We start from the raw sequence: 129,706 nt of genomic DNA, 5'->3' as shown, positions 1-129,706 counted from the left end.
CTGTAGCTTGCTCAATCACTGGCAGAATCTGAGAGTGGGCGGTCCTTAAACCTTCCCCAGCAGAGTAGTTTCTTGACGCCCAGTCTGCGCCTCCCCTCTCGGCGTGGAAGCCTACTGCGCAAGGAGGGCGTGGGCAACGAAGGACCTCTCTCCTCCCCGCTTTGCCCAGGCAAGGTGTCCTGGCACCGCCTCGCCTCCCCCGAGCCCTGCAGCTCCTCTCCACTGGAGGCGTGGTTACTCTCCTCCGCTGAGGAGGTCTGCTTCCCACGATTTTTGGGGGCTCTCTGTAATCCACCCGGCTTTTCCCCTCTCGCCCCTGAGCCGATGGCAGTTCCTTGACAGGTTGATTAAGCATCAGGGTCACTTTTCCAAAGAAGCTGTTGCTGATGTACCCATTTCCCAAATAGGTAAAGGTAAAGGGACCCCTGAACATTAGGTCCAGTCATGGCCAACTCTGGGGTTGCGGCGCTCATCTCGCTTTATTGGCCAAGGGAGCCGGCGTACAGCTTCCGGGTCATGTGACCAGCATGACTAAGCCGCTTCTGGCGAACCAGAGCAGCGCACGGAAACGTCGTTTACCTTCCCGCCGGGGCAGTACCTATTGATCTACTTGCACTTTGACGTGCTTTCAAACTGCTAGGTTGGCAGGAGCAGGGACAGCGCTACGGGAACTCACCCCATCGCGGGGATTCGAACCGCTGACCTTCTGATCGGCAAGCCCTAGGTTTAACCCACAGCGCCACCCGCGTCCCTATCTCCCAAATAGGCTGGTGCTAAAACGTGGCTTTGTGGGGTATGTGCTTTTTTTGCAAGAGGAATTGCATGCGGCCCTGGGCTCATGCATACAGACTGCTTCAAATATGGCTTCTGCTCTTACTGCTTTTCACAGCACTAGCAAGGAGGCAGTTAAACCATGGAGCTGGCACCATCTCCTCCTTTATTCCAAGAACCCCGCAACCTGCATTCATGGTCCCTGGGGCACCCTCTGGGGATAGCATTCCTCAGTTCAGTCACTCTCTCTCGCTGCTGGGAATCTGCCTGTTTTCAGCCCTGACCCCCTTACATTTCTAACTCACTGCACAAGCTGTCTGCAGTAATTTAATGTTGTAATGTGGCTTTAAGGCTTTCTGAGGGGTCTCCACCAACAGGGGGGCGAAAACCCACCTGTCCAAAGCCTGGGGCCTGATCCCAACTTTACTTCAGCCTGAGAAAGGGGCAAATTAGATGTGATGGCAGGAGACCTGTGCATCGGAACTGGGTTGCGTGATGCCAATTCCCTCGAGAGAAGGAGGATTGGGGGGGGGGGTTAGAGTAAAGCATGGGATGGGATGCGCACAACCCTCCCATTGCCATTTGTTTCTCTTCAGCCATTTGCCCACTGATGGGATTATAAGACTGGAAGTAGATTTCCACTGAGATGTAAACTTTCCCCAAGCTCATCTAGCTTCCTAGTGAGGAATTGCTTCCAAGGCACTATCTTGTGAGTTTCTTGCATTCTGCAATCCTGTTGTTGTCGTTTAGTCGTGTCCAACTCTTCGTGACTCCATGGACCCAGAGCACGCCAGGCACTCCTGTCTTCCACTGCCTCCCGCAGTTTGGTCAAACTCAGGGCTGATTTCCTTAAGAATGGATAGGTTTGATCTTCTTGCAGTCTGGCAAAGGCTAATTTCTGAAAGCCTGGAGAGCCAACATTTGGTTGGCTACAGCAAACTAAATTAGTTGGACTGATGGTATGACTTTGTATAAGACAGCCTTTTCTGTTCTCTACATCAGAGGCTCCTTGTAGAATCCAAATAACTATGTACTAAAGTAGATAGAATGAACAAAGATGATATCCATCCCAAAGCAGCTCATAAGGCAAATGTCATATATAAAGCACAAACACAACAGTAATGTTGTTAAAACGTCACATTCAATCCAGATACTAAAACGGAACAAAAACAGCAACAGCAGAGTCACAAATAAAAAATAAGTTACAGACAGCCGGGAAAAAGTTGGTGTTTTGACACAAATAGTAACTGTATTCTGTAAGTTAGCTGTTCCTAAATTCCTGGGATCTGACTGCACTTCCCTCAAGTGAATTTAGGAACTGTGGGTCATTCAATTGTTCAGAGGCTGGAGAAAATAAAAGAACTTGGAAATGATTGACAAGCATGGAGCAGAGCTCTGGAAGTGGAGTACCCTATTTACTGCCCTTCGAATGTTCTTTCATTTCTTCAGAGTGCCTTGCAGTTCAGAGCCAAGTCTGCCCACACTGAAGCCGCCCCTCTTGCCATATTTCCCTGAATTGTCAGCTAGCTAGAATTGATACGTTTTTAAGAGGAAAAAGCACATCCCTCTTGTGGAATGTAGAGTTCCCGTCAGACCCCCATCTGTTCTTGTCAGCTACCCCTAGATGAATTAAGGCTGCCTTCCTCTCTCTAAGCTCATCTGTTGTATATTCCCTTCTAACTTTGGTTTATGCATCTCCCCCCCCCCCCCGCATTCCCATAACCCTTTGCCTGATGGCGCTACCCTCGCAGCTGCTAAATGGATTTAACATAATGGGCTCCGTTGTGCTGTCCTCTTGTCCTAGTATGGCTTGTCAGTGAGCTGATTTACTTACTCTTACTTGGAATATGAATTTTTATGATCCCACGAAGGGCTGTATTTCATGAATGGGATTTCAGCCTTCCAGTAAAATACTAATGGGCATGAAATTAGTGTGGCATGACCTGTTGGCTGCTTGCTTGTATCTTTGATAGTCGCAATCCTAAAGATAAATGCCAGAACATAAGTCCCACATCAGTCGGTGCGACTCATTTCCAGGTAAATACTGTGGTAAAATGGCCAGTGTGCTTCAGGTTTAACATTGCATGTGGACAGCCCAGGGGCCACACTTGGCCCTCGATCTATCCATGCAACCCGTGAAGCCCTGCAGAACTCAGTCCAGCTGTTCATTCACCAGCTAAGGAGTAAACTCAACACAAATCCCTGGTAGAGTTTCTAAGATGGTTTGATGGCACCTTGTATCCCTCCTTCTTGCAACCCCTGCAGCCCAGCTGTTGCCAAATCTAGTGCCTTGGCCGATATCGTTCCTGAATGCTCACCTGATTCCAGGGTGAAATCTAGACACATAAAAAAAAAACGCTATTAAAATGCTTTTTAAAAAAACGTTTTGGAAAATATGTTGAATTTGCCATAAGCTCACTGTTGTGTATTGAGTCAAAGGATTTTATATCTGTATTATTATTGTCTGTATTTGCATTAGGGTAAAGTAACTGCCTTTTGGTTCCAGAGGCTACAGCTACTATTGGTTCATTTAAGCTGCTGTATTTGGATCCTCTGTCTTATTGGTTTCCTCCAAAAGGCAGGACTGTGATTGCCTGATATTGTTCCCTCCAAAATGTATCCTTTCTAGCTAGTTCCCTGTCCCTATAAATGTAGCTCTCCCCTCCTCAGTTCTCAGTCTTGTTTGCTTTAATAAAGAAGTGTTACTACAGAACTGTCTCCAGCATATTATGTCAAGAGAGCTGAAATCACAAACCCCACGTCACAACACTCACCATTGCCATCTAGTGCCAAATGTGTATAATGCACTTAAAACAAACTTAAAACCTTATATTTGCAGCTGTATAGCTGAGTCCCAGATGTCAGCAGTTGCTGGCCCCCCCATGTTGAATCTTCTAGGAAAAGAATCTGCTTGAATACTTACAGTAGAAAATAGGTGAAGTTTATAGAGCAGGGGAAGAGCTGTTGCTGAAGAAATTTCAGGGGCAGGGGCAAGCCAGCAGGTGACGCAGAGACACACAGGGTTGGTGGCAATTGGCTAGGCATCCCAAACCCGTTAACACATCTTTATCACAGTTTTTAAAAAAAAGAATAATATTTTTGGCTCTTTCTGTTTATAATCTGGAAGTGGTATACACACAACAGCAGGCTTCGAGTTAAGAGTTAGGCGACACTTCAGCCATAAATGAAGTTGGAAAGATGTCTACAAAGAAGCTAATTCCTCTTATCAGAATTAAACCTGGGCAATGTAAAAGGTTGAGGATGAAAGAGGAGAGCGCAAAATATGGTCTGAAGCTCAACATCAAAAAAACTAAGATAATGGCCACTGGGCCCATCACCCCCTGGCAAATAGCAGGGGAAGAAATGGAGGCAGTGAGAGATTTTACTTTCTGGGGCTCCATGATCACTGCAGATGGTGACAGCAGTCATGGAATTAAAAGACACCTGCTTCTTGGGAGAAAGGCGATGGCAAACCTAGACAGCATCTTAAAAAGCAGAGACATCACCTTGCCAACAAAGGTCCGTATAGTTAAAGCCATGGTTTTTCCCAGTAGTGATGTAGGAAAGTGAGAGCTGGACCATAAAGAAGGCTGATCGCCGAAGAATTGATGCTTTTGAATTCTGGTGCTGGAGGAGACTCTTGAGAGTCCCATGGACTGCATGAAGATCAAACCTCTCCATTCTGAAGGAAATCAGCCCTGAGTGCTCACTGGAAGGACAGATCCTGAAGCTGAGGCTCCAATACTTTGGCCACCTCACGAGAAGACTCCCTGGAAAAGACCCTGATGTTGGGAAAGATGGAGGGCACAAGGAGAAGGGGACGACAGAGGACGAGATGGTTGGACAGCGTTCTCGAAGCTACCAGCATGAGTCTGACCAAACTGCGGGAGGCAGTGGAAGACAGGAGTGCCTGGCGTGCTCTGGTCCATGGGGTCACGAAGAGTCGGACACGACTAAATGACTAAACAACAACAACAGATCTACCTGGAGAATGAACCTGGGACCTTCTGCAGCCAGAAGAAGCCCTTTGCTAAGCTATGATATGGCATCCCTCCCCAAAGTACACACAGTGAGAAATATTTGAATCCACACATATTTTTTAACTGTGTATACTGCATATTTAGGGACGCGGGTGGCGCTGTGGGTTAAACCACAGAGCCTAGGACTTGCTGATCAGAAGGTCGGCAGTTCGAATCCCCGCAACGGGGTGAGCTCCCATTGTTCGGTCCCTGCTCCTGCCAACCTAGCAGTTTGAAAGCACGTCAAAGTGCAAGTAGATAAATAGGTACCACTCTGGTGGGAAGGTAAACGGCGTTTCCATGCACTGCTCTGGTTTGCCAGAAGCGGCTTAGTCATGCTGGCCACATGACCTGGAAGCTGTATGCCGGCTCCCTCGGCCAATAAAGTGAGATGAGCGCCGCAACCCCAGTCGGTCACGACTGGACCTAATGGTCAGGGGTCCCTTTACCCTTACCTTTCCTGCATATTTAGCAGAAAGCCTCTAAGCAGTTTACAAAGAACCATCCGAAAAATATATACGCCATATTCAGATGAGCAATGGCCACCTGCGGGAAGAGGATCCCATTCAGGTTTGAGATGGTGTGTGAGTTTTAACTCTTAGCAATCCAAAATGTTATTCTCTTACTAAAGGGTTGTAATGTTAAGAAGACTCAACACATAACTAGGATCAGTATGGGAGTGGCAGAACCTATTGAATGAAAATCTGCTGATCCTATCAGGGGAAAGTGGAAAAAGGTAAAGACCCCTGGACGGTTAAGTCTAGTCAAAGGCGACTATGGGGTTGCGGCGCTCATCTTGCTTTCAGGCCAAGGGAGCAGACGTTTGTCCACAGACAGCTTTCTGGGTCATGTGGCCAGCGGGACTAAACTGCTACAGTGGTACCTCGGGTTACAGACACTTCAGGTTACAGACTCCGCTAACCCAGAAATAGTACCTCGGGTTAAGAACTTTGCTTCAGGATGAGAACAGAAATTGTGTGGCGGCAGCAGGAGGCCCCATTAGCTAAAGTGGTACCTCAGGTTAAGATCAGTTTCAGGTTAAGAATGGACCTCCAGAACGAATTAAGTTTTTAACCAGAGGTACCACTGTATTGGCGCAACGGAACACCATGATGGAAGCCAGAGTGCACGGAAATGCTGTTTACCTTCCTGTCGCAGAAGTACCAATTTATCTACTTGCACTGCTGTGCTTTTGAACTGCTAGGTTGGCAGGAGCTGGGACAGAGCAACAGGAGGTAACCCCATCGTGGGGATTTGAACCACCAACCTTCTGATCGGCAAGCCCAAGAGGCTCAGTGGTTTAGACCACAGCACCGCCTGCATCTCTATCAGGGGAAAATGGAAAAAAGGTGACCCTGATCTGGATGGTTGATGCATACAAAGAATCTACCATATTTTTCGCTCTATAGGACGCACCTTGTTTTAGAGGGGAAAAAAATCTCTCCCTCTCTGCGCAGCGCCCCTTCAGTGAAGCGGCGGGAGAAGCGGATCCCCTTCCATTTCTCCTCCCGCTTTGCTGAAGGGGCGCTGTGCAGAGAGGGAAAGCTGAGCATTGCCTCTCCAGCGAAGCAAAGCCTGCAGAGTGAGAGGGGTCAGTGCGCACCTACCCCTCTTGCTCTCCTGGCTTCAGCGAAAGCAACGCGAAGCCTCTGGAGCGCAGCGGGAGAGTTCCCGCTGCGCTCCGGAGGCTTCGCATTGCTTTCACTGAAGCCATGGAGCCTGCATTCGCTCCATAAGACACACACACATTTCCCCTTACTTTTTAGGAGGGGAAAAGTGCGTCTTATAGAGCCAAAAATATGGTATTCATTGGTCTGGATCTCAGGATCCCACACCCTTATTGGCTACCAGATGTAGGTAAATGCAGACACCCATCATTTCATGGCTCAGTTTGCCACAAGCCCTAGGGAAGAAAGCAAATCTAGAACCACGTGTGCTGCTACTAATTTTTTGTAGAAAAGGAAAGGAATGGACCACCCCAATGATTTTGTGTGTGTGGGGAAAGCAGAAAACTGAAGTATTGGGTAGGTGCTAATCTTCCTAATCTCTAACATTACATTCTTGTTCCTATGTTCTTTTCCTAGCGCTCACTTTTCTTCACGTGGAACACTTAGAAATAAAAAGTACATTCTGAAGACTGATGTACTGTATTGCCAGGAGGGAAATTGCATGGCCATTTATGCAGCTGCATAACTGCATTTCATCCAGGGTCCTGTGGCTGTGAAACGTGCTGCGCTCTTTGTCCCCCTTTCCCTTTCCCCCTGGCAAGCCTGGGTAGTTCTAGCTGCCTTGCACGCCTTTGCAAAACGGTGGCTGCGCTTTCCTCCCCTCTTGTTGCCTCCTGATTTTTACTACATCGTTGACTCTGAAGCCCCCCAAGGCACATCATCCACAGCTAACTCACACTCTCCGGCTGGCTTGAAGAATGGAGTGGTTTAGACATGCGTTTCAAGAGGGAGGATAAACTGGCTTTGCAGAAAGTAGCAGAGGATCACGCTAGATCAGCCCCCATAAGCATAAATTTGGCAACATTTGAGATTAATTGAAATATGGTGAATTGGGTTCATTTTAAGATCCAAATCTTGATTTGGCACGTGCAAATTTCAAAGTAGTTGAAGACAAGTTGCAGCAATGGGCATACATACTTAATAACAGCAAATGTTGCATATTGTGGACAGAACAAGTCGCTTGCCCCAGGATGATGTATTTGATGGTGTGCTGTTTTATTTACTTTTTATCTATTTATTAGATGTGGATGCTTCAAGGACATTTTGATAATGCAATGAACCAACCAACCAAGTACTAAGTTTTCTGCTTCTCACTTACAATTCTTAGGTTTTTATGTAACTTCTTTGAATGGTTGGTCTTAAGGAACACACCCCTCCCCATAAAATATAACAACTGACCTCTATCAGGGACAAGCGCCTCTCTCCTTGTCATTAAGCACTGAAACGGCAGGATTTGTGCTGCATGGGAAAAACAAGATATAAATTCTCTCTCTTTTCAATCCCACTGCCCATGCAAAGGGCTTTGCTGTCTCATCTGTCAAGGGCAGCTGGAGTGGGATCAAAACTGATTTGGATGGCTCCATGCCTTTGGCATCACCAAAACTTGTCATCTGTCTTCATATATGCATTGAACAGGTAGAGAAGCTAAAGGTGAACGCTTATCCAACTCCAGAGAGAATATCTTTTTCTTTGAGAAGTGGCTTCAGAAAGTTTTCCTGTAGAGATTTCTAGGTGTAGACTTATGAACTGTATCCCGTCCTGGATGAGAGGCAGATTACAGAAAATCTAAGACGTCTGAAGCTGCAGAAGGAGAAACTGAAGATAGGCAGGCTTACCTGAATACTACCGTATTTTTGGCTCCATAAGACGCACTGTTTTTAGAAGAGGAAAACAAGAAAAAAATATTCTGAACGAAATAGTGGATGTATGATTTTTGTGGTTCATGCTATGACCACAGACATGTGATTTGATGGTGAGTTTGGGGTAGCCCAATGCAAAAATCCTGAGAATCCGTGTGGATCCGTGCTTTGTAACCACGTTTTTGCGCCATTGCGGCCCCACGAAACAGTGGGTGTGTGATTTTTTTGGTGCAGGCTGTAGCCATGGACATGCTATGTGATCTGATGGTGAATTTGGGGTGACCCAATGCAAAAATCCTGAGGATCTATGTGCTTTTACCTCCCCCTCCCAGGCAGCCTCCTTTATCGCTAGCATCCCTTATCTCCCTCCTGATCGCTTGCCGATCAGCTGCTCAGCGGCTTTGTTTCAACACCCCCTTCCCTCTTGTTTGCCTTAGTGTCTTTTCCTTAGCTGGAACAGTTTTTTGCTTCTCCTTTTCTTCTAATTTCTCTCCTCACTGCTTATTTTAGTATTCTTGTCTCCTCTCCTTGCAAGTTCGCTGTCTTTACCTCCCCCACTCCCCAGGCAGACTCCTTTATCCACAGCCTGATCTCCCTCCCAATCGCTTCCTGATCACCTGCTCAGCGGCTTCGTTTCCACACCCCCTTCCCACTTTCTAAAATAAAAAAGTGTGATCTGCTTTTTGCCCCTAGGCAATTCAGCTCCAGGGACCACACATTCGCTCCATAAGATGCACAGACATTTCCCCTTACTTTTTAGGAGGAAAAAAGTGTGTCTTATGGAAAAATACAGTATATATCTGGTTTATTTGGTACTCTCCAGCATCTTTTGTCCCATGGTCTTAAGGTTTCCTAACAAGCTAGGTCTTAAGGTTTCCTAACAAGCTCCACGGGGCTTGGGGTACCTTTCTCGTTAAAAGCTGGTTTTGTTAAGTAAAGATTTTACAAACTCACCTACTTGGTCCACTGCAGTCCAAGTTATTGACACAAGACACTGTTTCAAAGCTCCTGAACTTGGGAGGAAGGAAGCTGTGCAATACCAGAACTTGTTTGGCCAAGTTTTGGTAAGCTCTGACCTTCATTGTTAGCCTTTGGGGTATTTTGTTCAACACAGCTTAGCTGTAGTTAGTGTCTAGAAAAATGTCAAATTATGAAGGTCAGCTGAAAACCCACAGACTGCTTATGCACACAACATAATTTTATATTCCAAACCAGAGAATAAGAAGAAAAGGTGTGCTTTGCTTATAGCACAGTCAAGCTTTGTGAGCTAGACAGATCATGTGGCAGTTGTGATAAATGAGGAATAAATTCACAGGAAGGTTACAGAGAGCACATGAAGGCTAGGAAAGTTACCTCTAGGAGGGTCAGGTAGGCAACACTTCCAGGAGAGGAAATATGAAATGAATTCACTTCCAAGAAAATATGACCAAAAATAAAAGCAGGGCAAGACATCTCTTGGAGATAGTATTAAAAAGCAGTGTTATGGATGTAATGTAGGAATTTTAAACAACACAATCCATACGAAAAGGTTTATCTGCTAGGAGTTTATTATTTCCTCTGTCTTTCCGGACAGTATACAAGTGCAGTATTTTTGCTGCAATATTATTGGTGGTATATACTGTTTCTATCCCACTGTTTCTGGATTATTTCAACCCAGCTCTTTGTTTGTTGTGGTTATTGCTGACCTGAGATTCTTCCCCTTATAGATGTACCTCTGTACAGATAATAACGCTTCATTTCAAAACCACATTTTACATTAAACTGGAATAAGCGGTAAACAGAGTTCTATTTCAAACTTGTAACTTTAATGGGCTCCATTCAATCCTAATGTCTCATCATACAGTGACCTTCCCCAATCATGGGGAAAGTTAATTACCAGCCTCTAAGATTCTGGTGCCCTATCAGCCTGGAGGGGATGACGCACTAAAATATATCTTGCCTTCATTTTAACCTCTCTGGGTGACTAGAAGGCTCTCTCGGACACCCAGCCTGTTCTTTTATAGATCATGCAATTTTGCTTCATTGGTTTTGCATCAAAATCCTCTAATAAACACTGTGGCTTTGTAACTTCTTGCTATCTCAGTATCTTCCTATCTAACTATGGTGGCAATACAGCTACTGGGACACATTTGGTATTAAGGTCTCTCTTATTTACTATATATCTTAATTGTGTATGTTTGGTTTAAAGACGTATCAGTGGCATCTGCATCTCAGAGTAAGCCATAAGTTAAGGCACTGACCATGAAGCCAGAGTTGCGGTTGCTGCTCCCGCTAGCACTAGGGTTGGAGTAAAGTGAGAGCCACCTGTACATTCATGGTAAACCCTCAACTATGATTAAACTGGGGTGTGTGAACTGAGTAGTTGCAAAGAGTCAAACAAAAGCACGAGCAGATAATCTTTGGAACAAGTGCTTCAATAACATGCCAAGAATTCAGCTGATTTAACTCTTGAGTACCTTCCCCCCCAAGCACACGGTATGAGTCACCATAAGAGCATAGTAATTTTGCTCATGGTGCAATGAAACTATAGCAGACCCTCCATTATGTACATTTTAACTAAAGTGAACAAGTGATTCATGTGTTAGTCACCAATGACTAGCCCTTTAAATTGCCACTAATTAGCCCAGCCACTTCATTACGGAATTAGGTGTGTTTTATGAACTGCAAAGAAAGCTCTGACCCTTACAACTGGTTTTTATACTGGACTTTATTGGAAAAGGTATAAAAACAGAAATCCATAAAAAATTTAAAGAGCAAAATTATACCATGAGGCTCCCAGTATGACAAACAATGCCTGAATCGCAGTCTGAATGCAATGCTATTTGCTAGGTTTTTAAAAAGCCCAGGGCAGGATGCATAGCATAGAAGAACACAATGATAGATTTGCATTTGAATGCCGAGGGAAACATGCAACATTTACAACAGTGGCTGGAACAAGCCACTTATTAGAGTCCCCTCCAGCAAAGTACATCAGTTATGTGTAAGTAAGGCTTAACGTTTTCACCATCTTAAGAAAAAGTATTAAAAGTTTTCCTTGTGATGCACTTCACATTACACACTAAGTAACTTTAGCTCCCCTATGGGCTCCGATGGAAGTCTTCACAAGATGCGCATGCTGAAAGCTAACCTTCAACCCCGCAATTCAGAACAAATGAATCAAAGTGTTCCGTTTCATATAAAGGAGTCAAAACCTGCTTAAATTAGAAAAGAATGCTATAGTATATTACTTTTTCAAAATCATTTTCTACGGTTGTCTTAGTGTTTTAAGCAGCAACTAGCGTTTTCCATTTTATCAATTATTTCAACATACCAAACATATGCTCTCTATCCACCCAAAGCATAATATAATTTTGATAAAAGTACAGGTTCCATTCTACTTCCAAGTTGAGAAGGCTCACATTTCTTCTAAAGGAATTACATGATCCAGCTATGTGAAGGATTAATGTTACAGTAAATTCAACTTTGGTTATAGAATAGATTTAAAAGCAGGATTTATTATTTTAAAAAGCTAGGGGGGGGGGGAATGCCACAGAATTCTAAACAGCATTTTCATGCTAAAATTAACCATGTTCTCAGATTTAAAGATGTATTTTCATGCTTCATATATCTTGTTTACCTCCTTTTAGTCTAAGTGATTTTATCAAAAAAATATTGTGTAAATGAATTCTAACATAATCCATAGAATATTTGGGGGTAGGGGGAATCTGATAGTAGGAATGAAATCCAGAAATACTACTCCCTCTGTTTAAATGCTCTCCATTGCCTTGAATTCGCTGAGTGCTTGCACTGGGTTGACGTGCTTTTTCTGGGAGGCGCGCTTGATTTTGGTCTGCGTTTCGTCCTGTTTCTCTCGCTTGACGAGTGGTTTCTTCTCTGGGGCTTTCATTTTCCAGGACACGGCTGGCAGGTTCAGAGAAGCCATCCCTTGAGACTTCTGGTATTTTGTGGACGCCACGTAGGAGGCCTTCACTGTTTGCACCACAGCATTCATCAGGTTCTTGGCAGCTTGAATCAGCGACATGGCACTGTCCACCTAAAAGCAGGTCAGCAAGAAAGTCCCTTTAGTTTCAGATAGTGCTCATTGTGCAGCATTTTAGGAAAGGCAGAACGGAAGATGCTTCGAATAACCATTTATATTGTCTCTTTACATTCGTTAGATTCCTTTACTATAGTTTCCTGTTGAAACTGAGCATGGTGCTTGCTTTAGAAGAAATGGAGAAGGAGAATAAAGAAGGAAAGCAGGGGGCAGGAGTCAAAGGGCTTCTTTAGCTCCACTCAAAGCAAAAATGTCAGAATTTGAACCCTGCATCCAATCAGACTACCTTTGGAAGTCCCCTTAATTTTCAAAAGAAGTTTTCTGTCTGGCATTGGGCAGGTGGAGATGGAGACAAGGGCTGCTGTCCAAGGAACACAAGTCCAAAGCTCTTGAATAATATGAACTCAACCACTGCATACAGCCAGTCAAGATTCCCAAGTCATCTGACGGCTGGATACACAATCATGAAATACAGATCCTCATCACTTTCAAAACAGAAGCACTCTTGTAAGATTAAAGCTCGCCCTGATCGCTGGCATGCCATGAAGTATTAAAAGTCTTCATGCTAAATTGAAATAACTTCAGTATTCTGCTTTTGCCTGCGTAGGTTTAATGAATTCTTCCTTACATGCCAAGCTTCTGGGTGAAAACCTTGTGTTTTCATATGCAGGTAAACAAGAGGAGCACATTTTTTTAAAAAAAATTATCAACACATACATGCCTTAGCGCTGCAGACATAATCTCTGACTATCCAAGGAGTCTTCAGCGCTTCACTAAAAAAACCTGGAGCGTTTCTTTTAACAGGACCATTGGGCAAAAGTACAGTACTTAATAGTCAAATGGTGATTGGAGAAAATTTAGTTAAATGAGCTTATTTAAATAAGCCCTCAGTTTAGCAATTACTTAAGAGAAAAGGCAGTTAGGAAGGAATTTCCAAAGGTATAGCAGTGTTTTGGCCTGTTGGCATTTAAAAAAAAAAAAAACATTTATCAGGACGTAAGCTTCAGTAGACCAGAATCATTTCTCTACAATGGCGGCTGTGTGAGAAGAGCAGGAGGGTGTGGCTGGCTCAGTATAAATGATGCTCATGTTAACAGGTCACCTGAAAACTTGTCTCATGTGGTAACTGCTACCTGCTCTGAGCCCATCGGCTATAAATCAAAAATTTTAAGCAGCAACAGAGGAGGGCAAGATCTCGTTCCACTCCACCTCTCTGGAAATTGATTTGTTGACATATCAGTGAACCTGGAGCTATTGTTCCACAGGGCTTCTTCTCTGTTCTGTCTCTGCTTATACTATATGGTCTAGACTAGAGGATTTCAACTTTTGATTCCACAGCTCCCTTGACCATTCTTTCTGTGGCATCCCTGTGGGGCTCAGGAGTCCAGTTATGTCACCCCTTGCCTGCAGAACTGGCAGCCTCCCACTCTTCGTCAGACACCCTCCCTTGTGCAGTGTTTCCTCTGCCTCCTCTCCCCTCTCCTTGGGAGTCCTCCTGGCAGCCGCTGCTGCCGCCCCTGGTCTTGCTGCTGCTGTCCCCTGCCCCAAAGAGAGCTGCTTCCTCACACTAGTACTTGCCTGTCCATTCCCAACAGCAAGGGCTGGTGGACTGGCTGGCTGAACTCCCTGGCCTTCTTACTCTTGAGGCTGCCCCAGCTCCTGGCAACCAGCAACCCCTGACCAGCCCCAGAGGCACCATTCTCCTAGTGAGCTTGTAGTCAGGGCTGCTGCAACCAAGAGCTGTGCAAAGCCGTTGGGGGGCAGAGACATAAGAGAGCATCAGAGAAGGGAGGGAAGGAAAGAGGGACAGAGGCCAGTGTTGCCCGTGGCACCCCAGACCATCATTCAAGGCACCCTAGGGTGCCAAGGCCCACTGGTTGAAAACCACTGGTCTAGGCTGTGAAGGTTATTCCGCTGCTGCTAGCAGCTGTCTATGTATTTTGAGATAGGGCTTTCAAATGGAGGGCTCCATGGCCTATTGCTAATCATGAGGAACATGCAGAATGAGATGGACTAAGGAAAATTTAACTAAGCCAAGGTGAAGGAAAAAACAACAACCCGTGGAGAATTTTTGAAATACGAAACCACACCAATGAAGGATAAGCCAGCTCTTGCATGTGTCAATTTGGATTGTGATATCTACTCTACTAAGTCAACATATTTTAACAAACTGATAAAATATGGAATTGTAAGCACACAATTGCACTGCACAATTTCTGCCAGCATTCTGTTGTGTCCCATCACTTTGTGTCAATAGCTGATGTGTCCACTGTGCAGCACTGCATAATGACCACTATCTGCTGGCGCTGAAATGTATCATATTAACATCAGTGAAGGATCACATCACTGCACTGTCAAAAAGGACATGCAGATTGACAGAAGGTGGCAATAGGTAGGGTGGCACAGATTGTTTGAATTCAGAATTTAAAGACTCCATGAGGGAAGCTTCAAAAAGATTAACTGCTTGGCATATTTTGAGGGACCTTTAACTGATTTAGGCCTCTTAATCAACAGATCAAGACTGCCTTTTCATTTTTATGATTTCTACAGCAGCACAGATAATGTCGACATTTACAAAGAGAATCTGGGTTAGGATCCATTGCAGCCATTTCTCAGATTCTGCATATCAGTGGAGAATAACCATTCCTGTATGCCCTGCATTTAACAAAATCCTTCTGACCAGGAACTGCATAAACAAGTGATATGGGATTCCTGACTCCTTTTGCCGATTTTAACTTTTATTTTTTATTTCCCAGATTCCAAAATGTTGTATTTATACATCACAAACAAACACTTAATGGGAAGGCAAGTGCTGTAACAAACTAGGTCATTGTTCAACTGGCTGATGAGGAAAGGGATACCTACACGGTGTATGCACTTTTCTTTTTCAGTATTAAACTACATTCTACCGAGTCTAGCTTGGAGACGGACAATTATTTCTGGCAGAAGACCATGTAAGTCACACAGGCATTTTATAGTCTCAGTAAAACCCCAGGGAACATGTTAGCGGGCTGTCGGGGTAACAGCTATGTCTTTCTCCCATGCCGAGAGCCTTGCCAAAGAGTACCCTCACATGCAGAATACCACAGCAATACATGTTGTGTTTTCTGCAGTGCTCATCCACTATTCCCCTGGTTGTGACAGATCTGCTAGGAGCCTATTGCTACACCAAATGTACTCTGCGTGAAGGTGCTGCTGCCAACACTACTATATGTTTCTGCTTTAGTTTGCCATTATTCTCAAAGGCGGAATTCGCTTGTTTTCTTCTTCTTCAAGCAGCCACTTGCAAGATTTAGGATCTGAACCTTTCATTTCTACCGTATCTTATAGTGTGAATTCCCTTCTGCGAAAGTAATTGTCTAAACACAACGTGTAGCTAAGAACAAGCCTTTTGATGATCAGAAAAAAGAAGTTGAGGATGTACTAGTTTTGTGGAGCAATAAGAACCATGTTCTGACCACCACTAAGGTGTCTATATCACAATCATTGTTTAATGCATAAAACTTTTATGGATAAATGGGGAGCCTTGATACAGTGGGATAGCATTCTTGTGCTGGAAAAACTTACTCCTTAAATGTAAAGCCTTGAAGATGTCAGCATAGTACTGGACAGGGGAACTGCACTGCTGTAGGGGAGCATGCAGTCTTACATTTGGGTACAAACATTTGTACTTCAGTGCATGCACACAACCACAAACGCACCCGCCCAATGAAATTTTTTTAAGTGCTACAAAACTGCTCCAGTTTTGAAGAGGGAAGGGGGAAGTGGAAGAGACTACAGTGTGTATAGCAAAAGTGTGAGAAAATGCTGATAGTGATTTAGCACCATCAATATACAAAGTGCTTTACAGCATAATACGGGGTAGGCAATCTAAGGCCCAGGGGCCAGATGCAGCCCGATCGCCTTCGGACGGTCCAGGAATCAGCATGTTTTTACATCAGTAGAATGTGTCCTTTTACTTAAAATGCATCTCTGGGTTATTCGTGGGGCACAGGAATTCGTTCATTTCTTCCCTTCAAAATATAGTCTGGCCCACCACATGGTCTGAGGGACAGTGGACCGGCCCTCGGCTGAAAAAGTTTGCTGACCCCTGGCATAATATAAACCTATGGGGAGGTGAGGAGAGGAGAAAAAGACTGTCACTACTGCCTGAAGAAGTTTCCAATGCTGGCAATGAGATAAAAGGGGAAGGTAAGATGGAAGGTAAGGGACGCGGGTGGCACTGTGGGTAAAAGCCTCAGCGCCTAGGGCTTGCCGATCGAAAGGTCGGCGGTTCGAATCCCCGTGGCGGGGTGCGCTCCCGTTGCTCGGTCCCAGAGCCTGCCAACCTAGCAGTTCGAAAGCACCTCCGGGTGCAAGTAGATAAATAGGGACGGCTTACTCGCGGGAAGGTAAACGGCGTTTCCGTGTGCGGCTCTGGCTCGCCAGAGCGGCGATGTCACGCTGGCCACGTGACCCGGAAGTGTCTCCGGACAGCGCTGGCCCCCGGCCTCTTGAGTGAGATGGGCGCACAACCCTAGAGTCTGGCAAGACTGGCCCGTACGGGCAGGGGTACCTTTACCTTTACCTTTAAGATGGGATGAAAATGATGTGCACACAGCTAGGCTGGGGACCAAAAGGTTAAAACTACAGGTTTCCAAGGGGAAGACAGCGAGCATTGCTTGGTTATTCTGCTAGGAAGTTCCAGGGGCAGCAAAAGAAATAAGTGGGGGAGCCTGAAAGCAGAAGTCCCAAGCTGCTGACTGGTAGACTGGGAGGAGCACAAGGCACAAGTAGAAACAATAGAATGGGACAGGTTTGTGGAGAGGTTTAAAGACAAGCAGTTTGATGTAAAAAGTGATGAGAAACAAGCATACATGATGGCAGAAGAGAATGACTTGGAACTGGTAGTTTGGAAAGAAGTAAAAGGATTTGATCTAGATTCTAAGATGCTTTCAGAAAATAAACCATTATTCAGAATGCAGCTGTGGAATGGTCTCAGCTCTGGATAGATGCAGAACGAAGTTTAGATGTAGCCTGTATCCTACAGGAATGAAAGTAAATTTACTCTCTGAATGAAAAGTATAGCACAACTGTGAAAAATTGCACAATACTTTGCATATCTAGCATGGCCTCTGACTTACCAGAAATACCTAAGTATGTAAGGATCATCAGAAACAATTGTAATGAGTTTTTGAGCAAAACCAAGATGCTCCAGGAATCTTTCCAAAAGGAGATTTATATATTCAGAGATCAGAAACAAAATGAAGACACACAAAGTTTGTTCAGAATCCTAAAAAATTAACATAAACAAAGTTTGTACAACTGTTGATGTAGAAGGAAGCCAAAACCGAAGTGTTCAGAAATTTACATACCCCAGACACAACGAGTTCTCCTCCCAGGTTTTGAACTTCTGCCTTCACTTTGCTGCAGATGTTTAGCTGGTGGCAGTATAAAGCAATACGTTGCAGATAGGCTAGCAAATCCTGTTTGCAAGCAGAATCTGGGCACTGAGGACAGAAATAAAATTGGTATTTAGTTCTGAGACATTAAAATTGATCAGTGTAACACATATCAATAGTGTTTCCAGTCCCCTAATGAACATACAGGCTACCTTAAATATCTAAGTTAGGCAAAAAGCTGATGTTGTAGAATACCTCTTGCACAAAGACTGATAATATCAACAGCCACCAGGTCAGTCATTACCTTGTAAAAAAGATTTGGCAAAATGCCTGTCTATATACGCTGATTGACCTATAAACAGTAATAATACAGGTATATGGATTTCACAGTATGCCCTAATTGAGGCTTCTGTCTTTTGAAATGTATTATGCTTTTGTTTTAAAACAAAAAAACTTAAGGTGGCAGCACACATGGTTTAATGGTAGAAAAACTTCGAAGCAGTTTATAGTTCCTCACATTTTATCACAAGTCTGCGAAGAATTTATCCTGTGAGCTTCATGGCTGAGCAGGAATTGAACTCAGGTTTCCAGCCTCAGCCCATTACACCAAGCACCAAGAATTTCCCCACACAGTATAAATATCACCCATGGATCCCATAGCCTAATATGTAACAAAAGATTTTTGCTTCTAATTTTAAATAAATAGTGTATCTATTTAGTGAATACACGTTTAGGCTTTCTACACTGCATAGTGGAAAATCGAAAGTGAATGGCTGAGAATTAAATGTTTCATTATTATCACGTATATTGTTCACTTCGTTTGCAAAAGTAGATACTTTGAATAATTGCTTGTTGAGAGCAATTGCACGAGCTATTCATTGCCTTTCAATCTATAATGGCAACATCCTGAACTTGCACCTGCAAGGCATTAAAATGCTTTAAATTGTGCTAGTTTGCACAGGAGGTCAGATTTTCCTGCTTTAACTAATCTGGCTGCAAAATATATGTCTTCACTTTTGAGAATTCCAAAATATACACACTGCGAAGCGAATTTTTTTTAAAAAAAGGCAGAATGAATTAAGGTAACAATGGGATGGAATACTGAATGAATGAACTTCTCACAATGCGTGAAAATTCATCTAAATGGTGAGAAAAAGTACTTTGTAACTGCAAATGGAAAAAGCTATTATTGCTTTTAGTCCTACAGTTTGAGATAGATGCAAGTTTCAAAATACTGACATCTCTGCTGGTGGCCTGCAAGCAAGGGCAATGTAGTAATTCCACTGCATTCTAGAAGCACATATGGTTAAGTGCTGTGTGACTGCTTGCCTTCAGGCTCCTCATCTTCCATAAGGTCAGACCGTGCCAAGTCAGAGCAATTTGCAGAACTTCACAATGAATGTGTGTCTCAAATATGAAATTGTACAACTGGAGATATAAAGCAAGTGTTCAGAGAGTAATTCTTCAAAAACAAAGTTGAAAGATTACAACTTAACCTGCATTTACTAATGCTGGGAACACACAGTGAGGCAGCTCTTTCGAGGTTGTTGTTTTTTTTTTTTGGTAAGGTGTCCAAGCATCCACAATGATCGAGTAGTTGCAGAGCAATGTATGGAAAAACAAAACAAAAACCAGCAGTGGAAAGTAACAGCTTTCTTTTGGGAACTCTATGCTCAATGACAATTTTTGAAGTGAACACCAAGCTTCTCCAAAACTCAGGGCAAACTAGAGATCCAGCTACAAATAAAAAAGCTGAAGTGGAGGAGAGCAAAGAATCAATAATTTGAGTCAGAAGACACCATAAAACAAGCTGCTAGCTCCAGGACTCTTGTACCTTTGAACCTAAAACCCCTGTTTAAATTAAACTAAAAGCTTGTGAAAAATCAGTTCCAACTCACATGATCAGCAATTGTCCGTCCTAACTTGTCCATTCTTGACCCAGCTTCTGCAATTTTCTTTGCTGCACTAATCACATCAGATGTATTTTTCAGTGGCCCTTTCCCTCTGCAAAAAAAGAGAGCACAGCACTTGTCTATTAGAATCAGGAACACAAATCAAGGACATTGTTGTTTCTCAATTCTCTCCAGCTGTACAAGAATGGCTACAACTAGGCTGCACTAATGTGGCACTGAAGCACACTGTAAAAGATTGCTTCATATTATTAATGTATGTTTCAGATATAAAAAGGTAAAACTTGTGAACCAGGTTCTTCACATAGTTCTGTATCATACTACATATTGGAAGGAACCAAAGAATTGTGCAGGTTGTTCTGAGTACCTGAGGAGACTGCGTTTGCATTTCTTGAACACAGATCCCGCTACTTTCACAAAAAGAGGATCTTTTACAGGTTGGTGGGATCATATGTACCGTATTTTTCGCTCTATAACACGCACCCGACCATAACACGCACATAGTTTTTAGAGGAGGAAAACAAGAAAAAAATATTCTAAACGAAACAGTGGATGTATGATTTTTGTGGTTCATGCTGTGGCCACAGACATGTGATCTGACGGTGAGTTTCGGGTAGCCCAATGCAAAAATCCTGAGGATCCATGCTTTGTAACCACGTTTTTGCACCACTGCGGCCCCAGGCAACAGTGGGTGCGTGATTTTTTTGGTGCAAGCTGTAGCCATGGACATGCTATGTGATCTGATGGTGAATTTGGGGTGACCCAGTGCAAAAATCCTGAGGATCCATGTGGATCCGTGCTTTGCTCCTTTAAAGCAAGCAGGCTCTCTGTCCCTCTCTCCTCCCCACTCAGCGGCTCTTCTCCCGCTTTGCTGTTTCAAAGCGAGCCACGGAGGAGGGAAGGAAGGGGAACCATGAATCCTCTGCTCACGACTGCAGCAGATCCCCCCGCCATCCATAGGCATTCGCTCCATAACACGCACAGACATTTCCCCTTACTTTCTAGGAGGAAAAAAGTGAGTGTTATGGTGCAAAAAATACGGTATGTATGCGTATATATACAAACCTATCTAAATCTCTCCAAACAAACAAACAAAAACAAAAACAAACAAGGCAGGCCCAAGCTCTTGGACACTCCTATACTCTTTGGAACACAATCATTAACCTATAATAAAAATAAACCAAAAGTCAACTAATTTCAAGTGTCGGATCATTAAATTATTGCAATATGCAAAACAAAACACCCTTCTCTGCTTAATATTTAAGTACTATGAAACCTTATTTATTGTACTCTATTTTAAAATAAATATCATTTTGGCCCAGTTTTTCAGAATACAGATCACAAATGGAACACAATTTCTATGCAGTTTCCTGGAAGCTCCATGTATGCATCACAGATAAACAATGTAGGAAGTTACATTTAAGTCTTCACAAAATGTGGGATTTCCAAAATAATTTTGAAATTATGTTCAGCAATGCATGTGCTGGAGAGAGCTTTAGTTATTCAGACATTTATTATTTATTTCTACAATTATACGCCACCCTACAGCAGTGTTGAATGGTTTATTTAAATGTAAAGGTTCATCATTGTTGCACCCGATGTGTATGTCTTTAAGGGGCCAGAGCAAGGGCCAGAGTAAGATAACGAGACCCAGCTTTACAGCTGTGAAGCATAGCAGGTGCTGCTGAGTTGTATTTGATTAAGGTGTGTCAGCATTTGGGTGTAGTATATAAGGAGCAGCACCTAGCTCTCCCATTACCCTGGGGGATGGGTTGGTGGTTGGGTCTGGTTTGGTTGTTAATGTATTTAGTGTAAAAGGAGTTTTTGTTTTTCTTATTAAAGCCTTGTTTAAGTTATTTTTGAGTCCTTTCTTTTTAATGCATGGTCTCCCCAGCAAGCTCTCTGCAGCGTTACCAGACTGCAAACAGCCAACATCTTTGGTTATGGGCCCAGCTGCTGAGTGGATGACTGCATATTTTTGGACTCTGAGAAAGGTTTGAAAACTCCTTCTCCTGTTAGCGTAGTTCTGTGGGTCTGGAAGAGTTCCAGAATGGTTGACCGGGTTCCTGAAGCTGAGAAGGCTCTGGTCTTCCCACAGCTAACAGATGAGAACTATAGTTTATGGTCTTTTCGGGTGGAGGCGCTTTTGACCTCTAGAGAAGTATGGACCTATGTAACTGATGACCCTCCTGACCCTGTGACTAATGCTTGGTCAAAAGGAGATGCAAAAGCCAGGGCGATAATTAATTTGGCAGTCAGTGACCAGCAAGTAGTCTATATAAGAAATAAGAAAACTGCCAAAGAAATGTGGGACAGTCTTGCAGCAGTGCATGTTAGAAAAGAGTCAGCATCTGCATTGACGTTTTTCAAGCAGTTGTACCAGACGAAGTTGCAGCCTGGTGGTGATTTGGCAGCACACTTGAGACGTCTGGAGGCAATACGTGGCGAATTAATTCGAAGGGACATGGACATACCTGATATTCAGTATGTTTTTATCATTCTTTGTTCCCTTAATGAGGACTTTGATGGTATAGCTAGCCAGATATCTGCTGTTCCACCAGCACAATTAACTGTGGAAGGGGTGACGGCAAGATTAATGGGCGAGTTGGATAGAAGGGAGGCTTGTGCCATAAGCACTCCTATTTCCAGAAGTAATGAGGAACGCCATATGCAAACCTGTGGTGATACAACTGCATTTAAAGCTGCAAAGCGTTGTTGGTTCTGCAATAAGCAAGGACATTTTGCAAAGGACTGCAGAGCCAAAAGAAAGCAAAGTACTCCCAAGCCTGTTTCTGTTCGTCAGTCACGGTCGTCAGCCCAGCAGCCGACATCGTATAGTAGAGGCAGAAACGAGCCGCGAGTTTTCCATGCTAGGACAACAGATCGTAAAAGACTTAAACATGCCAAGTGGAAGTCTTTTGTTGTGGACTCAGGAGCATCTCAGCATATTTGCAACGATCGAAGCTTGTTTATTTCTTTTGAAGAGGAAATTGGTAATGTACATTTAGCCAATTCACAAGTCTTGCAGTCGCTTGGCAGGGGTACTGTTAAACTTGACTCTTTAAACATTACAATAGCGAACTGCATTTACTGCCCGTCAGTGGACAATTTATTATCAGTAAGGTGCTTTGCTCGTCAAGGCATAACTGTGCGTTTCTTAAAGTCAATGTGTGAGTTTTTCGATGGGAACAAACGTCTATTATATGCCCGGGAATCTGATGGTTTATATAGACTGTATTTTCGCACCTACTCCCAATCGCCTATAAATTGCAGAGCAGCACAGTCAAGCCAGGGGTTGAGGAATGTAAGGCCACATTCCGGGTGTGTCCATGAGGCACACAGAATTCTGGGACACCTGAATTTTGCTGATGTAATTAAGACAAAGAATATTGTTGATGGCCTCAACTTAAAACCATGTAAATTCTTTATGCAATGTCTATCCTGTTGCAAGAATAAGATTAAGGTTGCACGCAAGGGTAGGTGCTCAGCTAGGAAAGTAACTGAGCCATTTGAGCGTGTACATTGTGATTTAGTTGGGCCACTCCCACCATCATTAGGAGGTTCTAAGTACTGGCTTACTCTGATAGACCAGTATAGTAGATATTGTTGGACTTATGCAATAGCTGAGAAGTCCCAAGCATTTGAGAAGTACAAAGTTTTTTGCAACTGGGTAAAAACGCACTTTAACAAACCAATTAAGAACCTGTTTTCTGACCGGGGCGGGGAATTTGTTTCTGAGGATTTTGAGAAATTCCTGGAAGCGCAGGGGACTACTCATGAGTTATCTTGCCCCCGAAGTCCCTGGCAAAATGGGCTTGTTGAAGTTGTGCAGCGTGACCTACAGGCAGGGGTTAAAACGTATCTGCACGATGCTAATCTGCCCAAAGACTTTTGGGCTGAAGCGCTTAGTGCGTTTTGTTATGTTAGAAATCGCAGTTATCATTCTGGTTTAGATGTCACCCCCTATGAGAAGCTGTTTAAAAAACGCCCTAATCTGAAATACCTACGCATTTGGGGTTCAGATGTAATTATGCATTATCCCGCTAAGCAGAAATTGGGTGAACGTAGTGTCCAGGGAAAATTAATGGGCTACCAGCAGGGGGCGTACAGAATTTACATACCAGCAACTGGCAAATTTCATATTACCAGAAGCATGATACAAACTGTAAATTGGAATGGAGTTGCTGTCTTCCAAGATACTGATGGTATAGATAATACTGAGGAAGAAGCAGCAGCAGCAGGAAATGGTGCTTCTGAATTAATGGAAAAAGACAAAAAGTCTGTTGAATCTGATTTGTTTGATGATTTAAAGTTAAAGGGACCCGAGGGGAGGTTAGATTCTCTTGAGTTTTCTGACCATGAGCTTAGCCTACAGGCATCTCTTCAATCTGACAATGATTTACAACCTGAAACTAGTGGTTCACTTAGTCCCATTAAGTCTGAGGAGTCTGACTCTCCTTCTGGACTAAGACGTTCAGATAGAAAGAGACAGAAGCCGCAACGTTTTGCAGATGAACATTTTAATACTGTGTATGCCAATAAGGCAGTTTTTGAGCCAAAAAGCTACAATGATGTTCAGAAATTACCTTAAACACACCAAACATTATAGGTTGCAGTTTACCTCAAGTATTGACAAAGGTTTTGAAATTTTCTGCGATGCATCTCATGCAGTGGAACAAAATAATTGCAGGGGTGTGTCTGGTATGGTGTTTTGTTATAACGGTTGTCCATTTGAATGGAAGTCCCAGACATAAACCATTATTTGTCTCTCCACAACAGAGAGTGAATTATGTGCATGCGTTCAGGCCACTCGTGATGTAGAATGGTATCTGCAAGTATTTGCAGACCTACAGATGCAAGTAACACTACCAGTAAAAGTTTACCTTGATTCCCAGAGCGGACTTGCTATCCTGTGTTCAGAGACCAATACGCAGCGCACTAGAGTCTTAAGGTTACGTTTACAGTTTGTAAAGAAACTAATTGCTGACGAAATGATTGTATTTGAATATGTTCCAGGTGACAATCAAATTGCGGACATTTTTACTAAAGCACTTCCAAAGGTTACACATGAAAGACATGTACAAAGTATGCTTTATGTTTTTGTTCCACAATGATGAACCGCAGGGGAAATGTTGAATGGTTTATTTAAATGTAAAGGTTCATCATTGTTGCACCCGATGTGTATGTCTTTAAGGGGCCAGAGCAAGGGCCAGAGTAAGATAACGAGACCCAGCTTTACAGCTGTGAAGCATAGCAGGTGCTGCTGAGTTGTATTTGATTAAGGTGTGTCAGCATTTGGGTGTAGTATATAAGGAGCAGCACCTAGCTCTCCCATTACCCTGGGGGATGGGTTGGTGGTTGGGTCTGGTTTGGTTGTTAATGTATTTAGTGTAAAAGGAGTTTTTGGTTTTTCTTATTAAAGCCTTGTTTAAGTTATTTTTGAGTCCTTTCTTTTTAATGCATGGTCTCCCCAGCAAGCTCTCTGCAGCGTTACCATACTGCAAACAGCCAACAAGCAGAAGATCTCTGGATAGCTTGCCAGAATCAAAGAGAATAAAATGAAACATAGCCAATGAAAACCAGAAAGACTACATTAAAACAGAGTAGAGACTTTGCAGCACTAAAATTCTAAAGAGGACAGAAGGGAAAAAATCCACACAGCTAAGGCAGTATCAAACCCACATTATAGTTTAAAAGGCCAGGGACAATAAAAAGGTATCCAGCTGCTACTGAAAGGACAAATAACGGAAAGGCCCCCTCAAAGCCACATGGCATTCCCCAGTTGTAGAGGACACTTAAGAGAAGAGCCATGGATAATGATTTCAAAGTGTAGGGAAGAGGTAGTCTTCCAGATACGGAGGTCTCAAGCCTTGAAGGATTTTAAAGGTCAAAACCAGTTCTTTGAATTGGGAACGAAATGAGAAACATGAGTTAGGGGAGATGGCAAGGTACAAGCATATTATATTCAGAATACCCAGTTCCAGTGTGTATTATTGTACCTATATTCTGCACCAACTAAAGCTTCTCACTGTTTTTAAAAGAAGGCCCACACACATCACACTGGGATGTTTCCAAATGAAATTTTTAGTGCAAGGACTTCTGCCCAAGCAAGAGAACCATCTCTTTCTAACTCCACCCATGCTCCCAACTACAGTGGTGCCTCGCAAGACGAAATTAATTCGTTCCGCAAGTTTTTTCTTCTTGCGAGTTTTTCGTCTTGCGAAGCACGGTTTCCCATAGGAATGCATTGAAAATCAATCAATCCCCTCTTTTGAAGCAAGGGGCGGAGGGGAGAAGATCGCTTCTCCCCGTTGCCGCCCCTTGGTTCAAAAGGGGTCCGGGGACAGTGGGGAAGACGCGCTGCGCTTCCCTGCTATCCCCGGAGCTTCCGGGGCAAGCTTTGTTTTGCGAAGCAAGCCCATAGGGAAATGCGTCTTGCGAAGCGGCTAAGAAAACGAAAAAACTCCTTCGTCTAGCGAGTTTTTCGTCTTCCGAGGCGTTCGTCTTGCGGGGTACCACTGTATCTGCTCTGAAGTGTGTGTGTTTTTTGGTGGGGGGAACCCAAAACAAATTGGCACAGGCAAACAGGGAAAGGAAGTATTGGTGCACTAGGTGGAATGCTTGCACTAACAGCACTCCATTGGATACAAGCTACTGCAGTAATACAAATGACCCAGACTTGGATCATTGAAGCCAGTCTCTCTTTGCCCCCCATAGAGAGCTCTAGCCTAAGATGGTAAAAAGCGTCTCATGACACACCTCTAGATACAAAGACAGGTGAGGTGGGACTGCAACCTCCTCAAGGACAGGGTGAACCACAACTGATCTGGGCAGATGAACCATGCACTAGCAGAACCTCAGTCTTCTCTGGATTGAGCTTCAGCCTTTCGGCTCTCATCCCATTACCATTGCCAGGCACTGATAAAGCACTTCCATAATCTAAGTTTTATCCCTCCCTGGATGATCTCATTCAGTGGCTTTGTGTAGATGCTAAACGGCATGGGGGATGAGATGGAACCCTATGAGACAAGGGGCCATGAAACGGAGCAGAAATCCCCCAGCACCACCTCCTGGAAGTGGTAACCTAGGCACGAATAGAACCACAGCAGAAAAGTACTATGCACATATAACTTGGACAGGATCTTGAGGGGATCCCATGGTTGATGTTAACAAAAGCTGCTGGGAGATCCAGGAGAATCAGTCCTCTCTCTCTCTATGCTAATCACCACCCTGCAAACTGACAAAGGCAGTTTCAGTACCAAAGCAAGGGCTAAAGCCAGATTGAAAACAGACAATACTAGTTGGGTCAGTCAATAGCATTTAGGAACTAATGTAAATCTAACAGAGCCTTGTTGGACAAAGGATATGAAATAAAGTTGCCCCCAAAATGCTTATTTAGATGGCATGTCAATAAGGAATCCTTACCTGGTAAAATCTGTCATTTCCATCATAATCATGCACATCTGTTTTGCCAGAACAATGATATCATTACCACTATCATCCCATTTGGACACTTCAGCATCCAATTTACTCTTTTCTTCCTGGAAGCTGGCAACTTGTTCAGCGATTTTTGCTTTTTGCTCCTGAGGGAGTTGAGCCATGATAGCCTGGAAAGAAGAATGGTTCCACATATAATTACTTCCATTCATTGGCAAGGTGGCTTTTCAGGTTATTTTCACTAGCCAACTAATTCATAGGGGCAGAATCAAATTATATCTGAAAGGATGAGAGGAACATTTATTTCCATCTTGATCCATATCTTGCACCTATATGAATTATCTACCATTAGTAGTACAGACTATTGGGAAAGAAAGTCACTGATAAAAGGCTGATTTCTGAAGTCCTGCTGAGAGGAAATTGCTAGCATCCTGAGGGAGCCTTCTTTCTTTCCCCCTCCTTTTCTCTTTGTAGAGTACAATAGCCTTTACAGCAAGGTGGTTCACACCATTATAGAATCACTGCTGTAGAGTTCACCTACCTTCAGGTAGATAGCTAGAAATTAAATTTATGTTTATTGTCAAGAACAACCTCTTGAATATTGTTCAAGAGTGCTCAGAAGCAAAGCTTTGAAGCAAGAACACATCCTCCTACGTAATTACCAGATCATGATGTTCCAAATTAATCTAGGATTGGATTTTGGGAGTTTAAACACACACTGTCTACAGACAAAATTGTAGGGCTATTTCACCAAGCGAAAGCAAATTATAACAGAGCTAGACCACTGTTGGGCTGTATGAAACAACAGGATAACCCAGGGTGCCTGGCTTGAAAAGGCATGTTTATTCACAAACAAGTAGCCCACCTGCAGTTTCAAGTAGTGTGCTGGCATGTCCTCCTTGGAGCAGTGCCACTTGAATTGAAGCATCTCCTTTAATTATTGTGGTAGTGTTCTGTGCAAACACACTGCATGCACGTATACACAGAAAACTTAGAAATTACCAATGGCGCTTGGCGAGAATTACCTCTGGTCTGCTACAATTTTGTAAGGAAGACAGTTGCCAAGTTTGACGTTTAGCATAAAATATACATATGAAGGACTATTTGGTTGCAACACAGAAGCTAATCCAGTTATTGAAGTATTACATTCAATTTTGGTATCCATCATTTAAAAGAAACCTGAAGAGGAACTGGAAAGAGTTCAGAATAAATACCGTATTTTTTGCTCCATAAGACTCACTTTTTCCCTCCTAAAAAGTAAGGGGAAATGTGTGTGCGTCTTATGGAACGAATGCAGGCTGCGCAGCTATCCCAGAAGCCAGAACAGCAAGAGGGATTGCTGCTTTCACTGTGCAGCGATCCCTCTTGCTGTTCTGGCTTCTGAGATTCAGGGGGGGGGGGAATTATTGTTTTCCTCCTCCAAAAACTAGGTGCGTCTTATAGAGCGAAAAATACGGTAGTTTGGAAGCCATGCAATCTTAGGAAAAGTAAAGGAATGTGAAATCTGAAGAGAAAAGGTTGAGGTGGCATAATACAAGGAGAAAATAAATGCTGTAATAAAGACGAGCGAGAGAGTTGAGACCAAATATAATGGTGTCAAGTGGCAGCACTTTATATGCTGGCAGCAGAACAAAATAGTCCTAAGTAAGGTAAAGGTAAAGGTACCCCTGCCCGTACGGGCCAGTCTTGACAGACTCTAGGGTTGTGCGCCCATCTCACTCAAGAGGCCGGGGGCCAGCGCTGTCCGGAGACACTTCCGGGTCACGTGGCCAGCGTGACATCGCTGCTCTGGCGAGTCCTAAGTGGTACATTCTAATTAGTGAAGAGTCAGTGTAGTGCAGTGGTTAAATGTTGGACTCGGACTTGGGAGATATAGGTTCAAATCCCCTCTCTGCCAAATATCTTACTGGAGTGGCCTTGATTAAGTCACCATTTCTCAGCCTTGGCTAACCTTCAGGGTTGCCATGAGGATAAAGTGTGTGTGTGTGGGGGGAAGAGAACCAAGTATTCCACCTTGCAGGAAAGGCAGGATGTAAATATAACCTATAAGCAAAGAAATAAACTTATCCTTGGCTATTAAAGGGAATTCTAATGCAGTTATCAGATTAGATGTTCTTATCTGACGATCTTGTCTATTAGGTCTGTGGTTCTATTACAAAATGTGGGGCAGAAGGAAAGGCAAAACAGGAATAGAAATGCCATTTATCAGATTACATAATGATTGACAAACAGCTAAGACTCATAGGTTTCAAGATAGTTTATGAACTCACTGGGATAGGTGAAAGGATAGGGCCAGAAGAGTTCATGATCTTTGGGTAAAATTATCTTAAGGCTAGGGATTAACTAGTGTGGCAGGAGGAAAGTACATGCATCAGAGGGGAGAAGCAACTAAGGATGAGGATAGCAGAGGGCGTGATATGAGGGGGTGGAGCTGGACAGTTGAACAGGGCACTTGGATATGTCATGTTCTGATCCAATATGGACTGCCCCATTGGCAACCTTTTCTTTCCGTTTTGATTCTCCCTCCTTCCCCAAAGCAGAAAAGAAGGAAGAAGATGGTTGGAGAAAGATGGATGTTAAGACAATGTTATGGGGTAGACAATAAAAAGGTAATACACTTCTAACCCTTGAAACACATCCCCCCCCCCTAAAATGCAGAAGCAGAGAGGAATGCTAGCCTGTTGATTAAAGTATGATCAAATATTCTGCATATGTTCAGCGAGATTTGGAACAGTTGGCCTTACTCTTGCACTTTGGCCTGCAATAAGTTGGTCATCTTCAGTCTGAACGCTTGTTCGGCTTCTAACATCAAAGTCTTCTGTCTCAAAGTCTGAATCATCCAGTTCTTCAGGAGTCTGGGAAAACAAAAATACAAAAAGTCAAGAGCAATTCAGTGAACTAACATCTCTGGGGTTATTCCCTCTGGAATGCATCTAATTTAAAAGCTTTAAAACTAAACATGAATGAATTTTCACATTTTGTGGTTTACAGATAAGCAGTTAGAAATGGCACCACCACATGTGCTAAATGTACGGCTTGTGACATTTAAAGCATCCTGTAGATAATTTGATGGGGAGATTGAATATAAATGTTTTAAATAAGTATTTTAAAAACTGTGGACAACTGATTTGGGATGCACATGTTAAACTGCAGAGCATCGTGCCCATCTGCTTCATTAACTGATACTCCAAGATTAAGCCTCCTTCACATTTTTTGTTGAAGACAACTAAAATAGGATTCACAACACTTATAAGAAACTCCCCATTTAGAATGATGTAAGGCTTCAGAGAAGAGGCTCAAGATTTGGGAAGTTTGATATTTATTCTGGCTACTGTATGTTTGTCTTTGTTACCTTACAATCTGCTCTGAGTCTCAAACATGAAGCTGGACGGCAGTCAGCGAAAGTAAATGCAACAATCTCTTTGTTATTATAGCTCTATCTGCAACAATTTAGTATTAATTTTTGAAGGTAATCCAATAGTTCAGAGCGTTACTACTCTGGATTACAAGTCGACCCAGTTAATATATTGCTTTTCATAAGTTTGGAAAAATGCAGCTACCATTTCATTCATCTCAGTTTCTTTCCTCCGGTTGTTAATAATCAAGATGCCATCAGTAGCAAAGCATTTGACTGTATTAATGGCTTGACAACAAGCTATACTAGTTTCATCTGAGGTTAAATTTATCTCCCTGTCAACTGAGGAAAGTCAATGTTTGTCTTCCTACTCAATGAGATAATGAAGCCCTTGCTCCATTTTGAACTTTTATTAGTAATACCTAGTATACAATATATGTTGCAGTAAACTTTTGCATTTATTCTACTTATGGAATGAACTCATGTAAAGACCAACACAGCAGTGAATGCGTGAGCTTGGCTTCCCTAGGCAATTATGAGTTGTTGACGCTGTGTTGTGACAAGCAGCGATCTGCTATAGCTTACTAATGCTTGTATATACAATAAGCAGACATGCAAACTCATCACATAAAAGTTGTTTCCCAGCACAGAAATAATTTCTGTGAACAAAATTGTATGTCAATTTAGCCTTGGGACTCATAGTGGCAGTTTCCATTATCTAACCAGAGACAGAAACTTAATGCACTACCTAGATGGGCTCAGGGTGGGGTGGCCAACATAATACCTCAGATATTGTTGGACTCAAACTCCCATCAGCTTCAGCCAGCAGGACCAATGGTCAGAGATGTTGGGAGCTGCACATGGCTATCCCCAATTTAGTGTATTAGGATGGAGGTGAGAAAGGAAGGCAGGGACAGCTCTACTCTCCCAGTTTAGCTTGCTTGGATAATAATAATAATAATAATAATAATAATAATAATAATAACAACAACAATAATAATAATTTATTGGTACCCCGCCCATCTGGCTGGGTTTCCCCAGCCACTCTGGGCGGCTTCCACAGAGACCAAAAATACACTAAAATGTCACACATTAAAAACTTCCCTGAACAGGGCTGCCTTAAGATGTATTCTGAATGTCAGGTAGTTGTTGTTCTCTTTGACATCTGGTGGGAGGGCGTTCCACAGGGCGGGTGCCACCACCAAGAAGGCCCTCTGCCTGGTTCCCTATAACCTCACTTATCGCAGGGAGGGAACCGCCAGAAGGTGATGGGGTGGAGACGCTCCTTCAGGTATACTGGGCCGAGGCCGTTTAGGGCTTTAAAGGTCAACACCAACACTTTGAATTGTGCTCGGAAACGTACTGGATAAACTACTTTCACCAGTGTGTGCGCGCAGGGGTGGATTTCATAGAATCATAGAGTTGGAAGAGACCACAAGGGCCATCGGGTCCAACCCCCTGCCAAGCAGGAAACACCATCAGAGCACTCCTGACATATGGTTGTCAAGCCTCTGCTTAAAGACCTCCAAAGAAGGAGACTCCACCACACTCCTTGGCAGCAAATTCCACTGTCGAACAGCTCTTACTGTCAGGAAGTTCTTCCTAATGTTTAGGTGGAATCTTCTTTCCTGCAGTTTGGATCCATTGCTCCGTGTCCGCTTCTCTGGAGCAGCAGAAAACAACCTTTCTCCCTCCTCTATGTGACATCCTTTTATATATTTGAACATGGCTATCATATCACCCCTTAACCTCCTCTTCTCCAGGCTAAACATGCCCAGCTCCCTTAGCCATTCCTCATAAGGCATCGTTTCCAGGCCTTTGACCATTTTGGTTGCCCTCCTCTGGACACGTTCCAGTTTGTCAGTGTCCTTCTTGAACTGTGGCGCCCAGAACTGGACACAGTACTCCAGGTGAGGTCTGACCAGAGCAGAATACAGTGGCACTATTACTTCCCTTGATCTAGATGCTATACTCCTATTGATGCAGCCCAGAATTGCATTGGCTTTTTTAGCTGCCGCGTCACACTGTTGGCTCATGTCAAGTTTGTGGTCAACCAAGACTCCTAGATCCTTTTCACATGTACTGCTCTCAAGCCAGGTGTCACCCATCTTGTATTTGTGCCTCTCATTTTTTTTGCCCAAGTGCAATACTTTACATTTTTCCCTGTTAAAATTCATCTTGTTTGTTTTGGCCCAGTTCTCCAATTTAGGGCTGTGCGAGTGGTGCTCAACGCACTGGGTGCTGAGACGAGGGGGGCATTGTTTCAAAGCCCCATAAGCGAAGCGCTAGGCTTTGGGAAGGAGGTGCGAGACTCTGAAAGGGTCCTAGAATCCTCCCTCCCCCTTCCCAAAGCCCAGTTAGCGCTTTCCCAGCTTTGGGAAGGAAGCAGGAGGGGTTCTAGGACTCTGCCAGCATTCTTGTACCTCCTTCCCAAAGCCAGGTGCCTCCTTACTCACCTTTGGGAAGGCAGTGTGAGGGCTGGGGGCGCGCACTGTGGCCTTGTACAGGGTGCCATAGTACCCAAATCTGTCACTGGTGTGTGTGTGTGTGTGTGTGTGTGTGTGTGTGTGTGTGTGTCTAAAAACTGGAATACTTGCAGCAGGGGAGCAAATAGGTATGAAGCAAGCTCTGACAAAAGAATCTACAGCTGCTGAGACAAGGTGCAATATTTCAATTTTCAGGTTTGGCTCATGTTATTTTTCTCTCTCCAGTACTGATACAACTTTTGGGGAAAGTATATATTCTATTTGAATTACAGGAACATAGAATGGAAAAAAGAAGTTGGGGAAGTATTACATGAAGCCACCCTCATAATCTCATCTGGGAATGCATGCCGATCTCTGCCTTAGAATACAAGTGATGCCAACGTGGTAATGTCACAGCAGGTCATTGTAATTTTAAAGCCCCTTTAATCTAGATCCCTATTTTAATACACAAAACATGAGGAAATGAAGATCTGCCATCAGTTGTCCTGTAGTTTAATCTTGGTTAGATAAAAAAGGTTTATCCTCCCAGCTTTTACATTTTCAGTACGTATTGGCTTAATTCAAGGTATACACAAATGCTTAATATTATCATGCTTTACATTTAAATGTTGACAATTAATGAACGGTATTAGTTAAAACTTCCAGTATTTGTGATTCATTCCTATACTTGCTTTGAAAGCTTTCTACCATCTTTCCAATTTGCATTTTAGATTGAAATGTGAAGCTTTCAATAAAAGAGCTTTTCAACATGGGCCCAAGAAGATGAGACACACTTTTAACTTAATAGTCTACTGATTCATTAGAATTTGAGTTTCTGCATTTGGTAAAATTGAAGTAGCAAACAGGCTGTCTTTTGAATTTGCTTCCTGAAGCACTAGATGTAATCCTAACATTATAGGGGTTTCTTAGATTTATTCCCCCTGCTGTGACCTAAGAGCCTATCAAAACCTGCTTTTTTATCTTAGCCTTGACAGTTCTATTCTGTGTCGTCAATCCTAAAGCTATTTATCTGACTCTTAAAAGTTTCAAAGCAGCTGTAGTAAATTAAGAGTGTTAAATACATGTACAGAATCACATAACAAGATAAAAACTTAAAATATCTTTCAGCTAAATAATTAAAAACTTTTCGGGGGAAGAACGAAAAAAGTAGGTGGTCGTACTACTCCTAAAGAGATATTTCTAGCACAAAGATACTTGATCTGAACACAAATCACATATATGTCTAAAGCAGGGGTCAAGAACCTTCAGCGCCCCCGCTCCCCCAAATTTGGGCCAACTGACATTAGAGAGCCAACAATTAGGTAATGCAGTCTAAGAAATGTTAGGTTTCCACACCACTGTGCCCCTCTAATCAGAGGCACCAGCATCAATTGTCCTGTAAGAAGCATCCCAATGAATTTATGTTCTGATATTGTCTTACTGTGATTGCTGCATACTGATGCAAGTTGTTTCTGAATTCTTAAAAAGCAAAGTATACAGGTGAAACTCGGAAAATTAGAATATTGTGGAAAAGTTCATTTATTTCAGTAAACATCACAATTATAACAAATAAAGGCTTGGCATATCTCGCTTTGCATGTCATGAGTCTATCTCATAAATTAGTTTCACTTTTTAAGTTGAATTACTGAAATAAATGAACTTTTCCACAATATTCTAATTTTCCGAGTTTCACCTGTATATTATGATAAAAGGAATAGGTTACCATATTCTGGACCAGTTGTAGCTTTTGAATGCTTGCCAAATGACAGCTACACATAAAGCATACTGTAGTAGCCAGTTATGAAAGCATTAATGAACTAAAAACAAATGTGTGACGTTAACTGTGACTTGACTTTATTTGTCTCTGATATGTCTTTTAACTGTCATAATGACCTATCACGGTTAAAACATTTGGGAAGTGATCACAATTGTTTACATAATATATAAACAAGATCCCATAAAAATTTGCAGGTAATGGGTGGATTTAGGGGTATAAGCAGTATTTAAGATTAAATCTGTGTCATGTGTTTTTAGTTGAACAGCATTTATTGTTTCATTTTGTATTTTAATTGTTATATATACCTTGAGAGCTGCCCAGAGGGCTTATGCTGTGAAGCAGCTGTATAAATTTAGAATGCGTGTGTGTATATTTTATACAGACACTCTTAGTGCTATTGTACTGCCTTATTGTTTAATAAAAATGTGTTTGAGAAAACCAGTGAATGCTATTTTAAGGAAATAAAGGCTGACTCACTCTGATCATCAGCACTGCTTTTCTGATGTCACGAATTCCGTCGTATACCAATCGAGAAGCATCGATGAATTCATTTTCATCCATTGGTTGAGCAGGGTCAGAACTCAGTGCTTCTACAGCAGCTTCTACTTGTTCAGTAAAACGTGGCATAACTAAAGAACACAGGGGAAAAAAACATTCCGCTTACCAGAATACAATAAAATTTGTGGCTCTTAGCATGCAGATTCTGCAGTAACACAATACTGAAATGCAGTTTTTTAATCCACAAACATTACTGGTACAACTGTTCTTTCAAGGAAATGTTACAAAACACACACATTCTGATTTCCTAATCACATCCCTACAAAGGGCAAATAATACACACAGGACAGAAACTTAAGAAAGGTGGCAATGTGACTACATTCATGCTAGTTTTGTACATTAATTGTATTGTGCATTTGAAATGTGTACATATGAAAAAGTTTTGCCATGAGACATGGTGATGGTGATGTTGACCACTCAGAAAACATGAGTTGCTGGGTGGTATACAAATGCCATTAATAAACAGGTTGGTGCGTTCACCAGAAGGTTGGTGGTTTGCTTCCACCTGTCCAGATCTGGCTCTGGAAAGGATTCCTGCATTGCAAGAGGTTGGTCTAGATGACCCTTGCGATCACTTTCCAACTCTACAATTCCATGGCTGCTAATTAAAGTTATTTTGTTGGGCCATATAAAGAATACTAATTTGTTAAGATGCCGTTAGTGTGACAAAAAGACGAGCAAGAAAATGGAGTCTGCCAGTGCAACGGCAGATAAAATAATATATATTCAATTTTGCATTTCTTGCCCTGAGTCCTGGCTAGACCAAAGCTAGTCCTGGCTAGTCCAAAGCTCTCTGCTTTGCTGGTCAATTTCCACCTGGCCTGGGGGTGTGGGGTCCAGATCAAAGTAGTTGCTGAAGGTACCGGGGACCTTCTTGCTGTCAGTCCAGAAAAGTATGCTGCTCAGGATCCTTAAAGACTATCAGGGTGGGGGTGTTCTGGGGCTGCTGTTGGGGCCAAGATTTAATTTTGGGGATCCACTGTATCTTCATGATTATGCTTTTGTATTTTGTTGTTAGACCTTATAATTAATTATATAATTTTATTGAGTATTTCTTAAGAAAATGTTTTCATCAAGTTATTATTCTCCACGTTGTGAGCTCCCCTTCAGCATAGTTTACTATGGAAATGCAGCCAGCATACAAATAGATGATGTTGATGATGATAACTAAGAAAATTTTAAGTAGCCACGGTGACCTGCAATGAAGCATTGAAAATGCTGACCCCAAATGTACTGTGCGTTACCAAGATCATCATTGCAGAAGAGGAATGCAGGATAGTGATACAGGAAATTGGTGTTGGAGCAAGATGGAACTACAGTGGTACCTCTGGTTATGGACAGGATCCATTCCGGAGCTCCGGTCGGATTCCGAGGTTTTCGCAACCATAGGTGCCCATTCTGCGCATGCACACGGCGTGCTAGAGCACTTCTGCGCATGCGTGCACGGCGAAACCCGGAAAAATACTTCCAGGTTTGCCGTGTGTGTAACCCGAAGGATACGTATCCAGAGGTGCACGCAACTAGAGGTACCACTGTATTCAGGCTGCCAGAAGGATTCTGGCTTATCTGTCATCAGCACCACCAGAGACGTTTGATGGTACAATCAATGCTACATTCAGGTCAGTGGGAAAATAATTAAGATGCGCTTCTGTAGCTCAAACTCAATCCAACTCAGTAAATGGGGCACAAACTTTGGGCTCTATCCAAGAGGCCTCCACCCCTCTAGGGTTGTATACCAGGTGGAAAGGCACAGCATTTTGTACAGTGGGGGAGCTGTTGTCCTGCTCTTTTCTTGCTTCCATTTTCAGGGCAAGCACAGCCACACCAGAGCCAGATGTGACTGCAGTAGTGGCACAAAGAATTAATCTGATGCCAGATTTTAGGATTTGCACAATTAACCTGTGAAAATTAATGCTGGAAGTCACATCTGTAGATGAATTGGTTTGAATTCTCCTTTCATATGCTAGAAGGAAAACTCCATTGATTGCAAAATCTTTCAAACAATTGAAAACTAGCACATTTAGCCTAAATAAAAAAAATGAAGTTAAATTCTGTAACATCCTATGCACTATACTGCGGCTCTGCACAAAGATGCAGTGGCAAATTATTTTAAGCTCAAGCTACTAACTAGCACAAACACAGCACTGTTCATAGTGCTCTAGGACTGAATATAGTAGTCATATGGCACTAAGAAATCCCTCTGAATGATGATATTGATTTTATGATTAATTCATTTTAATTCAAGGTCAAAATGAAGTAATTGTCTGCTGTGGTTTTATACATGGACAGAATGGTCATAAAAAATTCCTTCTGGTTTGCATTTTACAGTTCAACAGGGTATCAAACTTGCTTCCAGACCAGAAATGTATTGAGTGTGTACACTAAAATTAATGACATTTTAAGTTTACCAATTACAGTCCCGCTTAGCTCTCATCTGTGACTTTACATTTTTTTCTTTCAAGAGAGCAAACTTGTTCCATTAGGACATGAATTTTGGTACTGCAAGCCAGTAATTTCTCAGTGATTATATCCCAGGGATGGGATGTTGACTTGGACTGGTGGAACTTGTAGTTCAACAACATCTGAAGACTCTCAGGTCTCCATGACAGCTATTATCATCTGTACTTAGCATGGGGCTCACAGAACAATGCTATGGATAAAAAGACCCACATTTCAAGCAAACACTAGATTTAGCACTGAGGTTTAAACAGTTAATAAATTTGCTGTACCTACCGACACAAAGTTGTAAGCAGAAAGCACTGAACAGGGTAAGTATCTGAAATTAAAAGCCTGATGAGGTAGTTTATCTTACCTGTGTTTGACAGCAGCTTTGTTGCCTCCAGAACCTTTTCTGTATACACTCCAGGTTCATAATTATCCATTTCAGAAGTGACAACATGAATTACTCTAGCTGCACGACCACGAATTGCACCAGCAGTGCGATCTAAGCCATCAACATCTTTTTCTTGGAGAGCAATGACACATTTGTTTACATCTTCCAGAATATGATTCTCTGGTAGTAAAATAGAACAGAATAGAATTCAAAATTAACATTCTGACCTCGGTTGGTGTCTAACAGCATCAGTGCGGAGGGTGAAGGGGATTGGTCAAGACTGTGAAAAATCCAAGTCTTTTGTGGTTACGTGATGAGTACAAAATGAAGCAATTAAGAAAAAATCCCCTATACTCCCATTTCATGACTGAAGGAAATTGTAATCATTCACCAGTTCAAAGTCTATTTTATTTGCAATACGGGCATGAAATAAGTCACGTTCCAATCAACATTCTAAAACAGGGGTGGGAATCTTTAATTCCTTCCCCCATCCTGTTGAGAACCTCATTCCCTCAGTGATAGTCTGCTGGGGGCAGCAGATCATTTGCAGAGGGCTCCCCTGTCTCTTTCCCTCAGGTTATCCCGTTCTGTTCTCCTTCCTGCTCTCTTCCCTCTAGGTTCCCCACACCTGCAGAAAACCAAGCCAAAGGCCACAGGTTCCACCACCCCTCTTCTAAAAAGTTTTATAGATCAAATCAGACAACAAAGTGAGAGCTGCAGACAAAATCAAATACCCAAGAACATTCTTAATGAGAGATGGAAAGAGAATGCTTTTCATTTTCCTACATCTACTTCTTCAGGAAACAAAAGATCTTTCTGAAGCCAAAGAAAGATGAAGATGCTCAAGTTCTTATTGGCAATAATTTGTCTATGTTCCTCAGGCAGCTCTGACAATTTCACGCTTTATGGTACTCAATTTTCCAGATACTTCTGGCACTGAAGGTATTAAATGTTTTCATTGAAGCGGTATGCTCCTTTATGGAAAAGTGAGACATGTACTACAAGAAAGATTTTTCTTCTTGCTTTTGACATTCACCCCTCATTCCAAGTCCTCACACATGTTCCTATTCTTGACGTTAAACCATTCTGAAATAGTCTAATGTTAATCAGAAGTATACAAAGCGGTAGCCAGGCCACCACACTAGCCTTTGCAAACAGCTTGTTTCAAGTTTCCACTGTCTTTTAAATGGCACCATTGGAGAGCAACTTTATGCAGCCATTAGCTATGTAACTAACATTATTCAGCAAAGAGCAAACGAGTGAATGCAGAATGAAAATTAAAAAGCTGGAGATGCAGAACAGTTAGGATAGGGGATTCTTAGCACAGTATAAAATCCAGACACTGAATCCAGTGAAAGTGGATGTGCAGCACCAGGTTCCAACCTCCTCAGCTTCACTCTGTCATTGGCTAAAGTGTCTGTCCCTTCCACCCCAGCCAATGCTTTTAGGAAAGATCTTTATAGAGCGCTGTTAACGAAAGAAAGAAAGAAAGAAAGAAAGAAAGAAAGAAAGAAAGAAAGAAAGAAAGAAACTAATTATTAACGGAAGGGGAGGAAAGGCCTTCTGGCGGTTCCCTCATTGCGAGAAGTGAGGTTACAGGGAACCAGACAGAGGGCCTTCTTGGTAGTGGCGCCCGCCCTGTGGAACGCCCTCCCTTCAGATGTGAAGGAAATAAGCAGCTATCTTATCTTTAAAAGACATCTGAAGGCAGCCCTGTAAGTTTTTAATATTTAATGCTGTATTATTTTTAACACTTGATTGGAAGCCCCCCAGAGTGGCTGGGGAAACTCAGCCAGAAGGGCAGGGTATAAATAATAAATTATTATTATTATTATTATTATTATTATTATTATTATTATTACTACTACTACTACTACTACTACTACTGTGAAAAAGCCTTTTGGGAGCAGAAGGGGGTAGGAATAGTCAGACTGTCTTCCACAGCCCCAGAGAAGTAAAGGCTGCAGTTGTAGGCATCTGAGCTTGGCAGTACAGTGGTACCTTGGGTTACATACGCTTCAGGTTACAGACTCCGCTAACCCAGAAATAGTACCTCGGGTTAAGAACTTTGCTTCAGGATGAGAACAGAAATTGTGCGGCGGCAGCGGGAGGCCCCATTAGTTAAAGTGATGCTTCAGGTTAAGAACAGTTTCAGGTTAAGAACGGACCTCCAGAACGAATTAAGTACTTAACCCGAGGTACCACTGTAGTAAGATAATAAATAGTAACTACTGCTGAAGTCTGCAGTAAGGCTGGGTTGCAAGTTGCGTGTGTGGGAAATGTGGCAAACGGCTCCAAACTCACACAGCATACATTTTCAACACCTCATTGTCTACAGCAGCTCCATATATGGAAGGAGTGAGGCAGCCCAGTGGTATATTTTGCACTTCCACTACCAGCCTGAGATCCAGAGAAGTATCAACAGCAGTGAGGGCTTCTGTGTTTTTGCATATGCTCGCAGTACTTTCTAAAATTTGGATTGAGGAAATGCAGGGCTTTTAAGAAAAATTCATCTCATGGAGGTGAGGTTTACAGGAAAAGAAATGTCTGTTAATGAGTGCTCTGCTACAGTCCCTTTAACCTGTTAGTAATGTTAGACATCTGCTTTAGTGCAAGCCTGACATTCTAACACAACATAGCCATTGCTGAAGACAAGAGCTGTTCTAGTGACCTGGTATACTTCTTTATTTACATAACTCTATGCTGAACACCAACCGTAAATGACTGGTGATTGCTATCTCTAAAGTGCCCGAGGTAGTCAGACATTTTATTTTAAAAAGTAATACACAAAACCTAGCTGCAAGCCGTGTGATTAATAAAGTATTCAAAATGCTGCCTGAAAGAAAATAACATGCAAATTAAAGTTGGCATACATTGTATCTTCTATCCATTTATCCAAACAATTATGCCAGCAAATAAGTCAAGCAGCCTAAATAGACTAGTCTCCCAGCAATCAACAATAATTTATACAATAAACTTCGCTCTTTTGTACAAAACTGTTATCATTCAACAGCAACAAACCATAATGATTGTCACCTTATTGTATTGTGTGCACATAATGCAAACAGGAATTTCCAGAACTGTAGAAAATGTTTATTGGATAACAGATGTTAAGGAAGTACTGTTCCATGTACACCACAAATATGGGGGAGATGTATATATTGATGGCAGTGCTATTGACTGTACAATATAAGTTTTCCCGATGCTTCAATTATTTGTGGAAAGGAAATATCCCCCCCCCCGACCGGTGTGACCAAAAGAGTTCTGGGCTAAAAGCTGTGGTTGCCTGCAAATGTCTGCCTCAATGTGTTCACAAACCTCAGAAGACTGGATCATCTTACTGGAAAGTTTTCCTCCCTTTTTTTTCTTTTAATCTCACATTGTAAGACAAGTTCTCCTCCCACAGAACTGATAAGAGTATATCTACACCTCTTCTATCTTTATATATTGACATCTTCACCATCCATTTTCATTTACTTCACGCAACTGATGAAATACAGTAAGCCTGCAACTTATGCAGGGGTTACGTTCCAGGGATCACGCCTAATGTCAAAATTGTGTATAGTCAAAACATATGGGGTTCAATGTCAGGTGGATTGTCTGTCTTTTTGCCCCATATGTCTACTGTTTTGTTTTTGGCCAAGAACTTAAAGATAGGGCTGCCATATTTCAAGGGATTCTGCCCCGAACACTCCTTCCAACTCCAATATTCCAGGTATGTCCAGGACATATGGCAACCCTATTAAAGATAAATGTGCACAAGCCAAATGCTGTAGACTCTTGTCTACAAAAACTTGTGCTTGCTTGAGTCAGCTGCTACCATATTACATTCTTTGTTGCAGCAAACCAACGATGCTATTCACAGAATTCCAAAGGATATTCCTGTGCCACTGTAGCAGGATAAACAATAAAGCTAAACATAAAATAAATCTTAGCATTCTGCAGCCCATTACCTGATACTGCCAGGAAGTCATCAATGGAAGTGATGTCATCCACAGCATCTGTAAGCACACGAACTTGCTTTTCCCACTGTTCTTTAAACATCTCCATGTTTTCTTGAGCTAGCTTACTTTGTGGCTTGGCAGCCAAAGCCAAAGCTGCATTTATTACCTGTAATGCAAAGCATTTTTTTAAACACACTATGAATTTACCAATTTTCAGACTTTATGTACTAAAAATGAACTATGTTCTGCAAAACTGACAAATCAGTAGGGTTTTTTGACTGGGGGGAGTGGGAACAGAGGCTACAGCTGTTTTGGTTAAGGTTCCCTTGAGTTAATTCATGACAATAATCAAACTGGGGATTTTCCTGATTAACCTTTACATTACAGCAGCTCTCAGTATGAAGAAAAAGCAAGGAAGACTGAGGGTTCCCCTCCCCTAATTTAGATCTAAATATGTTTGGGATTGGCACAGAGTCTGCACATGTTCAACTGACTTAAATAACAATGTCACGGACACATCCTTTTACAATTTTGTTTTTCTTCTGACGTATAAACAATGGAGTAATGTCAAGCACACATTACGCCTTTACTCAGCAGAGAAACAGATGACAGAGGATATTATTTACCACTGATAGAACAACTCGCCAGAATATTTTATGTTAATAGCTTTAAAGCTACCTCTGGCTTATGCTTTATATTAAGAGACTACAATAACTTTTCTTTACGATCTGAAAAACCACCTACCCTACTGCGTTGATTTTAGCAGGCAAAATATTATTATACACACTAAAAATATATTTACACTCCCCACATTTCATACAGAATTAGACTATAGAATTCATAGGTCCATCCATAATTTACCTGAGGACAGAGGGCTTCAAGCTGGCTTGCTGACATGTGGACTAATTTCACACCTTCTTCGTTATTTGAGATAGAACAAGCCAAGTTGGCAACCTGTGCATATGACAGAAAGGTATTTTAGGAAGGTGTTTTTGCTTCTGGAATCAAAAGCTCTTCACAAGGAAACTGTTACAGTTTGCATGCCTTTTACAACTGGCAATAACAATTCTTAAATTACAAAAAAAAAAAACCCCAAACATTTGTAATATCCGATATTATTGCTTTACGCCCATGTAGAACTCAGTTCATTTGGCTATTCTAAAGAAAACATATACTTTAGCGAAATGTGTACTGAGAGTCCTGATCTATACTTTCACTTAGCCATTTGGCCTCTCAGAAGCATAGCCTGGTGTGGGAACATACTCCACTCATGTGCAAGCAGTTTATGTGCATCCAAAATTCAGAACAGAATACATTGTTGCCAATTGGTGCAGAAAAAGATGGCAATTGGCCATTTCTATAGATTTGCTTGGAACCTTGAGCTGCTATCTAGAGACAAGTCCTTCCATTTGCTTTCTGGAAGGGGAATGAAAGGGCACACTTATTTTTAAGTGAAAATGTTCTATATTTTGGAACCTGTTCTCGGAGGAGGGATTCTAAAAGGGTTTGTAGTTATTAACTGACAGGTGAATGACAGCTTGTTATTTAAAGCCTACATTTGCGCACAGAAATATGTAAAAATTAGTACAAAGACAAGAACAGTGCGTTCCATCCCACTATAAGCAGCAAAACTTCGCCTCTTTCTAGCAAGCAGCCAGCCAAAGGAAGGCTAAACTCTGGTTAGTAAACAGGTGGTTTCTTGTAAAGATTTATCGTGCCTATAAACATTCTGCACCAATAAGGAGAGAAGCAATTAAAAGCATTTTAATGTGTTTTGTTAAAGAAGCAGAGACACTGCCCTGGAAGGAAAGCCAAAGTTTTTGCTGTCAAGACTTGAAACCAGGCAGAACCAGAGCCTTAGGTATAAAGGCTTCTAGTTATTTTCAGGGATCTTTGCACCTGTGTTTGTACTTTTATCTATGCTTTCATAAGAATCATATTGTATAGATTAGGTATTTTGAACAGTGACAGAACCAACTGGCTTGTTAACAAAATTGTTCATAAATAATTTTACATTTAAAAAAATCAAAGCTTTTTGTTAGGATTATTTTCAAGCTTATTATAAAGACAAGTGTATTATCTACTGTGAATCTCTGTCACCAACCCTATTATTAACTGCTAGGAGAGATGAGTCTACAGAACTAAAAATAATCAAGCTTTTTGTTACATTAAAAACACACACAGATCATAGGTTGACAATTTATTTGATGCTAACCTTATTAAGAGTAAATGTGTGGAACACAAGCATGCAAGGATTTTTTTGTTCATCCTTCTCCTTGCTATTTGGAGACCAAAAAAGGGGCATAGAGAAAATAGCAAGAAATGCAGGTGTTTCTTCTTTCTAACTAAGTGAATGTTTTGTTGACCTTCCAAATTCTTTTGCTTACATTAATATCCTCCTGACCTAGAACTCAAGGCAGTCACCCATCCAGGATCTGACCTAGATGGTTTGAATAACAGGGTTGGCTATTCTAGAACAGGCAAAAATCAGCTGTACATTGGAAAGACAAGTCTGGAATTACTACCTTAAAAAGAACACAAACATTTGGTAATACCTCTGGAGATAAAGGCTTTGTTACTCTTTTGACAGTTTTATCAAGTTCAAAACTCGTGTTCTAATCTTAAAAGCTCAATAGGTTTGTACATCACATTAAAATACAGTAAAAAACAAAACAAAAACCCTATGGTTTAATGTTTGTGTGCTGTATGCTATTGCAGTTCCTTGATGTTCTTCCCTTGTTCCTGGCTATGCTGCTGGGAAAGAAACCAAAATCTGGTTTGTCACAATATCTGAACTTGGGCTGACACTTCTCCCCCCAAAATCCACAAGCAGTAAGACAAGAATAAACCTTGGTTACCACTTGTGGCTGTTTGGAAAGAAACGAACCTGAAACATGTTTGGGCACTGTGACAAGTCAGAAACTGACTCGCTTTCTGGTGGCACAGCAGCAGGAACAGAGTGAAAACTTTGAACTGTTTGCCCCAGCACGATGCTAACTTGCATTAAACATTAGTTTTTAAATCCACATTTGAGAATCCTAGTAATGAGATAAATTGCTAGGCATGCAAGGGAAATTACCCCTTTCCATCAGCATTCCTAGATAATTGGTATAAATGTTTTCTAAATAGGGTTGTCGTGATCCTCTGTAAGATCAAATGTCTTTTCACTTCACTTTGTATATTCTTAGAGGATCTGGATTTGTCTCCTTTTTGGAGTCAGGAGTCAGCAAGGAAGATGGTGCAGCTATCACATGGGCTAGAAACTCTTATTAGCAGGATTCCAGATTTCCTACTCAGTGCCTGGGTAGTGGAGAGTATAATCCATACTACAAAACTTCTCACTGTTATGGTTGCTCAGGAAAAGATAGGAAAATATGTGTGACAACCAATACTGACGCAATGTTCTTTCCCTGTATTGGCCTTTGAAAAACTAAAGAATTATTTTCTCCCCCTTATCTATCAAATCATTCTGTTCTTACTGAGCTGACTTCAGAATCCTTACCAAAGGTTAAGGTTTTCACATGATTATAACCAAAACATTCTAATGTCATGGAACTGTGTGAATGTCGAAGGACTTGCAAACCATCTGCCATGTTGTTAGGGACAGTCCCACAAAATGTCTTCATGCAACTGCTGCTTTCCCAGTTGTCCAGGACATTTCATGCAACCAAGCCCAGGGAGAGATGGCAAAGCAGTGTTCCTCACTAGGCTGAGGAACACAGCCTCCTATTGGGAAACTGAAGAAGATCCTAAAAGCTCCCATGTCATGGCTGCTTCCCCATTTCCCAATACAATCGACAGCCACAACAGTTAAGTGTGATTCTTACATGATTTTCCTGGCCTTTCCAACCCCAGGTTATTCAGCTTAGGAGATAGTGGTGTTCAATCACCCCACTGACCTGGCTGCTAAAACTAGGGAATGTCATCAGTGTGTGTTTCTGTTCTGTAGTCCCTCAAAACTTGACTGTGGAAAACCTAGCCTCCCAACCTAAAGCTGACCATCCCTGCTATATATTCTCCATGTTTGGAATACCCAACACTGTACATTTGCAGTTTGGGACAAAAGCGGATGAATGCACACAATTTAAGATTGCTTCTTTTGCCAGACACCTGCCCCGTACACTATTCTATGTGACAGGCTAATGTACACACACACTGACAGCAAATCAATGACCATAGCCCCTGCCCCAGGCTTAGAAGTGACAGATATGCTGTGAATGATAATTTAGCTAATCCAAAAGGAATGAGTAGTTATGAGTTTGGAAGTATTTCCTGTAATACAGGCGGAAGAAATTAATTTTAATACAGTTATAAAAAAACCACTCTTTGAGGCAATTCTGTAACCCATCTCCAAGAATCTGCCCTTTACATCTTAAGATGCATGGATTACCTCGGGCTGCCTACTGGTGCTGCTAGCATTTGGATGAACAACTTTCTATTTACCCCCAAGTGACAATCCTGCCACATATAATAGTAATAAATGTGTACTTACAACTACTTCCCTAAAACACTGAACTATGATTTGAGCTAATGTGCTGGTGACAGAACGTTAAGCGGTGGGTAGTCTTCTAGAAGGCTGTCCATTCTATATGTGGATCAGCTCTTTAAAATTTGCTTTGAAATTCATTAACAATGACACTGGAGCAGGAAATTAGGTTGATGTCTCAAGTGAGGCATTCTTAACTCTTTAAGTTTACTTGTAGAAAGCAAGCACAAGGCTCAGTTCCTTGAGCAAAGAAATGTTGATATAGGCCCACATTAGCCAACATGGTGCGCTCCAGATATTACTCAACTACAACTCCCATTAGCCCCAGCTAGCATGGTGAATATTCAGGGATGATAGAAATTGTAGAACAAAGTATCTGCACGGCAACATGGATGGAGCTGGATAGTTCAGTTGGTTAGAGAATGGTGCTTATAGTGACAAGATTGCAGGCTGGATCCCTGTACGGGACAGCTGCATATTCCTGCACTGCAGGAGGTTGGATTTGATTACCCTCAGGGTCCCTTTCAACTCTACAATTTGATGATTCTATGATTCTGTGTTAGCTACCCCATTCAACGCACTTTTAGATTGAAGTCCCAGCCTTCAGCACTTCCTGATTTGTGTTTAAACCATGTTTCTCTCTACTGATCATAAAAAACAAATATCTTTAAGAGTATTGAATTGCTCACCATTACCCACAAGCCATCATATTGCAGTTTACAAGACACAGTGTTTTATAAAATACTGAATCACATAACAGCAGATAAATTAAAATCAATCTATTGAGTTTCTTTCAAGACTATATAAAACATAAGCTATTGGATGAACTTGTCTTTTCAAAGCTGCCCCTCTCAGTAATATGTAACATTTATCTGAAGTGGATTTCTCTTCTACCGTGAGCCTAAAAGGTGCCTGGGAAACTGACACCAGCATGACAAATCAGTGAATGGCAATGGAATTGTCATGTCAATCAAGTCTACCGCAGCCCTAATTAGAGAAGGGTCACTCGGCTAAATTTAGATGGCATCCAACATGAGTTCAACTTCGTTATATCCAAAAAAAGTCTGAGGCTCTTATGCTAGAGGGGGCATAAAGGAAAAAAGGACCCTCCTTCATATGTAGTGGTCTGCTTCCTGTTTCGCTCCTCTGGTTGCTGGCATTCCAAGCTGTGAGATTATGCAGCAAACCATTCACGTTTGTCTGGCCTTGACGTTCTGGACAGTCTTCAAGGTACAGATTACTATGGAAGGAGTTCCAAAAACTGGAGGCTTGCCTTAAACTTGACTTTTACTGCATGAAATGACTGGGCGTGGAGGGTGGCCCTGGCTGAAAACGCAACGGATTAAGTTAGGTTGCAAAGGTAAAGGTACCCCTGCCCATACGGGCCAGTCGTGTCCGACTCTAGGGTTGTGCGCCCATCTCACTTAAGAGGCCAGGGGCCAGCGCTGTCCGGAGACACTTCTGGGTCACGTGGCCAGCGTGACGAAGCTGCTCTGGCGAGCCGGCACCAGCGCAGCAAATGGAAATGCCGTTTACCTTCCCAGTATAAAGCGGTACCTATTTATCTACTTGCACTTAAGGGTGCTTTCGAACTGCTAGGTGGGCAGGAGCTGGGACCGAAAGATGGGAGCTCACCCCGCCGCGGGGATTTGAACCGCCGACCATGCGATCGGCAAGCCCTAGGCACTGAGGTTTTACCCACAGCGCCACCCGCGTCCCACAGGTTGCAAAAGGGTTTATTAAAAATATATTTGTAGAAATCTTGTATATATCACTGATTATACGTAACTATACTGAATGTTAATCACTATATAGTGAAACCTGGTAATATGCTGTTCTTGACTGATCTTATGGCTTTCCTTTCTGTATTTGCAAAATCTTTTTTTTTTTTTTTAGAAACTTAGATACAACATTGTTTTTCAAGGCCTGGGCCTCTCATTTTCTTCTATAAAAGCCCTGAGGCACTTGGGCTAAGGCAGATAAACATAGTTAATAGATAACACACAGATGTATTCTCACACAAGGCCTACATGAATTTTTAATTAACTGAGAATCTTAAGTTTTGCTGAACAGATTTTGCATTTAATTTTAATTTAGCAGTTCCCTAAAATTCCCCCTCAGCAGTTACATTAAGTTGTGTGCTGATCTGTTGATACTTTCTGTACGATGGAATTGTCTATAGTATTTTTCAGTTCCTGTTGACATCTCAACCACATGTACTGACCATCTCCACGGAAAAGCACTGTAACAACTGGCATTGGCTGGTGTAGTGTCTTTTGTCTGTGGTGATTGGTTACCACTTGATACTACAAAGAATTATAAATATGTATGCATTAAACAGGCTTTCAAGTGTGACAAATGCCTGTCTTCAAAATTACAGCTTCTCTATAACATTGAATTCCATATTAGTACGAAGTCTTTTTAACACTTGTGTTAATAGCAGCATGTGGCATTGGTAAAGCCACTTGGAATCTTGCATTAATGTTAACAAAATGCAGGAATGCGATCTGTGAAATTCTGGCTTTTATGTCCTCAATAATAAAAATACTTTTTTTCCATAGTTATGAAACAGATAAATCTACAGCCATTTCAAATGTAATCATTTTGGTCCAAATCTACCAAAGCTTGAAATGTTCTATTATCTGACACTAGCCAACTGGCTCTTTTTCACTTAAGCACTTATGCTGTCACATTTGCAAACCTCTCTCCACAACTTTGTTAAAAAACCCATTTAACTCTATAATGCACATAGTATTACCAGTCAGGAAAAGCTGTATTTAACATGCTGCCCAAAACTCAACTGTAAGTAAAAGGAGAATTTTTAGAAATCAAGTATTGTAGCTATAAGGCTAGCTAGGGAAATTTCCAGATACATACTTCATTTGTTTGGCCGTTTTTATAAAAGAGAAGCGAGGACAGAAAGCTCTTGGTGTTAAAAGAGCGAGGCTTCTCTATCTGCATACCAGAACCTGAAGTGATCCAATGAAGCTGGCTGGTTGTAAATGGAAGATAAATACTTCACGTAACACATAATTATCCTGATATAAGTTATTCAAATTTTAAATTATTACTCTACCTCTATCAGTTTGTTGGCATGTTCACGGAAAACCTGTGCGTATTCCTTAACCTCTTTCTCATTCCCGTTTTTGGCGGCTTCAATCAGAACTAGAAGTGGCACGTTTGTCTCCAGAAAGGAATCTGAAACATGGTCCATTACAGCCTTGCGGAGCTAAGAACAGAGAACAAAACAATGTTGGCCCTTCAGTGTAAACAGCATTAATAAAAAGTTCACTTTGTCAGCAACCCTATTATTAAACACACATAATCCTTCACTTTAATGCAATTGGCATTGCTGTATGGAGACTATTCTGAAGCTAACTCCCCCAGTAAATGTTTCATGTCACATAATCTTTTTAGCCTCAAAATAATAATCTTAATGGGGAAACACAGTACTTGCTTAAACAATTAGGTAGTATGAGGTAAGGCCACTGTATTGCTCAGAGGCCGGATCTGGCCCACGAAACCTGGTTCTCAGCAGCCCTATCAAGTTTTAAATCAAGGCACTGCAGAAGTTCTATCAGATTTCACTTGTTGGGAAAATAATGTTTTAAAAGCTGTGAGACGTATTCCATGTATCCAAGGTTTGACGACAATGTTTTGGCCTTTTTGGGTCTGATTTGGCCCACTACCTGTGAGATGTTGGTGACTTTATAACAAAGTATGGTGACCCATGACAGGGAGTATAGAAACTGGTCACTTCTCATGTTTTAACAAGATTAAAAAGGTAAAGGGACCCGTGACCATTAGGTCCAGTCGTGGCTGACTCTGGGGTTGCTGTGCTCATCTCGCTTTATTGGCCGAGGGAGCCAGCGTACAGCTTCTGGGTCATGTGGCCAGCATGACTAAGCTGCTTCTGGCGAACCAGAGCAGCGCACGGAAACCCCGTTTACCTTCCCGCCGGAGCGGTACCTATTTGTCTACTTGCAGTTTGACGTGCTTTCGAACTGCTAGGTTGGCAGGAGCAGGGTCCGAGCAACGGGAGCTCACCCCGTCGCGGGGATTCGAACCGCTGACCTTCTGATCAGCAAGTCCTAGGCTCTGTGGTTTAACCCACAGCGCCAGCCGTGTCCCTTTAACAAGATTAGATTGACACAATAGCAGTTTCGACTTTCCGTGTGGCCAAGGAAAAAGACAAAAACAAAAATAAAACAGTCATTGCTAATGGCTCGCTTCGATGCTTTCTCTTCATAAGGAGAGAGTTCATTCTAGGAAGACAATCCTTGTAAGCAGTGGCTCGATTAGGTTGGCCTTTGCTTCTGAGGAGGAGGAGGAGCTCGTCATGTGCCCGCCTCAAGCAAAGCTGCACCTAAGAGGCTTCTGCGAAGACACTGTGATTCCCTTCTTCCAAGGCCAGCTCACTCAACTTCTAATTGAATCCAATCTTTCAGTTTTCTACTACAATGAACAGAACAGTAAAGACTGCTAGAATCAGGCTAACATGATAAATGGAATGTTATGTAGTGTAACTGTTTTCATGAACACTTTATACATATTTAATACTGTACCTGTCTACGCAAATCCCTTGTCTTTTTTGTCATTTTGTCTATTGCAGAATTTAAAGCATCGCTTCTTTCTTTGCGTCCAGCCTAGAAAATTAGAGAAAACAAACAAGCTTCATTAATGTATTGTACCCATTGCAATGGCTCTTTTCCAAAGGATTGGAACACCCTGGTTTCTCTGCTGACTTCAGTGTCAAGGGCAATGCCTCATAGATGATGGGCTAACAACACTGAAGTCCAAACAGAATGCCATGCTTTGCAAGCTTAGGTCACATGTACAAGGAAGGAGCCCCTTTATGGGACTGAATACTTACACTGGTTGATACAGACATTGGGTTGAATCAAACACTGCATGAGCAGACTTCTGCTTTCACACAATGGCACTGCTGAACACATGAAGCACTTATACATAGTTGAACCTGGCAAAAACTTAGTTCCATGATAAAATACTTTAAATCACAGTGGGGGTGGGGTGTGGCCTTCCAGTTGCTGCTGGACTCATAATCCCTGATCATTGCCATGCTCGTTGGGGCTGATGGGATTTGGAGTTCAACCACATCTAGAGAGTCACGGGTTTACAGTGGTTTCAAATTTCTACAACTAGGGGAAGCATCCTTTCAATATTTTGGCTCTTGAATCTATCTAGTTAGGTGACCAAAGATATACTCTCTTAGAACTGCCTTTCTCCAAGACTCAGACATTGCAAAAACTTTACATTTTTGTCAAGAAGTCTATGAGTGATTGTGGCCTTCCATTTTTTCTTCCCTTTTCCCTCTTTCACCAAATAATAATTCTTCATATCTTAACACTTGGTGTCGCTGGTTTTAGGGAAAAACTCTGGAATTTTTCATTAAAACTTTCCCCACATGCATGTCGGCTATGCTACTCTTTGTGTTGTTAGAACTTCACAAACCTTGTGAAGTTTCCCTTGTCCTCTGGCCAGTAGGAACATAAAATCAAACTGTTTAATACTCGTAGAGATGGAGTGAAAGGAGAGGTCCTTAGCACTGGGGTTTAAAAAATCCAAAGCCTGAGGTGAGAACCTAACAGGATTCTTTTCTTGGGGGTGGGGGAGGCAATTTATGCTGGGGAAGCCTCCTTCCAGAGGTACAAAAAGGGAAATAACCGCCAGAGCTACTGGGTGAGACTGGCATTTCAAGCAGGCTTCGAAATGTCTGCTTACCACTGTGAGTGCAGTGCTGCCCTCTAGTGAGCATGACAACTGAAAAGCTTTCACTTAGCAACTGAGTTTGTTATATGTAAAATCATTTTAAAATTGCAGAATATAGATAATGACAGAACAAGTCTCAAAATACTTAATACAGCATTGTTAGTTAGCATTCATTCTTACTGCCCTAGCCTATTTATTCTAGTATTTGAACAACTGATATAATTTGCTACACAACTTGAACAAAATCCCTCCAATTAACACTTCTATTTAAAAAATAAAAATAAAAGCCACAAGCTTCTTGCTTATTAGAATTGCAGGTAGTTTTTTTACCTGTACTATATCACCCACATGGCAAAATTAAATATTTTTGGTAGTCTTTTCCAAACAAACCCATACTCATGCAATTAACATTTGCTTTGGCTAGGTAGGGGGGAAAGTAAAGTTTACTTTTCCCCAGAAAAGGCTGAAAATTGACCAGGATGCCTGCAAACATCCTCAAGATCTATTTCAAGTTTCCCTGTCAACTCTTTGTCCACCCAGGTTTGCTTTAGTTCTTGAAGTTCTCGTTATCACATTTGTTTCATTGGAATAGGACTCAAGTTTGCTTGTTCTCAAATAATATCCGAACTATCCAGAAGTAGAACCATTAGAGCTTTGAATGACATTATCTTATCTTATTTTATAAAAAAACACATTTTAAAGTAGAAAGCTATTTATTAAAACTATTGCATTTGATTGACTCTCCTATGTGGTCTTTACCAAAACACTCTTTCTCCATTGCTAGCAATAAAATAAAATAATAAAATAATAAACCCTTTTAAACTAGATCTTTAATTATATAGCAATACAAATAATTTCTGACATGCTAATCCCATGCAACTCTCCCTTGGCAGATTAAAAAAAAATTTTTTTTAGCACCCTGCTCTCACACATGTAGGCAGAAGAATGCCAGCAGGACCACCATGTCACAAAAATCAGTACTGCAACTTCACAAATTCAGATATATAGCTCAAGGCTATTGTAATAAACATGTAACTTGCGAGAGAGATTCATGTAAAGTCATTCCTTTTACTTGAATGCTGGATGAAAAATTCCTACAATTAGTTTTTCCTCTTAGTGGTAGTCTAATCTCACAATTCACAGTATGCACCACTGTGTCTTAAACTGCAAAGCTTCTGGAAAACCCAAACAAAAAGGAACGTCACAGGGTGACGTCAGCCTATATACAGTTGTGTGGTCGCAGCACATAAGCAAATGCATTCCTGTACCGTATCCCTGAAAGCTTTTCAGCAAATGCATTCAAGCGACTACAGAAGCTTCTCTCAGCAATAAGCCACCCTTCTGCCATCAACAAGTTAAGACAAAAAAGCCATAGCAGTGGAAAGCATTTTCAATTAAGCTGCAGTACAAAAAGAACTCCCAATTCAGCACTGTTTAAGGAATTAACAGACCTACCGCTGGAAATCAAGGAAATGAATTCAAAAGGAATATGAGAAAAGAGGATGTCAAGTCATTTTTTTTCCTCGGATGAGGACAGTAGAAGAAAGTAAATTATTCAAAGGTTGTCAGCGTTAGAGCCTTTTACAGACTCACTGTGTTGAGTCTAAAACTGCGACTGAATGCAACCGCCAACGTACTCAAAAGAATGGGTAAGTTTATATATTTTTGTTTGTTGTACTATGTGCAGTCAACCTTGCTTTAGAAATGCACATTTAGACAACAACAGATTTAAAAGGCACTTTTCAGTTGCCTTATCAGTAATGTCAATAATTCAGAGAGATGCTCACGAGGATTTGTTTTATATTCTTAAGACCTGAAGCATTTTAATGCATGTGATTTATCTGTAGCATTCTTTCTCCGTTTTGTTGGAAGCATACATCTGATAAAAATATCCTATTTTGTTGTTTCCCTGAATTATATTCTGCAGGCTTACATTTCAAGTGGCCATTAGGGGCTCCTATGCTGGCAGCAGTATATGCAATGAGTATTGTTTTTAAAATGCTGCCTGCCTTGGGCACGGCTTGTCCGCCAAAATGCCGTTGCGAGAAGCTGCTCTTTTACTGTGACTCTCAGGGGTTTCACTCAGTGCCAAACACCACTGACAAGGGCTGTCTAGGTTTGTCTTTGAGGCACAATGTTATTATGGAACTTGAAGGGGATCAGTTTGCAAGCTTCAGTCAACTTACTTGGCTTCATTTAGACCATAATCAAATTGATACAATAAGAGAAGATGGTTTCCAAGGACTGTATAAACTCAAGGAATTAGTTTTAAGTTCAAATAAAATCTCTTATTTGCCAAACACAACTTTTAGCCAACTGCTTAACCTGCAACATTTGGACCTCTCTTTCAATCAATTGTCTGCTTTGCATCCTGAGTTGTTCTATGGCCTTCGCAAACTGCAAACCTTGAGTTTACGTTCCAATTCCCTGAGGACTATCCCAGTCCGTCTATTTTCAGACTGCCGTAGTTTGGATTTTCTGGATTTGAGCACAAATCGCTTGCGAAGTTTGGCACGCAATGGATTTGCAGGATTAATCAAACTGAGGGAACTTCACCTAGAGCACAACCAGCTGACAAAGATTAACTTTGCTCATTTCCTACGGCTAAGCAATCTGCACATGCTCTTCTTGCAGGGGAATAAAATTAGCAACTTGACATGCGGGATGGAATGGACCTGGGGCACTTTAGAAAAGCTAGATTTGTCCGGAAATGAGATCAAAGCCATTGATATGACAGTTTTTGAAACAATGCCTAATCTTAAAGTACTCCTAATGGATAACAACAAGCTAAGCACTCTGGAGTCCAAGGTTTTATATTCACTTACAACCCTTACTACAGTGGGCCTCTCCAGCAATCCCTGGGAATGCAGCCCCAAAATATGTGCACTAGCCACATGGCTGAGTGGCTTCCAAGGTCGGTGGGAGCATTCGATACTTTGTCATAGCCCAAACCACACCCAGGGAGAGGATATTCTAGATGCAGTTTATGGTTTTCAGCTTTGTTGGAATTTATCAACTGTTGTTACATCCATTGCTACAAGTTACAGAGCTCCAACGACTGAATATACAAAAAGGATAAGCTCCTCAAATTTCCATGTGGGAGACAAAGAAATTTCAACTACGACAGGCATACCCATTACTACAGAAGAGCAGTTGCCTGAACCGAACAATGCCATCTTCAGCCAGCAGGTAATTACAGGAACAATGGCTTTATTATTTTCTTTCTTTTTTATCATTTTTGTAGTGTTCATCTCCAGGAAGTGCTGCCCTCCCACATTAAGAAAAATTAGGCAGTGCTCAATGATTCAAAGCCACAGGCAACTACGATCTCAAACACGGCTACATATGTCAAACATGTCAGACCAAGGACCATATAATGAATATGAAGCCAGCCATGAAGGACCTTTCATCATCATTAATGGTTATGGACAGTGCAAGTGTCAGCAACTACCCTATAAAGAATGTGAAGTATAATATATACAGGTAATCAAAAAACAAAAAACAAAATCAGATGAACTTATTTTAAATTGCAGGGATCCTACACATATTTTTGATTTTTTTACAAATGTTGAGAAAGCTTGGATTTTTCTAGGCTACTTGTTTTGAGTGATGCAGTATCTAAGGGTGGCTTTTTTAAACCCATAGTATTTTCTGTGTTAAAGCAGCAATGTTTGCATTCAATTTGCACTCCTGATGTTTGGAAGTCTAAATATGCTCAACCCAAAATATGTAAACTGCTTCATGTTATGTAATTATACGTGTAAATTTTTACTCTCAAGCCTCCAGATTTGATTTAGAAGAATAGTCTGGATGAAAAGATGTTAGGTATATATTTACAGGACCCAGTGAAGGGAGGACATTTTATCAATTGAAGCATTGTAGCTATGATCCCCAACATTTCAGCTGGCTCGGTTTTCTTTTGAAGTAGAGATTTAATGGAATTTTCTTCATAAAAAAAAAAAACCTGGTTCTTGGGACTTATGATCTACAGTGGAAAGGTGCAAAAGAGGGGATTTTCCAGTGTACTGAAGCATGGAAAAAGATTATTATTTTCTTAACTCCATATTGAGAGTTCAGCTTATCTAAATGTGTTCCAGATTCAGAATATAGCTGTTGACAGTTCTGAATAAACCAGGATTACATCCCCATTACTTTGAAATATCAACCGTCTACAGGCAATCAGTAGCATGCAGTTTGGTCTTCAAAGTATTAGATACACTTCAACTTTTATTAAATCTGTCTTGACTTTTAATGGGACACATTTCAGACTAAGAATCAATATATACTTTACACAAATGAAAACTGAGATGGTTGTTTTTTTAAAGCAAACACAGAAAATTATTCCTTTCATCTCCAGCTGTTTGTCTAGACCAGAAAACTATTTTATGCACCAACTACTGGTTTCTCTGGAGGCCAAATTAGTCCTTGCAGTACAGCTTTCATTTACCATTGTAACATCCCAATCCAGTAAGATTTATGCTCAATTCCTGGTCTGGTTTATTCAGAAGTGAGACTTACTTCCAGATAAATATGTTGGGAGGCGTAAGAACATTTTAATGTAGGATATCAGAGATGGTTTACTAAAAAAAAAAAAACAATTTTAGGAACACTATTTTGCTGAACAGAAGGTTTAGAAATATTTAAGGCAGTACAAAACTACTCTGAACAAAACTGATTTCTGGATAACAATACAGTTTCCAGATTGGGTTATGGAATTGAATATTACTGTGCATCTACGTAGACAGAAGTCCATTGGAGAATTTATACAATTGTTCAAAAATCATGAACACATAACCAAAGCTATAAAGTTAGAAGGAAATGTACATATGTAGATCTAACATATCATGCCACGTTCAGCTGCAACAGTATTTACAAGTACATGCAGAGGGAAAAGAAACATTGGTGCTTGGATTTCTTAAATCAGTATATAGTATTGTGTGTTGTACTATGCTGCAAAGTTTTCAACCTAACCATTGGCTCAAAAATCCATTTTTATATGCGTAATATATCTTAGTGAAATACTTGGATAAATATATTTCAATGCTTTAACATAAAAGTGAGTAGTCTGGAGATGCAAGACTTTAAAGCCACTGAGTCAAAGTCCACTACCCATGAGCTTAAGCTTTTCATATTGGACTCGATTTTAACTTAATAGGAGGGTTCCTATTTTTCTAGTTCTATTAAGCCACTGACTGTTTACTAGTAGAGTGAAAATGGATGGACAGATGGAAGGATATCTGCAAATATCTCATGTAGTAAGCCATTATTTTAGCCATATACGGTGTATTCTATGCATCTGGGTAAAGGGAATTTCTCTCTGCATTTAAACACTGCAGCCACCAAGAATCTATTCAGCTTCATTGAGATTAGTGTTCTATATACCAAACTCTTGTAAACTGTCAGCCTCTTCTCCCAGCTCCCACTCCATATGGAGACACAGATAATTTCATGTCTTGCCAAGAATCAGCTGTGCATAACTCTATAGGTGTGTTAGGAAGGTGGACAAAGGTGGGTACCTGGCAATGAAAGATAAATGCTTAAGAGCAGAAGCCGGTCCCTTCCTTAACAAGTAGCAAACAGGCTTTTCTTTCAAAAATGTCTGCAGTTCCTCACTATGCTGAGTAACAATGCACTAACTCTGTAGAATTTAGTATGAAGTGGGAAATACAAATTCCAGTAGTTTTTGCATTTACATTTACATGCCCAAGATCATTACCACTACAAACCCTTTTTGCTTCCTATAGCATATTTCCAATTGAAAATAGCCCAACATTATCCCAGTTAATTACTTAAAAGCCAACATTTCTAGTTCCCAACAAGCCCTGCCCTCCTGCGTACTTTCTATGGCTTATGCTGGGCTTTTGCAAGAGACGCCAGTAGAATTCTACTGCTGCCATTATCTCCTCCAAATGTGTGGTAGGAAAGGGATATTCTGTAGCAAGTGAGTATGTGGAACTGCTGATACAGTCTGATCTGCGTTTACTTTTCCCTTCAAGGAAATTCTCTATTCCTCCCTGCCATGTTAACCCACCTATCTATCCTTTCCCTTTGAGCTGGTATTTGTAGACACCTAAGCAAGGACAGTCCAATGTTATTTCCATACTCAAGCAGGTTTGGATTACAAAGATATGACATGTCTTGCAGATACTTCCATTGCCACAATGAATACTTGTCTTTACAGTGACCAAAGAAGCTATGTGGACTACTAAATTTGAACTTGCAATCACTCAAAGCACAGTAAGAGGAATCATATGGCTTATGTGATGATTCACTGGCATCCATAAAAATAGACCAGTCTTTCAAACAACACTGAGCTGTACACACCAAGCCCGCCCACTAGTTATGTTCGCTATATTTCTAAATTCTATTTTGCTTTGTCTATCTAGGAAAGAGGGTATTTTATTGAGTGCAAACTGACTGCTACTACAGTCACATGCAGTCTTGTATAAGCAAGATGTCAGGAGTATTATTTTAACCAACAGAACATACAGTATGAGTATCATTTCAAACCTGCATAATCACACTGACAATAGCATCTACGAAGGATGTACATGTATGAAATGCTAACAGACTGAATTCAAACACAAAATTTTTCAGTTAAGACAGGTTTCTACAATTTGACCAATATACGTCAAATATCCAATAAGTGAAAGGAGAATGTTTCATACATTATTATTTATTAAATTTATATACTGCCCTTCATTACAGGGCAATTCACAACGTAAAAATACAAAATTAGAACACAAAATACATAACAAGAACAAACACAAACATGTGTAAAAGACCATAGAATGTTAATCAGACAAAGGCCTGGTTATAGAGAAAAGTTTTCGCCTGGTGCCTAAACCCATGCAGTGAACATAACATTAATTCTTCCCAGAAAAATATCTTCTTTTGGCAGTAAGAAATATAAAGCATAAGAATACTAACATCAAAGCAGAACACTGTTTACACATGTGAGTCAACCTCAAGACTAGCATAATGCACTGTCATGCAGCTGTAGTTCTCCCCCAACCTTCGTACACTATGTGTTTTCATTAGTGACGGTTTCTACACATGCTTGAAGTTTTCTCTTATTTGCTAATATCAGAATGCTTTCCTTCATGTCTTCTACAGCTACACTTACAGAGCCTTAGAAGGGGAGGGGTCAAAACAAGCAGAGCCACATCTTATTTGTGGAACTGCACTGCCCAACAAATCCCTCAGTATATGAATTACTGCCATTACGGTCCATTAAGGTCCTTGCAAGCAAGCTTCAGAATTACAATTTGTTGCTGCATGTGGGAAGAACAAGGTGGCGAGGTTATATCATGTTTGGTGCCACAATCTTCTGCACTCCAAGATCAGATACATGGAGTTTGCTTCACAATCATTATCTTCCTTTCAACGGATAGCAACATTAAATACTTTGGAATCATTTTTAATATTCAAGTAGTTACTTGATTTTTAATATTCAAGTAGTTACTTGATTTGTGTGTGATACACACAAACACACTCACTCTACAGGGGTATAAAGGTTTAGATTACACCATTACCCAACATAAATGCAGGTCATGTCACCTAAGAGAACAAGGTGGTAGCTACATCCATGATGCAAACTTCAGAAGTCTCTCCAGTACTTCTAGTCCATCATTTCTCTCATTACTAATTTTTCCCCTGGAACTTTTCATCTAATTCTGAAATCAAGTATTAACAGACATTCCAAATGACTTGTGCCAATAATGTTCCAAGATGCGTTTTCTGGTGGAGGATAAAGGTTCATAATGCAGTAATTGCAGTGTACAAAAAACATTAAAATTGTGTATACTGTAAAAATAGAAGTTGCCTCTTTATTGATGCCATTTCAAGATGAAAAATACTGGTAATGCAATCTATTTGGTGACAAAATGTAACAAGGGCTGTCCTTAGGACCAGCTATAAATTACCTGCTCCTGCAATAAAGGCTGTCTAGAAAGGCTCCGAGTATGGTACCTTCCATTACACACCAGTGAAATGCTACTATTAGCTACATTAGCATAGACCATTCCCTGCTGTCAGAGTTAATAGGAGTTGTAGTCTGACAACTTATGGAGGGCACCATTTTGGCCAGTGCGAACTTTCTGGATCCTCAAGTGAATTGTTATTATTAATAATAATTTATTAAATTTCTAAACTGCCCTTCATCTGAGGATCACAGAGTGGTTTACAATATAAAAACACAATAATTCATAACATAGTAATAAACAAAAATAATGTAACCAACAGCTGAACAACAAACAATGGAAGGAAATACTACATGGAAGAAGCAGTGAAAATCAGCAATTACTGAATCAGGGAGGCGGGTGGAGAGATTAAAAAATGGGAAACACTTTGGGTTAATAGTTTGATATTAAAGACCTGAAGAACCTAACAAGCATGAAATAGCCTGGGACCTGCTGGATTTAAATCCTTTTATTTTCAAGACACAGATTTGAGTTTGCCCAGCTTTCCAAATGAGTTTAGGATGGCACCCTAAAGCGACTCATGAACAAGACAGTGCCACACAAAGTAGTAACCCCCCCCCAAATATTTGGAAAAGAACTGTGTGTTTATTCTGATTTGTGTATAAACTGGCTGTTTCCTAGCTGTTCAACAAACATGACCTAGACTGGCTGTGATTGCTAAAGCTCAGCCAGCTTGACTGCACTGGCTTCCATTTTAAAGTTACAGTTTGGAAATCCAAGGAATGGGTTTTTGTGAATCTGTCACTATGTCAAAAAAATTTTCTCTTCCTCTTCTCTATCTGCCTAGCTAGGATTACCTGTTCACCTTTAAGTTTCACAATATGCTCACAGGCAGAAGTCTTCAAAATTTCAGACACTGAATCTGCTTTAAGCCCAAATATGCAGTTGGGAACCTACTTCATCTTTTTATCATATATGTATGAATTGTGATTGCACTGCTGTTGTGATCTTATCCTGAACCAAATAATGAATCCTGACCCTACAGTTGAAAACTAACATTTTTAATGGATGTTCAGAATTCTATGTCAGACTACTGTCTGAGAGGTAAAGATTAAATACTCTTCCTGCAACCATTAAATTGAACTAGCATGGACAATGCGAATGTCGTTTTGATTTGCAAGGGTACAGCTGGCAGTCCATTTGATAAGGATAGGATTGCCCAGTAGGATAGTCATGCCATACTAAAAGCATTTGTTGTGCTCACCATCAGTACCCTCCTTCCCAATCTTGTGTAGGACAAAAGGACTGGGAAAGGGGGGCTGAGTCTGCATTTCCTAATTTTACGGAACACATGTGGCATGAGCAAGGTACTAAGGTAACCCAGTTAGATGGTGGAATACTATTATTTCTTTATTTTTATGCGGCTCTAGATTGGGGTTGTGAAGAGAGGAAAACAGCTGCAATGAGTATTATTTTATAATGGCATAGCAAACTACAGAATTTTGTTATTCTTTAGCACCTATGTCTCACTTGCAAACACACTGCTGATTTAGTGCCTAAATGTGGTTACGTTAACCTTCATATGCACTTCAAGTCAGTTAAAGTAGTGTTTCTTACTATGATGCTGAAGTTGGGGTCTGTTTGTTTTTTAAAAAAACAATTATGCCTTGATTTCAAAGTTAAGATTATAATGTTCTAATATAAGCAGAAGCACTGTGAAACGAAGCATTACCTGGTAAATTAGCTCTTCAGCAATTTATCTTCCCTCAACATACAAAAGAATGGCATAGAGGACTTCATGAAGTGGACACATAGTCCAGGACCTGAACAACTGCAGCTAACTCTATACATCTAACAAAAGTTTGGATTTGTGCTCAAGTACTCCCTTTTCCATGCTTTACTGAAAGCCTGGTTTGAAACTTCTGAGTTCTAAAGTAGTTTTTATATGGTACTGGGGATTGCAAGTCAAAGAAAAACAAGCCAAATTCCACTGGATATGCCCAAAGCCTCGGATACACTTAAATGTAACTCTCTAGATTCTGACCACCATTCTGCTAATGTTGCGTTGATACAGATGCCTAATTGTGTTTTAGATTAAACCACTTTGGTTTCTGCTTTCTTATGAAGGAAATGAATTGTCTCAACACAAACGCCCTTAGCCATCAGTTGTCCAATATGCAAGCCAAGTGACACCATAAGATTACTTTCTGCCAAGTGTTTTTCACGGAGATTTCATCTTCAGATTTCTCATGGATCCAAATAATTTTACTTAATTACACAAGTTTCATTCACACCACAGGCAAAGACTGGTTCACGCTTCTCCGATGTGTGCAACTGCAAACATGTGCGTTGCCCAAACCTAGAAATGTCACAAAAATGTCACAAAAAGGGGCGGATTGGGGCAGCCTTAAGTGGGCTCCAGTGACACACGTAGGGGTCCAGAATAACCCCTGTGCAAATCGGTTGCTGCCTCTACTATCTTGTGCTTATATTTAGGTGAAGTTTTATGGATATTACCTGTTGCAATAGTGCTAATGATCTAAAAGCTTTGCTCACTGGGGATGTTATTGCATGAGGTGAACCAGTAAAGCTATGTTCCCATGAAATAAGATCTACTTCTATTTGCTGTGATCTGGATGGGGGGGGGAGAGGGTCATAGAAGCAGTGGCACCTCCTGGAATGCTGCCTCAAGTCCAATTTTGGGAGAATGTTTCTGGGGCATATAAGGCAGCAAAAAAATCAAAGATAAAGAAGCTTCCCTACCACTGTAATTGATTCCTACACTCTACTTCTGGTTTTTAAAATCTAGCTGCCGATCCATAAATAGGTCAATTTACTTACACCATGAATATGCATTTCATAGAATAACTATTCTTCACCAAAAGTTTCTAATAGAAGTTGGGCAACATCCAGTATTATGCAAGGGGACACCTTTATTCTACAGCTCCCTTCCCACAAATGCTAAAGTATCCTCCTCCCTGCCCCTCACAGCTAATATTGGGGGCTTACAGGGGGAGAAGGAATCTGTTATGCCAACAGTATCTTTTGTTAGATTTCTATTGTTAGATTTCATCCCAGGTATACTGCTTGACAATCATCCTCAGGAAGTTTATTGACCAGCTCAATACACTTAAATGTTATAGAATTAAGATTTCCTTGAATCATAGAATTGGAAGGGACCCTTAACAGCCCAGGCATGGCCAAACTTGGCCCTCCGCTGTTTGGGGACTACAATTCCCATCATCCCTGACCACTGGTAATGTTAGCTAGGGATGATGGGAGTTGGCCATGCCTGATCTAGACCAACCCCTCCAATGGAATCTCAATAATCCTAACTTGAACCTTTAAAACAGTGCTACTCAACACAAAAATCCTCCAATTCTTCCCCTGCTTATAATATACTTGCCTTTAATCTTCCCACTACTACCACCTTCTTTTTATTCCTTCTTTGCACCCCACCCAAGCACAGCCATAGATAGCTCTCTAATGATGCCTTATTGCTACTCCTCTTAACACTTTACTTAGGAAGGAATAAACACTACAATGACCAATCAGAGATTACTAACTGCTGAAGCAAAAGAAAGCTTTGGAGCAGGCATGGCCAAACTTAGCCCTCCAGCTGTTTTGGGAACTACAATTCCCATCATCCCTGACCACTGGTCCTGTTAGCTAGGGATGATAGGAGTTGTAGTCCCAAAACAGCTGGAGGGCCAAGTTTGGCCATGCCTGCAGTTTAGAGCAAACATCTGACACTCATGGATTGCAACACAATTTGAGCAGCAGTTTACCAAATTCCCTCTGCCCTGTTTTGTAAATGAGGTCAAATTAATTTAGAGCCATTTTATGCACACGTTCGAAGCTACATCTATAACTACTATTAAGTCTCGTAGGCATTTGACAACTCCCCCCTCCAATCATTAATTATTTGTTGGCAGTGACCATCAGTTCTCAAATCTAATTTCAAACATAGTTATTTCCATACACTTTAAAATCATCATGCATTCAGTGTGGTTATACATCAAGTCAATTTACAGTAAGAATTGTAAATGTCGTAAAAGTATTTCAGACACTCATTCTCCCAATAAAGCAAACAAGATGCTCGTTAACCTAGTTGTTTTCAAACTGCAGTCTTAATGGATTTAGTCTGTACTCATGGGCATGGGTGAGAGGAGATACATGAAAATCCAGAAATGAGTGGAACTTGCAACACGAAGACCAAGCAGCAGATAGTTGACACTGCAGCCACCCAAACTGCACATGCCTTTTGTTCCTTCATTCTCCTTAGACAAATCTTTTTTTTACTTCCTACATTTGTAATTAGTGTTGACACCAAATTTGCTGAAGGAAACTCTCCTCACAAACTCTTCACAAATTTTAACAAGTTTACTACAAATATTGTAAGGATATACAAATATACATTTGATGGAAGACTGAACATTTTCAGTCTGAAAGTATATGACAGGTACTAGCAGCAGGTTTGACAGTTATCACTGCAATGTCTTATGTGGACTTGAAGCAAGGATTTTTATTTTGCTGTCAAAAATCCATCCTAAATTCAAATGCTTAAATGTTGGGTGTCAGCACTGAAGTGTTCCAGTTCTATTGCCATCTTTTAAATCTCTTTACAGTATGTGGAATGAACAGAAATGCATCTTATGCAAACAGATGTCACTGATGCTATATTTGCAGCATCAACACCATCTTAAGCTATGTCGTCATTTATTAAAAGACGACATTACTTTAGTCACTTTAACCCTTAACATGCATTCATATGGTTGTATTTGTCAATATCTGCTGCATATGTTAAAAAAATCTCCTGGAACACTTAAAGCATTGAGTGTTTCTTCAGTGCATCTCTAGAGCTGCACTTGTTTCAAGACCTGACCAAACAGTGGTTTTTGTTCACAATGCAAGTTGTGTAGCATGTGGGAAGGTCACTGAAATAGTCCACACATTGGAATGAAAATACATCCTGTACAAAAAATATTTTATTATTGCTGTGCCATATGTTTCAGAGGAGCAGCTGTGCTGTTTTAAATAAATAATTGTAGCATGAGCTTTTATAGACAAGAGCCTACTTCTTCAAAAGTACTATATACTGCTGATATTCCCCAGCAGGACTCTTGCTATATTTAAGATCCATTTCATACACAACAGTAATTGCACAATGTAAGGCCACAACACATCTATTTAGGGCTGCAGGAAGCTGGAGCTACAGAATACTCAACATCCAGCTTTTCCATCCAACCCTCATTTCAATTCAATAGATACGGAGTAATTTAGAAGTTATGGAAAAGTTATAGCAACACACCAAGAGAGTATATCCAAAAGAAAAAAGTTACAAAAGACCCAACTTTACTTCCAGTTCTATTTCTTAAGAGATTCTAGTCAAATTCAAACCATACCGTTTTACGGCCTCTCTTCAAAATTTCACTTACAAATAAACACACAACATAATTTGGTTACTCACATTTCCCATGTATTCTGAAAGCAGATCTTGCAAGGCTTGTCGCACTGCATTACACTCAGCAACTATGCGTTCCCGTCGGTCATCACGTGTGCAGGATGAGTCAGCCATTAGGGCTGCACCACTAATGATGCTCTCCAGGCGCTCTTCCAGGGAAGGCCTAAAACGCTCCTCACTGAAGTTCAAAGGATCCACAATGATTTGTTTCTGGCAGGAAGAAAAAGTTTTAAACTCCAAGTAAGTGTCATACTACTCTGGGTCAGTTTGATGAACACAGCTTAGAAATATTAGGAAATGCAACTCATACTTTTGACATCGAGCATGTCACCCAGTTACATCTTTTCAACCTATGCAGGGCTAAAATCTTCCTTGGACTAAGAACAAAGTAGTACATCAAACTCAATTCCTTCCAACTTAAAAGCCTTTTTAACAGAGTTTGCAACAGTATAGTTTATACCAAGTTAAAGCTACAGCAGATTGCACTTCAATCTTTTTCACAGTCATATTAACATGTTAAAAAGGATCTTCAGACGAAGTGTTGCAGCTTGTCAACTCTGCAATATTTTCAGTCTTTAATCCTCTTAGGGATTCTGTTACACAGTAGCACAGCCACTGAAAAGGGTTTTTGACCACTACTGATAGCCCAATTCAGTACACGTCTACTCAGAAGTCCCACAGAGTTCAATGAGGTTTACTCTCAGGTAAGAGAGTGCAAGATCACAGCCTAAATTTTACGTTACAAAGGAATGGACTGAGACCAAGAATTTCACATATAATGCAATTTCACTTGGGTCGAGGAGTGCCATAAGAAGGCTGTTGCGGGTTTGAAAAATTACACCAGCACTTGGTAGTGAGCCTGGAATGTATTTGCGGCCAATGAAGACAAACAAGATTTGATTTAATAGGTTGGTTAACTTTTCTATGCCAGAGCTTCCTAGAAGATGTTGAGGAAGCCTCAAACAGGGATGAGGACAGGAAAGGCTGGATGGTATTGGCAGGAACACAGAGAAGACATATAAATGCTGATCAGGGTAGGCAACAACACATTTTTGCTGGCCTTGGTAGACAGGAAAAGTTTGTGTTTGCTATGACCCTGCCTGCTCCTATGACCCAAAGATGTCTGGGATACTTTTTTAAAAAATGGGATCACCCCTATGTAACTGTGGGGTGACAAAATTCCCTGCTCCCTTCAAATCTGTGAAGGTGGCTTATCCCTGTTGCACTAAGCCCAAGAGCAATTCTGAAAGGAACCTGATGCCTTACTGCTTTTCAAATATCTTCAAAAGTCAGTTCTGGATCAAGAAGTCCCAGTTCTTCTCTATGGTATGGGGCAGGCACAGGCAAACTCGGCCCTCCAGATGTTTTGGGACTACAACTCCCATCATCCCTGACCACTGGTCCTGTTAGCTAGGGATGATGGGAGTTGTAGTTCCAAAACATCTGGAGGGCCGAGTTCGCCTATGCCTGGTCTAGGGAAAGGGGTGGAGATTCTGACACTGCACTCCTGTCAGAGACAATTTTATTTCTGCCCCTTGCAGAAGTGGATTAAGGAAATGAATCCAGGGAGGCAAATCTGGAAAGCTGAAATGCAAGGTTGGGGTAAAGGTAAAGGTAAAAGTACCCCTGCCCATACGGGCCAGTCTTGACAGACTCCAGGGTTGTGCGCTCATCTCACTCTAGAGGCCGGGATCAGCGCTGTCCGCAGAAACTTCCGGGTCACATGGCCAGCGTGACGAAGCTGCTCCAGCGAACCGGCACCAGAGCAGCACACGGAAACACCGTTTACCTTCCCGCTATAAAGCGGTCCCTATTTATCTACTTGCACTTAATTGTGCTTTCGAACTGCTAGGTGGGCAGGAGCTGGGACCGAACGACGGGAGCTCACCCCGCCGCGGGGATTCGAACCGCCGACCATGTGATCGGCAAGTCCTAGGCACTGAGGTTTTACCCACAGCCACCCTAGCGCCACCCGCGTCCCTAAGGTGGGGGTAGTAGCAGCCTAAGCAAAAGCTGGATGAAAGCAGTACAGAGCTAAAGGGAGACAGAGTCAAAGGGGGGGGGGCTGTGAAGTAACTTATTCACAAAGGACTGAGGAAGAAGAGAAGACACTGTCAGGAAAAGAGAGCAGATAGGTTGCATTTCACATATTCATGTAAATAGGGAAAATATTGTGTTTCAAATCTCCAGCTTTCCTATCAGGTCATGGTGCAAGTCGAGAAAATTTCTGCCCTGTTTTGAATGAAGCTAAGCACCAAATCTTACTGCCACCCCCTAATAGTTCTCTGAAAATAACCATGTCAGCATGCCATAATAAGGAAGGTGGCTTATCTAGAGCTAAGTACCAGTCTTGCCAACTACACATCTCCAGATGTTTAAGCAGTCATGTAATCAACTGTGTGTGTTCTCATGGTGCCCAAGTGTATCTACAGAAATGTAAATTTATCATCATATTCACACAGATGGTACAGATGTTTACAAATCTGTTAGTTTCTGAATAGCCATGTGTAAACCAAGGATATGGTTACTCATCACCCTCAGGAGATCTAACTGTTTCTAGGTAACTTACGACCAACTGACTGTGAAAAGGGAACATACATTTCCCCCCTGCAAAATGAAGTACTTACGTCAAAGTTGTTAAGTGCATACGCCAATTCTCCGCCACCGCTCTGCTGCTGAACAGAGTCTTCAGAAGCTGTTGCCTGGGCTGCATTAGAGATTCCTGTGACTGCCTGCTGCAGCTGCTTGTAGATCAAATCCCTGTTGGCTTTGTAGGCAGCTACATCTGGGTGCTGGAGACATGCTTGGGAAGCAGTGTAAAGTATAGGAATATTTTTCTGAAGGATTCCTCTGGCTGCTGCCATCTGATCACGGTGGCCAATATCTTTTAATTCCTGCAGAGAATATTTCAAATAGCAAGATGTGTTAAGAGATAAATGTGATGCAGGTCAGCACTTAGGACTCCCCCATAACTAACAGAGCATTGCATATTGTTCCCTTTGAACGAGTAGTGTAATAGCGTAACATTCATCAAGAAGTATATCAAACTACAAGGCTTCCCAGACATGATTATTTTGCAACAGTAGAATCCTGAAAGTTTAGGTTTCATTAATAGAAGTTCAGGTAATTAGAAAACTTCTAGACAGCAGAGAGATGTATGAGCAAGAGTCTCACAAGTTTCATCAGAAGCTTTTAATAGTAAAGCAGCAAAGTCTCAGTCAGGCCTCTTAAGGTTTCAAATCTTAATAATTATACACATACACAATATTCTCTCAGACCATGATATGTACTCACTGAAGCTTAAAATTCTGCAGAAAACCAACACACACCACCAGCATGCATCACCTCCACACAGCTAGCTGCTATTTTGTTGTTGTTTGAGAAGAATAGTGGCTAAGTTGTAATTTGAAGAAAGGGCAGATTGGGATACAGAACTCTCCCCTATATTTTGCTAATGATGTTCAGGTGGCTGTAAATAGGCCCAAGGAATTGGAAGTCATATGAAAACTGAATGCAATTTTCTTTTCCTACTCTGGAACTTAACTTCTAAGGCTTCTGCCCCACACCATTTCCAGCAACTGTCTTGGAGGTATACATAGATGTGATTCCTTCTCCAATCTTAAACCAAAGAAAAACAGATTCTTATTATGAACCAATTCCTGAGACTGAGTGGCAGTTCAATTTAAAATAAATGGAACTCCCGTTGAGAGTGACGGCAGTCACTTCCAGGGAGCTTGCTACATGGAGATTTCAATGCATGTAGCAGCAAAAGTCCTGCACACTAGCTAACCACTTAGGCAGCTGAAACCATTAAAAAACATACTAAAGGACAGCCAGTCCTTGGATCAACTCGTCAGCACTCACAACTCCCCCCGCCCCCCGCATTTTTAATTGAATTCTGTGTGGATTTATAGGGACTTGTCCTTAAATTCTATGGAATGGGTTTTAGAGCCATTTCATGGCAAACTGACCCAAGACAACTTTTTGTCCTGGGGCCCAACCCTACTGATAACATACAGTATAGGCAGCCAGTGAAGATCCTGCCAAATAGGTATTCTGTATGTCTGCACACCAAAATGTCAGTTAGTATTCTGGTGGTAGCATTCTGCACTAGCTGTAATTTCCTGACCATCTTCAAGAGCAGCCCTGTGTGATAGCATTACAGGAGTCAGGATGGGAGATTACCAGAGAATGCATAACTATAGCTAGGCTATCCCAACAGTTGTAGTTGATGAAGCAGACAAGGCTGGAAATGGACACTCCTTGGCACAGAAGCCAACTGAGCCTCATATGACAGAGAAAGAACTATAAGTGTCTCCAGACAATGGGTAAGATTCACCTAACAAGTCCCATCTGCACAAGCCCTGCTTGCAAAATGGGGTCTCTCCCCCCTGAAAAAAACTAGATCAGGGCATGTGTTGGGAGAATGAGATGCAGAGGGAGGAGGGGGGTTGTTTCCTCTGGCAGGCTGAAATACTTGCACTTGAAATACTGAGATATTCAATTCCTCCCATTGTACCTACAACTCCTTCCAGAAGAGGCTGAACACCCATTTCCTGGACATAAAAGCCACCCACCCACAGTCCTTAAAAGTATTTATAGCATTGTAATCTTGTGATTCTGTTACTGTCAGATACTATACCAGTATATAAAGCAACCATATCTTTGAAAACATGCAAAAAGTTACTATACCTGTTGTCTTTTGCCTGCCATTATATTAAGCTTATCCACCTCTGGTTTAAGAGCTTTGTACTGTATTCCTAAATCTTGTTCAGTACCAGCATTTCTTAGTTTCATGATGCCTTCTTCTACCTAGAAGATTAAATCAGATTTTGAGCTATATGGACTATACAACTTTTAAAAAGGTTATAGAGATTCTACAGAAGTAGTACCAGTAACTTCCAAGAGCACTTAAGCAGTAGTAATCTGTCGGGCCCCTCCAATCCCCAATGAAACAGGCATGCAATCTGAATGACAATGCAACCTGCCTGTTTTAATGGCATATAGCTCTAGCCTGACTTTACATAGTAATACTTAGCCCATTGGCCAAAATGTCAGCCAAGACTTGTATATGGGGTCATATCACAGAGGAAGATCTGTTAGTCCATCTAATCCATGGGTCAGCAACCTTTTTCAGCTGTGGGCCGGTCCACCGTCCCTCAGACCATGTGGAGGGCCGGACTATATTTCGGGAAAAAATAATGAACAAATTCCTATGCCCCACAAATAACCCAGAGATGCATTTTAAATAAAAGGACACATTCTACTCATGTAAAAACACGCTGATTCCCGGACCGTCCGTGGGCCGGATTGAGAAAGTGATTGGGCCACATCCAGGCCATGGGCCTTAGGTTGCCTACCCCTGATCTAATCCAGCAATGTGTTTTCAACAGTGCTTATCCAGATGTTCCCAGGAAGCCCATTAGCAGAGGAATGAAGGCAAAAGCACTCCCCTACTGCAGTCCTGTCTTCCCTGCTATTCCAAAAAACTATTCTGAACAACTTTAATAATAAGCAAATTAAAAAGAGACAGAAAGTTACAGTTGAGTCACTACTTACAACTTTAAGTTGAACAAGCAGTTTGTACACATCTGCCATATCAGCCAAAATGAGCAGCCGGGTGACTGCTGATAGGAGGGCACGGGCTGCTCTCACCATGTTCCCCCGTTTCACAGAAGAACATGGGTCATCAGCAAATTCTCCAGAGGCACTCTTCATCAAGTCTCCTACGTACACAAAGTTAGCAAAAAAGGGGTTACATTTCTTCAGTCTTTCCAATTATCACTGGATGAGGTAGTTTAGACTTCCTATGGCAATAAATGAATATGTGGAAACAGCATTATTTTCTTACAAAACTGGCAGAATCCTAATAAGTATCTATTGCAATTATGAAAATAGCTGTAAATTGCCAGGAGAGACATTGCATCCTATTAAAATTAATTAAAATAAATCCCACCTTCTGAAAAGAAAAAATATATAATGCACTGGATTTTTTCCCCCAGAGACAGAAGATAGAGATCTTTCTTTCAATTAAAAGAAAATTTCTCAAATCAGACAATTTGGTACCATGCTCTCGAAAGCAGAGAGGTCAAGGTAATTATCAGAAAATTGTATAGTTGAGATCTCATTTTACAAAGGGCCATTATTGTTACTATTATTATTTATTAAATTTATTAGTTGCTTTTCTGCCACTCAAAGCAACTTACAATATTTTAAGCAAAAAACACAAACACATACATACATACATACATACATACATACAAATTAGCATTAAAAAACCTCTAGATTAAAAAAATTCCACCCATGCAAAAAGTCTGTCAATAGTTAAAAGCCTGATTAAAAGGTATGTTTTTGGCAGGTGCCTAATTTTATTAATAATGATATGTAACAATGGTGCACAGCAAGCCTCCCTGGGGAGAGCACTCCATAAGCAGTGAGCCACCACTGAAAAGACACATACTTATGTTGCTACCCTCCAGACCTCCCATGGAAGGTCCTCAGATTACAATTGCAGGGTCCATGTCAATTCATACGGGGAGAGCGGTCCTTGAGGTACTGCTGTCCTAAACCACTTAAGACTTAATAGGTCAAAATCAGCACCTCAAATTGTGGCCAGAAACTACAGTAAGTGGTAGCTAGTGCAGTGGCCTGGGTTGGTGTTCTGTGCTCAGACCATCTTACCCTAGTGAGCAACCTGTCTGCACCAACTACGGTTTCTGACATATAACACACTAAAGTGATCTAATCTAGAGATTACCAGAGGGCAGGCAACATAAATTAGGCTATTCCTTTCCAGATAGAGCAGTGGTGGCGAACCTATGGCATGCGTGCCAGAGTGGGCACTCAGAGCCCTCTCTGTGGGTACACGAGCCATTGGCCCAGCAAGCACAATGGCCATCTGCTCCCCCCACGCCAGTGCGGGTGGGAAGCACTCCTTAGAGTGTGCTCTGCCCACAGTGGTGTGGGGGGGGGTTGGGGGGGGCACGCCGCTGTGAGCAGTAAACGTTTCGTAAGAGCGCGCGTTGTGTGAAGTGAAGTTCCGTGCCCGCAAACCAGCTGGTGGTGTGCTATTGGTGAGTTGGAGGTGCATGTTTGCTGTGCTGACACGAGCGATTTGCAGCATTTTTTAGTGGTGTTAGTTATTTTCTGCATTCCCCCTAAAAAAGCTCCGGAACCCTGTGTAATACCCCCCCCCCAATAAAAACCTCAACAACTTTGCCGTGTTGGCACTTTGCGAAAAATAAGTGGGTTTTTGGTTGCAGTTTGGGCACTTGGTCTCTAAAAGGTTCACCACCACTGAGATAGGGGCATAGCTGGGCTTCAAGGTGAAGCTGATGGAAGGCACTCAGCACCACTGAGGCCTCAAACTACGTACCTGCTCCTTCAGAGGGAGTGCAACCCCATCAAGAGCAGGTAACCTCCCCTTCATCAGGTCTATGGAACCACTTGCTAACAGTGCCTTGGTCTTAAATCGTTGGAGCTTCAGTTTATTTAAGTTTATTTTAGAAGCAGAATTTTAGTAGCTTGTCTTACTGAAGATGAAAATGGCATTCCACAAAGCTAACTGGGTGACTTTGGGTCCGTCACTATCTCTCAGACTAACCTACCCCACAGGATTATTGTGAAGAAGATGGGGGACTATACATGCCACCTTGAGTTCCATGGAGGAAGGGCAACATTAAAATGAAATACATCTGTAAATAAAATCAGTGCAATTACTTAAAATTGGCTGCTTTCTCACAATCAAAGGAATGAAAACTGACCTTTAAACATGTGCATGTATGAGAGGCAGGCTACTAGTTTTGTAGACTTTAGTGAACTAATTCACAGGGCTGGGACAGCAATTCAGCTTCCCACCACAATGTGATATTACTACATACCTTGTTTGCGAACATCTTCCACCGCTGCCACCAGCTCTTCTTTAAGAAACTGGCTCTCCTTTGCAATTTTGTCCCCTTTCTCCAGGAAGTTCTCTGTTGCCTGCTCAACTGATGCAGCTAGAACATGAGCCTTCTTAGATCGGCCTCTTTTTTTGTTGGAGGGACCTTTGTTACTGGTATTGACCAGTGTTGTAACCTGGAAAGCAGCATCACACAGGACATATTATTAGTTGACAAACTATGAGAACCTTCCCTGCTAATATGGTTCCAGATTTATTTGTTGGACAAGCATCACAATTCAAGCAGGATCGACTGCATTTTAATTAAACAACATCAGGCTAAAAGTCTGTTAAGCTTAAAAGAATTTTATGTCAAACAGTTAAGTAGCTGAAACATTAGTTGCTGATTAGGAGTTTAGACTTTAATGCAAATTTTCAGTTTTCTGCTCCAGAACAGTTTTTACAGGCTCACCTTTATTTCTTCACTCCTGCATCTTTAGCTCTATCTTTACTTACCTAGTTGGTAAACTCTGACTTTGTGGATCTTTCATCTGCCTGCTTTTTCCCTGATGCACTTTAGCACTGAATTTCACCCTCTCCCATATTCAGTGCTTTTTTTTCTGGGGGGATGCAGGGTACGCAGACCCCTAAACATTTTGTGAATCTAAATTTGGCCTCATTGAGGGGCAGTATTTCAATATGAGTAGGAAAATGAGAGTACCCCTAAACATTTAAGAAAAAAGCACTGTCCATATTCATACTGCTTTTCTCAAAAACTGCTTTTCTCTCATCCTTTTCCAAGCCAATTTCTTCTCATGATACTACATGTCTGTGGTTATTCACAATTACTTTCTATATTATGGAAACAGGTCACTGTTTTGTATACACAAGACATCAGTTTAATGTTACATGGGATTTTGCTTTCTTATGTTTGAATTCCTTCCTCTAAAGAGCTCAGGGTGGCATTCATGGTACCATTCCATTTTATCCTAATAAAGTTGCAAGATAGAGAAAGCTACTTGGGTGAGGCCACCCACTAGGATAGACCAATTTAAAGTTTCCCCATTTATGTTTCAAATATTTCCTCAACAGATATGCAAAAGAAAATGTGCATCTGCATGGAGACCACAGAGGAAATACCTAAGTTTTTGAGATCAAACATTACACAAATCTGTTGATTTATAACTGAAGAAAGCCTTTGCACTACCTAACAGGATACTTCCTTTTCACTGTTTTAGAAAATATTTTGTGATATATAACATTGCTAATTTACTCTTTGTTAATGATTGTGTATTGCTAAATTGTATTATTGCTTGCTTATTATATTGGATTTTGTTTTAAAGTTTTAATTGTGGTTTGGATCAAGCTATGCTGGACTATATCAGGAAGGGCCAGCTGCAAGAAATAATAAGAGCTACACTGGGATGGTGATTTAAAGTAAATGCAAGAACAATTAGCAAAGTGATTTGCTCACAGACCAAGCACTCAGAATCTCTTAGAAGCAAAGAGCTGAAAGTTAATGTCCAAAACAAGGTATTTCCATGTGGGAAACGTCCATCTTTGTAGGAAACAAAATTATATATCCATAATGTGATTGCACAACTTTGTCCTCTTTCTTAATTTAACAGGTTATTGTGATGAGATATAGGTTGGATTGTCCTGGAGATTGATCTTAAAACTTGAGACAACTTGTCATGCCCTGACCCTCAGTATTGTCTGTAATAAGCATGACCTATTATGCCACACTTACATTTGATCTCAAAAAGGAGATATTTTGGTCATGATTTCCTTTGAACAGAAATGCACTCTAATGTTATTTGGAACTGAGTCAGTGAGTGAGGTGCGGTGCAGATATGACATTTTGCAGTCTCTTAATCATGGTTGGATCAGATGTGCCAACTCAGGCTCATATGCTATTCTCCATGATCACTCCCCTGAGATAATTACAGTCAGTATTACATTTACCTCAAGTTGAATGCTACTCATAGCTGACTTTAAACAAGAATTAGAAGCTATAAATTGGAAGGAGGTTTTAATCTCTGCTTTAAAGTTATCTATGCTCAGTGTCTGAAAAATGCTTCTAACCATATCATCACTTGATTCAATGTAGATATTAGTATCAACCATTAGCACCGAAAAGGGGAAAGGGAAGGAGGGAAGGAGTGCATACACCAGGAGGAGTGAATGAGACTGTTGGGTGCTCCTTGTCTCTCAAGTCAGACATAGTTTAGAGATCACCAAGTACTATGGACAAAATCTTCAACAGATGCACTCAAATCTGATTGAAATGACAAACTTAACTAATTAAGTCCCATTTAAACAAATGCATCTTCACTGATTAACAAGACTAATTTATTTTGAATCAGGTAGGTAGCTGTGCTGGTCTGCCATAGTCGAAACAAACAAACAAACAAATAAATAAATAAAAATCTTTCCAGTGCAGTTGGTCTCTAAGGTGCTACTGGAAGGAATTATTTTGAATCGAGCACAATACCTTTGATATTGGTTTGTGGTTTTAATAGAGGGCCACAGATTCCATTTTAAGAGACCAATATAAGATTTGCTTTAATTATCTATCTATCTATCTATCTATCTATCTATCATCTATCTATCTTAGTTTTTTCCCACTGTTTCACCATGTGGACTTCATTGATGAGCAAGGATTTGAACTTGGATTTCTCCCATTCAAACTCAACATTCAAGAATATTTTACACAGAAGGCATTATGAAAGATAGTATCAGATCATATTTACCAGCTATGCACCAGCTATTTTAAAAAGGTGATTTTTTTAACTTGTTCATGTTTTATTTTGAAGTTTTCTTACAAAAAAAGAAAATGTGGGCAGAAGACTACACATTGCAAGTTTGCCATGGTGCCCACTTTATACTTGGAAGTCCAATGCAGATCTTACCGACTAGTACAATTAAACTAATAGTTACCCAACTCACTACTATTGATCCAAAACATTATTAGAAATCACCACATACAGCTTTTGTTACCTGTGTAACGAGAGGCTCTAACAACCTTTCAACTGCCAATGTCCTTATCTCCAGACTTTTCGGATCCCATTTGAAGTTAACGTTTCCTGCATTAATGGTAGTCATTTCTGTGGAAGAAGAGAGACCTGTCTGGTTATTTCACTTACTAAAATTCTGTATACAGCACAAACTGGTGATTGTTTTAACTCAGAAGACTTTCTGAATTCAACAGGGCTTACTCAAAAGTTAAGTATGCATAGAATGGATGCCTCCGCTGCAGGCTAGGACAAATTACTTCTAGTACTAGAGCTCTGCCGCAAGAGCAGATAAAATTTACTCTTGTCCTATCCATCAAAGGAAGTGGGATCAGTAGCCATCATTTAGCCCTGACCTGCAAAATAAGATCTACTTTTGATTTCCGTCCCTGCATTTTTCTCTATATACCTCCACTATGTTTATATTCATCTACTGTTTTTCTTAGTCTTTTTCTGCTAAGAGAGCCACCCCTAACAGAACAAAACTTAAAATTATATATGTCACTGCTGCAACCCACAAGTCAAAGACCAATGAGCTGGATGACAGTTGGGAGAAGAAAGAAAGAACAGATTTCTCTCTCAAGTGGATTGCATAGGTTGATCTATGAGGAATTAACATGTTGATGGTCTTGACTGAACAGAAGGATAGACACCTTGTCATTCCTACCACGATTCTTAAGTGCTGCAATAAAAACACAGCAGCAGCATCCTATCTGTACTTGCTGGAAACCCTCAGAGAACACACACTCAAGTTTCATGAAAAAGAAGACAGGGACTGACAACAAATGCGGTGCAGCTGGGACTAAGACAGCCCTTCGTATTTTACACAATAGCTACATCCACCATTAACATAGGAAGACAAACAAGGATTTCCTCTCTCTGTTCTCACAAACTCTGGAAACAGTGTGGTACTTTCAATGCTTTAAAAACCCCACCCCCACCTGAGCTCCTAGTCCTTCTATAACTCCCTCCAACTATCCAGTTCCATATTACATGGCACAGTAGAAAACAGATTATTTGGCTTTACACTCTCCAGAACAGACACAGTCAATAATACAACCAAGTCTGCATCCACATACTGTACGTTTTCCATAGCCAAGTATATAGAAAAAGCTGACTACAACACCACTGTTTAAGTACTTTTTAGTATATTACCTTACCACCTCATTATTTGACCCTGACCACAGGTACAAATCTTTGATATGTGGGAACAGGTAACACATTCTCTCCACTCTGATCTGTACAAAGACGCCACTATCTTATCACAACATGCTTGCACAGCAGGGGGTGGGAAAAGGATAACTCCTTAAACTGTAGCTATTATTATGGTTTAGGCCAGGCAAGTTTCAAGCTAGGATTTTGTGATATTTTGGTTGGTGTAATAAATAAATTGCCCTACTATGGTTTAAAAAAATCCATAATGACATTCATGCATTAAAGATGTCTCTAGCAATCACAGTTACAGACACAAACTTTAAAATCCAGTGAGAATATGCTCAACTGAATGTGAAATGGGAGATAATCCAATTCTGATAATGAGACATGAATCCTTACTGCTACACAGTCACAACCCAGAAACTGATCAAATTCAATAATTTGCTAAAAACTACACCATACTGCTGCAATGCATACAAAAGATGGTGGCTTAAAAGTCATTGTAGGGAGTGATAGCGTGCAATGCTTATTTTATCTGTCACAAACCACATGAATTGCTTTTAGGACATTGAGCAACAGGTGCCAATTGCAATACAGGCATGACTTCCCAAAGCTGCCTACTATTTTGCCATTTTGCTAAAATACATGCTTGCATTAAAAAGTGCTGATTTCCCCCCATTTTTATCACCATGGTGCATTGCTAAGTTCACCTTTGAAGCAGTAGTTCTAAGCTTAGCAAAATTTCCCTCACATTTTCTATTACACTCCGCGCAAAGGATGGGCATGGTGCATGGAGGCCAGAGAATGAGTCCATTACCACGTGAATTTAGCAGACATTACAGCTTTACAAAGTCTTCCCCTACCCACACAACATGATTCTAGTCACAACTTCCACAAGTGCAGTATTTTCTACCTCATTAATGTTCCCGCAAATACTACAGAATTGTGGTATCAATTTTGTTTCTTGAAAATCTTTGCAAGGTCTACCCACTGTGTGCTTTGTTTTGTCCCTCCTATCTACTACACCCTTCTTTTCATTCAGTCTTGGCTTTCACTGATCCTTTGAGTTCTAAGCCCACCACCAGATCTCATTCAGCCACATTATCTCTGCACTCCTAGGTTCACAGTAGCTTGAATTGGTAGCAAACTAAGCATCATCTGCAGAAATTTAAATAGAAGAAAGTGCATTACAGTGGCACCTCGGGTTACATACGCTTCAGGTTACAGACTCCGCTAACCCTGAAATAGTGCTTCAGGTTAAGAACTTTGCTTCAGGATGAGAACAGAAATCATGCTCTGGCAGCACGGCAGCAGCAGGAGGCCCCATTAGCTAAAATGGTGCTTCAGGTTAAGAACAGTTTCAGGTTAAGTACGGACCTCAGGAACCAATTAAGTACTTAACCCGAGGTACCACTGTATTTCTTCATTTATAGATCGCCTTTCCACTAAAGAGCTCGAGGCACTGTACATGGTTCTCCTCCTGCCCCATTTTATCTTCACAACAACCTTTTGGGAAGTAGATTATGCTAAGACCCAAGGTTACTCAGTGAGTAGGGATATGAACCCTCATCTTCTGAGATATGAGCCCAACAATCTAACCACTAAACCATATTGGCTTCTATCAGGGAGAAAGAATCTGTGCCACAGATTTCACAATGAAATCAGCTCACGGTATCAGTTTAAGAGGAAGGCAATGGTTGCTGAAAAGGAATATCTGTGCAGTGATGTCATCTTTTCACTCAAGAGTCTCAAACTTTTGTTCTTCTATGCTGCTTCCATTCCAGTCAGAGAGAATACGGGGGGGACGGGACCACCTCCAATACTGAATAGAGCAATGCATCAGTTTTGGCAGGAGGCCTAGATGACAATTAAATGACTGCATTAATGCAAGTACTGTACTTGTCTGGCAGACTACATACCAGACATTAATCATCCTATCCAAAGAACTTTGACTACACATCACACACATATTCTAGGCAGTGCCTTCAACAAATAGTAAAAAGGAAAGAAAGAATGGCAACACATCCTCTTAACGCTGACTGATTTCGTAGAGAAGCAGTTGTAGGGGGACAAGAGAAACCAGTTATTCCAGAAAGAACACATATATGCAAGTACACCCTAAAATTACACTGCCTAGCAATTTTATCCACCCATGACAGAACTTTTAACATTACCTGTCCCTCCTGTTTGCCCTAACAGAAAATGTGGAATCACAGTATGGCATTTGTAATTGGGGGTAGGAAACTAAATTTCCAAGTAGGTACACCAAAATGAGTAATTCTATGCATGCATGCAGGAATAAAGCTTACATGGATTTAATAGAAGTGATTTAAAAAGTAATGTTGTACTGGATATGGCTTGATACATAAAAAAACAAAAAACAAAAATCCTGTTCAAAATAGAGACCCCTTTACCAAAGAGGTCAGAAGAAACTGCTGAGGCTCATTTCTCCCTTATTAGGATTGGCTCCCTCCCTCAAGTAGCAGAATTTTAATGAGTCTGTTTGTACTAGCACCTTTCTTCTAAAATTAATGTAGCAATCACTTCCATACAGTGTTAGAAACTGAGATATGAAAGCTAGGAGCTAAACAGCACCTTAAATCTAGGTTATGGGCACAACAACAGAATGTCTAGGCACACTTTTTAATAACAAGAATACAAAGCTGAAAATGAATGAACTGCAGCTAAAATACAATGTTCATTTTCTACATGGTCTAGTAGTCCTTCCTCTACGCACCCCCTAACATTCTTAAAAGGGCCTCTAAAATCACAGGCCTCTAAAACTTTTGACACTGGTGAGTCAGAAGATAATAGTATGCCAGCTTCAACTTTTTGCAGACAGACCAAAATACCAGAGATTGACACATAAATTTTCAGTTCCAATGGATGTTTATAGTGTTTTACAATATACACCCAAGTTGGAAGAGGAAACAAAATCTCTTGCCCTAATCTGTCCCTCAAGTCAGAACACTGCTCACTAACTTTATGTCAAGTAGTACTTACTCCACACTTTAGAAGTCTGCAATACAATGTATCTGCTATCGTGTTTCAATCATAAAAAACTTTCATCTTTTAAGTATAGTCCTCCCCAACATCTTTTCTCCCACACCCAGTGTAACAGTCACAGAGGTAAGAAAATGTTGCCTAACATATAATGGAACGATGCAGAAACAAAATCAAATTTCAACCTGACTTGGAAATATTTATCCTATGATATGAATAGTTCATCCAATGAGATAAACGAATCCTGTTTCTTGCTCCCCAAATCTCTTTCACTAGGTACAATTGAGAACCTAACCAGGTTTTGTGCGCTATTTTCAATGATACACAGTGGTGTGTACATTGGGCAGTATGCTGCAAAGGAAAAACTGATTACTCTGAAAATGGGTGCAGCCAGGGCCAAATCTGAACCAGAATGAATTTTTAAGAATCCAAAAAACAGTTGAAAGCAAGCCGTTCTGCAAAGAAATGCCAAGAAAGGTTTATTTCCTTTTCAGAGAGATTTCTTGAACAAGAAGGGACGTAACAGTGTTCTCAGACTTAAAGTTCCCTTTGTGCCAAAGACGCAAGCTGAGGACAGACTGCTTATCTCCAGGGAAGAAAGCAAAGTGTGTTTGCTAATTTGTGCTATAGGAACAGCACAGAGCTGCTTCTAGGTGCCTCAATATCACGAAATCCCAATAACACCTATGAGAAGTAACCACAGGGTTGGGATACAGTTGCTTCCCACATCAGCATTTCTGAGGGTGCTGGTGATACCATGGAAATTAGTCAAATTATCTGGGCAACCATGCGGTTGCTCCTTTTAGGGGTTATTGAAGTACAGTAGTGTGCTGGCAACAAAAGCTGCCCCCTACAGCTTCAGCAAAATATGAATCTCCCTGAATTTCATATAATTCCTGCACAGTACCCAAAAAGACTTCAAAGACAAGACACCAAAGCTCTCACCCCACCCTGGATTTCATCGTTACAATACATCAAAGCCTTCTTAGATTCCATTAACCTCTTCTCAATGAAAGTGAAGGTACTCAAATGGGACATTCTTTCCTTCTCCACTTCCCACTCCCTTCCTGTGTGTTGAATTAGAGATTGTAAACTATCTGGGTAGGGCCCTGTCCTACCTGTTTTTACTTCATAATCGTTTGTCATGTTGTCAAACCTGCAACTGTGTTGAACAAATTAGCGGTTGGTTTAAAACTAGTCAACTTTGCAGTGGTTTTCTGAAAGTGGCTTCTTTGAAAAACTAACCATGTACATTGATGCAACACAATAAGCAATACTCTTTCTATTGGAAGCAACAATTAATTAGATTTGAACTATACCAATGTCTAGGAGTGCAACTAATGTTCCTGCTACGCAAGCCAGGCCAGAATTTGGGGAGCTAAAGTTAGTCATCACCCAGAAGGTAACCCTGTGTACAGTGTTTTATAACAGTTATGTTCAATTCTCAAAACACCTGTAACTTTTACTCAGTGGTTCTATAATCAAAGTGAAAAAATGAGATACTGTCTCCAAGAAGTATAGAACAGGGGAAACCTACATAATCCATGGGATCCCAGGAACAAAATATTAACACGTATTACTGTATTCCAGTATTATACAATTTAGCAAGATATGAATGAGGCTAGCATCCTCTGGGCTTATGCATTCCTTCTACCCCTCCACTAAGGAGTTTAGAAGCTTTCACTTCTGCTTTTGGTTAATTGCAGTTTCTCATGTTGTCCAGACCCGTCACTGTGGTTAACATTAAACACTTCGTTTCAAAGAAGCCCCTTCAGATACAGTGGTATGAAGCTGACTGGTTTGTTAACCACTAGATAATTAACCAAAGTTTCAAATCTAATACTGTATGCCAAACCACGGTTAAACAAAAAGCATTTTAATTCCTCCTCTGTGGGAATGGTGGGAGGGAGCACACAAGCCCAGGAGGAGGCTAGGCTTGTTCATATTTTACTAAACCATGTTTTAGGTGACATTGGGAGTAAGCATTATGTGCTACACTCTTCTTCTGGGATTTATCGTATCAATAACAATTTGACATATGACAAACATAACTTATTGCTTAATGTGCTACTTTAGAACTGTATTCTCTAAGATTATGCTCATGTTTACAAAACACTATATTGTAGAAAAATTGTTTCTAAAGGAAAATGTACCACATGATAAAGCACAACAAAAAGGCAAGGCTCTTAAAATATGCTTTTAGATGTAGTTTTGTAATTTAAATGGAAGTGAGTTCAATAATATGAAATGCTACTGTTATGGCACTCCAGCGGTTATATGACAGAGTTCTGGGAGGTACAATATTTGCTGTTCATAAACAGCAGCTGGGATTGCAAAGCAACTCTGCACTCCTGCACCAGTTCTTTACACCTTAACTTCCACACATGGGTCCATAAATTCTGGCTGGCCTTGGTCACAAAGTCAAAAATTGTGCTTGCCCACTCCTGACCCTTTTCCAAGGCAAAAGGGAGACTCAAAAGGCTGCCCACTGCTCAGATAAGTACAGTAGTTCTGAAGACCTTGGCTAACCAACAACCACACACCCCGCAATTCATACAGTATTTGTTTTTTATTCTAGAACAGGAAATGACAGCTTGGGGGGCGGGGCGGTGCTTACTGATCTGGCTATTATCCAAATTTGTAATGGTTCAAGTCACCACTCAGCAACCAAGCTTGGTGGGTGACTTTGCCCCAACTTTTGTGTCCGGATTTCCACTTCTTGAAATATGGCAACCCTAGCCTAACCTACCTCATACACATCAACCTATCTTAAGTCCTCAGGGCAGGGTGAGTTGCGGCTTAGTCCAAGCAAACTTGCCCAGGATTACAGTACTATATAAATACTTTCTGAACACTTAACATGCCACTTGTTCCTTCCTACAAAAAATCAATACAACATATGTTACTTGCAGCACAGATGCTTGTAGCCCAACAATGGAACTCATCCTGGCTATTAACAGGAGACAGATGGATTTATTAAATTATGGGATGTTTTGCTAATGGGCAAATTAACGCAACGCATGTGAACTAAAGCAAGATTGAGAAAAGTAAATTTATGGCAGGCGGCCACGGCGTTTGGAAAAAAAAAGATCCGAACACTACTACTACTGACGCGCACAAGATCTGGATTGTCAATGTTTATCAGATCACCCTAGGCTTATAATTGGATTTAAGGAGAAAAGGTGTGTCGCGAGGCTAAAGGAGGAGTTTGCTGATTCGAGGTGAAGTCAAGCGGAGCAGCAAAAAGCTTGCATTTTCTCTTTTCTTTTCTTTACTCTTAACTTCCATCCTAACTTTGTGGGCGAGGATCCAATGCAAGTTCCGTAGCTGATGGGGCGCAACTACCCCTCCACTGCTGTGCATTTGCACATTTCGCCACACACACACACACAAGTGGGCAAAAAGCCACCAACATTTAAAAAACCCCAGAGATATAGCATGGGCGAAAGAAAGGAGACCCAAACCCCTACTTCCTCCTCAACTAACTACTGGGGAAGAAAAGAAAACCAGATCCTCTCTTGTGTGCTTCCTCCCTCCCATAGATAGCAGCTCACAAATCCCTGGAATGAGGGCGCCGCCCAGAAAGGGGGGGAGGGGAAGCGAGGAAAAGGCCTCGAGCGTCTGAGTGGATTATCTCTCTCCCCCCCCACTCCCATTCACACGCACGGCAGTTCCGTGTCCCACTTCGAAGGGGAGCGAGAGAATATATCCGGGGCGAGGGGAAAAGACGGGGCGCCGCGCCAAGGCCGCCGCCGCCGCCCTTTTAAAAGCCACCTTCGGAAGTTGAAAGTTTCTAACTCGGCCTGAGGAGGCCCAGCCGGGCGAAAAGTGGCGACGCCTGAGTGGAAAGTTACCTGAGGCGGGCCGCTCCTCCTCAGGGGAACGTTATTTACCTCAGAAAACCCACCCAAACCTTCCGCACCGGGGGCGCTTATTTACCTCAGGGGAAGGAAAAAAAACTCCCCTCCCCCCCACATCCCGACCCCTCACCCGTGAAGTACCGGCCGCTTTGACTCCCGTCCGTGTGGGCCTTTCGCTCGCCGCCGCCGCGCCCTGTCCCGAGCCGAGCCACGGAGTCTGCGAAGGAGGCGGCCAGGGAACGGGCTCTTCCGGGCGCCTCCCCCCCCTCTTCGCCTTCGCCGCCGCCTCCCGGCCTGGCTCTTCCCAGCACCGCCCTCCGCAACGACGCCGGCTCTTCCCAAGCGCCGCCCTCGGCCCGTCGTCCGGCCGGCTGTTCCCCAGCGCCGCCCTCCGCCTACCTGAGAAGGTAACGAAATTTACCTCACGCAACACCTGAGGGAGCCGCGCACCTGGCTTTGGGAGGGTGTGTGGGGAGGAGATTCCGCCTCAGCTGGGAATGAATCAGGGGGAAAGTTTTCAGGGGAGAGTTGGTCGGGATTCCGGTCACATGGCGAAACTGCTTTGGTTTCGCTTTATCCTAGCGGGGAAGGCGGGCGCGGACTTCCCGCCCAGGGGCTACTCTGTCCCATATATCCCCATATAAGGCCTGGCGTTCCTTCCTGCTCTTTGGCCTGGGGCGAGGTGCAATTAAGCCACTTCCGGGAGGGGCCCGTGATCTCATTCGGGTGCTGAGAACTCCCTTGGATCAGCCTTTCCTCATTTGCGAGGAGAAGTTTCGTCAGCGTGAGCGAAACCCTGCATGACCTCACGGCTGCTTCTCAAGAATTAAGACCTTGGCGCGACTGCAGAAAAGAAATAATAATAATAATGAAAGCAGAGACATCACCTTGCCAACAAAGGTCTGTACAGTGGTACCTCAGGTTACATACGCTTCAGGTTACAGACTCCACTAACCCAGAAATAGTGCTTCAGGTTAAGAACTTTGCTTCAGGATGAGAACAGAAATCGTGCTCCGGCGGCGCAGCGGCTGCGGGAGGCCCCATTAGCTAAAGTGGTGCTTCAGGTTAAGAACAGTTTCAGGTTAAGTACGGACCTCCGGAACAAATTAAGTACTTAACCTGAGGTACCACTGTAAAGTTAAAGCTATGGTTTTCCCAGTAGTGATGTATGGAACTGAGAACTGGACCATACAGAAGGCTGATCGCCGAAGAATTGGTTCTTTTGAATTATGGTGCTGGAGGAGACTCTTGAGAGTCCCATGGACTGCAATAATAATAATAATAATAATAATAATAATAATAATAATAATAATAATAATAATAATAATTGTACCCTGCCCATCTGGCTGGGTTTCCCCAGCCACTCTGGGCGGCTTCCACAAAGACCAAAAATACACTAAGATGTCACACATTAAAAACTTCCCTGAACAGGGCTGCCTTAAGATGTCTTCTGAATGTCAGGTAGTTGTTTATCTCTTTGACATCTGATGGGAGGGCGTTCCACAGGGCGGGCGCCACCACCGAGAAGGCCCTCTGCCTGGTTCCCTGTAGCTTTGCTTCTTGCAATGAGGGAACCGCCAGAAGGCCCTAGGTGCTGGACCTCAGCGTCTGGGCAGAATGATGGGGGTGGAGATGCTCCTTCAGGTATACTGCAAGAAGATCAAATTCTTAAGGAATTCAGCCCTGAGTGCTCACTAGAAGGACAGATCGTGAAGCTCAGGCTCCAATACTTTGGCCACCTCATGAGAAGAGCAGACTCCCTGGAAAAGACCCTGATGTTGGGAAAGATTAATGGCAAAAGGAGAAGGGGACGACAGAGGACGAGATGGTTGGACAGTGTTCTTGAAGCTACCAGCATGAGTTTGACCAAACTGTGGGAGGCAGTGGAAGACAGGTGTGCCTTGCGTGATCTGGTCCATGGAGTCACGAAGAGTCGGACACGACTAAACAACAACAACAACATCTGGCAAAGTATACCGCTACCTGGCTAAGCCCTATTCCCTTGCCTCAAAGGACCTTGCTCAGGTCCCTGCTCAGCCCTATTCTCTTGCCTCAAAGGACCTTGGGAGACCATTGTTGCCTGGAGACAGCCAGCTGCCAGCATGGGAAAACTTGCATCCCTTGTGGGCTGAGTATGATCCAGCTGCTCAGCCCCAGTCTCTTGCCTCTGAGGATTTTGAAGGGAGTTGCAAGGGCAGGAAATGTTGCCTGCACAATACTGCCTCCATATGGACACCATATAATTTCTTTTCCCATACTAGACTTGAGTGTGATTTTATTTTGAGATTTGTTTATTTGGGGGGGGGGGTAAGTTCTCAGGGCTATTGAGTCAGATATAAATATTCCATATAAATTATTGTTGAGGCCAGAATTCCAGCACAGAGCATTCAAAGCTACATATGGGACAGAAAGTTGTGTTGTGAGAATTATATTTCCTTTTCACACCACTGAATCACAGGCTTGAATTGGGGAGAAAGGCAGCCAAGAAAATGTATCTTTGCCTGCCAAATGCAAGCTTAATTTACTTGTGTGCATATGTGTGCTTCTCTATATACCCACAGAAATGTCCTGGCTAGTTCACCAGTGATAATTTATTAACTGATGGTGAGAATGAAAAACTTCCTTGGTGGTAGGCTAAAATTGATCAGTTACAGAATCTGGCTCCTGTCTTGGTCTGAAGCAGCTAACCAAGGCAGCCTAATCAGGGACACAAACATAACCACAGACCAAGAGTCACCTGAAATGCTTTAGATACCTAAGAAAAATATATAAAGATTTAGTAGTCTGCATGATTGTTACATGAGCCTATAATTTCTACAAAAAAATGTACGCACTGAACTATAACTAATACGGTGTATGCACTATACTGTATTCAGAGCTTTGCATGAGCATAATTTGGAAGAACACACTCTTACATTTCATCTCTCTGCTACTAAAGTAATATAATTTTGAGATAAATTAAGAAGGACGCAGTTGGCAAAGCTGGCAGTAAAAAAGGAACAAGTGGAACACCTAGCTGGGCTACCATCATAGCCAGCTAGAAAATAGGATTTCTACTTGGTGCTAAATGCCGAGCTAAAACAGACTACATAGTATAATTTCTGCCTTGCACTCTCCTATATGTTACTTGAATTTTAAAAGCTTAAGCATTAGTAAGTTTCTCTAGGCACATGAGGATCAAAAATGGCACTGGAGTTAGGCTCCCATCCTAACCAAGTCTATTCAGAAGTAAGTCCTATTGAATTCAATTGGGCTTACTCACCCATCATTGAGACTGGGATTTCAACCTCCTTGCTTTACTAAGACTGGATCAAATGTTTAAGCATCACCTGTTATAGGTGATGCAAATAGCCAAAAGAAGTGTAGGTACACCACTCAGTGCACACATGAATTGTTTCTAGAGGAGTTTGGGTGTGCCAAACCAGTCGCTAGTTTTTCAGTGCCCTGAACCAACAATACCTGAAGCCCACAGTTACAATAGCATGTTAGTTAGAAGCAGTAACAGCTTCTTCCGCAGTTCATGCCACCCTAACAGCACCCCTGAGAACATGGCATAACCATAGTGCCACTGATCATGGCATTTTATTACATTAACTTCTGGGCAATGACAGTGCTATAGCAAGGCAACATCCCAGTAATAGCACCAATCTATGACAGTACCTGCTCTCTCTAGACTATAGCCTGTGAGTAGCAGGAAACAGGATTATCTTACACAGCTCTCTCTTTCCCCCCGCCCCCCGTTGCCCTCTATAATGCAAACCACATAGCTAGTTGAAAAAACGAAACAAAAAACCTTGTTAATACAGCATAGGAGAGGTGCTCAGAACTATTAGGACAATTGCCCCAGTCCATGCACCTCATGTCTGGTAGTGATGGCCACAAACCACAGCAGTACCCAATTTAGCAGTGTGGACAGTTCCCCTGCACAGGACGCCAAGCCGAGGGGGTGCAACACTGAGAAGCTCCAGGGTGAGTCTACCCCTTGTTGTTTAGTCGCTTAGTTGTGTCTGACTCTTCGTGACCCCATGGACCAGAGCACGCCAGGCTCTCCTGTCTTCCACTGCCTCCTGAGGCTTGGTCAAACTCATGTTCGTAGCTTTGAGAACACTGTCCAACCATCTCGTCCTCTGCCGTCCCCTTCTCCTTGTACCCTCCATCTTTCCCAACATCAGGGTCTTTTCCAGGGAGTGTTCTCTTCTCACAAGGTGGCCAAAGTATTGGAGCCTCAGCTTCAGGATCTGTCCTTCCAGTGAGCACTCAGGGCTGATTTCCTTCAGAATGGAGAGGTTTGCTCTTCTTGCAGTCCATGGGACTCTCAAGAGTCTCCTCCAGCACCGTAATTCAAAAGCATCAATTCTTTGGCGATCAGCCTTCTTTATGGTCCAGCTCTCACTTCCATACATCACTACTGGGAAAACCATAGCTTTAACTATATGGACCTTGGTCGTCAAGGTGATGTCTCTGCTTTTTAAGGTCTTGGAGTCCACCCCTGCCCACAGCTTAATTTCCCAACGAGGTTTTCCACCTCCTGCCTACCTGATTGGGTAGGGAGGGAGGAGGTGGAGGCAAAAGACTTAACTAGCCCTGTTGCCACTGAAGCAAGGAGAAGGGGAATGTGGTGATGGCAGCAAAACCCCACCACCTCAGCAAAAGATAAGCCAGGATGAGAGACCATGAAGGGGAGATGAAGGTAAAAGGCAGACCCCCCCACAAAATGATTTTCCCTGGGCCCTGCAAGGACCTAGGGACAGCCCTTGAGGTGCTGTTTGGTGATCCGGATGGAGAGGCAAAGGAAAGATGCAAGAAGCTTCATGGATACATGCCAACATGCCGCTGTTTTTGAAATATATCAAAAAGATTTTTTATTTTGTGTCCTTAAAAGAAGTGTCATAAGAACACCTGTTCTGGTTTTCTTTTCGGGCTCTATGTTTTGTACCTTAACATTTTTGACAGTTTTCTTTCTTTCTATTTTTTCTAAAGAAAATAAAAGAGTCTTGACTTCAGATGGATTTTCTTTGTAAAAGTGCAGAAGACAAAAATACCAGGGGAGGAGGGGGGAAATCACTTAAAATATAAAATAGCTGTCACCCTGTGGGAATGCGAACGAGGAAGACTTCAGAAAATGATGCATGCTATTTGAAATGTCTCATTGACTAACACAGCAGGATAACTTTAGTCAGAAAGGAAGTGCTTTTTTTTTGGGAAGGATGTATAGTTAATGCAATTGAAGCAGGCCTGAGCAGAGAAATCTTTGAATACCAAATTTCCCCCAAAGTTTTTCATGAAGAAATACTGTCTTTTTCGTAGGAAGTTGATTTCCTCTTATTCACAGATTTCTGGCGTGTGTGCGTTCATCGCTTTTGAGATGACATTTGATACAAAAGTTTCTACAGCAAACCCCCCGCCCCCAAACATTCATATATAACTTCATGGCAGAAGTGTGGGGGGGGGGAGCCATTGCAATCGTGACTGGCTTTTCTTAATTTGTTTTGTAACTATGAAACACTTGTAGACATACCATTCTGCTGCTCAGTCCTTTATTGTCGTGTCTGATGCCTGCCAAAGTTGGATCAGTGGGGAAAGCCAGAATATAGATGCATCCAGACAATTCAATTCAATGTATCCAGACCTTTCAAACCAAGCAAGCCTCTGTTCATGTTTGAATGGCAGGCAGTATCATGAACTATGCAGAAGTTCATGCCTGTGTTTGAGGAGGTAACATGAGTTTCATAATGCTCTGAAGCTATGTTTCATATCCTCCTAAGTCTGAACCGACTGACACTACCCTTGGGTAACCTCTTCCATATATAGTGCTGTGAGGCAGGGACAGCTATCTTCAGGCTTGAGTGAGTCACTTATTACTTTACTTGATTCCTTGTGGCCTATCAGTCTTGTTTTAAATTGACCAAGTACAACATGCTAGATTCATTTCAATCAGGGTTTAGGCTCGGTTTTGGCACAGAAACTGCTTTGGTCACCCTGTTTGATGACTTTTGTTGGGGGGGATAATAATAATAATAATAATAATAATAATAATAATAATAATAATAAAAATTATACCCCACCCATCTGGCTGGGTTTCTCCAGCCACTCTGGGCGGCTTCCAACAAAATATTAAAATTACAATAAAACATCAAACATTAAAAACTTTTTTAAACAGGGCTGCCTTCTAAAAGTCAGATAGTTGTTTATTTCCTCGACATCTGATGGGAGGGCGTTCCACAGGGCGGGCGCCACTACTGAGAAGGCCCTCTGGCTGGTTCCCTGTAACTTTGATTCTCCCAGTGAGGGAACTGCCAGAAGACCCTTGGAGCTGGACCTCAGTGTCTGGGCTGAATGATGGGGGTGGAGATGCTCCTTCAGGTCTACTGGGCCGAGACTATTGAGGGCTTTAAAGGTCAGCACCAAAACTTTGAATTGTGCTCGGAAACAGGGGTAATGTGTCCCTGTTAATTCTCCTTGCCCTCTCTCAGTGGCTTTAAATAACACTGACCACCACAGTATCCTTCTGGAGTGGCCATCTGAGTTGAGGGCAGGTGGCAATGCTTTGTGGTGCGCAGGATAGTGCGCATCCCAGAAATGATCTTTTTCAGCTTCTGCCTTCTGGAAGAAGGTACAGGGTTATAAAGACTAGGACTAGCTGCCTGAGAAACAGTTTCTATCCAAATGCGATTTTGGTTTTAAACGCAGTGTAAGGGGTCTCTATGGGAGTATATTGTATTTAAAAATGGGGTATCAGATTTCTATAGCTTTATTGCGGCCATTGGCCCATATCGAAAACAATACATCAAAATTTATCCATAAACAATACAATTTAAACAGTTCCAAGTTAAAACACCCATATAAAACCAATTTTACTTCAGTTAAGTAAACACTATACACAGTAAGCTCCCTCTATGTAAACCGCAATTCAAATCCATCAGATTTTGGGGGGTATGCGTCTTAGTTCTGGCACTTATTGATGGTTCTTAAGTTTAGCTAAGCTGTCAGAGTCATACAGTGATCCATTTCTCCTCTTTTGAAATAAAACATTAATCAGGTATCTAGCGACTGCAAGGGATCTACTTGTATCTTCGTCGTTTAATAAGTATATTATTTGGGTTTCCTGAGGTCCGTCAGCAATTCTCGATAAATATGGGGCCAGAAACTTGGACCGTGAAGCCGAATGTAATGGACAACAGAAGATTATATGATATAACGATTCTATAGATCCACTTTTACAGTCACAGAGGAGTGAGATCTGTCCGTTGGAGAGTCTGTTACCCAACACGTTTGATGGGAAAACATTGAATCTAGCCTTTATAAAGGCATACCTGTGCGTCACCACAGATAAGGTAGTTAAATAAGATGGAAGTTTCGTTGGTGGTGTTAAGCCAAGGTTTATCGGCGAACAGGTGCCACCACCTGTCGCAATATTAAATTGTAAATCCATCTCCTCTAATTTGTGAGTTATAATTCTCTTGGCAGAAATTAAATCAAATTTTAATAGTTCTAATAGTTCAGATGGAGATAGTCCTAGGGACACAAGTTTCCCATGTATTATTTTTGCCCAGGGGCTAGGGAAGTCATCTCTCCAGAGACACTGTATCAAGTGGAGATTTGGAAGTTTATGCCATAATGCCAACCAGTAACAGAGGATGCATTTCCATAATGTGGTTTCTAGAGATGTAACATTTAGTTCCAGTCGTATGGCAGTATTGCTTACACACCTGGGTAATTTTAGCAACCTTCTTAGAAGCTGGTTTTGGATTACCTCCAAATGGGTTAGATTAACAAAGGACCCCCATATTGGGATTGCATATGCTATTGTGGCAATCACCTTTGCCTTGAAAACTTTTAACACTGATGGAATATGGAAAGCCCCATCTGAAAAGAAAAAACGCAGTAGCGCAAAGGAAAGGGCTTTAGCTCTGTTTAATACATATGCAAGATGGACCTTCCAGCCCATGTTGTGTTGGAGAAGGACTCCCGTACTGAAATTTAAAGACTTGGTCAATAGCTTTTCCGTCTATTCTCCAATTATAGGTTTTTCGACTCTTGGTGAAAATTAGGACTTTGGACTTAACATGGTTAATTGTAAGAAAATTTGATTTGCAGTAAATGGGGGTATCAGAGTTTTTAGGGGGCTAACTAGGTTGGGATAGCAGGGTTGTTGGTTTTTGAATGTCTTATGTAGATTCTTCAATTTTGTTGTTCTTTATGGGACAATGACAATAAAGATTATCGTATCGTATCGTGGTGGTTCTGGTCCTACTTGGATGGTTTGTTTGAGAGGGTGATGCTGGAGGAGTGTCGTTTGGGCCCATGTAGCCATCAATGCAGTTTTCCACAGGGTTCAATTTTATCCCATATACTGTTTAACGTCTACATCAGGGGTAGTCAACCTTTTTAGACCTACCGCCCATTAATGCATCTTTCTTGATGGTAAAATTTCCTTACCGCCCACCAGTGCTTGGTGGAAGGAGGATTCAGCTTGTGCCGTAGAACCCCCTACTGCCCACCTGGAATCCTGAAACGCCCACTAGTGGGTGGTAGGGACCAGGTTGACAACCCCTGGTCTACATGAAACCACTGAGTGGGGTCATCTAAGAATTTAGGAGTATGTTGTCAGCAATATGCTGATGACACACAGCTCAGCTTCTCCTTCACACGTAGAGTTATGGCAGTGGGTGTGCTGGACCGTTGTCTTGCCTTGGTGACGGACAGGATGAGAAACAACAAACTGATAAGACTCAGGCACTGTTAGTGGGTGGTTCCCTAGACGGGATGAATGGGAGGTTGCCTGCTTTTGTTTTTTTATTTTAAAAATAATATTTATTACTTTTCCAACAATTTAAACTCTACAAAAAAAAGAATACAAAAAGAAAAAAGAACCATACAATACAATGCAAAAACACTACATAATACTAACACATTAAACTAACAAAGCAAAATAAAAACAGTTTAAAACACATCAAACAATTTCAATATCTTATCTTTCATTCACTTATTTCCACGACCTCCTCACACCTCCCTTTTTGTATTCCACTTCTATTAATTGTTTCAGCAATTCCTTTCCATCTTCCCTGTTTTCTATCCTATAAATCTTAACATATTCTAACCTTATTTTTTCCTTTAATACTCTATTAATCTATTTATACCTAATTCCTTATAACATTTCTACTAAAGCCATATAACCTCATTCCCACATTTTCCTAACATTCATTAATTTTACAGTATTTCTGCAAATAGTCTTTAAACTTTTTCCAGTCTTCTTCCACCGACTCTTCTCCCTGGTCTCGGATTCTGCCAGTCATTTCCGCCAGTTCCATGTAGTCCATCAACTTCATCTGCCATTCTTCCCGAGTGGGTAAATCTTGTGTCTTCCAATACTTCGCGATGAGTATTCTTGCTGCTGTTGTTGCATACATAAAAAAAGTTCTATCCTTCTTTAGCACCAATTGGCCAACCATGACCAGGAGAAAGGCCTCTGGTTTCTTCAAGAAGGTATATTTGAATACCTTTTTCATTTCGTTATAAATCATCTCCCAGAATGTCTTAATCCTTGGGCATATCCACCAAAGGTGAAAGAATGTACCTTCAGTCTCATTACATTTCCAACATTTATTGTCGGGCAAATGGTAAATTTTTGCAAGCTTGACTGGTGTCATGTACCACCTATAAATCATTTTCATTAAGTTTTCTCTTAGGGCATTACATGCCGTGAATTTCATACCTGTGGTCCATAACTGTTCCCAGTCAGCCATCATTATGTTATGTCCAACGTCTTGTGCCCATTTAATCATAGCAGATTTCACCATTTCATCCTGAGTGTTCCATTTCAGCAGCAAGTTATACATTCTTGACAAATTCTTGATTTTGGAATCTAACAATTCTGTTTCCAATTTTGATTTTTCCACCTGGAAACCAACTTTTTTGTCCAAATTAAATGCCTCCATTATTTGGTAATAATGGAGCCAATCTCGCACTTTGTTTTTCAATTTTTCAAAGCTCTGCAATTTTATTCTGTCTCCATCTTGTTCCAGAATTTCCCAATATTTCGGCCATTTGGCCTCCATATTGAGTTTTTTCTGTGCCTTCGCTTCCATTGGTGACAACCATCTTGGGGTTTTCTTTTCTAACAAATCCTTAGGGAGGTTGCCTGCTTTTGGTGAGGTTACACTCCCTCTGAAGGAGTGGGTATATAGCTTGCAGGTACTCATGGATCCTTTGCTGCTACTTGAGGCTCAGGTGGCCTTCATGGTGCAGAGTGTCTTCCATCAGCTTTGGCTGGTGGCCCAACTGCATCCCTATCTGAACAGGCCTAACCTCTGAGCTCTGTGTTCTGGTATCTTCTAGGTTAGATTACTGCAATATGTTATACACTGGGCTGCCCCCTAGACTGTTCAGAAACTTCAGCTGCTGCAGAATTCAGCAGCCCAGTGGGGCAAGATGGTTTGAGCATATAATACCTATCTTGGCTTGACTACACTGGCTACCAATTTCTGCCCAACCCCTCCCAACGGATGGGTGGGGTTTGCAACACCGTGCGAGACTCCCTGGCCAGGGCCACTCACTGGCTATAGGGCAGCCGTCGTCCCGCCCCCAGCTTGGCAGGACAATGGGCTGGGTGTGGGGCGAGGGCCAGGGAAAAGGGGGCTGGTGCTTCGGCCAAGCCTTACTTTGTTCTTCCCACTCCAGGGTTCCAATTAGTTTCTGGGCCCAAGTCAAAGTCCTGGTTTTGACCTATAAAGCCTTAAACTGCTCAGCAACACAATGCCTTAAGGACCGCCTCTCCCCATATGAACTAACCTGGACCCTGCAATAATCATTTCAGGCCCTTCTTCATGTGTCTCTTCCACAACAGGTTGGTAGGGTGGCAACATGAGAACAGGTATTTCCTGCAGTGGCTCCTCATTTGGGGAATGCTGTCTCCGGGGAGGCTCCTAGTTGTGGTTGTATTAGGTATTTTATATTTTTATATCGTAAGCTGCCCTGTCATCTTTGGATGAAGGGCAGAATATAAATTTAATCAATAATAATAATCATACTAAGGATCTTTTAAAGGGTCAACATAGATTAGTTCTGCCTAATGGTTAACAGAACCTGACAATACACTCCTGTGAGTGTCAAGATCCAGCAAATATGTGTGGTTTTTTTTTAAAAGTGTATTTGTTAGATTTTATAGCTTTCAGTTAGTACACAAAAGCAAAACAATAACACAAGCATCGCAGCAAGCAACAAGCACTAGACAATCTATTGGAAATTTGCCAGTGGATTACCATCAGACTTATCTAAAACATGTTGGGAAAAGAAGTTTGCTTCCTCTCTTTACAGCCTGCAATAGACACTCTCTGTGTTCCTTTGATCCCTAGGGCTTGCTTCCAAAACCCCTGTTCTATAAATACAGAGCAGAGGATGCTACAAGCTGTCTTCAGTTGGCAGGGCTCAGGGTGATGCTTGCTTGATGCGTGGTGCTTTTACAACCACACTCTCAAGCAACAGTAGCTTACTTTGGCATGAACTTCATTTAAGTGTACACACACACACTGGTCCAGGCACATTAAATCCACGTGATCTTTGCTTTACAACACCTTTACATAAAACACAAGTGACTCATCTGCCAGGGGGCATGGATCACTTAAATAACTTATACACTATAGAAATGCATGTTGTTCAGTGAAACCACAGGCGTGAAAGTTTGTAGTGATCCTAGAGGGACACGTAAGCAACCATGAAGGCAGCGGCAACCAGGTCACTCCATGTACGTGTAAAACCAGCCGCTTGACACCAGCTGATGTTGTTTTTTTAAGGAGGAAAACAGTCATGCCTTCTGCTGATTGCTATTCTGTGTGATTAACAAACTCCATGGAGCCCACTGTAATTATTGAGCAAAGAATGTGGCAGCTGATTACTGGATACACTGTGTGGAAATATATGCATATGTGATAAAATAAATAACTAGACACGTCTTTTTGGTGAGTTCACAAACCCAGAATATTTCACTCTCCTAAAGTGGATTGTTCTTAATGCCGGTCATGGCTGACATGTGGAGGGTTTGGGAAGGAGCAATGCATGATGTTCATGCCTGACATTGAGGTGCTGCTACCCAAAGTAGCAATCCTATGTTGAGTTCTCCCTCTTCTCCTCTGAAATGTTTAATTACATGATTTGGGTACATTTAGCTGTGCTGTGATGCCATTGAATCATACCTTTTCCTGCCAGCAGTCCCCAGTCATGGTTTGACAGCCCCCAGCAAAAGCTGCTTAACTAATGACATACCGTAACTAAGTGTGCCTAAATGTTACAGGAAGCAGGCAGGAGGTTTGAAAGGCAGCTCTCATTTGTGGTGGGAGTACTGCATGCCTCTCCAGTAACTTGTTTGCCTGCCTTCCAGAAGATGAAACCAAGGCCAGATCTTGCACCTACCTGGGGCAGTTGTCCAGCAGTGTGCTAAATAAAGGTAAAGGGACCCCTGACCATTAGGTCCAGTCGTGACCGACTCTGGGGTTGCGGCTCTCATCTCGCTTTATTGGCCGAGGGAGGTACCGCTTCCGGGTCATGTGACCAGCATGACTAAGCCGCTTCTGGCGAACCGGAGGAGCGCACGGAAACGCCGTTTACTTTCCCACTGGAGCGGTACCTATTTATCTACTTGCACTTGGACGTGCTTTGGAACTGCTAGGTTGGCAGAAGCTGGGATGGAACAACGGGAGCTCACCCTGTCGTGGGGATTCGAACCGCTGACCTTCTGATTGGCAAGTCCTAGGCTCTGTGCCACCCACGTCCCGTAGTGTGCTAAATAGAGCAGTCTTATATAAGGCGCAAAAGAAGGGAATGCCATAAGACTCCAAGGCAAAGGTTTGTAGGAAGTGCACAAAAGAACTAATGAATGGCAAAAAGAAGTCCACAATCACAATATTAAGCCTCATTAATATCATTGCAGGCTTAAAAGAGCACCCTAATCATCTATGTTCATTCTTTAACCAATGTGTCCCATTATGGAACTTCAGCAGTTGTTACAACAACCAAAGCAAGATCTGAAACATTCAAAACTTCCTTTAAATATAAAAGAAAGCAAAGCGTTATTTCATACGTAATTTTTACTTTACCTTACATTTGTTTCAATAAGTTTCATGAGCAGTTTCAGCACAACCATGGCAAATCTCGCAGCTCTATACATGACACATTTCTCTTGATTAGACAGAAGATAAAAACCATGTTTGTCAAATCATCTGATTTATCTGGGCCCTGTAACATTTTCTCAATGAATTTCCCCCTAAGATTGTATGAATATTACACCATGGAGTATGGTAGTGGCAAATATTCTTGATTTCCCATGCTTAAGAGATGCAGGAGTGCTGGTCCAGTGGAATTTTCTTCTATAGCTCTTCAAGCGATTGAGAGTGCCTCATTTGGAATCTCAGTGCATAATGCAAAAACAAACAGGCCCTGCGAACAGTGTGGAGATTAAATCTTGAAAATAGCTCTCAAAGGCATGATCAGTCTTAATGAGGCAGAGATATGGCGAAAATAAAGAAGTCCAGATTGATTCCATGTCTTGATTAGAAAAGTAATACTTCAGTCTATTTTTGGTATTAAAAAAAAGATGTTTTGGCGTGGTGTTGACTACAATGTCTTAAATTTGAGGGATGGGTTTCCAAATGCCCGCATTAAAGTTCACACTAGAATGTCCTGTTTCTTCTAGATTTGACTCTTTTTGTTTCGGCTAACATTTTTCTACTGACGGTATTGCCATCTATAAAGTGGAGTTTATAGTAGTGTGTCATACCCTCCAAAATTTCTCCGATGACAATAAGGATGTTTGTGCGTGTCCAACCAAAATGATATGAAACATCACAGGCCTAAAACTCACATCTAACATATTTAAGCAGGACCCGTATGTGGAACCTGTTACTCTCTTGATGTGGGACTACAGTTGCCATCATCCCAGACTTGTGATTATGCTGGCTGGGGCTGATGGGATTTGGAGTCAAACAACATTTGGAGTGCTACAGGTTCCCCACTCCTGTTTTAAGGTTCATGGAAGTTTCCACAAATATTTTGCTCCTAACTAGAACCCCCTCAATCTCTCAAAAGGTTGCTTTCACATGTTTTCACATCGGTTTACCAGAACCTGCTCGCTAATAGGTGAAGTGCTAGTTGGTGGTAACTTTGCATGTGAACATGCCAGGTATTTCAGAAAGAATGTGTGTGTGTGTGTGCATTTTTGTGCCTAATCATATGATGCTTGGTCTCACAGTCGTGGGAATATCAAGGATTCATCTCAATGACCTAGACAACTCTGTTACCAGAGACAATCTGATAACCAGCAGTTCTGGACCTCAAAATGGAGGCAGAAGTGTCAAATCATCCAGGAAGCTCCAAAATTCCTAACAATTTAGCACACATATAGACCAAGATGCCCTGATGACAGTGGAAAGTATGACTTCAGTACATCTTTGAAAATGGGATTCTGGAAGATTGGAAAAAAATTTAAGGACTACTTACAGAAATATTGTAAAATTAAGGAAAGCTGAATGGTGTTGGATTGAAATTGAGTGGTTTCTAGCTGTAATGATATAAAGGAACATGGATGGGGAAAAAAAGGGTTTGGAAAATAAGGTGATATTATAAGCTGTAATGCTTTAAGTTAAGGATTTGCTGAACAAATAATCTTAAATGGAATACAAGAAGGGGAGGTATGAGGAGGTCAGAGAAATTTGTTATTGAAAAGTATGCTTTATGAACTATATGTGTTTTTTTTAATCTCTTTGTTTTTTTGTTTGTATAAAAAAATGGAAAATTTAATAAATATCTTTAAAAAAGAAAGAAAAAGAAAAGAAAATGGGATTCTGAAGACCACCCAAATATTTTATCACCATGTGCGGAGAAATCAGCTTGGAATGGGTAGGTTGATCTTAATCAGTAAGTTGGATAGCAGAGAGAAAAAATTAGGCACCCTATCACAAATGAATTGTTCCCCCCTGCCTCCCGGTATTATTTTGACAATGCCACCTGGAAACTGAAACAGAACCATTTTGTTTGCTTGAGAAGTTATCCTGCCAGGTTAATCATTTGCTTTCCTGAAAATCCAACCCTGAATGACCCACCACATATTGTTGGACTCTCAACTCCCATTCACCCCAGCCAGCATGGTGAATGTCAGGGATGGTGGGACTTTTTCAGCCTCTAAAACTATAGTTCTATCTTGCATAGTATAAGATGGGAGGGAAATGAAGAATGGAGAGAGGGCAGGCTGGGTTGTTCTGACTTGCGAGAACAGGCGGCAGAGAAAAATGATCTGAGGCCTGTTTGATTTAATATGATGGTGATGGAGATTGTTGTGTGATGTGCTTTCAGATACCTGTTTGTGAATTCTCAATAACAGAAGGGGAAAGAACAGAGGAGAAACGTTTGTGTATTAACTACCGTTTACTGTATGTCAGCCTTCCAATGATTGTTGTTAAGTATTCATGACCTAGACATCATTTTAATAATAAATATGCTTGCAGAAAAGAGCCCATGAGAGTGTGTCATGAACGCATGTATCTAAAGATACTTTATTGGGGCAAGCAGCCTTACTCAAGGGGTTCCTGCAGTCAGGGGGAATTATTCATCAAACATGGAGGCCTGGTGATTCCCCAAGCTCCAGGTGGTTGTAAATCTGCGATAAGAGGTGCTTTAATGCATCCATTTACAGTACAGCCCCCTCCGCTTCTATGGTACCCAAATGTAAGTTCAAAATATTTGTGCATAGTTTGTCCCCATATGAAGCAAGGGTAAAGGTAAAGGTACCCCTGACCATTAGGTCCAGTCGTGGCCGACTCTGGGGTTGCGGCGCTCATCTTGCTTTATTGGTCAAGGGAGCCAGCGTACAGCTTCTGGGTCATGTGGCCAGCATGACTAAGCTGCTTCTGGCGAACCAGAGCAGCGCACGGAAATGCCGTTTACCTTCCCGCCGGAGCGGTACCTATTTATCTACTTGCACTTTGACGTGCTTTCGAACTGCTAGGTTGGCAGGAGCAGAGACCGAGCAACGGGAGCTCACCCTGTCACCGCCGACCTTCTGATCGGCAAGTCCTAGGCTCTGTGGTTTAACCCACAGCGCCACCCTTATGAAGCAAGGGAGGAATGGGCAAAGACTGAACAGAACAGGAGCAGAGATTCAGGCATCCCAAACCTTCTGTGACTTCAGTGGCTAAGCTTCTCCCAGTCACCACAAGTTACTGGCTGCATGATATTTGCGGAACCTTCTCCTGCAACCGCTGTTGTGGATGGAAGGAGAAAGGAAATAAATTGAAAGAAGGGGCCGCGCTTCTGCTTCTGCCACATCCAGTTCCCCCTGCCTTAACCTGAGACCAAGTGATGACTTGTTTCAATCCCCTCTTCAGGTGTGCTTTATCCTATTTGGGGTCTGAGGTGCACTGTGTATTTGGTAGCTGCCCCTTTCTCCCTTTCCCTCTCTCCATCTCCACCTCTCCACCCCCAGCGCCTTTCAGTTCAGAGATTCTGCATGGAGAATGTTAGTTCTTTCACTTGCTTTTCCCCCAGAAGAGAGGAAGGAAGGAAGGAAGGAAGGAGAGGATCCTAAATTGGTGACTGAGAAAAGACCGTATCTTAGTCAGTATGAGATGTCATCAGTAAAAATGTAAAGGGCCCCTGACCATTAGGTCCAGTCATGACTGACTCTGGGGTTGCGGCGCTCATCTCGCTTTATTGGCCGAGGGAGTCGGTGTACAGCTTCCGGGTCATGTGGCCAGCATGACTAAGCTGCTTCTGGCGAACCAGAGCAGCACATGGAAACACCGTTTGTCTTCCCGCTGGAGCGGTACCTATTTATCTACTTGCACTTGGACGTGCTTTCGAACTGCTAGGTTGGCAGGAGCTGGGATGGAGCAACGGGAGCTCACCCCGTTGCAGGGATTCGAACCGCCGACCTTCTGATCGGCAAGTCCTAGGCTCTGTGGTTTAACCCACAGTGCCACCTGCGTCCCCATGTCATCAGTATGAGGATCCTAATCCTCAACTGTCATAATGATGGGTATTTTCAGAAATGTCCCAAGAGCTTCTGTTTTTAGTTTCACACCAGGAATTGCATAATCCTGCAAATTCCCACCTTTCCCCACTATGCTTCTTCAAGCTGCAGCAAGCTAAAATGCAGATCGGATGTGACTCTCAGATGCTTCAAATATATATAACACAGGGCTCAAATCCATGACTTTGAGATTAAGAGCCTTATGCTCTTGCTGACAGAGCCATCCTCCAGTCCTATATGCTAAAGCATTCCAGAAGAAAATAAAATATTAAATATACCTTCAAAGCAACATAACGAACAGGAAAGCAAAATGTTTTCTCAAGGATTTCAAAACAAGACATTATAAACGAAGGTGGAGTGTAGAATACACATTTAATGTAGCAAAGTTGACAATTGTTTATCTTCAACATTTCAAAATAAAGCATTACTAAAGGAGGTCTAATATAGAATACACATTTAAAAGGTAAAGGTAAAGGTACCCCTGCCCGTACGGGCCAGTCTTGCCAGACTCTGGGGTTGTGCGCTCATCTCACTCTAGAGGCCGGGAGCCAGCGCTGTCCGCAGACACTTCCGGGTCACGTGGCCAGCGTGACAAGCTGCATCTGGCGAGCCAGCGCAGCACACGGAACGCCGTTTACCTTCCCGCTGGTAAGCGGTCCCTATTTATCTACTTGCACCCAGGGGTGCTTTCAAACTGCTAGGTTGGCAGGCGCTGGGACCGAACGACGGGAGCGCACCCCGCCGCGGGGATTCGAACCGCCGACCATGCGATCACCAAGTCCTAGGCGCCGAGGTTTTACCCACAGCGCCACCCGCGTCCCAGAATACACATTTAGAACAGCGTAATTGGCAAGAGAGCACAATATTATCCTGAACATAAAACTGTCTGCTGCTTTTGCTGCCAATGGTGGTTCATGGCAGGCAGGGGCTGTGGAAACATGGAACTGATGACCCCGGTCTGCACTAAGAGACCCAGTGCTGGACAGAGAAGCAGAGGAACTCTAAGATGGTTTGACACTAACGCTTGGTGCATTGCTGAGGTGCTGCTGAGGTACTTCATGGAACAGCTGACTAACGCAGACTGAGACCCTATCTGCCTGTGGATTGTCTTGCCAGAGTGGTGCATGCTCTGGTTATCTCCCGCTTGGACTACTGCAAAGCGCTCTATGTGGGGTTACCTGTGAAGGTGACCCGGAAACTACAACTTATCCAGAATGCGGCAGCTAGACTGGTGACTGGGAGTGGCCGCTGAGACCACATAACACCGGTCCTGAAAGACCTACATTGGCTCCCAGTACATTTTCGGGCACAATTCAAAGTGTTGGTGCTGACCTTTAAAGCCTTAAACTGCCCCGGCCCAGTATACCTGAAGCAGCGTCTCCATCCCCATCGTTTAGCCCAGACACTGAGATCCAGCTCCAAGGGCCTTTTGGCAGTTCACTCTCTGCGAGAAGTGAGGTTACAGGGAACCAGGCAGAGGGCCTTCTCGGTAGTGGTGCTCGCCCTGAGGAACGCCCTCCCATCAGATGTCAAAGAAATAAACAACTATCTGACTTTTAGAAGACATCTGAAGGCTGCCCTGTTTAGGGAAGCTTTTAATATTTGATGAATTATTGTATTTTAATATTTTGCTGGAAGCTGCCCAGAGTGGCTGGGGAAGCCCAGCCAGATGGGCGGGGGTATAAAAAAATTATTATTATTATTAACTGGCAAAAACTCAGAACCGGAGCACTCCTGCAAGGTGGCAAAGGTACGGCGCAACTTTTTTTGTTGCAGATCCCACTTGCAATGTCAACGAGGTTCTCCTTGATGTTCCAGCGAAGCCTAGTTATAGATTCAGCAAGAATACTGTTCCATAGCTGCCCCCGTGGTAAAGTGAAATTATGGTGTGCCTGCTTTTCTTATTTTACTGCCACACTTTTGAAGGATCGTCTCCAATTACAGCCTTGATGCCACCTTAGGATTGATGCCTTCTTAGGATTCCTGCTGTGTGCTCTTTTTACATTATGGCTTTATCCACTGCTATTTTATTTCATATCTCAGTTCCTTACCTTCCTGTCTTATTGATTCATAAATATGTATTAAGAAAAGAGTAAAAAATTATTATAGCACTTCCAGGAAAGAATGGGGCGCATGATGCATATGCCCATGTTTGCGAGAGTGCTGTGCATTGCCCCTCAGCCATTTCTGCCAACCTCTCCGTTCAATATGAGGAGTCAGCCTGCCCTGAGCATGGAAGAACAGATATGCCTTTTTGCCAATTTTACTGGTGCCCTCCTACTCGTGGAAAGGTTTGCATGTGTGCACCAGTGTGACATTTATGTACAGCTCATGTGCTTTCGCAAACCTAATGCGCCATATTGTCAGAGAGCTCCAAATCTAATTCTGTTTTGGTTTTCTGGGCTGGGAGTGGCCGCCAAGACCATATAACACCGGTCTTGAAAGACCTACATTGGCTCCCAGTATGTTTCCGAGCATAATTCAAAGTGTTGGTGCTGACCTTTAAAGCCCTAAATGGCCTCGGTCCAGTATACCTGAAGGAGCGTCTCCACCCCCATCGTTCTACCCGGACACTGAGGTCCAGCACCGAGGGCCTTCTGGCAGTTCCCTCACTGCGAGAAGCCAAGTTACAGGGAACCAGGCAGAGGGCCTTCTCGGTAGTGGCGCCCTCCCTGTGGAACGCCCTCCCACCAGATGTCAAAGAGAACAACAACTACCAGACTTTTAGAAGACATCTGAAGGCAGCCCTGTTTAGGGAAGCTTTTAATGTTTGATGTACAGTGGTACCTGTACATCACGCTTCATACGCTTCAGGTTACATACGCTTCAGGTTACAGACTCCGCTAACCCAGAAATATTACCTTGGGTTAAGAACTTTGCTTCAGGATGAGAACAAAAATTGTGCTCTGGTGGCGCGGTGGCAGCAGGAGGCCCCATTAACTAAAGTGGTGCTTCAGGTTAAGAACAGTTTCAGGTTAAGAACGGACCTCCAGAACGAATTAAGTACTTAACCTGAGGTACCACTGTATTACAGTATTTTAATATTTTTTTGGAAGCCGCCCAGAGTGGCTGGGGAAGCCCAGCCAGATGGGCGGGGTATAAATAATAAATTTTTATTATTATTTTCATTATTTTCTATAGCTTCGTGAATCACCTCATCTTTTTTCTCTGGATGTCCCTATTTTCATGGGAGAAGTGTTGGAGGGTATGGAATAGGACGCCCCTATTTTCACCGGAGAAATGTTGGAGGGTATGCAGCCAGTGCTATCAAGTCATGAGCTGCGGTACAAAACCAGGTTAGCTTTCCCACCATCTGGTGCCCAGTGTCCCGTCTGAGACAGCCCTTCTCCTCTCCCAACTGCCCCACACAGGACTTTATGGGGAACATCTCATCCTGAGGGAAGGAGAGAGGAAAGGCAAAACGACCGGCTACCATCTACTCAGTGAATCAGTTGAAGTAGCCTCTGCCCCCCCAAACCCTACTGCCATCACAGAGCTACTGAAAAGGATCTTGCCCTGAAGAAAGAAAATATATTGCTTTCCAAAAGCCTTTTCCTTGTAGCTTGTCTCAGCGTGCACCAGATGTTGTTCTGCAGCCAGGCAGACTGGGGCCTTTAGTACCAGAGCAACTGCTCCATAGACCACATGCCCCATAGATATCAGACAGCCACTGGCGGTTAGGGCTTTCCATAATCTATTAAACACACCTTCTTAAAAAATTGCAAGGATCTCAGAGAGTTGAGTCTGTCAATATTCACTGACAATATTTGAGGATGGTATTTTACGAGAACTGCAGAGCTTATCTTGTATTTTCTTTTAATTTTGCACGTTCCTATTGTATTGTTACATTTTTAGTGGTCTGTAATTTTTCCAAAACCCTTTAATTGATGCTTTTTGGGTTTTTTTTGTAAGCAGCTTTGTGAGGTTCTCTTGAGAGGTAAAGATAAAGGGACCCCTGACCATTAGGTCCAGTCGTGGTAGACTCTGGGGTTGCAGCGCTCATCTCGCTTTATTGGCCAAGGGAGCTGGCATACAGCTTCCGGGTCATGTGGCCAGCATGACTAAGCCGCTTCTGGCGAACCAGAGCAGTGCACGGAAACACCATTTACCTTCCCGCCAGACCTATTTATCTATTTGCACTTTGATGTGCTTTCGAACTGCTAGGTGGGCAGGAGCAGGGACCGAGCAACGGGAGCTCACCCCGTCGCGGGGATTCAAACTGCCGACCTTCTGATTGGCAAGTCCTAGGCTCTGTGGTTTAACCCACAGCGCCACCCGCGTCTCTTGAGAAGTGCTATATAAATGGTTTAAACCAACAAACCAACACTCTGTTGTAGGCCAATGAAGGGATACTAGAGAAGAAACAGCTGCAACGTGATTTCACAAAGCCTGACCTTTGAGTGGGAAGGTCTTCAAAAGGCAGGAAAAGACGACACACTCGAAAATTTTTCAGCAACTGTTATGAGAGATTTAAGAAGCAATCTTGGCCGCATATGAACAATAGATTTAAAGCAGTGTCATTTTAAACAATCATGGCTTCCCTCAAAGACTCCTGGGAGGTTTAGTTTGTTAAGGGTCCTGACAGTTGTTAGGAGATCCCAGAATCCACTGGGGGGAAAGATCGACTTTTGAAACACTCTGAGAATTGCAGCTCTGTGAGGTCTTCCTAGCTACGTAACCAGTGGTTTTTTTCTGGGACGCAGGGGTACACATACCCCTAAGCATTTTGTGAATCAAAAGTTTGGCCTCACTAAGGGGCAGTATTTCAATTTGAGTGGGAAAATGAGAGTACCACTAAACATTTTTTTAGAAAAAAGCACTGTACCTAACCAATGTACCACACTGTTTCTCTATAACAGGAATATACTGTATATATTTTAAGAAACCAAACCCAAATAAAAAAAAATAGTGTAGTACTATATGCTACTCCAAGAACATCTTCAATTAAATGCAGTGTTCTGGACTTGAGGAGGAAGGCAAACTTCAGTGGAAGGTGCAGGAATTTAACAAATGGGATGTCTGCATTAATTTTGATATATTCCTCCAGAAATAAACAATATTGTTGTTGTTGTTTAGTCGTTTAGTCGTGTCCGACTCTTCGTGACCCCATGGACCAGAGCACGCTAGGCACTCCTGTCTTCCACTGCCTCCTGAGGCTTGGTCAAACTCATGTTCGTAGCTTCGAGAACACTGTCCAACCATCTCGTCCTCCGTCGTCCCCTTCTCCTTGTGCCCTCCATCTTTCCCAACATCAGGGTCTTTCCCAGGGAGTCTTCTCTTCTCATGAGGTGGCCAAAGTCTTGGAGCCTCAGCTTCAGGATCTGTCCTTCCCGTGAGCACTCAGGGCTGATTTCCTTCAGAATGGATAGGTTTGATCTTCTTGCAGTCCATGGGACTCTCAAGATTCTCCTCCAGCACCATAATTCAAAAGCATCAATTCTTCAGTGATCAGCCTTCTTTATGGTCCAGCTCTCACTTCCATAAACAGTATAATAAGGAGAAATTAGGAGAAACTTTTAAGCCGTTCTGAAAAGGCCCAGGGGAGAGTCATAGTGACACTCTGCCTCCACGGAAGCCATTTGCTTTCACCTCTGGTTCACACACTTTTCTCATATAATACATCACCATAGCCTTAGGAGAGAGAGAAAAAATGCCCCTCAGCAAATGTACAGCAGAAACAAACCTTTCCTTCTATGAGTCACTGACCCCAAGCACTGACGTGACTTTAGCTTTTATTAATTAATGCGAATTTGCATTTCAAGTGTATCTTCTACGAGAAGGGATTTATGAGTCCATCTGCAGTGGCTTTGAGTAGAGAACCAAGGAGTGAAGATGTACAGCATCGCCTGTTGGAAAAGGGTTTTCTTTGCCACTTAAGGGCTTTGCAAAAGCTCAGCATTCACACACAACATGGGCTCTTGTTTGTTTGTTTGTTTTTAAAAAAAGGTGTTTGCAAAGCCCCTGCAAGATTAATCATCACTTGGTTATATTGCTGGGTTGGAGAAGCCTGGGGCCTGTCAGATGTTGGATTACAAAGCCCATCATCCCTTGCCGTGGGATAATGGCCAACAGTGGTTGGAGCTGATGGGAGCTGGAATCCACTGCTATCTGGAGGAGCACAAGATCCTGTCCCTCCTTTAAGTCTTTGGGGTAACCAGACAGAATCTCAACTTGCACCATGCACCTTCTTATTACAGTGGTACCTCGTGTTACAGACGCTTCAGGTTACAGACTCCGCTAACCCAGAGATATTACCTCGGGTTAAGAACTTTGCTTCAGGATGAGAACAGAAACTGCGCAGCGACAGCGGGAGGCCCCATTAGCTAAAGTGGTACCTCACGTTAAGAACAGTTTCAGGTTAAGAACGGACCTCTGGAATGAATTAAGTTCTTAACCCGAGGTACCACTGTATACCACTGCCAGAGGTGGATTTAGGGCAGTGTGACCAGTTCTGCCTAGGGTTTAAAGGTAAAGGTAAAGGGACCCCTGACCATTAGGTCCAGTCGCCGACGACTCTGGGATTGCGGTGCTCATCTCGCTTTATTGGCCGAGGGAGCCAGCGTACAGCTTCTGGGTCATGTGGCCAGCATGACTAAGCCTCTTCTTACAAACCAGAGCAGTGCATGGAAATGCCGTTTACCTTCCTGCCGGAGCGGTACCTATTTATCTACTTGCACTTTTACGTGCTTTCGAACAGCTAGGTTGGCAGGAGCAGGGACCGAGCAACGGGAGCTCACCCCGTCGCGGGGATTCGAACAGCTGACCTTCTGATCGGGAAGTCCTAGGCTCTGTGGTTTAACCCACAGCACCACCCGCGTCCCTTCCGCCTTGGGTTCAGGGTGTGTCAAAAGGTGCTGCAAGCAACTTTGACACAGTGAATGGAGCAGGACGGAAGGCGAGAGGCAAGGAGGGTGCTGAATTTTGGCCTTGCGCAGGGCACTGCTGAAATTGGGAAGACCAACGTCCCCCCCTGCCCACGGAGCCCAGAGATGGTCACTGACTGCAGCCCACAGCTGCTAATGTGATCATGCTAAATTCACCTCCCAACGGCACAATCTTCCACAGTCTCTCAAGACAGATGGATGCCAACAGCTGACTCCAGGTTGCAGAAGAAGAAGAAGAAGAGTGTGGACTTGATATCCCGCTTTATCACTACCCAAAGGAGTCTCAAAGCGGCTAACATTCTCCTTTCCCTTCCTCCCCCACAACAAACACTCTGTGAGGTGAGTGAGTCTGAGAGACTTCAGAGAAGTGTGACTAGCCCAAGGTCACCCAGCAGCTGCATGTGGAAGAGCATGGAATCTTTTTTTTTTTTTAAGATATTTATTAGAGTTTTACAAAATGAAAAAAGAAAAAAGAAAAAATACAAATAAAAAACAATTCCATCTTTCCATCGCATTCTTTCATTTGCTTGATTCCCGAACCTCCTCAAACCTCCCTTTTTGTATTCCAATTTAATTTGTTAGTTCAGCAAATCCTTCCCCTCTTTACTTATCCTAATCTTTAATCTTAAAATAATGTAACATTAAATTTTTATCTATTAATAATCCAATATTTTCATACTCCTTATAGCATTGTAGCTAAAAACCATATAACTTTTCACCCAACATCCTTCTAACATTCATTAATTTTACAATATTTCCGTAAGTAGTCTTTAAATTTCTTCCAATCTTCTTCCACCGACTCTTCTCCCTGGTCTCGGATTCTGCCGGTCATTTCTGCCAATTCCATGTAGTCCATCACCTTCATCTGCCATTCTTCCAGAGTGGGTAGATCTTGAGTCTTCCAATACTTTGCAATAAGTATTCTTGCTGCTGTCGTAGCATACATAAAGAAAGTTCTGTCCTTCTTTGGCACCAATTGGCCGACAATGCCCAGAAGAAAGGCCTCTGGTTTCTTCAGGAAGGTATACTTAAATACCTTTTTCATTTCATTATAGTTCATTTCCCAGAAAGCCTTAATTCTTGGGCACGTCCACCAAAGGTGAAAGAATGTACCTTCAGTTTCTTTGCATTTCCAACATTTATTATCGGGCAAATGATATATTTTTGCAAGCTTGACTGGGGTCATGTACCACCTGTAAATCATTTTCATAATATTCTCTCTTAAGGCATTGCATGCCGTGAATTTCATACCTGTGGTCCACAACTGTTCCCAGTCAGCAAACATAATGTTATGTCCAACATCTTGTGCCCATTTAATCATAGCAGATTTCACCGTTTCATCCTGAGTATTCCATTTCAACAGCAAGTTATACATCTTTGACAAAGTCTTAGTTTTGGATTCTAACAGTTCTGTTTCTAATTTTGATTTTTCCACCTGGAAGCCAGTTTTTTTATCTAGATTGTAGGCCTCTCTTATTTGGTAATAATGTAGCCAATCTCGCACTTTGTTTTTTAGTTTCTCAAAGCTCTGCAGTTTTAGTCTATCTCCCTCTTGTTCCAAAATTTCCCAATATTTCGGCCATTGGAAGAGCATGGAATCAAACCTGGTTCACCAGATTACAAGACCACCACTCTTAACCACTACACCATAGTAGCATTGATGGGGAGGGGAAATAAATCGGCTACCAGACCTCCTTTGCCCCCACCCTCACGAAGGGCCTGTGTCCCACCATTCAAGTGAGAGGAGCCTGATGAAGAAGTCTTGCTCCCCAGAACTTGAGCTGGGGCCGGCTCTACTATCAGACAGAAGAGGCATCAGATTTGGGAAGTCGTGAAAAGGCAGCAAATGGTTTGCTGTTTAATTGGTCGTTCTTGTACAGTATTCTTTGCTGCCAGGGAGATGTGATTGTGGGATTTTCCAGTCAAAGAGATTGACCGGATTTTGGTACTTTGCACTTTGGCTTCGGCGCAGGGGGGTGAAGGGAGGGCTACCATTTGCTGCTCTGCCGCAGGTGGTAAATTGGCTTGGCCTGGCCCTGTCCAGTTCAGATACCTTGCTGGCAATTTGCTTCAGAGCTTGTGTTCCTTTGCAATCTAAACTGTTGGAATATCGTGGGAGGTCTATTCAATCTTGGCATCAGAAATGTGTTTCTTTTAACTCCCCTGCTGTATTATTTGTGAGTAATAGTTTTCGGTATTGAAACCATTTTAAAGGAGAATGTGAAACTTCGAAGGGGAGGGGAAAAAAAGCCAAACCCATAACCCTTAATATATTTCTAAAAATATTGCACCTATTATTGTTACAAAGAACACCCACGGTTTCTGAGGTAAGACGGAGGAGGTGGGGAAAGAAACGTGTTTTCTGTTTGGTAGTGGCAATGGCTGAAAGTATATTTGCACGTGGAACTTATATCTGATTTTTTTTAAATAAAAAAAATTATTGAATTATTTTATTTTACAAAAAACAATACAACCATACTACCACTAAATATAATTAAGAAATAAAAATTGCATACATCAATATTTAGTTTATTTGTTATTTACCGTCTTATTTCCTTCCAAACATTCCATACAAAAACATACATATGTGCAGACACCCACACACCCACACCTGCACACAAAATGATAATAATGACAGTAAATATTTCCCCCCCTTTTATCTTCCAAAATCATTTCTTCAACTTTGACTTCCTGTCAATTCCCTTTGCATATATTTTATCTTACAATCGAATGTACACAAAACAATAAACCTTTCCATATAAATTTTCCAATACATTCTGAAAACATAATAAATCCTTAATTGTTGTCCACCTCCTTTTAGTTCCTTTATCACTCGAATGCTAGCACGGAGTCAAAACTATTATTGTATTTTGGAACATATCTTCTATAACCATCCCATTTTCCCCGCAAATTTTTGCTTTGAGTTTCCTCTGAGTTTACTAGTCAATTGAGCCGTCTCCACCAATTCCTGTAATTATATCTGATCTTAGATCCAGAAGGCAGGTTGGGCAATCCCCGAATAAGATCGAGGCTGGTTCATTAGGGCAGGTGGCCTGCCTTCAGCCTGCCTTCAGCCAGCCAGCCATCTACCCACCAGCCTGCCAGCCTACCTACTAACAACTATTCCAGGTCTGTCAATTTCCTCCTCCTTAGAACCTAAGAGCATAAGAAGAGTCTGGCCCATCTACTCCAGCATCCTGTTCGCACAGTGGCCGATGAGATGTCCATGAGAAACCTGCAAACAGGACCCAAGCACAACACTACTCCCCCCGTGACCTCTACCAATGGTATTAGTCTCAGCGTTGTCCTTGTACAGGGGTCAGCAAACTTTTTCAGCAGCGGGCCGGTCCACTGTCTCTCAGACCTTATGGGGGCCGGACTATATTTTTTTGGGGGGGGGGATGAACCAATTCCTGTGCCCCACAAATAACCCAGAGATGCATTTTAAATAAAAGGACACATTCTACTCATGTAAAAACACCAGGTAGGCCCCACAAATAAGCCAGAGATGCAAATAATCCCTCGCTGCGAGAAGCCAAGTTGCAGGGAACCAGGCAGAGGGCCTTCTCGGTAGTGGCACCCTCCCTGTGGAACACCCTCCCACCAGATGTCAAAGAGAAGAACAATTACCAAACTTTTAGAAGACATCTGAAGGCAGCCCTGTTTAGGGAAGCTTTTAATGTTTGATGTATCACAGTATTTTAATGTCTTGTTGGAAGCCGCCCAGAGTGGTCAGGGTATAAATAATAAATTATTATTACAGTGGTACCTCGGGTTCAGTACTTAATTTGTTCCGGAGGTCTGTTCTTAACCTGAAACTGTTCTTAACCTGAGGTACCACTTTAGCTAATGGGGCCTCCCGCTGCCACCACGCCTCCGGAGCACGATTTCTGTTCTCATCCTGAAGCAAAGTTCTTAACCTGAGGTAATATTTCTGGGTTAGCGGAGTCTGTAACCTGAAGTGTATGTAACCTGAAGCGTATGTAACCCGAGGTACCACTGTAAAAAGGTTTGACTGCCCGCTGCCATACAAGATTGAGCTCGACTGCTTTTATTAAAGATTTGTCAGGCACAGGGATGGGGAGCTTGTGGCTCTGCGGGTGTTATTGGACTCCTGCCACAGTTAAAAGGCACCGTGTACTTTTAAGCATGGTTCTAGTAAGTTGGCAACCCTAACGAGAAGAAGCACTAGGGCCAACTTATGTATTTGGCAGCCTAGTAAGTCAGTGCTTATTTACACTAGGAGAAACAATGGTCAGGGAAGATGGGGGTTGTAGTCCAACAGATTCCCTAGCGCATTGTGGCATTTGTCTGATATCACAGCAAACAGAATCTGTTCTAATAGTGGATTTCCTTACATGTTATTTTAATGATTTGGGGGTACAGACCTCACCTTGCCTTGATCACACATGACCTAGGGCCTTGTTTTTATGATACAGACCTCAGGTGAGAGCCTCTCTCTCTGCCGCCCTCAACATGTCCGCCTGTGGTGTTTGTGTAACAACACACCACACCGCTGCTAGGACATTGCTCATGAAACATTACGCTTGCTGAGCTTTCAGTGCACTCATAGTGGGGAAGCTAGGGAGGATGTTTTTGCCAGCAGCAACCATTTGTTGGGTGGGTGGTGTTTGTCAGAGCAACACACACATCCCAGGATATGGAAAAAGCAGCATTTTAAGCATCCCTGGCTGTGGAACGCAAGAGCAATACGCAGTGATTGAAACGGATGTAGAGAATCAGTGAATTAATGTTAAACCTCAGTGTACCCACAGCCAATGTGAGAGGATAGCCTGACAGAGCTAGGCTCTCTTGGTGATATCCTAAGCTCCTTCCTTGAGCGTTCAGTTTTCATTTTCATTTTGTTTTTAAAAAGCAAACCTCTAGCACTTTTACTTACAGAGATATAAGGAAGCATGTGCACGCCCTCAAACGTGCCGAGTTTGATTAGATTTTGGATTTCCTTGTAACCTGCTGGGACTACCATGTTACAAATGAAATCACTTGCCCTTATTGGATTTAATAAAGTCAGGGGCATTGCTAGGGCTGGAAGTTTTGCACGGGGTCCCTGATCTCCTGCCCCTATTTTTGAAATATTTGTTTGTACTTTTATTACAGGGCGGCTGGGCACACTACACTGCCAGTCAGACTCCAGTCAGCTCCCAGCTTAATTTCCAAAGGTGTACAGTGGTACCTCGGGTTACAGATGCTTCAGGTTACAGACGCTTCAGGTTACAGACTCCGCTAACCCAGAAAGAGTACCTCAGGTTAAGAACTTTGCTTCAGGATGAGAACAGAAATCGTGCTCTGGAGGCGTGGCGGCAGCGGGAGGCCCCATTAGCTAAAGTGGTACCTCAGGTTAAGAACAGTTTCAGGTTAAGAACGGAACTCCAGAACGAATTAAGTTCTTAACCCGAGGTACCACTGTACACACACACAATGTGCTACACCCAGAAATTCCAGTTAGCAGCCAATATCTCAAGAGTGAGCCGTACCACCAGGAGTCAGAGATGGCTTCCCCTCCTTTGAAATGCAGTCCAAATATGCATCTATACATATAAATTAACATATGCTGTTTTATCCAAATGTCCCCTCTCTCTGAAGTACAAATTTTACAGCACCATCTGATGCATACCTACTCAGACGATAAGTCCAATTCAGCCTTAAAAGCCCAGCCAGAGCTTTGACATTACAGGAGCCAGAATCTAGTACTAAAAGAGTATTGGAACTGATTCAAGAATTTGGTCAAGTTGCAGGATTTAAGTTGAATAAGTAAAAAACGAAGGTTCTCGAGAAAAATCTAACACCGATTGAGAAAGAGAGGTTTCAGAAGGAGACAGGCTTAACATTGGTTAAGAAAGTAAAATACCTTGGGGTTAATATGACCGCTAAGAACTTAAATTTATTTAAAGACAATTATGAAAAATGTTGGTCAGAAGTGAAAAAGGATCTAGAAATATGGTCAAACTTGAAGCTTTCCTTGCTAGGCCGTATTGCTGCTATAAAGATGAATGTATTGCCAAGAATGTTGTTTTTGTTCCAGTCATTGCAAATTTTGGACAAAATGGACTGTTTCAAGAAGTGGCAGAGAGATATTTCTAGATTTGTCTGGCAGGGCAAGAAGCCCAGAATAAAATTTAAAATACTAACTGATGCAAAGGAAAGGGGTGGATTTGCCCTGCCAGACCTTAAGCTTTACTATGAATCAGCCGCATTTTGCTGGCTGAAAGAATGGCTGCTTCTTGAGAACACAGACATTTTGGATCTAGAAGGTTTTAATAACGTATTTGGGTGGCATGCATATTTGTGGTATGATAAGGTCAAAGCACATAAAGCATTTAAAAATCATATTGTTAGGAAAGCGTTGTTTAATGTCTGGATAAGATATAAAGATCTACTTGAAAGTAAAACCCCAAGGTTGTTGTCACCGATGGAAGCGAAGGCTCAGAAAAAGCTCAATATGGAGGCCAAATGGCCGAATTATTGGGAGATTTTGGAACAAGAAGGAGACAAATTGAAATTGCAGAGCTTTGAGAAACTAAAAGATAAAGTGCGAGATTGGCTTCATTATTATCAAATAAGGGAGGCTTACAATCTGGACAAGAAAATTGGCTTCCAGGTGGAAAAATCAAAATTGGAAACAGAACTGTTAGATCCCAAAACTAAGATACTATCAAGAATGTATAACTTGCTGTTGAAATGGAATACTCAGGATGAAACGGTGAAATCTGCTATGATAAAATGGGCACAAGATGTTGGACATAACATTATGTTTGCTGACTGGGAACAGTTGTGGACCACAGGTATGAAATTTACGGCATGTAATGCCTTAAGAGAGAATATTATGAAAATGATATACAGGTGGTACATGACACCAGTCAAGCTTGCAAAAATCTATCATTTACCCGATAATAAATGTTGGAAATGTAAAGAAAATGAAGGTACATTCTTTCATCTTTGGGGGACGTGCCCAAGGATTAAGGCTTTCTGGGAGATGATCTATAATGAAATGAAAAAGGTATTTAAATATACCTTCCTGAAGAAACCAGAGGCCTTTCTCCTGAGCATGGTCGGCCAATTGGTGTTAAAGAAGGATAGAACTTGCTATATGTACGCTACATCAGCAGCAAGAATACTCATTGCAAAGTATTGGAAGACACAAGATCTACCCACCCTGGAAGAATGGCAGATGAAGGTGATGGAATTGGCGGAAATGACTGGCAGAATCCGAGACCAGGGAGAAGAGTCAGTGGAAGAAGATTGGAAGAAATTTAAAGACTATTTACAGAAACATTGTAAAATTAATGAATGTTAAAATGATGTCGGAATGAAGTTAAGTGGTTTTAGCAGCAATGTTTTAAAGGAGTATGTTAAAATGGATTGTTAATAGGTGAAAATGTAAAGTTATAATATACTAAGATAAAGAATTAAGATAAAAACAAAGAGGGAAAGGATTTGCTGAATTAACCAGCTGAACTGGAATACAAAAAAGGGAGGTGTGAGGAGGTCAGGGAAATAAGGAAATGAAAGACAAGACATGGAAAGATGGATTTATTTTTAATTGTTTTTATTTTTTCTGTATTTTGTATTTTTTGCTTCTTTTTTCTATCTCTTTTTTACTTTTGTAACTTTTTCTGAAACTTCAATAAATATCATTTTTTTAAAAAAAAGCCCAGCCAGAGCTCAGTGCTGAATCCAAGGAGGCGTTGTGCACTTATCTACAAATGGGATTAACTACCGTGAACAATGTCCTCCCTTGATGGATTTGTGAGCCCAACCCCAATCTTCGAGGGGTTCCAGTCATTTACCCAGATCAGAACCAAACCCAAAGTGCCATCAATGGACGCTGGTGCCCATTGAGGCTGGCGGGGTGGTAGGCAGAGAGGCCCAAGAGTAGGCGGAGCCAGAGCCAATGACTGGCCAAGCCACAGCCAATGAAAAGCAGAGGCAACTCATTCTAGTTTTGTCCCCATCCTCCTCCCTGCAGAGTTCTTCAGTGGTACCTCAGGTTACATACGCTTCAGGTTACAGACTCCGCTAACCCAGAACTAGTGCTTCAGGTTAATAACTTTGCTTCAGGATGAGAACAGAAATTGTGCTCCAGCGGTGCAGTGGCAGCAGGAGGCCCCATTAGCTAAAGTGGTGCTTCAGGTTAAGAACAGTTTCAGGTTAAGAACGGACCTCCAGAACGAATTAAGTACTTAACCCAAGGTACCACTGTATACCTAAAGGTGAAGGTAAAGGGACCCCTGACCATTAGGTCCAGTCGTGGTCGACTCTGGGGTTGCGGCGCTCATCTCGCTTTACTGGCCGAGGGAGCCGGTATACAGCTTCTGGGTCGTGGCCAGCATGACTAAGCATCTTCTGGTGAACCAGAGCAGCGCACGGAAACACCGTCTACCTTCCCGCCGGAGCGGTACCTATTTATCTACTTGCACTTTTTGTGCTTTCGAACTGCTAGGTTGGCAGGAGCAGGGACTGAGCAACGGGAGCTCACCCCGTCATGGGGATTTGAACCGCCGAGCTTCTGATCGGCAAGTCCTAGGCTCTGTGGTTTAACCCACAGCGCCACTACCACCCACTAACGCATCTTTCTTGAAGGTAAAATTTCCTTACCGCCCACCAGTGCTCAATGGAAGGAGGATTTAGAATGTGCCATAGAACCCCCTACTGCCCACCTAGAATCCTGAAACGCCCGCTAGTGGGCACTAGGGACCAGGTTGACAACCCCTGTTGTATGGGGCTTGGTGGATCTGAATTGGACTGGGATCAAATGACAGTATTTAAGTTGGCTGGGAATATGGCCTCGGTGGACTTAGTTTGCTGAGCTGGCAGAGAACACCCCATGCAATGATGGCAAAGCTCAGAGTTCGCCACCCCTCAGACCTTACACTTTCCCCGATTAGTAAAGAGAATGTCCTGTGGATGTATGTAAGGTAAAGGTAAAGGGACCCCTGACCATTAGCTCCAGTCATGACCGACTCTGGGGTTGCGGTGCTCATCTCACTTTATTGGCCAAGGGAGCCGGCGTACAGCTTCCGGGTCATGTGGCCAGCATGACTAAGCCGCTTCTGGCGAACCAGAGGAGCGCACGGAAACGCCGTTTACCTTCCTGCCGGAGCGGTACCTATTTATCTACTTGCACTTTGACGTGCTTTTGAACTTCTAGGTTGGCAGGAGCAGGGACCGAGCAACGGGAGCTCACCCCATCGCAGGGATTCGAACCGCCGACCTTCTGATCGGCAAGTCCTAGGCTCTGTGGTTTAACCCACAGCACCACCCGCGTCCCTTTGGATGTATGTGGTTGCTTACTAAAAACAGGAAGGCATGGAGTTGGAGGAGATTCCTGATGACAAGAGGAACATTTGAGAATCCTTTAAAAAGAAGACCTTCTCCCCTCCAAGCCTCCAGAAGTGGCGGGAGCTGAGGACGGCACCTACACATCACCATGATGCTGCGAGTGAATGTGAGCAGCAGTAAGCCTGCAGGCAAAAGTCCCCACTTGCCAGACTTGGGCGTTTGGCTGAAGGGAAACAAGATTATATGCTTTTATACTTGGCATCAACAATCCTATCTGTTGATCCCAGTTCCTGAAACCCCCCTGCCGTTCTTAAGACGGCTTTTTGGCTTGCAGCCTCCCCGGCTATTTTGATGTGCACCATTTGCCTGCGCCGTCTATAAAGGAACTGATTCTTGATGATTTATTCAAAGAGGCGAGGGGTGGGGGTGGGGAAATCAACACAAAATAAAGGAGTTGTTCTGAAGTGTCACTGTGTAATAAAATGTCCTTTAGGGAGTACTAACGAGCCTAGCCACACACAGCTGGAGGCGAGTGTTAAATAAGGACAGATCTATATACAGCCAAAGGAATCTGACACGAAACAGACCTGCGCTTTCTTTCAAGCTGACACAAATGCTGCCAAGCCGCAGTTAGCAGAATCTTACAGCTGGGTCGCTAATAATATCTATTATCAGCACTTTTAAAGAGTGCAGCTCGGCTTGTAAGCCTCAGTTGCACGGAGCCTGCAATCCTATACCCACTTACCTGGGGAGGAAGCCGCGTTGAACCCAATGGTTCTGAACAGATACCTGTAGTTTCATACTTCTAGGGTTCTGTCCATTGCAGGCTCAAATGAATTGGATAGCCAGATTCTCCACCTAGCTACATCCATAATTTTTCACCTCCCACCCAAAAAAAGTCAATTCTGCCTCAATGAAATTTTATTTTTTGCTTACTAATAGAACAGGTCTAACCATGTCTCCTCAGAATCAAGGCTATTGAATTCCATGGGTCTTACTCCCAGGGAAGAAGGGTTAGGGTTTTCCTTACTCGGTGCCCAATAGCTACCAACCTCTGGGTGTTGTATAGAAAAAATACTGTATTTTTCGTCCCATAAGACGCTCCGTCCCATAGGATGCACCTAGTTTTTTTGGGGGGAAATAAAGGAAATTTTCCCCCTTTATTCCCCCCCCAAAAGCAGGTCGGGGAAACCGAACCAGGTCGAGGAACAGCGGGATGGCGGCTCTGTGGGGCTGGCCGATGTCTGCCTGGCGCGAGGGGCGCCCTGCTTCAGGGCGCCCAGCCCACCGGGCGGCAGGCTGCTATCCGCAGCGTGGGGAGCCCTGCGGGGAACTCCTGCAGGGCTCCCCACGCTGCGGATGTATACCCGGCGCGAGGGGCGCTCTGCTTCCGGGTGCCCCGCGCGCCGGGCGGCAGGCTGCTATCCGCAGCGTGGGGAGCCCTGCGGGGAACTCCTGCAGGGCTCCCCATGCTGCGGATGTATACCCGGCGCGAGGGGCGCTTTGCTTCAGGGTGCCCCGCGCGCCAGGCGGCAGGCTGCTATCCGCAGCGTGGGGAGCCCTGCGGGGAACTCCTGCAGGACTCCCCACGCTGCGGATGTATGCCCGGCGCGAGGGGTGCTCTGCTTCAGGGCGCCCCGCCCGCCGGGCAGCAGGCTGCTATCCGCAGCCTAGACAACCCTGCGTTCCCGAAGCGCCGGGCGCTCTGCTTTCAGGGTGCCCGACGCTCCGGGAAGCAGGCTGCTATCCGCAGCCTAGACATCCCTGCGGGACCTCCCGCAGGGCTGCCTAGGCTGCGGATGTCTTCCTGAAGCCTGGAGCGCGAGAGGGGTCGGTGCGCACCGACCCCTCTCGCTCTCCAAGCTTCAGCGAAAGCCTGCATTCGCCCCATAGGACGCACCCAGATTTCCCCTTCATTTTTGGAGGGGAAAAAGTGCGTCCTATAGGGCGAAAAATACGGTACGTATAAACAGTAAAACACAAAACCAACTACAGATATAAAAGGAGCATTAAAAAATTATGAAGTAGAGCTTAAGACCATGCTGACTGGGAGCAGTTATGGACCACCGGTATAAAGTTCACGGCATGTAATGCCTTAAGAGAGAATATTATGAAAATGATTTATAGGTGGTACATGACCCCAGTCAAGCGTGCAAAAATCTATCATTTGCCCAATAATAAATGCTGGAAATGTAAGGAAACTGAAGGTACTTTCTATCACCTTTGGTGGACGTGCCCAAGGATTAAGGTCTTCTGGGAGATGATCTATAATGAAATTAAGAAGGTTCTTAAGTGTACCTTTCATAAGAAACCAGAGGCTTTTCTTCTGGGCATGGTAGGCCAATTGGTGTCAAGGAAAGATAGGACGTTCTTTATGTATGCTACAACAGCAGCAAGAGTCCTTTTAGCAAAGTATTGGAAGACACAAGAACTACCCACGCTGGAAGAGTGGCAGACAAAGGTGATTGACTATATGGGACTGGCTGAGATGACGGGCAGAATCCGTGACCAAGGAAAAGAGACGGTGGACGAAGACTGGAAGAAATTTAAACTTTATCTTAAGAACTGTTGTAAAATTAATGAGTGCTAAAATGTCATGGGTAATGTAAAACAGATTTGCAGCGGTAAATGATTGGGTAAGAGAAAAAGGATTAAAGAAAGTGAATTATAAGTAATTGAGATTAGGGGTTGCTGAAAAAGTTTGAAACAGGGATGCAGAAAAGGGAGGCATGGGGAAGTCGTTGAAATTTGGCTTAAGAAAAAGAGGTTATGAAGTTATACGTGTTTATATGTTTGTTTGTCTATGTATTGTGAGTTGTGATGTGTCTCAATTTATGTTGGAAAATCAATAAAAATATATATATATATATATATATATATATATATATATATATATATATATATAAAATAGAGCTTAAGACCATATCAACCAACAAAACAGTTGAATGACCATCAGTGACCTAAAGCAGGGCTGGCAACTATTTTTTTTTTTAATTATTTACCGCCCTTCATCAAGAGATTCTGGGGCAGTTCACAGACTAAAATACAAGATTAAAACATAAGTAAATAATTAAGCCCAAACAACAAAACCACAACCCCCCTGGTTATCGGCCTGGTGATCTTCATCTTTTTTGGTTGTAAGTCTTTTTGGATTGCCTTGGGCAAGATAAAACAACTAACATTTTTAAAGAAATAATGAAATTCTCTCTCCCTGCCCCCCCGCCAACTTTGAGAGGTGGGCAAGGCGACCCACCTGTCAGTCACCTGACATTGTGATCATGTAACTGACAGATGGGCAGTTCAGTCCCATCTCATCAAAGTTGACATGTGGAGTGGGGGGAGGGTCAGCTTTGACAGAATATTTCCAGTAGGATTGCACCCCATACCCAACCCACCAGCTCTTAAGTCTGCTCCATAGAGGAGGTGGGGAAACTAATTGCCCAACTGAAAAACAACAAAGCCCCGGGCATAGACCACATTCCAGCAGAGCTCATGAAGAACAATATCAGTTGGTGGGCTCCTTTAATGGCGTCAATATTTACATACATCGATTCAACAGGCATAATCCCTGGTTGCTGGACAGAGGCAGTAATCATCCCAATCTATAAAAAGGGTCCTATGGCAGATCCAGCGAGCTATAGACCCATTAGCCTCCTTAATATCCCCAGCAAATTGTATGCCAAACACCTCCACTTCAAACTAATTGACTGGATGGAAACTGAGGCAGTTCTGGCAGAGGAGCAAGCCGGCTTCAGACAGGGCAGAACAACAATAGACTGGTTCTGGTTAAGAACATTCAACTATTGGCTTCGCTTAAATTTAAACCCATCCGGACTACTACCTCTAGTAGCACGAGATGCTCATAGAAGCAGGTGGTCCAAAGTAGTGCATCAAAAACTACTTACACGTGGCCTCCAAGCACAGCATCTCCTGAAAATGGGTCTCCCCAAGGCAAAAACCATTATTGTCCAGCACATGAAGGATATTGAGCAGCAGAATAATCTGGCCTATATTAAAAAATTTAGTGCTTGGTACGCTTATCTGCCCCCCTCCCACTTTGATTCTCGGGCACCTTATTTGTCTACCTTAACCATTCCAAAACTCAGGTGGGCCTTTGCACTGGCCAGACTAAATATGTTACCCTCAGCTGTTCTTGAAGGTAGATATCAAAAAATTTCATTCGAGAACCGGCTCTTCCCCTGTGGAGCTGGATACGTGGAGACTGTGTCACATGTTCTCTTGTCTTGCTCCCTATATAAAGATCTCAGGGACGAGACCATCACGCCACTCCTATCTGCCATCCCGGGTCGCTCTTGTGAAGCCAAATTGTTCTCACTCCTAGCCGACCAGAACAGCTCGACAACAGAGAAGGTTGCCAAATTTATCAAGAGAGCAATGAGACTGAGAGCTGCTATCTGAATGACATCAGTGTCGTCACCCGGATTCCTCGCCTAGGATCTTATTATTATCATGATGTTTTATTATTATTATTTTATTACCTCTGCCAAGTTTTAAGTACTGAGATTATTAATTTATCTGCATCTGGTTATTATTATCTTTCTCCCTGTCCTGACCATCCCTCCGAGGTTATATTTATATGTGTTTGTCCTTTGATGCTATGGCCTGTCGGCTACGCAAATAAAGTCTATTGAAACCTCTTAAGACTGCTTTAACAGTCAGTCCAACTTCACAGGGGACTAAGGGAATTGTAGCTCTGGTAGGGGAGCAGGGGTCTCCTAATAGACCTCAGCAGCCTTAAACTACAGTTCCCAAGATGATTGCACAGGAACCATGACTGTTTAACATCTTCTAAGACAACAATGCGCATTTACACCACAAAGAACTCATAACCCACCTACTTTCAGCAGCCAGAGACACCATAACCAGACACTGGAGAGACCTGTCAGGAGTAAGCATGGAGCAATGGTACCAAATAGTATGGGAAACAGCCCTACTAGAAAAATTAACCAATAAACTGAAACTGACACGGGGACAAACAGAAGAAGACGCCTTCCCTTTATCGCGTACACAGGGCAACAAGACAATGGCAATAACCCACCAACAGCATACAAATCAATATGGCTAACCTGATCCAAAACACCCACCCACTTTGAATGATGATGACATTGAAATGAAATGAAGGGGTTCTAGTAAATAAGGGAAACAAGAGTATGAAAGAAGGGATAGACATTGGATGAAAATCGGGAAAGTATAATACGTGAGGGAAATCACTTAAGGATAAAACTAATAAGAATGAATTTGCTGATCAATTTTAAAGTGGAATACAAGAAAGGGAGGCGGGTGGAAGTCAGGAAAATAAGGCAATGAATGATAAGAATCTGAAAAGAGGTTCTTCTCTTTTTTTGTTAAATTTTTAAATATCTTTTTCCTTTTTCCTGGTTTGCTATATTTTTTTTCTTTTTCTTTTTCTATTTGTTGTGTTTTAATTGTTGGTATTTGTTGGTGTTTTAATATGTATTGTTTTTCTTTTGTATTGTTTTTTTCTTGTAAAACTTAATAAAATATTATTTAAAAAAACAAAACAAAACACCCACCCACCCCACTCACACACGAAAACAAAGATCACCACAGCCAATCACAAACAAACAACCACACCCTAGGCCAACCCCAACCTCTCTCACCACCAAAGGAACACAAATGAACAGCACGAGCAACGCTGACACCAAACCCTACATCCATTAAGCAAAATAGAAACATCGCCACCCGACCCCACCCCCCCATCTCCCCCCCTCCACCCCTTTTTCTCCCCCCTAATGTCTCAACAAATGAAACTGATTTGTAAAAATGTTACATGGAAAAAATACGAGAGACATTACGCATACTTCTGTAAAACAAGAAAATCTTGAATCAAAAACAAAAATAAAATAAAATGGTATGATGATGCTGCTGTATGATGTATAGTGCAGACGAGGCCTTAGTTCAAAAGATGACAGACTTCTGAGAAGCCTGGTTGCATTTTCCTGTGAACCCTTTTTCTTCTTAAGGAAAGTACATGTCCTGCTGACACTGTCTCATTCTATTCGCCCTCTACATTTCGACACAGCAATGCGGTCCCTGTAGATGCACATTTGAAATTCAGCTTGAGGATATTGGCAAACTCGGTTTCTGCGCACCAAGCCCAGAGGCTTAGCAGCTGTAACTCTGGGGCACTCGCTCTGAGCCATCTTGCCTTCCTCTTCAAGCACATTCACATACTGCTTTGGGCCTGATGATCGCAGAACGTTTGTCATTCCGCATACCCTGCTCTTTAAGAACAGGTGACGCTGTCCCTCTCGCATGCTTCTGCATCCTTGATATTCCTGAACATTAAATAAAAGCACTGATGCACAGCAGATGCCCCAGGAAGTAAGCAAAAAATAAAATAAAATAAAATAAAAATCCTATAAGGGTTGGACAGATCTATCCGTTATGTGACCCTTTTGCTTGCATTCTCCTCATGCATCCATCCTGTTCTCTTTCTGCATTAAATCTGCAGCTTTCCCCAGGGAAAAAACCAGCACGAGGTTAAGAAGGGGGGAAGATGGCAAAAAGGGAGGATGGTGGGACAGAGCCCCATTTTTCTTAACTGAGTAGAATCTGCTGCACCCAAGATCTAGTCTGTTAGGTCCCTCAGTCATTTCCCATCGGATACAATCCAGTTAGTTGCTTCCGCTTAAGCCCACTTTCACAAACCATCCAAATGTCCCAGGAAACTGCATGCTACAGAACACCAAAAGCTCACTTCTTCAATGTGATTGAAATTTAGAACACCTGTTAGTCTGGAATAGGAGTTTTGTTGTTGTTGTTTAGTTGTTTAGTCGTGTCCGACTCTTCGTGACCCCATGGACCAAAGCACGCCAGGCACTCCTGTCTTCCACTGCCTCCCGCAGTTTGGTCAAATTCATGCTGGTAGCTTCGAGAACACTGTCCAACCATCTCGTCCTCTGTTGTCCCCTTCTCCTTGTGCCCTCCATCTTTCCCAACATCAGGGTCTTTTCCAGGGAGTCTTCTCTTCTCATGAGGTGGCCAAAGTATTGGAGCCTCAGCTTCAGGATCTGTCCTTCCAGTGAGCACTCAGGGCTGATTTCCTTCAGAGTGGATAGGTTTGATCTTCTTGCAGTCCATGGGACTCTCAAGAGTCTCCTCCAGCACCATAATTCAAAAGCATCAATTCTTCAGCGATCAGCCTTCTTTATGGTCCAGCTCTTACTTCCAAACATTACTACTGGGAAAACCATAGCTTTAACTACACAGAGTTTTGTTAAGGTAAAGGTAAAGGTACCCCTGCCCGTACGGGCCAGTCTTGACAGACTCTAGGGTTGTGCGCCCATCTCACTCAAGAGGCCGGGGGCCAGCGCTGTCCGGAGACACTTCCGGGTCACGTGGCCAGCGTGACATCGCTGCTCTGGCGAGCCAGAGCCGCACACGGAAACGCCGTTTACCTTCCCGCTAGTAAGCGGTCCCTATTTATCTACTTGCACCCGGGGGTGCTTTCAAACTGCTAGGTTGGCAGGCGCTGGGACCGAGCAACGGGAGCGCACCCCGCCGCGGGGATTCGAACCGCCGACCTTTCGATCGGCAAGCCCTAGGTGCTGAGGCTTTTACCCACAGCACCACCCGCGTCCCAGAGTTTTGTTAGTGGAGGTCAAAAGGAAATGCAGGGCAAAGCCATTTAAAAATAAAATAAAATTGCGTGCATATTCTTTCCAATCTAGATTTTACATGCAAATCAAGGACATAGGAACCACACAAGCTAATTTAGAGGTCATCCTTGGAAATGACTTAAGGCCGCAACCCAGAGGAAATGCAGAAGTATGTCTTGTGTGGCATGTTCCAGATCAGCCATCCCCAACGTGGTGCCCTCCAAATACTGCTGGACCTTTAACTTCCACCATGCCTGACCATTGCTGGGGCTGAAGGGAGGTTGGGTCCAAAATGATCTGCAGAGCAGCAGGTTGGGGAATACTGTTCTAGATTAAAAAATCTGTCATTGTAGCGACGAATTTAAATAGGCCAAATTTGTCAGACGCATCTGACGAACAGGGCATGCAGCTTTGAACTCTTCTGCAAAACTGGAGATGTGGTAGTCGTGGCTTCTCTCAGTCATTCCCCCTTTTATCTAACTTCCAGACACACTTACAGCAGGGTGCATGTGGAGTCCTAATTGCTGCTACACACAGGAGAGGAAGTCAGATAAAAGGGCTGGACTTGCTCATCTCGTGCTTCATTGAGGAGTTCAAAGGTACTAACACATGTTTGCTCACTTCCAACATGGAAACCATGTGGAGCCAGTGTGTTGTAGTGGCTAGAAGGGACGCGGGTGGTGCTGTGGTCTAAACCACTGAGCCTCTTGGGCTTGCCGATAAGAATGTTGGCTCCTGTTGCTCTAGCTCCTGCCAACCTAGCAGTTCGAAAGCAAGTTAGCGCAAGTAGATAAATAGGTACTGCTGCGATGGGAAGGTAAACGGTGTTTCCGTGCGCTCTGATTTCCGTCAGGATGTTCTGTTGCGCCAGAAGCAGTTTAGTACTGCTGGCCACGTGACCCGGAAAGCTGTCTGTGGACAAACAGCGGTTCCCTTGGCCTGAAGCGAGATGAGCGCCGCAACCCCATACAGTGGTACCTCGGGTTAAGTACTTAATTTGTTCCGGAGGTCCATACTTAACCTGAAACTGTTCTTAACCTGAAGCACCACTTTAGCAAATGGGGCCTCCTGGTGCTGCTGCGCCACCGGAGCACGATCTCTGTTCTCATCCTAAAGCAAAGTTCTTAACCTGAAGCACTATTTCAGGGTTAGCGGAGTCTGTAACCTGAAGCGTATGTAACCTGAAGCGTATGTAACCAAGGTATCACTGTAGTTGCTTTTGACTGGACTTAACTGTTCAGGGGTCCTTTACCTTTACCTTTACCTTAGTGGCTAGAGTGTTTGCTTAGGACCTGGGAGAACAGGGTTCAAATCCCCGCTCCGCTGTGATGTTCACTGACCAGCTGTCATCGGACTACAACTCCCATCATCCCTAGCTATCAGGGATGCTCAGTGTTGTCGTCCAACAACAGCTGGAGACCCAAGTTTGAGAAACACTGAGGTAGATAGACCAATGGCCTGCCTCATTAAAATATATAGTTTTTATTAATTTCAACATACCAATTATTATACATTCCACAGAACTTCACATCTTATGCAATCTTTTTGGACTTCCATCAGCACCTCTGATGATCCACCATTTTTAATAATTTCTTCTGCATTTCTTAAATTCCTATTGCCTTTAATTATCTTAACTCACAATCCACCTCTTTAACCATTTTTGCAATAATTCAAATAATTTACCTCACAAAACTTCTTGCAAGCCTACAAAAGTAATCTGGTCATCACAATTACTTTTCAAATAGTCCGTAAATTTACACCAGTCTTCTGTGAATCTCTGGTCCTGGTTAGTTTATCCAGTTCTGCATAGTCCATCAATTTCATCCTCCATTCTTCTTTTGTCGGTAATTCTTCTTGCTTCCATTTTTGTGCCAATAATATTCTTGCTGCCGTCACTGCATATAAAAACAACTTACAATCCTTTCTGTTTATATCATCTCCTACAATGCCAAGTAAAAATGCTCCTGGTTTCTTAATAAATGTATATTTAAACATTTTTTTCATCTCATTATATATCATCTCCCAGAAGTTTTTCACCTTTTTACATTCCCACCACATATGATAAAATGTTCCCTCTTTTTCTTTGCATTTCCAACATTTATTGCTAACTTTATACATTTTAGCTAATTTAACGGGTGTAATATACCATCTATACATCATTTTCACCACATTTTCCTTTAAGGCATTGCATGCAGTAAATTTTAAACCTTCATTCCATAGTTTTTCCCAATCATTCAACTGTATATTATACCCAATATCTTTGGCCCAATGAATCATCACCAACTTCTGCCTCATTAAAATAAGGCAGCTTCCTGCATCCTTACCGCGGGAGTTGCAGAACAACATCTGGGGTGCACCAAATTGGAGAAGGCTGGCTTGGACAATGTGCGCGTGCGCGCGCGCGCACACACACAGACACAGACCCTGTCTGAAACATCTCCCTTCACAGCTCTGGCTCAACCTGTTAGGTGTAACCAGAGACCTTCGCCCACTGCGCCATTCTGAAGCTGTCCAAGAATTTCCATGCTGTAGTCCTGTTACGTACTGAGTTGAATAGGATCCAAAATGCAGCAGTCTGATTGGTCCTAGAACAATAGGATTCAGAATGCAGCAGTCTGATTGGTCCTAGAACAACAGGATTCAGAATGCAGCAGTCTGATTGGTCCTAGAACAATAGGATTCAGAATGCAGCAGTCTGATTGGCCCTAGAACAATAGGATTCAGAATGCAGCAGTCTGACTGGTCCTAGAACAATAGGATTCAGAATGCAGCAGTCTGATTGGTCCTAGAACAATAGGATTCAGAATGCAGCAGTCTGACTGGTCCTAGAACAATAGGATTCAGAATGCAGCAGTCTGATTGGTCCTAGAACAATGCAGCAGTATGATTGGTCCACAGGAGCCACCCAATCCAGCTCCAGGTGGAAGTGAATCCGCAACCTGATTGGCCTACAGGAGAATCCTGGAATTAGCCAATCACGTGTGGCCCACTGTGCAAGTAATGTATATAAAGCAGATATTTGGTGGGAACATTCATTCCTCACTACTATGAGCTGAATAAAGAGCATGAAATCCACACTCGACTCTGAGTATATTTCAACTCCCCCCCCCCCATTTTCTTTCCATGACAGTCCTTGTTAGCTTCAGCGGCTGTACTCCTAGCAAACCTCCCTGGAAGTTATCCTTGTCAGCTCTTTCATGTATGAAAACGTCTTTGTAGACCCTGCTGCAAATCTATATAGAGCGAGCCTCTGTTTTGTGACATTTCACCAGCTGGGAGAAATAGAAAAGCGGGGGGGGGGGGGCAGAGGGAAGCTTGGTGCTGCTTCTAAGCCAAGCCAAGCTAAGCATAGCCCGGATAACCTTCGCCTGCAGTTACCCTCTTGTGACACCACGAGACAAAACCGACTCCGTTTGTTGGGGGTTTTGTGGCTGGCAAATGTAGGCAATGTGCAACTCATGTGATTCTCACAGAGATGAAGTGAATATGATGAATGTTGCTGCTGTTTGAATCCCAATGGGAAGGCAATAAGAATAAGAAGAAGTTATTGCTTATATGCTAGGGACACGGGTGGCGCTGTGGGTTAAACCACAGAGCCTAGGGCTTGCCGATTGGAAGGTTGGCGGTTCGAATCCCCATGACGGGGTGAGCTCCCGTTGCTTGGTCCCTGCTCCTGCCAACCTAGCAGTTCAAAAGCACGTCAAAGTGCAAGTAGATAAATAGGTACCGCTCCATCGGGGAAGGTAAATGGCATTTCCGTGTGCTGTTCTGGTTCGCCAGAAGCGGCTCAGTCATGCTGGCCATGTGACCTGGAAGCTGTACGCCGGCTCCCTTGGCCAATAAAGCGAGATGAGCGCTGCAACCCCAGAGTCGGCCCTGACTGGACCTAATGGTCAGGGGTCCCTTTACCTTTACCTTTACTTATATGCTGCCCAGCTGACTGGGTTGCCAAAGCCACTCTGGGCTGCTTGCAGCAAATGAAAACCTCAAATACAGTAAAACATCAAACATTAACAACTTCTCTATATTTCTGCTTATTATTATGTCTTACGAGTTGACAGGTGGGAACTCCAACAGAACATAGCAGTGTGAAATACCATTTATCAGAATACTTCGTTCCATTGCTCTTCCCTCCCAGTATTTTTTTGCCCTTTCTCTCCTCGGTCAGCCAGCTACCATCCCACAACCTCTGGGCACACTAGTCCTCATTGAGATAATTATGAGCAGGAGCAGCTTCTATTGAATAAAAGGCAAGGATAGAAGAATAGAAATTTGGAGCTCAAGGGGACCGTGAAGGTCATTTAGAGCAACCCTTTTCTCAGAGCAAGGATCTTGCAATTATAGCACCCCAAACAAATAATAATAATAATAATAATTTATTTATATCCCGCCCTCCCTAGCCGAAGCCGGGCTCAGAGCAGCTAACAACAATAAAAGTAACACAGTTTACATAAAATCACAATCAATTAATTGAAATGCATTCTAAAACCAATTCA

At 42.4% G+C, this 129,706-nt stretch overlaps 2 protein-coding genes across 4 annotated transcripts; one reads left to right on the top strand and one right to left on the bottom strand.

The window, feature by feature from the left end:
• Positions 1-10,846: 10,846 nt before the first annotated feature.
• CTNNA1 (catenin alpha 1) lies at positions 10,847-84,962 on the bottom strand. Of its 3 annotated transcripts, none has more exons than XM_053380497.1 (18): positions 84,788-84,962; positions 76,335-76,441; positions 73,336-73,531; positions 71,015-71,181; positions 70,148-70,267; positions 68,083-68,349; positions 65,462-65,665; positions 50,905-50,985; positions 49,416-49,568; positions 42,715-42,807; positions 41,863-42,019; positions 37,889-38,089; positions 34,996-35,147; positions 29,666-29,776; positions 26,910-27,091; positions 19,473-19,578; positions 17,548-17,682; positions 10,847-12,190 (listed from the first exon to the last, which is right to left on the bottom strand). In XM_053380497.1, the coding sequence occupies exons 2-18, from the start codon at positions 76,437-76,439 to the stop codon at positions 11,903-11,905; spliced, it is 2,718 nt and encodes a 905-aa protein (XP_053236472.1). In that variant the 5' UTR covers positions 76,440-76,441; positions 84,788-84,962; the 3' UTR covers positions 10,847-11,902. The 3 variants fall into 3 exon arrangements, with proteins under 3 accessions (XP_053236472.1, XP_053236470.1, XP_053236471.1); XM_053380495.1 differs by lacking the exon at positions 84,788-84,962 and adding an exon at positions 84,497-84,646; XM_053380496.1 differs by lacking the exon at positions 84,788-84,962 and adding an exon at positions 84,508-84,646.
• On the top strand, positions 53,304-57,858 carry LRRTM2 (leucine rich repeat transmembrane neuronal 2). Its single transcript, XM_053380503.1, has 2 exons — positions 53,304-53,718; positions 53,997-57,858. Exons 1-2 carry the CDS (start codon positions 53,715-53,717, stop codon positions 55,541-55,543), a joined length of 1,551 nt encoding a protein of 516 aa, XP_053236478.1. The 5' UTR covers positions 53,304-53,714; the 3' UTR covers positions 55,544-57,858.
• Positions 84,963-129,706: the final 44,744 nt, after the last annotated feature.

Source organism: Podarcis raffonei, chromosome 3, assembly GCF_027172205.1.
Source record: "Podarcis raffonei isolate rPodRaf1 chromosome 3, rPodRaf1.pri, whole genome shotgun sequence".
NCBI lineage: Eukaryota > Metazoa > Chordata > Lepidosauria > Squamata > Lacertidae > Podarcis > Podarcis raffonei.
This window is presented reverse-complemented; position numbering and strand designations above follow the sequence as displayed.

Excerpts from the sequence above, each read along its gene's own strand:
- CTNNA1 (XM_053380497.1), bottom strand. The coding sequence starts at position 76,439 with ATGACTACCATTAATGCAGGAAACGTTAACTTCAAATGGGATCCGAAA. Across the intron at positions 71,182-73,335 it reads GGAAGATGTTCGCAAACAAG|GAGACTTGATGAAGAGTGCC; the intron begins GTATGTAGTAAT and ends TTGTGTACGTAG. Across the intron at positions 65,666-68,082 it reads ATGCACTTAACAACTTTGAC|AAACAAATCATTGTGGATCC; the intron begins GTAAGTACTTCA and ends TCTTCCTGCCAG.